Raw genomic sequence first — 116,556 nt, forward strand, 5'->3', positions numbered from 1 at the left:
GATGCTGTAACAAATTTTCCCTAATGGTGAGCTAACCTTAATTAATTTATGAGTGATTTTATTTTTTTAATTAAAACTAGTCTAGATAAGGTTAAGACAGAGTGTTATACAATACGGTGTGATCAAATCAAAGCTTGAATTCCGTGCAAGTTTGTTAATTTTTCTAGTCAGCGAACACCAAGTTGCATTCCTCCGAGGCCACAACTCTGCGGAGAGCTTCATGTGTGCTTGGGAAGCTATCAACTGGCGTCACACAAGAGAGGAGGAAGCCGCAGGTGATAAAATTGGATTGTGAAAAGACATTCAACAATGTCAATTAGGCGATTCTTGAACACATGCAGTATTGGCAGCAATTTCAGGTGAAGTAGGGGGCTGCATTAAGCTAATCCCTTATCACACTATCTATTTATTCTTCTCATAATGCCTTTCAAAGTACTTACATAAAAAGGGTAGTAATTGGGTTTTATATCTGGCCATACTTGAGGATATATTAGCACTGGTTTTTAATTTTACAAGTTGCTAATTGTGCAATCCTAGTCTCAAAACCACATCACGGGAGATTGGTAACTTAGATATTCTCAGTGCCACTTTGCACGTAGTGCCCCTCATATCAATTTGCACAAATCCACCTATTTTTATATTGGTACTCAGTAGGACATCGCCAAAGATCTAGCAAGAGTATTTTAGTTGTTCCTTTCAGATCCTCCTATTGTGTATAAAGGATTCTGGTTAGGCTTATGTCGATCTAACATGGATTTTTGAGATGCACTTATTGCGAAGATTCCTTGAACCTTGGCTAAAGGTCTACTTATCTCAGGAGGATGTCTACTTATTGACAGTGTGCTCTTAACGATGGTTTTTTATGTTACCTAGGCCTTTCTTGCTTCTTTTTGTCTATTGCATGAATCAGGTGGCTCTTCTTTTGGCAACAACACTCACCTCAGCCTTGTCCCTCTTGTTGCTTGGTGGCATGGTACATCATCTCCTCACCCATCGAGTTTGGAGGCAAATGGTTCTCTCCATTGAGATCCAGATGCCAAATATGAGTCTTATTCACCGGGGTGTTCTTTTGCAAGACTCTCATTGTGTTCTCAGCTACAATTAAGCTGCAGCTTTTCAGGAAGACTCTGCTCAGTTGTTCTTTCATATTCCACCTTAGTTGTCTACATAGTTTTGTCTCCAATCTTTGGAAACTGTTAGTTTTGGAGCTTGGATTGTTTGGTTGAAAACTCTGTCAAAACGGGTCCATTGTTCATGTTATCTTAAACAGCATCATACTAGACTTACTCATACTCTATCTGGATTTCCTGATATGAGCTCATTTTGATGAAAAATTCTGCTCAGTCTCAGCTTTGTTCAGTAGATGGCTGGACTCTATCGACAGTTGTAGTTTGCAATTGCATAAAGTGGACATTTTTTTGTTTCACAAACACCTATATGTACCTCAGCAGCTTTTTTTTTCTTGGATCAGTACAGTGTCAGTCCTTGTCTTCTCTTCAGTTAGCTAGCTTTTGGTGAAATCCCTCCTTTCGTCGCTCATGTTAATGTTCTTTTTGATGGTGTTGCACACACCTGGAATGGGGCTTTGAGGTTGTTTCAATTGTATAATTTCTATCCTGCTTTGTGGGCTTCTGTAGCAGTGTATGCTACATATATATTCATATATATTCAGCGAGGACAATCAATTTATGTGTTGGTGTGACAAATGCACAAGTTAAACAACATGTGAGGTTGTATATTTCCAGCACAAGATAATACTATAACCAACAAGCACAAGGCATATAAAGTCTTTGAATGGAATTGGATCTTTTTGCAAGAATATGAAGTATGAAGTTTCAATTGAACCAGCAGTAGTCACAGTGTCTCAGTCCCATACTTCATGCACATTCTGTGGTTTCATTGTTGAAGTCCATGAGCATTGAGATTCACATTGTTGCTATATGCCATCTGCATAACCCCCTGGAGTCCTTCCTCCCATGAATTACTCACCTGTTTATAAACAGAAAGTTAAGTGCAGCAAAGAAAATGAACTTATATGACTTGTAGAAAAGAGCAGATTGTAAACACATACCTGCATTTTAGATTCTTTATATTCATGCACTGCAGCCAGTTGGGTATTCATCGATCTTCCAAGCGAATCGGGAGGGTTTGCCATGGCTTGCAACCCAGGTTGCACCAAACCCTGCTGAGATGTATGCATTGGAGGATGAACACTGCTTGATGGGAAAGCCATGGCACCTGATGTGCCATGAAAGGACTGAAGTAGCTGCAATTGAAAATAATCAACATATCATGAGCCATTCTATGAAACAGTTTAAGTTGATAAAAGCAGAAGATTTAACCTGCCACTTACGTATTTAGAAAGAACTGAATCTATGTCAATGCCCAACCTTGGATTAATAGCTGCAAGCTTCATGGAAAGAAACTGGCAACATATAGTATGAATTGCATTACTAAATGTTCCTCTGACTATTTATTCAGGAAACTAAATTTGTTTATGACATGAAGCACACATACCTCGACCTGTTGTTGCAGTGATTGAACATAGTTTATGATCTCATCGAGCATTACTGCCTTTCCTGTGACCTGCAGTATCATGCTGAAGTCGATAAGAACCACAAAATGTTTTTCATATGTGGAGATTAAGGAGAACAAAAGAAATCTGCCTTGCTGCAACCAGGAACAAGGTCTTGTAGAAGCTTCATCCTTTCGTTGATCTTTTCTCTTCTTACCTGTGACACATGAATGAATATCTACCATATAAATTTACTTTTGCACAGGTTCGTCGAGGAGCTGCATTTAAGGTGGCAACAGCTTACTCTTTCTGCAAGACTATGGCTGTTTGTCGCTTGGCCGCGCCGCGCTCTGATGTGAATGAATTCATCCTTCAAAGATTCGTTGCTGTCTTTTATTTGCTTTCCTTTAGGCTTATCAGTTGCCACAGATGGACTATTTGGTTCAGCGTTTTGTTCAAACTCCAAATTCTCTTCCATTTCCCGAGATACATGTGAAGCTGCCTGTGCTTGATCCAATGGCATATCCTACAACACAGTCGTGCACATTGAGAAGCCCACTTGTGATCAGTAAAAGGAGGAAACATAACAGAAGAAATCAAGAACATTAAAGGGAGAAATTAGAGGAGAACTACCTCATTGCTTCTCTTTCTTTTCACAGCGCCAAGAGCTATGCAGGAAGATGGATAATCACTCGAGACAGCAACACCATCAAAATTATTCTTATGTTCCTTATTCTTTTCAACCTGAGCTCTGGATTCATCCCCTAATGCAGCATTAGCACAAAGACTTGTCGATTGAGCCAAACTAAAAGGGCTCATCATGCCATCTACACTATTATTACTGAAGCATGACAACCTTGCAGCTCTCCCAGCAAAAGCTTTGTCAGCTGGGAAATGTGATAGATTTGCAGCTTGAAGTAGAGTTCCTCCAACTGAAAATGAATCTGAAGAATTCCATTCCGCATTCAAACTCGAATTTCTGTTAACTGGATTGCTGCACTCCGGTGAGTTGTTTTTGCACAAATCCAAGTCTGTTGGTTTTGTGGACTGGTTCCAAAAGCCAATGCTGAATGGATCATCCATAGGAATTGACGAGCTTGAGAAAGAATCACTCTGGTTTGCTTGACCGATTGCGATCAAAGAATTGCCGGAAACCGACCTAATGGAGGGATTGTTTGGTAGCAGAAACGAGGAATTTCCAGGATTGCTATACTCCAAATTATCTTCACTCTTGAGTGAGTGACAATGATCCTTTTTATGCATATCCATTGAAGACCCCCCTTTTGCCGACTATAAACTAAATCAAACAGTTGAGCAAATGTGAAGAGCTGCCCACTTTGATCTCAATGCTATGAAAGAAAACAAGGTACATGGATCAGTGAACATGAAGCTACTTAGAAACGAGATTTTAAAGAGAAGGAAAAAGGTGAAAGATTCAAGATCTCACCAACAATGAAACAAGAACACTGAAAGTCTAGCAAGATCAAAGCAAGCCTTTTATTCAAGAAAATGGGTAGGACTGACCAAATACTCCAAAGACCAAGGAGTTGAAGAAAGACACAACTCGCAAGCATCTAGCTGTAACCAGAGGTGAAAAGTAATCAATCATACAAGGAAATGAATTAATTTGTTCCCTAGTTAAGATGTTACTGTACCAGAAACAAACCTTTCATGGCCAGCACATAGCCACAATAAATTTTCTTGACTGGACAAAGATAAATACCCAAGCACCAGATTCCTTTTACTTTATTTTCACGCTGCCTACACAACTGTAAGTCCTACTTCCATTTAATATTTCAGATTCTATGTAGTGTTTTTTTTTTTAATTACATCTAGCATTTGATCCTACTAAACTACTTGATAAGATGAGTAGATAAACAGTTTTCATGGTCAAATTACAAGTCATAAATTCGATTTCTCTAAGAACATTGGAGGGGTCCTAACTCCATAGGTCTGTTTCTTTATTCCAAAGCACCATTATAATATTAGAGGGTGGGTTTCTTTAACTTTATCTTGGCATTATTTTATTCGATGCTTATTTTTATTTGCTCACTCGACATGCATATTGCAAGCTGACATTGCCAACCATTCCAGTGATATCATGTTTAAGATCTCGAAAGGTTCTCTCACAATGATTTGGCTCATTTGAACTGTTGTAAATTTTAAGCAAATTTTATTTAATCTCACGTACGTCGACAGATAAAAAACATATCTGATTTGTGATCCATATTCAACATTTATAGGAAAAATATAACATGCATCTGACTTAATTAGCTTAAGAATTCATGGCAATTCTACTTGTTATACATATAATATTCGCACGCTTGTCTAAGATTTATATGATTTTGGTGGTCCATGAAGATAATGATGGAATATAATGACCTTGGGAGGGTGTCTGAGGCAACGTAACGGACTTTCCTTTTATTAACCTCGGGAGTAGTCTTTAATTAGCATAGACTAAGAAAATAAATTAATTAAGAATTTAGTATATCTAAGTAGGTTCCTTGTGACTAGAGTTAAAATGGACTGACCATACACATAATGGGTCTGGTCTACCTTCTTAGGTGATAAGTTGTCATTATAAGTTGATATATTATTGTATTTATAAAAAATTAATGTAATTAAATTCTTTCCCTTCTTTGTTTGTTTAAATAAATATAGGAATTGATCATTTCATTACATATCACTTATACTTCTGTCTAAATAAACAATTAGACAGAAGCCGACTTACCTTTGACTTACATTGGGCAACATTTATATTCACATGAGTTGCTATTTAATTAGGCAGATTTCCTTCATATTTGTGGTTGACTTTACCAGTAGCATTGATAATCTAAACCAATCTTGCATTTAAATTTACATTTGAAAACCAGCTTGCATTGGAGTTTTGAAGAGAACATGAAAACTCAGGATAATCTACCCTTATTTAACACATCCAATAACTGAATTACAAGAACCATAGCAGTTGAGACATGCTTTCGTTTGAGAGATGAGCCCTAGTTGCGTTTGCAATCATTGCAAGGAAAAGAGAATGACTAGGTAGATGAAAAAACCCAGGCTTCCTTTACAAAGAGGGTTAGGAGTTATCTTGGGAGTCTTTTGTGCATTTAATTTTGCAAATGGCAGGTACCAGCAGGACCATCTCAAGATGTTATTTTACTGTTTTTTTCAAAGACTATTCTGGCCCTGTAACAGATGAATTCACCCAAGAATCAATACTCTGTCCAATGTCATTATTAGGTGTCCTTGGGACTCGAGCATGCTTAGACTATGCTTTATATTAATCTCCTTTGCACTTTGCTTTGTTAATTACCAAGGTTAGATGCTAAACTTTAAAGCGATGGCAAAGCGTTTCAGGAACATGGAGCTGTACTTATGGGTTTAGGTTAGTCACCTTGCTTTGTCTAATGTTCTCTTGTGACTTGTCTTGGAAATTACCCTCTGTTTTCTCTCTTAACTTTTCTCTGTAAACATTAAAAAAAGAAAGTTGATAGATTGTGGCATTTAATTATTCCTGTCCTCTTCTTTTAATTGTCAAGAAGAATGAGTAGGTTTCTTTAGCAAGTAAGCTCTTTTCCTTGCAAGAGGAAGATGGTGCATTGATTGCCCATAAGCTCTTGCTTGTCCAAGAGAGCTCAGGCAATGGACAATTTTAAGGAGGCATGGCACTCCTTTTGCGAAAGTAACATCCTTTCGAGAGATCTCTTAGGCATGGTTGAACTTTTACCTTTCCATAATCCAGTTTCAGAGTATCATCGCTTCCACAGAGTGCATGCCACACACATCTCTTCCTTTCCTTCGAATGAAGGAAACCATCATTTTTGTAGTTGTGCTGCAGCTTATGGTCGAACTCGAGCCCACATATAGCCAATCCAACATGGATGGCTGTTGGTTTTCAGGATTTATGATGGATATTGCATTAGTACTCTATATGATTAGTCCTCTCATGGAGGACTTGTTTGAACAAATAGTAAGTGGCAGATATAACAAACTGTGGTTCATTTGTTTCAATCATGTCATACAGTGCAGATCGATTGATATCTGATCAGTACGTTCTTGGTGGTACCAGCAGGCAGTGTTTTTGATGGTCAGGTTTGTGCATCTCCTAGTTCAGTAACCATGACATTCACTTTGAGGTAACAAGGAGTCACAATTACTTGAGGTAATATATTCTTAAGTTGAACTAAAATCAAGAAACTAGTATCTGTATTCGGTAGAAGTCCAGTATTACTCGAACCATTGAAGTCTGTAAGAGGAAATTTCAGACTTAGACACATAAACATTCAATGGATAGCAATTATCTCATGTCTTACAACTCAAATTTAAGTAGTTTGTGTCATAAAATTGATCAAAGGTGAGCATCTGTTAATGAAACTATAGCGGAAGCTAACAAGTTTCCACACATCTCCATTTTCATGACCTGGCTGCAAAAGATGAGGCAAAAAAAAGATAATATCAAAGGCAGTCGAAAAACAATACACTTGAGACTACCTTTTAGAACACCACTAACTGCTCTTCTTAGGAGTCTGTTTCTGTTTGGGAGTGCCTGTGGTTTCTGTTTCGTAAGATGATTGGTTCCTCTCTTCCAGGTATTTAATTGGGTCAGCAAATGATCTTGTACAAGGCCATCTACACAAAGGGGCAAGAAGACATGGATAAAAACTGAATCAGTTTGAAATAAAAAGTAATACGAAAACTACCTGCTTGATTTTATGACCTCATTATCAATCGTAGTTTCGTGGTCGTATATATCCCCTGTGGAGGAATTACAGACAAGAGATGAACAGAATTGTGAGTGTGCTACATCTGAAAGTTAGATTACATATTCGCATCTAATAAAATATGAAACCAGTTAATATTCTGATTGATAATGGCTATTTCAGATAATCTAATTACTTCAGAATTAATAACTTAACACAGACTAATAAACACCATAACTGATACGGTGAACAGCTGTGTTAGTAATCTAATTGTTAGTTTATTTCCTTGTGATATATGTTCTAAAATATATATTTATATCTTTTTCGTACATATATAAACATATACATGGAGATCTAATATCTAAAGAGATATTTAGATCCTCATAATACACTCAATTTGCATTTGCATATAATCAGAGCCTTGTAACATAGTGATCATTCGCATTCAGTTGATCAATGATGGACTATGTTTATAACATCTTAATTTAGTTCCATGTAGCGAGTTGTGGGCTAATAGGAGTCTTTAGTGAGTTGTGGACTAATAAAGGGGTGGGTCTATAAGCTTAGATGAGTAAACTATAATTGATTTAGGCTTAAGCATTTTAAGTTTGGCAAGTTAGTGAGTTGGTACTCATTGTGCAAATTGTGAGCAAACCTAATTCTAAGCATGACGAAACGTTGTTAAAGGTTGCCTATGTGATAGCGTAGACACTATTCGGTTTCACATACCACTAGTTAGGATGATTTATGATGCAACATGGGAGAGAACCAAAATTCACACAGCTAGGATGACAATAGAGTGGGGCAGATTATGGGATAAACTTATCTTCACCATCCCTTGCCCGCTTCTTCTGCGGGTTGGGTTCAGGATGAGGTAATAAAATATAATATAATGCATGATCATCTATCAAATATAGGTCACAAACTAAACTTCATGCAGGTTAAGCAAGTCAGGGTGAAAAAATCCATCCTGTCAGGCCTAAAATCATCCCTAGTTAGCACTAATTAGTAGCATATGAAGTTCAACAATGGCTACAGTATCATGCAGGAAGCCTACTTATTCTCCTGAATAAAAGCATCTACCAAAATAAGCTCTACAAAGTCAACTTTAAAATATTAATTACTTTGCACTAATAAGTTAGACTATGGTTCTTGATGGAGGGCATTCAATCTTAATTGGGGGAGATCTAACATCCTAATTTAGTCTCACATGGTTATTTTGGGGCTAGGGGTTGAAGATTGATTAGAGCTATGCAGATATCGACAATGTCAGGGTGCCAAAGACAAGACTATACCTCAAACATCCAATACATTAGGACTCATATAACTGAAGTTATCAAGAATAAAAGTATGTTTCTAAGCTGAACTTAAACAAGTTTAATCTATACCTCCATCTACAGCCTTCTTGGAGAAGTACTTGGCCCTTAAACGTCGGGCATAAAGAGCCTCATACCTCCTGTGCTTCTCTTCATGCTCTGCAGCATCAATGTCCCTGTAACATTGTGACATGCTTGTTCATTTCATTGCTGTCTCAGGAAACAATTCAGTGCCTAGATTAAAGACTGGAGAATTTCTATCAATCAAAAAGTTCTTGCAGCTGATTAGTTGAAGACAGTCCAAGAGATGACATTATTATGTCAAGCAATGCAAATGCAACATCCTACGAGGTCCATATTTAGCATATCAAACCAGGCGACAATGCTTTTCCGAACTGGGCTCATGATACTGCGGAGATGAAGCGGGGTAAGAAACCTTCTGAGGAGATACTGAAAGTCGAGCCGAGCAAAGAACAGAGATTCTAGGTATTCGTCCGATCCGACCCAATCCACCGCCGAGTTCGTGATCGATCGACGGAGAAAAGAAAGACGATGGGAATGGAAGGAAGAGGAGGAGAATATACGACTTACGGCAGCTTGCCTTCCTCGTCGGACCTCGTCTCCATGGCGGAGTCGCTTCGTCGTCGTCGCCCACGCCCGATCGCCGTGACTGACGCCGCCTCCTCTTCCCACAGTGGGAATATAAGGCTTTCCTCGAGGCCGGGATCCGCTCCAATTGCTACCTCGTGAAAAGCTATTCGTAGCCGTCTATTTAGTGGGGTCCACGCCCAAATCGCTACGTGGACGGACAGATCGTTACTTGTAAGTAATAGTCGAAGACCATGAGGATTCCGCGATGTTGTGCTCCTGCGTTCGCAGGTGGAAGGAGAGGGATCGATTCATCGCGCCACAAAAAAAAGGCACGGCGGAGAGGAGGATATCCATCTCCACGATCGAGATACACCACCCAATTGCCTCCTCGTCCCGCGAGAGCATCGCATCTGCCGAAGCGAGGAAGAGCCGGAGATGGCGATGGTGGTGCTCCGGGCTGCTGCTTCGACGACGACGATCGCGACTGTCAGTCCTCGAGCTCCCATCCCCAAACCAGAGCAGCAGCCGATGAAGATTGCTCGTCGACGGCAATCTCATCCTCGACAGAGTACTCCTGTTGTGCTCTCCTTTGTCGCCGCCCTCTCCGCCGCCGCCGCCGGCGAAGCCAAGGCTTTCTCCTTCCCCAAGGAAGACATAATCTCTTCTCTAACCAAGGTTCCGCTTAAAAATCTTGTTTCTTTTTATTTCTTGATTTTGTTCGACGACCAAATTTATCTAATTGGAATCCACATTCGACAAATTTACTGAATCCGATCTTAGGGATGATAAATCTCAGGATCTGAAAAAGGGAATAGAAATTTTAGGGTTAGAATTAGACATTTTCATGACGCAGTTAAATTCAAACATGCTCTATACACTTCACTGCTAAATTGCTCTAGACTTATTCTCAGGTGGAGGATGCGGTTGATGCTGCTTCCAAAGTTTGGGGCTTCTCGCTCGACGTGTTCAAGACGTTGATAGATACTCTAAAGCCGGGGGTGGATGCCGCCCTGCCAATCTTGCAAAGCGCGAGCAATGAGGCACTGAGGGCAGCCTCTCCGGTGGTTTCTGACGCTTCCAAGCAAGCCGAAGAGGCTCTTCTGAGCGCCGGAGTTGATCCCAGCCCTGTTTTCTCTGCCGCACAGGTTGTTTCCTTGTCTCACCCTTTCACTAATTTTTCTAGACAAGTTTTTGCTTGAGACCTGAGATGAGTCTGATGGTCGTCGATCATCAACTATATTCAAGTATGAGAATTTCAAGAATCAACCCTGCGAAATCACACTCTGAAGACCAAGTTGATTCATTCATCTTCTAGTTTGTGTTTTCCTTGTGTTAATCTTATGTGATCTTCCATTCAGTTTCTATCAAGAAACAATTGATCATGTTCATTAGATTATTTGTTTTTCACTTTTCTTTTCGACAGATAATTGCAGGTGCAGCACAACAAACAACAAAAATCATCGAAGCAGCAAAACCCATAGCCTCAGCAACTGCAGAGAAGATCACATCCTCTGATCCCTCGACCCTCGTTGTTACTGCCGGAGCATTATTTGTTGGATACCTTCTTTTCCCACCCATTTGGTCGGCACTCCGTGGCTACCAAGGTACCCGATCAACACATTCACAAAAGAGTTCACTCTATTTTGACACTTCTTTGTGTGTTTCATAACCAGGCAGTCTCAGTGCTCCTCAGACACTAGACCTGATCTCTGCACAAAATTATGTATTGATCGATATAAGATCAGAGAAAGACAAGAACAGAGCAGGTGTTCCTTGCCTACCTTCGAGTGCCAAGAACAAGATCATCTCAGTGCCGTAAGCATCACTGTCTGAATTCTTCTTCACACCAAAAAACATCAACAGGCGCATGCAACTGGCTCACCTTTCATTCTTGCAGCTTGGAGGAGCTCCCGAGCAAGATCAAAGGGCAGGTGAGGAGCCCCAAGAAAGTCCAAGCTGATTTGGTGGCGCTGAAGATTTCCTACCTCAAGAAACTCAACAAAGGATCCAACATTGTCATCCTCGACTCGTGAGTTCCATCCTAATTTCTACAAACTTATGTAATGGCATGCATCTGTTTGGAATTTCAAACGTGCAGTTACTGTGATGCGGCCAAAACTGTGGCGAGGACGCTCACCGAGCTCGGCTTCAAGAACAGCTGGGTGGTGGAGGATGGGTTCTCCGGAGGCAAAGGTTGGGTGCAGAGCAGATTGGCGTCGGAGTCGTACAATGTGTCACTCGTGGAGGTTCTTTCTCCGTCGAGGGTGATCCCTGCCTCAGCAACTCGATTCGGCACCGCCATTGCTGCCCCGGCAGCTCCTCGGTCGACTCGGAAACTTCTTCCAGGAAGTGTCGATAACTGAACCTTCTTGCAGTCTGTCGATTCTTTCGTAAGAACATCCATCCTATCCAAACTAATGGCGTGTTACTGATTTTGTTTTTCTTCTAATGAAAGATCAAAACGGCTCCACTGAGAAGCCTTTTATAAAGTTATCAACCTTCCCTTTCCGCCCACCCACCCACTTCTCTCCCTAAAGCAATATGCCCTCGTCCATCATCTTCATCTTCCCTTCACAGCTAAGAAAATGGAGGAGAAAAAGAGTGGCCTGTGTGTTTCAGTGTCTCGACTGAGCACTCTCTGCTTCTCTCGCGTCGATATCAAATAGCGAATTAAAGAAAGGGTGGTTCAGGAATTGCTTTAATGTCTCCATCTCTTTAGCATGCAATAAGAGCACATGCAGCTTGAAGTGGCTTCTACTGTTGACAATGGAGAAACTAAAGAAGAAGCATTATGATTTGGTGGAACAGTTGACTTGGACGATCCGATCCATGTTTAGTACTTGCAATCCAACACGAACGAACGAACGAAGGAAGCCAAGCAAAAGTAGTGCCCAAGTCAACTGTGCAGGCCAGCCAGCCAGCCAGCTTCTTTCAGCTGCTAACGTGGTATGTCGCCATTGTTTTATGAAGATTCTCGATATGAAACAGATACATCCACTCAACTCGTCTACTGGTTGTGACAGGACTAACAGCAAAGGAAAGAAGACTTTGGACTCTCTCGTCTCCATCATTTGCAAGTGAGGTCTGCAGTGTTTAGCTTAGCTTTCGACTGAAAACAAAAACCTTAATTCTGCACTTTGATCTTGTTTCAGGGGATTGCAAGTGAATGCATCATGTGTTCTAGTTTGTTGGTAGGTTCGAAGACTCAAAACTCCAGAGATATTCTACATTGCTGCTACTGGTTGTGTAGAGTAATTTATCGATATCAGACAATTTTTTTAACAACTGATTAATCATTCTTGTTGTGGTCCATGGTTCTAATACTCAGTTAGAGTATGACGCTCTATAGCAATGGATCGATCGATCGATTTCAATTGAGCAAGCGATTTGACCCGACTCAAATGGATTAGATCTCTCTGATTTAGCAAGACATGTGATGAGAAAGAGGAGGACAAAAATTGAAGGAGCATTTGTTTGATAAGATGCCTGAATTCCAACTCAGAGCATGGTCCATGTGCCACTGATCAATGAACTGGCTCTGGCACACCCTGAAAGACTAACATGGTGCCACTGAGTTGACAATATTGTCCCCCATTTTCGACTCGCATAGTTCTAGTTTCGGTATTTTTAAAATCAGATTGAACGAGTGAACCGATGACTATTGGTATTGTGATTGAACTTAGACCAATCGAATGGAAAGATTTAGTTTCTAGTTTGATTTTAACAATATTCATCTTTTTGGTTTAATCCAACACTTAGAAAAATAACTAAAAGGATTAGAATTTGAATTTTATTAGGATGAATATTTTGGAAGCTAATTTCTTAATGTGCATATTTAATATCGAGATAATAATAATAATAGAGTTAATTTTCTTGGTTTTAATATCTCATTGTTTTATACAATGTTTTTTTATAACATTTTAGAGAAATTATAAAATGTAAACTTTATAAGCAAATATATATATGAGCAAATATTCTAAAAGCAATAATTTAATAAAATAGAAAAATAATGTTATTAATGTGGATTAGAAATAATAAAAGCATTATAAGAGGGGGAAAAATTAAAGACATTTTAATTTTAATAGCAGAACAAAAAAAGGAGAATGGTTCTATTTTTAATAATAAGTAATTTAGACGGAAGTTTAAAGATAAAATAGATATTTTAAATTTAAATTATATTTATTTTAACATAAAATTTATTTAAAAAATAGCATTTAATAAAATTTATATTTTATAAGAATTATTGAAGGCTGGCCCCCTAAAAATGGCGATATATTTTTATTTCTAACTCAGGGGTAATTTCGTCCTTCCGTCAAATATTCCAGGCTATAAAACGCGCCCCTTCCACTCCTCAAATTTGGCCGACTAAATTAACGGAAACCCCCCTGAAAAAATATCTGTCGCCAAACAAGGCCTGATCTCGCCGGAGCCTCCAACTCCGGCGTGGGAAGTCTACGAAAATCCCTCCTTTGAGCTTCTTCCCACCAGTCACCCGACTTTACGCCGCCCTGTACGGGCTTATAGCATAATTCGGCGGCCCTTGCCGGAAGGTGGTGTGGAGGGGTTTCTTCTTACCCGCTTGGGCTGAAGTCTCCGCCGAAACCTCGAGTGGCATGATGGGGTTTTCCATCTTCGCCATGGAGACATCAACGCTCCTTCTGTGGAGCACCAGCTTCTTCCGCCACAAGTTCTTCTAACTCCTCGTTTTCTTCTGCTAAGCCGATCGACAGATCCCCTTCGATCTATCCAACTAGGTTGGGATCCAAGGGACGGAGGAATTAGACGCATAGTTTTTTTTCCTAGTCGTATTTGTTCTTGATCGTTTAGGATCTGAGAAGAGAGGATGGATTCTAGCCCCCATCTGATATTTGATTCTTCTTTGTCGTCCACTCGCGCACGGTTGTTCGTGTTGGGCGATGGGAACCCCATCTTTCGAGGTACTGTTACTACTCCTGCTACTATTTCATTGACTTCGACTTGGATTTGGTTTTAGTTCTAATAGGCTGTTCGATTTGGGGCGGAATTAAAGGGTTGAGGTCGGTGGAGGAGCGCGGCGCCGCCAAGAGGCCGTTCTTCACATCACCGGATGAGATTTACGAGGAGGAATACTACGAGGAGCAGCTGCCGGAGAAGAAGCGCCGCCTAACGCCAGATCAGGTTGCTCTTTTACTCAAATTGCATAATCAATTTACCAGATTTTACTGTTTAAAGAAAAGATAACCTCCGTACTCCTTTTTTGGCTCCCCTTATCGTTTACCAGCAACTTTGTAGAGAGCTATATGCTCTTCTTTTAAGAAATAATGAGTTCGATTCTCATGTGATCATGCCACCAACTTTGGGAGGAAAGAGCCTGTTGGTTTGTCTTGTTTTTGTTGAGTAAAAAGTTTGTTTTTATCGTATCCAAATCTGGGCTTTAGATCATTGAATGCATAATTGGTGACAGATCAACGTAGTTGTAGTAATTTTTTGTTGGGTTTACTAGTGGTATGATGTAATAAGAAGGAAATTATCCACCAACTTCTCATTGTTTTACTCCATTTGCTCTGTTGCTGAATATTTGATTTGGATGCGAGAATGACTGGCTTTCTTTCTCCAAAAAAGGTAAATTTATTGGAACGTAGCTTCGAGGAGGAGAACAAGTTGGAGCCTGAGCGAAAGAGCGAACTGGCTCGAAAGCTAGGCATGCAACCGAGGCAAGTTGCAGTGTGGTTCCAGAACCGGCGTGCAAGGTGGAAGAACAAGCAACTCGAGCAGGATTTTGATCGGCTCAAGTCCTCATATGATTCACTCCTTGCTGATCATGCTGCCCTCTTCAAGGACAACGAGGGATTGCGGTTGGAGGTAACTCCCCTCTTTCTCCTCAGATCCATAGAATCTCTCTCAATTTTTGAAGTTGGACTGTGAGTACCTTATTTGTTAATTTGCTACAGCTTTATTTATGAGTTATTTTTTATAGCGTTTGCCATTTTCCATCAACACTAACTAGGTGAAATATTCTGGGGTAATGAAAACTCTTGGAATCTTTATTTCCTTCTGAAACTCATAGTTCTAGGCATCTTACATTTCATTTCCATTAACTTCCAGAAATGATTGTTTAAGGAGATTGGATGACATGCTCCTGAGTACTGTTTAAGGAGATTGGATGACATGGTACATAAGGTAATCAATGAACTTTTTCATAACCAAACAAGAGTGGTTGTGCAATGTGGAATGTCTCAAATGAGACAACTAAATTAACCTCTTCTTATAGCATTTAGATAAATGAGCCATTATTTTCAACAAAGTAAAATGCAGTTCACCATGTTCAAGATGTAAATTTATGTAGTCAACTATGTTGCAGGTGAAATCACTGCTCGAAAAGCTAGAAGTAAAGCAGGGGGCTTCTCTGATCGCTAGTCTGAAGTTGGATGGCCAGGTAACATCAACTGCTGATCTAATGTCTCAGAAAATCCCTCAGAAGTTGGAGGATATGCGGAGCCCTGGAAGCGGCGGGAGCACAGTGGTTGAGATGGAGAGTGCAAACCATCTGGTGGAGAGCAGTCGAGAATCTTATCTTGTGGAGGGCTACCACTGTGAAGGACTGGTTCATGGCGAGATGCATTCTGAGGAGGATGACTTGAGTGATGAGGGCTGTAGCTACTATCCTGATGGCATATTCATTGAGCACCACAATCAGGAGTGGTTCTGGAACTAAAGTCCTTATGGAAATCAGTTACAGCTTGGATACTGCATTCTGATGCTGCTGCATCTTCCTTCCTAGCTTGTCTAAATGCTTGTAGAATATGTACTTATTGTTCGAGTTTGCGAAAGACTGCTTGCTTGACTCAATTATCCTAGTAAACAAAACAAACCCTGTGTGCTGTTAGATAGCTGATTCAAATTATAATTCAGGCACTGGTTAAATAATCAAACGATGCAATATCATCACTGCATAAGAATTTGTTCTCCTTTTCATTACTTGATGGTTTCCTAGTATAATAATTGTATAATTTCTTTCTTTGTACATTTAGGTGTCCCAGTATTTGGATCACTCCAGCAGTATCAACTACAGGTAAAAGGTTATACATGTTATAAGATAGTCTTCACCTACAAACAACAGATCTTTACATGTGTGAAAAGGTAAAGAAAGATTGGTGGTAGAGACTTCACTTTTTTACTTAATTTTTTCTTTGTGTGGAGAATTGTCTCATTTCAAGCATGAGCATTAAAATTCCTTTTTACATCCACTTGCTGCAGTCTGACTCGGGAAGCCATTACCACTCAGCTCCCATCTTGCAGCTCTGCTCAAGGAGCAGCACATGGGTTGGTCCCTTACAGCTCAGGTATGGTCCACTTTTCCACTGCATTGCTTTCCTCTTTGATTCTTCCCTTTATTGATGTAGACACTCACCGTCACTACTCACCATGGTTACTTGATCCTCTTCACTTTTAGTTGTGCCATTCCAGTGGTTCCTGGTCAGGAGCCCCAATCTCTGTGTTCAGTGAAACGATGCATGATTTGTTCCCCACATGGCTCTTTGCTGATACGTTGCTATTAGCTTGTTTATGAATTTTAACAGGAAGGAAGGAGACCACAAGTGGTGCCAGTGGAGGTGGGGCTACGGTGGCTGAGACAGTGACTCAGCTTCTAAAGCAAACAAGATGCTTCTGTCCACTCTTCTTGCTGCAATCGACCCATCACTTCTTGTTTTACCCCCAGGAAGATGCTCCTTGAGACAGTTGGATCACTGTTCTTACTGGAAAGAAAAACAGTTATTTTTTTCTTCTTCTGAAACTGAACTGCACCGGTCAGGTTAACCGGTTCATTCGAAGCTGAAGATCGATCCGATCTAGTTCGAATGGAAGGAGGGATCTCATCTAAACTATTGGCTCTTTAGATTGGTTGTACAAAATTGTAAACTGCCTTTAAAGAGGGTCACAGTCACATAAAAGTGGTTCTTATAACTTCTGTGGTTCTATACACTGGTATTGTTCTCTAATGCTTGGGTTTTAGATAATTTAACTTGTTCTTATCTTTAATTGTGATTTCTTTTTCTACTAACAAGGTTAGATTATTGTTATTGGTGGTGTTATTATTATTTTTAAGAAGAGGTTAAGTGTGTTTTATGGGTCAGATCCTTTGTGGCTCAGTTTGGCACGACTCGACCGGTAAGACATGGATGGATAGACTTCGACTCACTTTGACTAGAACTTAAATATTATTATTAATATTAAATATAGCTGATGAATAATATAATTTTATTTTAAAAATTATTTATTTACTTTAAGAACAATGACTTTGACTTTTTACCACTTGCACTCTGTTTAGATGGGATGAAAAAAGATTCATTAATAGAAGGGGAAGGGAAGAGAAAAAAAAGAAAATGAAGGGAAAGTAAAATATTTATATTCTTTTTATTTGGAAGAAATGAAAATTTTATTAACGTAATATATGTGTTAGAAGAAAAAGAAGAAAATAAAAATTAAATATATAAAGTTATAAAAATAAGTTTACTTTTTAAAAAAGACAATGTAAATAGAGGACGAATGTGAAACTGTAAAATTCTATCGATATTGTATGTAAAAATTGGGATATAGAATGTCAACGCATACTCTTTGAATAAATTCATATCATTGGAAGAGGAGAAGAAGAAGAAGATTAGGATTATCTGTCTTTATCCTTTTGAGTCTTATCCTCGAAAAGATTTACGTAAGGGTCGACGTCGACGTCGACATTGTAGAGTGTAAGCGGTTGGACACTAAATGATGACGTCACGCGTTATGTAAGGAGTGATGGCGCAAGACGAGATATCTAAATAGATGAATTAATTTAAAATTTAATATTTTAAAATAAAGATAAAATTGAAATAAAATATTTTTAAATTCTCTTTTCCTTTCTTACCTCCTAAATTAAAATATAAAAAATTCTAACAAATTCATGAGATTCATGAATAAAATTTATACTTCTCTCTCATTCTCTTTTTTAATTCACTTCATTCTAAATAAAAATAAAAATTCTTTTGTTCTTTTATTTATCCTCCTCTCCCGTCCCTCACCTCCTCTCAAACATAGCCTTAAACGTATTATATCTGCATTGGGCCAAATGGGCTTTACCAGATATATTACAAATTATCAAATTAGATAATAAAGAATAATCATAAAATTCAAGTAGATGAGCTTCAAAATTCATTAATTCTTTTAGATGTGTTTATTATTATGGTAACATAAAATATGAAAAAAAAAGAACTAGCTCTCTCTGCCCTTGATGTTCTATCCCACATGATAATCTATTTGGTTGTTTAAATTTTTTTAGTAATTAATCATGTCGTCCATCGAGCAACAGTTGTGTCAATTTTTATTGAAAAAGATCGATCTTGCAATAATTTAATGCTGCATAATTAATTTAGGGGTGAATCGAGAAGAAGCAACCGCAAAATCTGCACCCTTTTCCGCCGGGCAATCCGGCGGACGCCCGAATCTTTCATTAGATTTGACGGCGACAAGAAATGTAAAAAGTCAACGCAATCGCCACGATGCCTTCACGTGAGAATCTACGTGATGTCGGCAATGGTTTCAATCGCACTCATCTTTCCAGCTACCCAACAATGCGATCTCCGGCAAACAAGAACACAGATCCATATACTCGATGAAAAATTCTTGAATTAGATTACAAAATTATCCGATTTACGATCTGTATTTTTTTCTTTTAAGAATGTTGTTTCATGAGTTCTCAATGGCTCGCTTTCTTCCATCTTCTGATCACCTGCAACAGTATCTCATTCCATGAATCGATCGGCCCCGGTAAGCACCAGTGCACGCAGTCGTTCTGTACTCTGTCTCCGACCTCGCCGCCGGCGAAGGGATGAGGATGCATGTAAGGGCCTGGGTGGCCGTCCGGCCGCAGCAATGCCATCTCCGTGACGTCTAAGGTCTCCATCTTTACCTTCCCTCCTCCTCTGCTATCCGCCGCCGCCACCGCCGCCGCCACCTCCTCCACCGCAATCCTCCTCATCAGCGCGTCCGTGTACCCCATCTCCTTCTCCCCTTCCTTGTACGGTTCCTTCTTCGGGCATGCCCCCGCCTTGTCCCATTCCCCCTCGAAGTGCGCCGGAGAGAAGGTCGTCACCAGAACCAGCTTCTCGCCGGAGCTGTGCTGCCTCCGGCTGACCTCTCCCAGAGCCGTCCGCACCGCCTTGCGGAACACGTCGAAGAAGCCGATCTCGGTGAGGTTGAAGTCGGGGCAGGCGTGGCAGCCGAGCACGACGCCGTGCTCGTGGTAGATCGCCGGGAGGAGGTACCAGTGCCCCGCCGAGAACAGCACGACGTCGATCCCGTCCAGATCCGCCGCCCACCGGTCGTCGGCGGTCTCCAGGAACAGAGTGTTGTGCTTCAGCCCCGCCGGCTCGTCCTTCTCCACGCCCTTCACGAGGAAGGGCGACCAGAAGACGGAGACGGTGGCGTTCCGCCTCCGGAACACCCACCGCCGGAACTTGTTCTCCTCGCCGTCGCGGTAGACGAGATCGGGCTCTTCCGCGACGGCGAGGAGGCAGAGGAGCGACTCGAGCTGGTTGCGGGCCATGGAGTCACCGACGAAGGCTAGGTGCTTGTCGGCGAGGAGATCGAGGAATGCGGCCGGGTCGAAGGGCGGCAGCGAGCAGCGCCGAGGCCGCCACCGCCAGTGGAGGTAGCCGGTGTCCGGGCGACCGTGCTCCATGCAATTTTGGCCCTTTTTGATGGTCTTGCAGGCGGTCCCGCTGTAGAGCGGGCCGCCGGAGTGAGGGACCCACTGACCGTCGGAGAAGTTGCAGAACGTCCAGCTCGGAGGCTGCTCGGGGAGCTCAGCCACTGTCTGTGAAGAAGAAGAAGAAGAAGAGACAGGGACGGAGGTGGAGGCAGTGCCATTTGGTGAAGAAGTAGCGGGGGAAGAGAGGGAGGAGAGATACAAATGCAGGATCGCCAAAGGGAGGAGGATGTAGAGAAGCCAGGGAATGAGCTTCTTGAGGTGGAAATGGTTGGGTTTGATGGTGGGGTGGTGGTGTTGGTGGGTTGTGGCCATGGCGGCGGTGGTGAGATGGGTAATGGAGAATGGCATCAAGGAAGGAGGAGGAAGAAGAAACAGGAAAGAGAAGGGGAGACCATGGAGAAGATGCCAACTGCCACGAACCCAGAGGAAGAGAGCAGTGTGAAGAAGACTGAATCACTGACAAATAATTAAATATTGTAAAGCAGAGTCGGCACCGCACCACACCGGACTCTTCACGCAGGCAGCGTGGTCCTGTAGAATTCTCCTTCTTCTCCTTCTTCTTCCCAATTCGATGGCTTTCTTTATCAATTCATTGTCCTATTGTTGCTGTAGTCTCGTACTGTTGCTTGCTGCTGCAATGGAGTAGTTTGTTGTTGTAATCTATAGCTTTTTCCCAATACAATTGCTGAATTTTGTTCTCTATCTCGTTTTCCATCCTTTCTCTTCTTTCCGACCACTTTTCTTCTATTATAAAATCAGTTAATTGACCAATACATCATCTTCCCTTTCAAAAAGAAAAAAAATTGTGATAAAGCACCACATATGATTAAATCATAATGATTTGATTTGTGTCACCTCTTAAAAGATTTCGATGGAGAAAATAAAGAGAATATGAAATACACTTCAATAAAAAATTAGATAGGTCACTTGGACACTTATGTTAAAGTTCATTTTAAAGAAAAAAAAATTATAGAAGGGCAAAATGAAGAAGAGAAGAATTTTCTTGAGTCGAATTTAGAATAGGACTTCGTATTAGGATTTTTATACTCATCTGAGGGCATCTCCATGTCAAGTAGGATGACACCATTAGGGAAATCTATGAGGGGACAAGATTCGTAGTCATTTTCTTTTTGATCATATATGTAGAAAAGAAGAGATATCCAAAAAGACTAGGTCTGATAATCTCGTAACCGCTGTTTATTCTTATGCTATCACGTATCCTTAGAAATATTTGTGTTCTCTATTAGTGAGTCCAAAAAGGACGAGACCAGATTTGTAGACTACGTAAAAGTAGGGCCCAAGACTAAGGTGAAAATCAGAAGTCGAGATGAGATTCAGGACTGAAATGAGATTTAAGACCGAGATGGTCGAGATCACGTGACCAAGATGGGGCCCAAGACTAAGATGGTCTAGACGGCGTGGAGGCCGAGATGAGATTAGGGATCGAGATGTCGAGATGGCGTGTAGGTTGAGATGGGACTCGGATCGAGATGGCTAGGATGACGTGGTAGAGACGGGATCCGAAACTGAGATAGCTGAGATGGTGTGGCCGAAACAGACCCCCAAGACTGAGATGGCGATTGATGAGATAGCATGCGGTAAGGACAGCATCACCCCAAAATTGGAGAGGAACATGAGAATGGAGAAGAAGAGTCCGGGTGGTCTCAAGAAGATGACGATTCTTGCGTTCGGCAACTCCATTCTGTTGAATGAGGAGACGTCCGATGCAATACACCATGAGACGCCGAGATGGCATTATCACTCGAGGGAAATACCAAATTGAGTTTTAATTTCATAGAAAAAAGATTGAAAAAGAGTCCGAACGATCCTTCATCAAATATAACCAGGTGCCAAGTCTATAAAGGTAACAAAATATCGGACCCCAATGGAGAAGAGACACGACTCGGGCCCAAACATCGGAATGAATCAAAGCAAAAGGTGATGGTCTAGATGTTTTCCTAATTGACATGACTCACATGTGGAGGCCAGGATGTAATTGTTTCAACTTATCAAGACTAGGAAGATGGCGTGGAGGTTGAGATGAGACTTGAGATTGAGATGGCTGAGACGACATAGAGGCAGAAATCAGATGAATGGCTGAGATAGAGTTCGGGACTGAGATGACCGAAATGACATTAAACCCGAGGTAAAGTCCAAGATTGAGACGATATCTATCTCACTCTAATTCTACTCTAGTGGGATTATTTCTTTCGGAGTCATGTTGACTTATATTGTTAGATCAACATGAATCTTGACCTGCTTGACGCTATGATATTTAACCGCGTCACCGATTGCACTTGCACACACCTAACAAAGGATTTCTGAGATGCAAATGAACAGGATCACATGTACCACTGGAATACAATCTGTGAAGGCTACTAGACATCCTGCCCTGCATACAGACTAACAAATCTAAACAAGTCGCCGACGCCGACAAGTACAACCAGTTGCCTTCTCATTTATGTTTGCAGAATCTTTCATTGTCGCTTCTTAAAGAAGGAGGGGAACTCATTTGATTAGCTCTAAAACAATGGCCACTCAAACAAATGAGGTCTCACCAAGCTAATCGTCATGACGATCGAGGTGTGCTTTCAGTTAGGTTTCTTTCATTTTTTGTCCCCTTCACTGATGAAACTAGACTGATTTGATCTGCCAAGAGAACAACCTCTGCCATTAATTACACCATTTGAACAAACTGCAATCACAGTAAGTCTTCCTTCCTCTTCGGTTCATTTCCCTGGTTTCGCTGGCATCCACAGATCCAGCTCTGCGTGCACTTGAATGCAATAATGGAGCTTCGAGTGCACAAAAGGAACCACTAGTGATGCATCATGAATCATGCCTTCCTCAGTCAGACAAAACTACAAAGGAGGCGAGGAAAGGAAAAGACAGATAGCCATTAATGCTCTTGCAGAATATGAAGGCCTCATGGGACCCTCACGACACAGCCATCAAGCCTTAAACTTGTGATCCATTTGAACAGAGGAAGAAGATCAAGTTGGTTCGATAATGACATGACACCTTCATGGAATGCGATCAGAAGTTCTCGCTCTATTTTTCTTCCCCTACTGCTATCTGTCCTCTTATGAGACAAGATTGCAATTGTATATGAAATGACCAAGTCCTGAGCATGAGAATAGAAGAGCAGATTGAGATCTGAAATGCAAACAAATTCTGAACTACTACAAGTTTGGAAGATTGCGAGGACAATATGACACTAACACCTGCCTGTAATCGACCAACAAGACAATTAAACACCTCATTTGCCTGCAGTTTGGGTATCTTAATCACCTTTAATGGACTCGCAGGAAGAGTGGTTTGAATTCAAAGAAACATACAACAAGATTTCTATTCAATTAGCTTGTAATTGAGGGCATTACACCTCTCTGACTTTCTTTGATATCACTTCTCTGAATCCCCATTTGTCCTGATGGATGTTGTTCCTCTTGAGCTGCCTCAATAAACAATGCTCAAGTTGAAGGACCACTTCCATTGTACCAACACACACCACCACCACCACTGAATCTGATATCATAAAAATTAGGAGGAGGTGGTGGTGGTGGTGGTTGATGACAGCATAATCTCATGTTTTCTACTTCATAATATCTTTTTGTTTCCTTTTTAATGAGTTTAGTTGGTGGTTTTATAAAAAAAAGGATCAGCTCCCCAAAGCAACCAGTGTATTTCAGATATGAGTGATCTGAACTTTATGTTTGAGTATGTTTAGCAGAATAATGGAGATTAAACAAGTGAAGATTCTCTTGATGCAATAATCAAACCCATTGGAATTGTTGGACTAACTAATGAATGAAAGCTACTTTAGGTCATGGATTGCAATCACTCATTCCGAGCCAGGATAAGTGCAACCAGGGGCCTCAAAAAGGTGGTCTTTTGGCTCATCATCCACTATATATATGTCCTAGTTTAGTTGAGGAGACAGTACAGGAACCATAATACAGTTATCCCACAGTTGTTTTGAATCTTACCACTCTTTCAATCCATTATAGAAGGTCAACCGCAGCAGCTCCAGTGGATCATCGCCAAATTAGCAAGTAGCTGAGAAGGAAAGAGGGATGGGGAATTGCCAGGCATCTGAGGCAGCTACAGTGGTGATTCAGCACCCGGAAGGGAAGGTGGAGAGGCTCTACTGGCCGACGACGGCAGCCGACGTGATGAAGAGCAACCCGGGCTACTACGTGGCGCTTGTCACGCTCTATGTGTCGGGGGAGAAGGAGGACGGCGGCGGCGGCGCCGTCCGGTTCACCCGAGCGCGGCTTCTGAAGGCCAAGGACATGCTCCTGCTCGGCCAAGTGTATCGGTTGGTCACCTCCGAAGGTTGTGGAATTCTCTGCTCGTATAATTTATCTGAAAAGTTGTGATCTTGGGTTGTTCATGAGCTGATGGTGAGATTTTTTATGCTTGGACAGAGGTGACGAACGCTATGAAGCAAAGGAAGTATGAGAAGATCAAGAAAAGCCAGGCTGAGTCAATCAGAAAGCAGCAACGAGAGGAGAAACACAGGACAAATGGCAAGTTTATTGAGGCAGCTCAAGAGGAACAACAGCAACAGGATTCAGAGAATGCACTTCGGGTAATTTTTTCTGTTTTTAATGTTAAAAATTGGGTTCTTTGATTCTTGGCCGAAAGTAGACATGAAAGAATCAGCAACGGAGAGTTGATATGATTTGACTGTTCAGGTGGCAAGGCAGGACAGGGATAGGCAAAGGAGCAGCACGCAAACGGCGGCGGCGGCGGCGGCGAGAGGCCGGCAGTGGCGACCATCACTGCAGAGCATCTCAGAGACAGTAAGCTAATTTTGCAACCAACTTGTGGTGTTCTACAGTAGAAAGGGAGCTCTTGACAGGATCCAAGAAGATAGATCTGAAGATGGAATGTCTATGAAAGGCATTGAGAGATCAACTTGTAAAAGAACTCTTGAATTCACAGTTCATGTTGTAATAATTGCCAAAGTTCAGAAATGAAAAGGGAAAAAAAACTACATATATCATCAAAATTGGGTTATATAACAGATAAGGATGATTTTGTTGGTATCTTGTTTGCACAGATGATACGATTTGATGCTCCAGCAGGTTTAATATCTTCAATGTGCTAAACTCCTCGTGGCTCCATCACAACCTTTCTTAGATGTGAAGAACCAGAAAAAGATTGTAGATCATGTGATTATTTTAATGGAAGCAAATCTGAAGACATCGAATGGACTTGAGGATCAAATCATGAACAACTTGACAATTGGAAGCCAATTGGTTTTCCTGGTGTAAGCTTCACAAAAGTGCTGAGATCAATGCAAGTTTTTATGATACGATCATCACAAATTTTGTATCAAAGAAAGCAAAAACTCCATCTAATTTCAGTAATTAGAACATTCAACAACAGTTTTACTGAAGAAATTGAAATTTTGGCAAGAAACTCCTGGATTGCATCTGCCCACTTTAGTTTTTCAATCGAATAACTTGTTTGTTTCCTCTATTTGGTTTCGAGTTGGTTTGAACTATAACCAATTAAGTCAATCCAATCTAAACATAAGATAACACTGAAAGATCTTAGTTTGTATATGGAAAATTGTTGAGCACAGTGTTCACTCATCACACACTTCGACTAGAAACTCTCAAGAATACTGAACAGAGTTTCAGTAGAACTTCAGAAACCAAAAGGACGCAAACATTCTCTTCGTTAACATCAACTAGACACATGATATCTCTGGTTCATCCTGAAAACCAGAGATTATGAAAATTGAACAGCTTCAGCCCTTACTTTATCAGCAGGCACCTTTATCTCTTCAGGCTTTTCTTCAACCTTGCTGAAACTGCTGAAGTTGCCTTTGGTCATGAACAGCTGGGCATGGTGGTGCTTGCAGTAAAGCCGGCCCTCATGTGCCACGAAGTTGGCTGGGCTGATGGTGCAACCTCCATGGCTACACCTGAAGCAGGGCCTGTGGTATGAGTTCCCATTAACAGCCACCTGAAAAAGCAATGAATTTTGAAACATCCAGAGGTAATTGAGAAAAGAATTAGAAGCACCACTTTTACCTTCTCAATGGGGTACACTGTCTTCTTGCACTCTGCACATTTGTCTTGAGTTCCTAGAAATATACTTGCGTATCTGCTATTAGCACCAACCTATACAGCACATGAAGAAACACATTGCTAACGAAGAAGACACGTTATGAATTCAAGTGATCGATAAGCTTCTTCTATGTCAACGCACCATTTGGCCATTAGATCTGTCTGTCTTTGTAGTTTTTGGAGAACCTGCAACAATGGAGATCAACATCAGGATATAAACATGATGCTCTATGGAATGGAACAAAATAAACCTAGACAATATACCTTCGAAACTTTTATCCAATCTTCCAGTCATCTTGAAGAGTTGATCATAATGAGGCTTGCAGTAGAGAGCTCCATCGATGGAGCTATAATTGCTGAACTGGATTAAGAACAACACAAGTTTCTTTTAGTCGGTATTTAGATGATATACGAAAACACAAATTGAGTCAGTCAGATGAAGTGGAAAAAGGTAATCAAACTTGTGTCTACAAGAAGACTGAAGTAGAGCTCGATCGAAGTAGATGAGGAAATCAGAAACCTTGAGGGTCCCGTTGCAGTGGTGGCAGCGGAAGCAGGCCCGGTGGTAGATTCTGCCGTCGGCGGCGAGCTGATCCACCAAGTAGACCGTCTTCTGGCACGCCTGGCACTTCTGCGTCGTCCCCCCGAACGCCCTCGACGCCATGAGAACTCTGCGGGCAGAGGCGATTATCAGCAATTTGGCCTTTTTCTCGAATGGAAATGGAAATCCAGCTCAGAGGCGACTGGTAAACAAAGAAGAACGAGCGTAGTTGGTGGCAGAATTTATTGATTTGTTAAGTAAAATAACAATTATTTGATGATCGCTGGAAAAGGTGACAAGGCTGGGAGGATTAAAAGGCTGGATTCGATAATTTTATTGGCCTTATTCTACGCGTCTCGATCGCATGCCACGCTGCCTGAGCTTGCCGATCTGTTCGCTGAGATCTACACTTGCAAAATTTTGTTTGGTTTTGTTCTTTCGGCTCGACTTTATTCGGACGGCGCCGCCGTGGGGCATGCGGTGTCTCGTCGTTCTCGCACCTTGTTTCTTGCTTTGTTCCATAATACATCATAATTGTTGCATAGCAAACCAATTTAATGGAAATGATTATCAGTCGTTTTTTACGTCATAATTGTATTTGACAAAAATAAAAGAGCGTGTTTATTATTATTTTTTTTTGCAATCATGGCGTTCCTTTTTTATTTGTAATTAAAAACTGATAAAGTTATTATCAGAAATAATTTTTAATATTATTATCTCTGTGCTTGCCCAATAGTGTTGATATTATAATTTTATCATTGCTTCTATATAAATTTAACATATTTAATAATATTTATATTATAGTAATTATAAAATTATAATTATTATAATATATTATAACAATTATAATTTTAAAATTAACATAAAACATATTTATATTATTCAATAATATTTACATTGAAGCAGGGGAGGGGCGGAGCTACAGGGGGCGCCTGGGGGCGGTCGCCCCCCCCTGCCCCCCTGAGTTGGATGGTGAAGTGCGGCTGTGCACCAGACGTGGTCACGTACTCGACGCTCATTGCCGGGCTATGCTGGGCAGGGAGAGTCAAGGAGGCGTTGGGCATCCTCGACTAGATGCTGGAGGAAGAATGCCTCCCAAACGTCTATACTTTCACGCCCATCGTGCAAGCTTATTGCTTCAGCGGGAGGATCGACAAGGCAAAGGAGCTAATGAACACCATGGAGATCATTGGCTGGCCGCCCAAAACCGTCACCTACAACGTTTTGGTGGAAGCCCTTTGCAGGATCGGAGCCTTCAACGAGATCGAAACACTTCTGAAAGATGCGACCTTGAAGGGTTGGCAACCAGACACGATCACATACAGCATCTATATGGATAATCGGGGTAAGCAGACAAGTCCTTCGATCTGTTTGAAGTAATGCTTGAAAGAGGATTGCGAGCAAATGCCGTGACTTTGAATATCCTTCTTGATTGCCTTTGCCGTGCTTCAAGGGCCAGGGAGGCTAAATGCTTGTTGGAGCGGAGCGCCGACGTAAAATGGATTGTTAGTGTTGTCAACTACAACACGGTGATGAGCAGGCTCTCCGATGGGGGGAGATGGCCAGCTGTTTTGAAGTTGTTTGTTGATATGCTCAAGAAAGGCATCACAGCCAACTCTTGGACATTCAGCATCGTAGTTCACAACCTTTCTAAAGCAGGAATGGTAAGTTTAGCAAAGTTGGTCTTTGACAGCAATGGCTTTGTTCCTAATGTGATGAGTTATACTACTCTTATCCATTATTCCTGTATAGCAGGCAAAACACATGATGCCCACCATTTGTTCCAGAAAATGGCCATGGAGAACATTGCTCCAAATTGGATCACTTATAGTGTAATGATTACATGTCTTTGCAGAGACAAGGGATATTTGGAGGTCGTCGGCTGCTTCTATAGGTCCCTCAAAGATGGATATTCCCCAAAACTACTTGCTCATTTGCTGTATCAGCTAGTCAGAGGTGGAAAGCTAAGGGAGGTGGCATGTCTCTTGGATTGGATATTGAGACAGGGTTTGACTATAGATGTGTGTGTATTCCATAGTTTGATCAAGGCATTTTGTAGGATTGGTTACTGTAGAAGTTTGCGAATATATGAAATTTGTGGCATGCTCGACAAAATGCTCCAAATTGGATGAAGCTATCTATGTATTTGTCCAGCTGATGTTATTTGCTAGTTGAAATTTGCATTTGGTGCTATTTGTGGATGAATCTCGAGATGAATCTATTAGGGAACAAATGTGCATTATTTTGAGATTTGTTGATAGAGAGGGTTTTGTTCGGGAAAGATTTTTTGACATTGTTCATGTAAAAGCCCCCCTCGGCAATGCGATGTTAAAAAATGGTCCCCCTTCGGTAAAAATCCTGGCTCCGCCCCTGCATTGTAGCACTTATAAAATGTGACTGTTATAATTATCATAGTAACTACCGTAATAATTATGAAATCGTACATATTATAATATTATAGTAACTATGATTTCATAACTAATATAATATAATATTCCGGGGAAATATAATGATTAATGTCATTGTTAAGTATAATAGAAGATAATAATATTGAATAGTATATTGAAGGACAACGATGTTGTGTTATTTTATAAGAGAGGCTGATTTATATTACTATAAGAATTATAATTTATAATTATTATAATATAACATTGATCTATATTTATTAAATATTATCTTAGTTATGATTTATATAAATAAAATATTATATTATAATAATTATAAATTATTGCATTAGTATAATTTATAGCGTAGAATAAAAGTTTTTGGAAATAAAAGTGAGTTAGGATGAGATTGAGATGATAAATGAGAAGTCTTTTTTTTTTTTTTATTTTGATAAAAGATGGAATTCATCATTCCAACGATTTTACATGGTCGATCTTACGATTATTTATAAGGAGGTAAATTAAAAAATTATAGTTGATTATTATAAGAAAGGATATTACTTCAATTTCATCGAGATACGATTTTTATCCATTTCATTAAATCTATCTTATAATAACCAATTTAATTGTGCCTCACGATGCCTTTTTACCATTCTAATAACAAAGGTGTCTTGTAATTTTTACTCATGTATTTTTAATGGCCTCAAAGTTTAGCTTTCTGCTTGTTGTAAGGGTGAATGTTCAAATAGTGGAGAAAGAAGTTGGAGTTTTTCATAAAGATTCAGGATTCTTTTGATTTCCAACGACCCAGCCGGGTCTGGTTCGGTATGGTGCGATCGGACCTCCTCATTAAAACCGCCACTTCCTCTGGTCTGGCTCTCCGCGTTTCTCCTCTCTCGGCTCCCGGCGAAATCGAAGGGCCGATCCATAGATCGAGCTACGGGCTGTGCGCGCCATAGGCGGAGGAGAAGAGATGGGAGAGGAGGTCAAGGTCTCCGACGCGCTCATCGGTGTGGGACAAGGAAGCGAAGCTCTCGTAACGATCCCTTGCTCCTCTATCCAGATCGACATTTCGCTACCTCTCGACCGGATGAAGCCTCGCATCGTGTGAGCACTCGACGTTATCTTTTTGTGGTTTCACTTTTAACATTTGAGTTTCAAGCTATTTTTAAATGTTGTTTACTTGATAATTCTCCTTACCATGTGTGCATAGAGTGTTGATCTTGTGAAAATAACAAGTAAGTTTTCTTCTAATGGTTAAGTAACATTTTGTGCTTTTTTTTATAGAAATCTATGCAAGGATTTGTTTACGACGTGGTCATCTGTTGATGAATCTTGTTTCACAGTTGAGACTGTTTCTGGTGGCATCACAAATCTTTGTAAGCTCTTCTGGTTTAACTACGTACATTTCTTCTTATGTTCCTTTCATGCATTGTTTCCCTCCAACTGTTTGTGTGTTGATAGTGAATTAGGAAGAGATTTGGGTGTTTGCAACCTTGTATAAGATCCTATGAGCTTTCACTGGTTTGAAAGTTCTTGAGTCCTTGCAATATTTGTCCATTTACAAATTTCAGCATTTAACTGTTTAAATCTTGCAATTCATGCAGTGTTGAAGGTCTCTATAAGAGAAAATAGTGGGAGCGTAAATCTTCTGACTGTTCGCTTGTATGGCCCAGATACAGATTTAGTGATTGATCGCAAACGAGAATTGCAGGTTCGGTTCAAAAACTTGGATTGAAAGCAAAGCCAAATATAATTGTAAACCAATAACCACTTAAAGAAGTAGATAAATAAGTTTTAATCAACTTTATATATAACAAAAAAAAATCTTACTATTCATTTAATGATTTAACTCATCATTGTGTTACATTTTGAACATAATTCAAGAACTCTTTTGCATGTTCTTGTCTTAAGTCATGCAAATAAATTTTTTGGAGCATTTACTTACCTTAGCTATTGGCAACTTTAGGCACTACCACATCTCTCAGCTGCAGGATTTGGTGCAAAATTGCTAGGAATATTTGGGAATGGCATGGTTCAATCATTTCTTGATGCCCGAACACTTTCACCGTCAGGTTAGTATATCCTTTAATTCCTCATGTAATGATTGACTAACAATAAAAAATTTAGGCCTTTTGATTTTAACTCAACTATTGGTGCTTAAATTCTACTGTCAAACTTTCTGACCATTAATTTTTAATTACCACATCTTATTGGTCATATTTGAGAACTTTTCAACTTACTTTCCATCTATAAAGTGTAGAGACGCCCTAAGATGCATGTCTTGTCTGTTAAGTACACGTCGAATGCTTAAGGGAGTTAGACTGCTTAAACTATTATGTAAATATGTCACACACTTATCACTATATAACACTCTTGAATCATCCCTATCAATGTAGATTAAAGAAATTGCTGAAGTTTACTAAACCGTCTCATCCCTCTTATTTTCCCCTTCCATAGTTCCCCCTCCCCCCCCCCCCCCCCCCCCCCCCCCCCCCCCCCCCCCCCCCCCCCCCCCCCCCCCAACCTTTTCCATGAAATGTAATGGTTTAGTAAATTTTAGGGGTTAAATCCAAGAAAAATACTTTCAAGGGCAAATTGACAAATTATTCATTTCCTTGTCTCTTTTAGTTTTCCAAACAATACTTTGGTATCAATGATTTGTTGTTGTTCATATAAGCAGTTCATGCTTTGCATCATCATGGGACTTGAATGTTTTACAGGAGTATGATTAATTTGATGCATTCATATTTTTGTTCTAAAGAAGTCTTCTAATATTTGTAATTTTCTAGCAACCTGTTTTTGAACTTTGTTAATTGCTTCCAGACATGCGCATCCCTGAAATAGCTTCTGAGATAGCTAGGCAACTCCACAAGTTTCATAAGGTGGCAGTACCAGGTTCTACAGAACCACAATTGTGGAATGATCTATTCAGGTTTCTAGATAAAGGTTACTGATTATTATGTCATGTTTCTATGTTTTTTTTGTGTTGATAAAAAGTGATTGTCATTTTTTTGGAACTTCTATTAACTTATTTCTGCTGAAGAATCTTGTCGATTTCCCTTTTCTCCATCCTGACAAACAGCATCTGTTGCAGCTGCAGCATTAAAATTTGATGACAGGTGAGAAGCAAGCTAGGTATGAATCAATCCCATTCCAAGAAATCCGAGATGAAATTAGTAAGCTCAAGGTACTATTTGACAAAATTGTTGTCTTGCTGATTATTTTAGGGTTAATTTTTTATCATGAATTTTTGAGATTTCAACAAACCTATCACTCATTTTTATTTTTAACAAGTACATCACATACTTTTAATTTTTTTAAACAAGTTAGCACAATTCCTACATAAAATATTGTTCTACTTAATTTTATACTTTTTTTTTGAAGAATATTACCTGATGCCATAAACTGATTCACATTTTCAGATATTATTTGTTTAAAAAAATAAAACTAAGTAGAATTTGATATAATTTCAGTTTTAGTTGATAAAGTTAATAATAAATGACATATTTGAAATTAGAGAATCTGGTGAGGTGTATAAATGGCATATGATACCATGTGAAAATGATACTCTAAAGAATCAATACAAAATTTAGTTGCCATTTTTCTTCCTGTAATAGATTTGTTACAAAATCTAAACTATGTAATGGATTTGTTAGAAGTGAGAGTCTCTAATAGAGCTTCCAAAGTTTGTGATAGATTTAGTAATTAATTTTGTTGTTATTGTGATATAATATGAGTTTGATTATGTTCCTGCAACCTCTCTGTAACATTTATGATATTGGTTCACATAACTAACAATCTTTCTTCTTGAAAACAGTACATTTATGATATTGACTTACATAACTCATAATATCTGCTCCTTCACGAGATATGCTAACAGGATCTCACTGCCCTTCTAAATGCACCTGTCGTGTTTGCTCACAACGATTTGCTTTCTGGGAATCTGATGATAAATGACAAAGAAGGTGAATAATGCGTGACTATTTTCTCATTTTCATTCACTGGCTTTGATGTTCTAAATTATGCATTGATATTTTCTATGGGAGCCTCATGCATGATACATGTACATTTTTGGTGTCAAATGTTCCACACTTTCAGGGAGACTCTACTTCATTGACTTTGAGTATGGATCATACAGCTATAGAGGCTATGATATTGCAAACCACTTCAATGAGTATGCAGGCTTTGACTGTGATTTCAGCTTGTAGGTTGCTTGCCTTTGTATTCAGTTGTATTTTCTTTTACTGCTTTGCTGAGATTATCTTGATAGAATATTATGTTAATTTATGCTACCTCTTTCTTATTGTAACAGGTACCCAGATAAGGAGGCACAGTACCATTTCTTCAGGAGTTATTTAGAACCACAAAAACCACATAAGGTATGCAAACTTGATGGTAGGATTGGATTTGCCAGAATCGGCAACATACTTGTTGAAAAGATTGAGTTTCATGATTAAGTTTGTTTCTATTAGTGGATATAGTTCGTGAAAAATAGTGTTAAGCATGCCTCATTTATTTGGAAACTGTGCAATGAATGGCTAGAAGCTTTGACATTTCATTCTTTTACCATATATTATCATGTATTTCTTCATGCTTTCCTTGTCTGGCATGGTGGTCATCTCTGCTTCTGAAATCTGAAATAGGTTTGTAGGCTTTGTGTTTCTTTACCTTTTTTTGTTGGTTGTAAAATTTGAAGACAGATTTAGCAATCATGTCCTTGTTCAGTTTTTTTTTTTCACATTAAATTGTACTGGTGAAAAAAATTGAAGAAAAAGAACTGAAAATCCAAGCCAGTAATGTGACTTGGAGCATGGGATAACATTTCATTCAAAGTCCTTGCAGAGTTTGCTTAATCACTATCATAGACAGTACTAATCTAGCATTTTTATAACCTGCCTGAAAATTCAAGAATAACAGTACTTACAGATAAGGAAGGATCCAGGCGTATCATGATTGCTTCTCAGTTTGGATGAGGACTAGACTATCTTTGCTTTGAGCAGCCCAGCTTAACTGAATTGCAGAACTTTTCTATATGACTTTATTTGCAGTTACAAATATATGTGTTGCTTGCAGGTGCCTGATCATGATCTCGAAGCCCTCTTTGTCGAAACAAATACATTCAGGCTTGCATCCCACATTTACTGGGCTCTGTGGGCTATCATACAGGTACAAACTTTCCAATGAAACAAAACCAAAAATTTTCCATAGGTCGTGATCTGTATGAGAGAGCCCTGACTGACTTTATTCCTCAATTTTCAATGTGACAGGCGAAGGTATCCTCAATTGATTTTGATTACCTCTCATACTTCTTTCTTCGCTATAATGAATATAAGAAACAGAGGGAAGCATGCTTCTCCATCGCACAGGATTACCTCTCTAGGTTGATCAGAAGTTGAATTGATCAAATTTTAAAACGCATTTTGCACAAGCTTGTGCCACCATTCTCTCTCCTTTCAGTCATGGTTAAGGATGGGTGAATCTGGGAGCATATATTATTTGCAGGTTACTTGTTCTTTTTCATTCTCGTGGAGAGGTATAGTTTAGTTCTCACGATCATATTCCTTTTATCGCTGAGTTGTAACGATATGTATTTGTAAAAAAAAAAAGATTAAAGCTTGAGAAACTCGAAAGCAATGTCAGAGTTTTAATTATCAAAGAACATTTTGTTTTGCCTCTTAGATTGTTGTTACTAAGAGCAGGTAAAGACGATGGAGACGGAAACGAACGCCACCATCTGCTTCCTTCACTGTGTCACGTCCCCTCCTGCTCTCAGATTTGATCTGATCTGATCCTCCACATAGGCAAACGGACCACAGCAGGATTCAGGTGATCAGCATCCAGTTGCAGCGAGCAAAAGTTGTGGCACTTTCCGTCGTATTCATTCATTCATTATACTCATTCATCCACGAATCAACAAGCTAGCTCTGCATTTCACATGCATGCTCTCTCTTCTCAGTCTCAGTTGCCTCCGTTCCAGGCAATCGCTTGCTTGTTGACACCGGTGCCCCAGCCGCTGATACTGCCCATCCTCTTCCATGGGCCAGCAGAATCTATCGCCACATCTTTCTTAATTAATTAGCTAGTTTCAGAAACCTGTGGCTGCAATATTTCTCTCACGTTGCTGCTGTTTCTTTTCTGTAAAGAAGATGGAATCAGTCATCCTAGTGATTTATACGGTCGGTTCTATAATCATCTGTGAAGAGGTAAATCAAGAAATTACAATTGATCACGATGAAAAAAATATTGCTCTATTTCACCGAGATTCGACAGAGGAGGGGTTGTTGTTGCCTTCATATCTATGCTGTTTGGAAACTTAGAGACAAGAAACGGGAAATACGGAAATGGAAACGGGAAACGGCAATAGTTGAAGTTTCCAACTTTTAGAAACGTCGAAGACTTCATTGAATATTTCCTAGACTATGACATAAGTAAGACTATGTTGCACATGAAAAAAAATCTGATTGTGGGTTGGAGAGCCCCGCGTTTTTAGAGGGGAAGAGGAGACTACATATATAGCAAAATCCACAAGAGGAATTGATCGGCTAATGTAATCAATAAAAATTTGAGATAAATCACCTTATCTCCGTCCAGTATTAAGATTATCCGCCTCCGCCCTCCACCCTCCACCCTCCACCATGGACTCTTTGGAAACGGGTAGTCACAAATTATGATTAGGTTATTAAAAAAAAAAAGTCCTAAAATTAGAATCATCAAATCTGGCCGTTTCTTGTAAGTTTCTACGGATGAAAATATTTCCCAACGTTTTAGAAAAATAGTGTAGCTTCGTATCATAGTCTCCGAGAGGTGTTCTGATTTTGCATGTTCTTTTTTAAAAGAATATATATTACAATATCTTAAGTCAACTATATGTTTATCACCAGCCAACAGGTGGCATTTTTCTTTTAAAAAAAAGAAAAATAAAGTTGACTTCAACGATTATTTCATCTAGAAGCCTTCATTAATTTTCCTTTTTTTTCTTCAAATTTATCCCTAATTAAAATGGGGAAAAAAATAATTTATCATTTTCCAAGAATTTTGGGTTTTATAATGTTTTGACCAAAATTTCTCAAAGAGGCGTGCTCCACGCGGAACATCCATCCGTGCCCATCTCTGTTTCCTCCAAATGAAGAAAAAGCCTCATAATTAAGAATTATTATTATTATTATTAATAATAAATAGACCGGTCAGTGGTGATTAACGTGTCGACCGAGCTATTAATTAATACCCGAGAAAAATGTCCACCCAATTCTGACTCGGCATCTTCTGATTCTTCAGTCGAATCAGAGGAAGGTGCTTTGATTGGTAACTTGACACCTAATATTTAGCTGTGATTAAATGATGGGATTATGCGCTTAATTAATTGCCCTTTTACACCTAAAACTAATAATAAACATTGCCGAGATGCGGTGGCATGCGTGACTAATGATTGAGGCGGACGGCTCACGTGGTCAACTCGGAATCTGGCGGCCGAGCCGACTCAGTGAGGGGTTCAGACTCACTCCATCAATTAATAATTTTCTAAAATATTGATTTTAAAAATATTATTATTATAATTTTATTCAATTTTCCAGGGCTGGGAAATTATTAGCCGGCCTACTTATGAACCGAACCCTGGTTTTCAGGGCTCTAGACAAACCCGTTTATTATTTTAATCATGATGTTCGACATGCCATAATCATGGACACCTATTTATATTTAAATTTACACCATAAAATATATAAAGCAAGAATTAAAATTATTTAATTTTGTTGTATGAGGTAATTTGACAGTAATTAATTTTTTTTTAAAAAAAAAAGAATTTTAAAAACTCTGATAAAAAGGGGAGAATGGATGATGTCATCGTGGACGAGTTGGGTGAGCCAACTGAGTCGGGGCGGAGGCGTGCTTGACTCGTTCTTCCCTCGACGTTATAAAACGACCACAGTAAGAAAAGAAAACCAGGACTTCCATTTTTGGTTAAAAATCTTCCGGGGAACGTATAAAAATAGGCGGAGAAGAAATAGGCGACCTTGTTTTGCGATTGCTGTTCTTCCTTTCGTTGTTTTTTTTGGTTTTCTGTTTGTTTTGTTTGGGTTTCTTGCAAATTATCGTTTGTTCCTTCGGTTGTTCTTCTCGTCTTTGCAATAATCAAAACCCGCATACCCGTGGATTTGGTTGGGCCTCGAAAATCGATCTCCTTCGGAAAGATTGCAGCTTGTCGTTGTTTAGTTGCTCGTTTCCCCTTCGTTTGCTGTTGCTCCGGCAGCCGGATGGAAGCTTGAGCTGGGGTGGACGAAGAGGCCGGAGAAGAAAGGGAGAAACGATGCTCTATTTGAAGCAGCCGCGGGGGAACCTGGAGATGCGTTGGCGGACTGCCTAGTATTGGAAGATTTTGATGCCCAACTGATGCGGCCCGAGCTAGGGGCTCGGGATCCGGACAGGATGGCAACGGAGGGTGGGGAGGAGGGGCGGATCCACGACGAGTCAGCTGACGCCGGTGGATACCTTCAAAGTTTTGAGCTCTACGAGACTCAATCAGTAAGGAAAACTCGCTGACTGGAAATTTATGTTTTTTTTCTTCTTCTTCTCCTTCTATATCTTGCTTGAATGTTAGCTCGAAGTTACTTCTTTGTTCTATTCCTTCTCATAAATTGGGTGCCTAAAGACGCAAGCTTTTGTGTTCTTATTTATTTTCCCTGCAACCTTTCTACTTGATTTTATGGCGTTCAATCACTTCTTTGTTTTGGGATCCTTTGATCTGCAAGTCAACCGTGAGGAATTTACCTGTCATCTCCGTCTAATAAAGGAATTTCCACTTCGTCATAAAAAGAAATCCCAATTTCATGGTCAACTTTTGGTTTCCGTTGTGCAAATAACAACTATTAACTTTGTACGCATATTCCTTCAAGCAATACAATCGTGATTGCTATTCATAATAATTAAATACTTTATTATTTATCATGTTTTCCAAGTTAGCAGGATTAAGATTGTACTGAATCTGTTGTATTATATTTTAGTAATCTTTTCCTTTTCTTTTCCAAGAACACTCGGGTGAAGTATTATGGTCTCCTTGATATATATGCATATTGTATACTGCTTTAGTATTTGCTTATTCATTCTCCTTAAGATCCTCTTAGCAAAACTTTTATGTGATTTGGTGTTGCTTGGTCCTGCAGAAATTTTACATGATTGGAAGGAGTAAAAGCAGGAATGTCTCGAGAGTGTTGAAAATTGATAGGTCAGAACCTTCAGAACTTAATATAGATGAGGACTCTACCACATACTCTGAAGATGAATGTAAAGAACTGCTGAATCGGATACATGAGGGAAACAAGTCCACTGGTGGACTAAAGTTTGTAACAAATTGTTATGGCATTGTTGGTTAGTGCATTCTCAGTTGCTTCTTGTCTTATGTCATAATTGATTATTTACACTAAGTATAAAAGAATTTTTTTTGTATCAGGATTTGTTAAATTTTTGGGCCCTTACTATATGCTGCTTATCACGGAGAGAAGGGAGATTGGAACTCTTTTTGGCCACACAATTTATGCCGTTGCAAAGAGTGAAATTATCACACTTCCAAATTCTACTGTCCAGTCTAATATGACAGTTTCCAGGGACGAGTACAGGTTTTTTTGACTTTCTACACTACATCTGTATCAAATGTTTAATGCATATATTGTTTAGGCTCGAGACATGTTCTTTATTGCCTGAAAAGCTCATTGGTTATGTATATGTGAATGGAAATTACATGTTAAGCTTCACTCTATAAGATTCTTTTGGTACTTCAAATTTCTAAATTTTAATGTTTTCTTTGATTGAAAGTATATATATGCCCTTTGGGGGAAGCACAACAGCAACTATCTCAATCTCAACAATGCTACCAAATGAGTTTCATTTTATCTGGAATCATCTTCTTAAAAGGATGTGTTTTTTTTTAAAAAAAAAAGAACAATAAAGGTCCCTTTCTGTGATTAGAGTAACTCATGCAATTACTTTCTGTTATCGTTGATTAATCTGGTTACAAATACTTATATATTTCAAGTCTTTGTTTGGATTTGAGATTAGATAGCCAACTTCATGTTCCAGAAATGTCCATGCACTCTTGATTTTCTATCTGATGACCGTGTACATGTTAATATATCTTTTAGTATGGCTTTTTAGTCTGTCACGTTGTATTTGACCTTGGCAAAGCTTTATTCGGACTGAAAACATATTTGGTCGGAATATTTTCACAGGTACAGGAAGCTCTTTCGTACAGTAGATCTTACGAAAGATTTCTTTTTTAGCTATTCGTACCATATCATGCAAAGCTTACAGAAGAATATATGCAAGAGTCATACAGGGCAGATGATATATGAAACTTTGTTTATTTGGAATGAGTACTTGACTCGCGACATTCATAATCGTGTCAAAAGTACTCTATGGACAGTTGATTTGGTGTATGGTTTTTTTAAGCAGGTATGAATATTTTAGAATATTTAATTGTTCAACCTTTTGATGATTTCTTTTCCACAATTATTTTTGAACATACCAATGGACAGGAATATGAATAACCTAATTTGGTCATTTGGATTGGCTGGGCTAATAAATCCTTTGTTTACTGTAGCTGATTGCTAAATTCCATAAATTGTGTGTGTAATTAAATTGTATCCTTGTCCTTGATCATTATATGTTAACATAATTGAAAATTAATGTTACACTGTCTTAGTAATGACTTATTACCAGTTAGGAAACTACAATAGGCATAAGTTTGGAAGAATCAAGGATGCAAAATACATGAAGGTTCTGGCTAGATTTCCAGGGAATTTGGTGACTGTTTGAGTTTGTCTGCATCTGACAACTCATTCAATACATTAGAATAATGATAATTCTCGTAGAGGTTATTTATCCAAAAAATAAGGCTAGATAATATAAAATCATGCCAAGTACAATCAGTTCACCAAATTTACTATTTCCTATGAATAATATAGAATTTGACATGCATGTCCTAGATGATCAATATTTCATTCAGTGGTGCTTGCTAAATTCCTGATTCATTTTGTACAGGATATATAATCAACAGGTTCCTTAGGTAACTCATATAAACTAACAAAGTGCTTCTACAAAAGCAGCATTACAACCTTGAAACCCAGTCTTTCAGTTTATTGCACGTGTCTTCATAACCTATATTTCATATTAAAAATTCTTAATTCAGTTCTGGTTTTTTATTGTAACTTGCATTTCAATAACCGATAAAATTTAGTTGTAAAATTTGCTTGAACTTTTAGATAGAGAACCTTGTAGTGACAAGAGGAAAATAAATTGAATAATAATAACAACAACTAAGTCTTTATCCCACTACATGGGGTCGGTTATATGGATCTTCTTATGCCATTGGACTTGATTCCCTATTATATCATCATTTATATGTAAAGGAATTTTATCATGTGTTATTGTTGCTAATCAAGTCTTTTTTAGCCTACTTCTTCCTCTATTAATGTGTGTATTTGTCATGGTCTTACATGGCCCAACTAGACCATTTATTGGACGCATAAGTACGTGCCTATATCATTTTAAACGTGTCTCTCAAAGTAGGAATAGAATAAAAGCAAATTAAATCAGGAACACTTAACCAAAGTGCAGATCTGTAAATATTGATCCTATCGTGTGAGTAAATGGTCAAGGCGATGTAACATGTAAATGATGAATTTGAAAAAGCTATGCACACATTGGAACAGGGGGCCAATATATAAACCCTTAGTTTCATTAACATGTTTTTATTGGATATAAAGCATAAGCCTCATAGGATTACGAAAATGCTCATGCACATTACTATCTTTGTTAGAGGTTTCATGTTACTCTTTTTCTGATGACAAATCTGTTGTTTTTCCATTCAAACATGCAGGAAATTTTGGTTATTAACATACCATGAGGAAGTTTAATGATCATAAATGCTGATTTACTGAGTGCAAGCATATTGTAATTCATCATTATGCTGTTCCATATCATATTATTCTACTTCCTTTGGATATCATCACTTGTTTCTTTTATGAAATACCTCAGTGAAAAAAAGATAAATAATAGCTTTATCCTTGTTAATTCAGGTGAAACTTGCAATTTATGGAGAAGATGTTTGGTTGACTCTCATTGCTAGGCGCTCACGACACTTTGCCGGGACTAGGTTGTTATGCTCTTGCTGCCTTTCTTTTGTCGTGTATATATTTCATTTCTGTCTACTGACTGTTTAATACTTTCCATCTCGTACTTTCTTCTTGCCTTCTTGTTAATTCTGAAAACACCTTTGTTCTTTGGATTAGATACCTTAAGAGAGGTTTGAATTTGGATGGGCATGTAGCAAATGATGTCGAGACAGAACAAATTGTCTTTAAAGACGTTCCTGGAGAAATTCCAAAGTGTGTTAGTTCTGTAGTTCAGAATAGGGGTTCAATACCTCTTTTTTGGTCTCAAGAAACCTCAAAACTTAATCTGAAGCCTGATATAATATGTAAGTTTTAAATGTTGCCAACACTCTCTCTCTCTAGGAAACTGGTGGGAAAGCCTGTCAGCTTGACAAATATTTGATATTTGCTTAAAAAGTAAATATCTACCTTTTTCCTTGAACAGTGAAAAAGGAAAAGGATTATCATGCTACTCGGCTTCATTTTGAGAATCTCAGCAAAAGATATGGAAATCCTATTATCATATTGAACTTAATAAAGGTATGCCTTCTAAGGCTTTTCCTTCTTTTTGTTTTTTTTTTTTGCATAAAGCATTTTGTAATCCATTTTATATCATTATTTACCCTTTATTCGATTGGATTAATAACCAATAAGATTTTGCCACCCTTATTCATAGTTTTTGTTATTTTAATAGTCAGCAGAGAAGAAACCTCGGGAATCTATTTTACGTTCAGAATTTGCTGATGCAATTGAATTTATCAACAAAAATATACCTGAAGAATCTATTTTAAAATACTTGCATTGGGATCTTCATAAGCAAACTCGAAGGTATTAGACTCTCTTTGAATTGAGGATATTTGTTTCTTCACTACTGCTAGAAAAGTTATAATTATTGCCTCCCATAATTTTAATTTAATTCGGTTCTGTTACAGCAAAGCTAAAAATGTGCTTACATTATTGGGAAAAGTAGCGGTACGGACCTTAAAGTTGACAGGATTCTTTTATTGTGAAATGATACCAAGTTTGAGGAATGAGGGTGATGTAAGGTGGCCCAACTTTGTGTAAGTATATTTTGGTGTGCATTCTTGTGTTTGTATTTTTCAAATTTAATTAAAACATAAATGAGGTATCAGTTTTTTTTTTGTGTGTGACTTACTGAAGTTTTTTCTTTCCAGATTGATGTTATGGTTCTGATTACAGTTTGTATATTTTTTTATGCAATAATAATGATTTTGTGAAATTATACTTATCCAATCTTCTCATCATTATACAAAGATAATGGTATGTCTATGCAGTGTTATTATTAATACAACTTCAAGATCAAAAGGTCATGCTAGTCCCGACTATTTGGTGTTGGCTCTGTGAATCTTTTTCCTCCATTGAATTCTATGCAAGAGCAATAGAATATATGACTACATTAACTAGAGTTTGGTCTCTCTATCCCTTAGAGAATCAACTCTTAATTATTCAACTTGTGATTTTATTGGGGATCTTCAATGTACCCATCTCATCATGACCATGGTATTAAATGATGTCTGTAGGTGTTATGCTAGGTTGACTATATGCCACATATGTTGTATGCTGAGCCATATGAGATCAATATTGAACTATATTAAAAATATATTTATATAGATAAAAATGACTGACATATATCCGACAAAATATTTTTAGCCAATCCATCCTAGTCATTATTTAACATAGAAAAAATACATGCCAATCATACAATGAAACACATAATATAACAATGTAGAGTATATTATGTTAGCATATAAATGTCCAAAGTGTTTCTCACTTGCAAGCCAACTATTGAAGTTAACATTTGCAACTTGCTTGCTAGCACATCGAAAATGTAGTTTAGTATTTTGCAATGACAAAAACTAGTAAGTCATCTAAATAAATCAAATTAGGGCTTTCCTTTCCAACCTAAACTGGTTCAATTTCAAAGGAACCAAACTAGTAGCTTCGAATTTGCTCCTTGTTTTTTTGTATGTTATACATCCATTTTATGTATGTATAAAACTTATGTGTTGTTTTGTCCCAGCATTCATACCTCATAATATAGTCTGTTATTGATATTGATGTTAGTTCTATTGAACTAAATTCACACAATGTGATTGGAATCAAGATTGAGGTAAGTGTTTTTATAGTTATAATGTAGCTTATGGAGACCACCGCCTGAAAACTTTCTAGCGTGGAGGTTTTGCCCAAATTTTGGGATTTTTTTGGATCATCATTTTGTTGCCTCTGGATTGCATGTAGGTTTTATATACAGATTATGATGTATAATATCCAAGGATTCATTTGAACTGACTCAAAGTACATAACTATGTGACTATGTGTATCTGTATACTTATTGGACCATTATATCTTACTTTCAGTAGCAAGTATCACTTCATTCACTGAACTACTTGATAACTTTCATTATTTACTGTTTCTATGTTTTAAATTTCAGGATGATGGATGGTAATAATCATTCTCCTAGTAGTAGCAGTAACACCACTGACACAGATGAAGTCGATATGATAGAAGATGGATCCCGAGAAGATAATTCTGATACATCAGGATATGAGATAGCAAAGATTGAGGATCACAGTGTCGGACATTGCTTGATAAAATCACTCAGGTGTCAAAAAGGTGTCCTGAGAACAAACTGCATTGATTGTTTAGATCGTACAAATGTTGCTCAATATGCCTATGGTTTAGCTGCACTAGGGCACCAGCTTCATGCATTAAATTTAGCCCATCTTCCAAGCATTCATCTTGATGCCACCTTGGCTGATGATTTGATGACCTACTATGAGACAATGGGGGACACACTTTCTCTGCAATATGGCGGTTCTGCTGCTCACAATAAGGTATCACTTCCTGGAATAGAATTTAGATTAAGTTTGTCAAGCATCACATGTTTGTATGCATGCTATGCCTGCTTCTTTTTATTGTTTCCTATCAACTTTAATTACAATCATTTATCATGAACAATTATATTATTTTGATTGCCACTTTTAAATACAATGGTTTGGACCTTGAAACAAATATAATGTTTCCATTCCTGCGATTGGGTAAAAGGATTGATGGGAGGCCATTGCTTATATTGCATATGTTCTATTTATATGGATGATTGAAATTAATAATTCTTGATGCTGTTTTAATCCTTCATTAGTTCTATTATATATTTAACAGAACATATGGACATATTTTCCTTCTTAACTACATGGATCTAAAGATTACTTGTTTCGGGATAAAATGTTTTCTTGTTTAACACTTGATAGATTTTCTCTGAAAGAAGAGGCCAATGGAAAGCAGCAACCCAGTCCCAAGAGTTCTTTAGAACACTCCAAAGATATTACAGTAATGCCTATATGGATGTTGAAAAGCAAGCTGCAATAGACCTGTATGTGTAAAGATTTCCATGTGTTTCCCGATGCTTTGCATATTTTATGAAAGAAGTTACAGTTTTATGCACATTGAAACTGTGCAAAGCTTCTTCTTCCAGACTGATACTTTTACATTCTACAGATTTCTGGGACACTTCCAACCTCAACTGGACAAACCAGCCATTTGGGAGTTTAATTCCTTTCAGCATTGTGTTGGGAAGATGGGTCATGCTTTTACTGATGAAAATTCAAGGTATTACCCTGTCTGTTTGCATTCACCTAAATAAGATTATCAAGCTTTTTTGTTTACTGATATCCTTCTTTTCTACAATTTGTTTGTTTAGGCATGCTTCTATGCATGATCTATTGACTGTATTTGGATAATCGTGACTATTTTTTATTATTTTTTGGTAAAGAAAAATTACTTGGCATATTCTTTTCTTTATTGTTAAAAGAAAATGTTTTTTTCCTGGGAAAACAAATGCTTTAATTCCTGTTTTTCATGGAGAATTTTGTTCTTTACGTTGCATATTTGTGGCAATCTATCTAAGAAAATCTTTGATTGTCTCTCCCAAGTCCCCACACTGTTCCTAACACGTAGATGACTTGCTAATTTGAGTTTTTTTATGAGGGAATTTAAGAATTGTATACTAGTCTGCTATATTCTTCAGTTATATTTTATCATGGTTAATTCTATATTTTTTGCAGGTCATTTATCAAAAGATCTATATCAGATGGGAATATACTCCATGAAAGTTATGACCCTCTATCACGATCTAGTTTTATCCACAGAGATCTTTCATACTCAGCACCATCTGGAACATTACATACACAGCATTCCAAGCGCATGTCCGATTCAAATTTAACAGCAGAAATTTCAAAATGTGAAACTAATGTAGCAGAGTTGAGGTTGGCCATTCAATTTTGACATGTCCAATTAATTAATTTTATCTTTATGATTTCAGTCATTAAATGGTTGGAATTTGTTATTTTTGAAAAGGTTGCAAATTTCTGTTGATGTAGTTTCTCCCTGTGACCTTGAATTTAATGGCAGTTCTGTTCAAACTTGATATATATAAGTATCCTAAAAGTACCCATTTATTGCACTAAACTCACTTTCTGTTGATCTCATGACTATAGATAATGGTTGTTAGACATTTGATTTGTCGCTAGCGATACTCTATGTTTCCTTGCTATAGTTCGCATGAGAAGAAAATGCAACTACTTTTTTCAATTGTTTCACAATGCTAATTTAATTTTGCTTCGCTTTGTAGGAAAACTCCCACGATGTCTGAAGACCAGCTTTTTGAAGATAGCGGATCTACTTACTTGTATAAAGATTGGCATTCAAATTTTCTGAACCTTGATTCTCTTTTATCAAGTAGTAATTCTGGGGAGGAAGAAATAAACGACAGGTAATCCATGACCTGTATCAATACAAATTAAGATGTTTTAAGTTCTGCAGCCAAATCTTGTGCATCTTTTTGGATAGACTGCTGCATGCCTTTCTCATTTCCTTCTCCTAGAGAAATCCATGAAAAATTTTGTTTGTAGTACTTCAAAAGCATGGGATAAATGTATAGACCTGCTAGCTAGTTTGTGTGGTCCATTCATCATAACTGAAAATCCTGAAAAAAGTAGATGTAACTTATTCATAGAATATTGTTCTTTTTATTAGTAAAATTGTAAAGAAAAATTATTATTCATTGACAGAAGTTGGAAGCAAATATAGCAACTCAGGAATGTTGATTTTAACCTGTGAGTAAATGTAACTAGAAGGCAAGTCTTTGTCAGTTTCAAAATATTGATTCAATGAAAAAGGACATGATGAAATAGTTCAATAATGTAAAAAGAAAATTAAAAAGAAAGCCACAACAAGGTGGTCTAGTATGGAAAGAAGCAGCAAAAGAACTTGGTGAAAGAGATGCAGTACTAAGATTAGGAGATAATTACAAGAGTAATGTGCCTGAAAACACATCAACTATTATTTTAATATAGGAAATAAATAATTGTAACTATGTATATAACTATGATCCTGGCTGCAAGTTGCAATTAGAATGTTTGCTAGTCAATTTTGGAAGTATTGGTTTTAGTTAAATTATACGAACAACAGTGAACCTAGAGTTGCTTTTGAGATCTCAAGTATTTGATCTAAGTTTCTTTTATGTTTTCAGGGCCTTGACAATGATTTCTCAATTTGAGGGTCATCCTACCAAGAATATTTCTAATGTGAAAGCTAATGAGCCAACCCCAGTTCCCATAAATGGTGGGTTTGTCATAAAGGTAAAAGTTCCTACAAACTGCAAGAGTTTTTCCAATTATGTAGCTTGGGAAGTCTTGTCACTAGAATGATTAAAAGTGGTGAATTTTTAAGAGATACTGAATTGACTTGTTAGTTTTGATTTAATCTCTATGGACACGAGACAATTCGCAGTTCTTTTCAATTGAATAAAATCCACGGATTCTTTTGCATACTTATCTAGCTCCTAACTACATTAAGAAATTAGATAGTATGATTAATCATTAGGCTTGAGACTTTGTTATGTTAACCTTGCGTTTTAACTTTTAATACCATTCATTGATCATTCGACGTGGGGATACATTTCTGATTTAACTTCGATGTCGCTGTCGCTGTATCTTACATTGTTTTGTTCGTTTTTAGGGAGGCAACCTAATCAAAATACCACAGCCTTATGACAACCTCCAAACAGCTAATACTCAGCGAACTTCTGACAAGTTTGAGGATTGGGTTAAGCATGGAGAGACTTTATGCCATTGATACCAATGCACTTATAATGTTCCATTTCAGTCGATACTGATCTACGGCAAAAACAGATTTCCCAATGGCCCAGATGACAGCAAGAAGACATTGCATTTGGAATAAGTTTGCAAATACCCTGAATGACAGTGTGAGATTGGGCGAATAAACAATTGATGTAGTGCTGCTATGCTGATGGTTTGAAGTATATACATATACTTTGTTTGAGAGGCCAAGTCTATCATATGATGGCCAGTCACTGTCAATGTACATATCAGTATAATACCCCTTGGTCTGATGAGCTTCACACTACAGCAACTATTCTTTTTTTTTTTTTTTCAGTTTCAGTTTTGGTTGTTTATGATTTGTATATACATGTAAAATGGCATAACATGAACAGTCGAGATCTTTCTTTTATTTAAAAAAATTGTTTTCCTGGCTTAGACTGAAGAGATGTGTATGAGCTGAAAGTAATTGGATGCTTGCTTTATTTATATGAAGAATGTTCACCTGCCACAGTTGTCATTTATTATGTCTTTTACATGTTCACAGCAACAGATGATGAATCACAAGATTTTGTTAAAAGTACTTGTATAGTTGATAAGTTGAGCTTACATGTATTAACATCATATTGCTAGCACACCATGCAATGGATTTACAGGTAAAAGAACAAATGGACACAACATAGATCACAAGGAACCTTCAGAAATTAATTCGAGATTGTAGTGCAACTGAACACTGATTTGAAAGAAATTGTTTGTTTATTGCTAAATCAAGAGGAGATTCTTACTCTTAAACTCAAATTTCTTGATTGATTTACTGTTTCTATCTATAAACGTTAATTACTTTTAAGGATGGCATTGCTCTACAAATGAAGGCAATCATATAGTAGAATATGACGCTCAAAGGTCAGTAAGTTAAACCGTTTAAAACATGATGAAAGAGAAGATGAGAGAAGAGAATTAGGGGTGAGTAAATGATTGGTTAAATCGAATTAATCGATCAAATTTAGAAGTTCAATTCATTTATTTAGAAATTTATTTTTTAAAAAAAATCTTGATTATTTCGATTTATTCAGTTTAGTCTTGATTTTTAAATTTAAAAATCAATTAAACGATTATGACTAACCAAGGCCTATGTGATTTTCTTTACCACCTTGATAAATTTAAAAATATTTTATTCTAATTTTATCTTTATTTTAAAATATTAAATTTCAAATTCAATTTAGATATCTCATTTTATCTTTGTACTGTCGCTCCTCACACAACGCGCATCATCGTCTCTCTGTGCTCAACTGCTTGCACTCTACAACGTCGACATTGAGCTCACTATAAATAATTCAAAGACAAGACTCAATTGGATCAAATTAACCTTAATTAATTTTTTCCTCTAAGGATAAAGACTTCTACAAAGAGTTTGATTGTCTATTTTAAATTTTATATACCAATTTCTACATGTAATACTGATAAAATTTTATAATTTTTTATCTTTATTAAAAAGTAAAAATATTTTTATAATTTTATATATTTAATCTTTATTTTTTCTTATTTTATTTTTTATCTTTATTAAAAAGTAAAACATATTTTTATAATTTTATATATTTAATCTTTATTTTTTCTTATTTTCCTCTTAAATAAATAAAATAATAATTAATAAATTTTATACTCCCTACTTTTTTTTTTCTCCCCTTTGGTTAACCAACATTCTCCTTTTACTAAATTCAGCAATAGAGAAGGGAAACCGCTCCACCCGCTCAAGTTCATTTTTTTTTGTTAAAGGTAAAATTCGCCACTAATAACGATTTCACACGATCGATAATCTATGATCATCTATAAAAAAAAATAAATTAAAAAATTATAATTAAACGCGACAAAAGAAAATATTGCTTCACAAACATGGACAAATGGGGAATGAGGCGGGAGTTCATATAAAGTTTGAGTCGAATGATGCGGTTTAATCAGACCCGACCCGCTACGATAATCGGGTCGGATCCTTGGTCGAATTGTAATATTATGCCTGCTTCCTATCCACAAAGGCACGACAGCGCGTTGATTCTTTTGGATCGTTGGCTTCCTACGCTGGAATTGCTTCCCTGAGGCTCTTGCAGGTCGGAGAAAAAAAATTCCTTTACCATCCATCTCCTCGTTTTGATCTCTGTGATTTGATGATTCCCCTGTGTTTTGATGCTCTCGGCCGAAAATTTTAGAGTTCTTTGTGAATTAGGTTTGTTGTCGATTTCACAAACTTCTGTTTCTATGAACTTTTTATAAGGTTCTTTGTGAATTAGGTTTGTTGTCGATCAACAATTTCTTCATGGTTTGTATATCCACGTCCATGTTGGGGCTTCTAATGAAATTAGGGTTGCGAAAATACTGTATTTCGTAGTTTTTCCCTCTTGTATTTTTTATTTCATCTGTCGGATTTTGGTTGGATTCAGTCGATAGGATAACTATTTACCCAAAGGGGCTTAATCAAGAATGGGAATTCGTAATTCTACTGCCTTAGTTGAAATATTGAACAATGGGTATGTTTTTCTTGATGAGGATTTTATTCCGTTGTGGGATTTTTTAAGCACAGTTTGGGTACAATTTCAATATGTTTATTGTGCTATTTGGACAAAAGATATAGATTTTTGATGGTTTAAAAATGAAATTCTTGTTTGGTTCGTTAAGGGGAATGAACTTTTAGTGCGCAACGCATTAACTGAGTAATTCTCAATTTCAAGATATTTACCAATTGAATTTGAGTCTTTTAGCTGAATAGTTTGGGGCTAACTTTGTTGACACCCAACTTTATAGTGCTGAATCAGACATCATTCCATGGGATAATTGTGGTTTGTTAGTCTTATTGCAGAATTAGTCTGCCATTTCAGAATTTGTTTGGTAAGTTTTTGTTTATTTGGAAAATTACTGTTTATGGTATCCAGATGCATATATGTAGTGTGAGCCCAAAATTACTTGATGCAGAAATTTTATTTATATAGGGATAGATTTCCTAGTGTGTAATCACAAATGTCATAATTGGTGGAGATATCAGCTAAGCTTCCTTTTGTTGTCTGGTTTATGTTTGCTATAAGTAATATTCATGGTCTTTGCAATCAAATCTTGATTATGCATTCCATTTCCTAATAGTAAAGTTAAGGAGCTGTAGTAGTATATTTCAGTTGAATGCTCTACCTTGTCTATGTTGCTTTAGATTCCATGATTTTAGTATGATGATGAATGTTAAATTCCTCTTAAGAACTCTACATATTCACATACTTTTCAAATTAATGGTGTGTAGGTGAATCATTCTAAACCTTGATCTGTAATCCAAGAGGTTTAAGTAAATGAATGGCGACTTCAAGAGGGATGCATCGATATGCTTCATTATCTGATCTTGATAAAGAAGATTATTTTGTAAATGATTTTGAATCTGAACCCTGGGCTGCCCCTGACAAAAAGAGTTTGTCTTCTACACCTAGATGTTTATGGAAGGGTTCAAATAACTTATCATCTGTCACATGCCCATCAGACGAATTTGATTCATTTAAAGATCATGGCAATTCAGAGCATTCTAGGAAGGAAATTGAGGTAAACTTGAAGAATGTTCTTGGTGGCATAGTGGCTATTCTTACTGGCAGAAACAAAAACCATGGTGACCTTGAACCACAGAAAAATTCTACCTCAACTACATTGTTCTTGGGTTCTGAAGATAGTGGTGGTAGTTTCCTTCATCCATCTGTGTACATACCAAGTGCACCACCACTTCTCGAGGCAGAGGCCGTCAACTACAGTGCTTACAGAGCAGTTCTGGAAGCTGATCCTCCAGAATGGCTACCAGATAGCCATACTTCTGTGTGTATGCAGTGTGCTTTACCTTTTACAGCCCTTACTCGTGGAAGACATCATTGTCGATTTTGTGGGCATATTTTTTGTAAAGCATGTTCAAAAGGAAGATGTTTGTTACCAGTCAAATTTCGTCAACGAGATCCTCAAAGAGTGTGTGATACGTGCTATGATAGGCTAGATCCATTGCAAGGCTTATTAATAAATTCAATTAGCAATGCTGTGCAATCAGCAAAGCATGATGTTTTGGACTGGACATCTGCAAGAGGGTGGTTGAATCTTCCTGTAGGTTTATCCATGGAACATGATATATACAAGGCAGCAAATACTTTAAAAAGCTATAGCCAGGTGCTTCCTTATCCACTTTTTTCCTTTTGTTTAGCCTATGAGCATAACCAATGTATTACTGCGATTTCAATTCTAACCATGTGTTACTGATATATCACTTTAAATAATTTTTTGTTTCTTTTGCAGATTGCCAGATTGAATCCTGAAAAATCTATCCCTCTAGCTGTCCTTCAAGGAGCAGAAGGGCTTGCTATCCTGACAGTTGCTAAAATTGGTGCTATTCTTACTTATAAACTAGGTACTGGCCTGGCTGTTGCTAGGAGGTCAGATGGGTCATGGTCTGCACCATCTTCCATTGCCTCTGTAGGTTTAGGTTGGGGTGCACAGGTATTTATTTGTTTATTACCTTACCATTATTCATGACCTATGACTTAAGTTTGGTAGGAAATTTACTTTGTTTACATCTACCAGGGAATAGGGTCAAAATGCTAGTGAAATATTCACCAACATAACATGTTCACACCTCCACACTGCAGTGTGCCTTTGATATAAAAATGTTAATATTTCATTAATTGTTCCATCTCACCACTTGGGAACCTCTGAACCATGCAAGGGGGTTGTCACACTTAAATAGTGTGAGGATACTACTTCTCATACGTGATTATATTCTTCACTTGAATAGCCTATAGAGATTATTTTTCACATTGTAATGAAAATTTTTACATACTTCCATTGTTATCTTGGCGTAAATATTCACAGTTGTTCATATACTAAAATTTTCTGTTTTTATGCTAGAGGCTCCTATTTAACAATAATAAAATGAGGTTGTGCAAGCTTGAGAAATTGGGAAAATGACTTTCCCTCTGTGAACAAACTTGCACAAGGAGTCACATAGGTCACTAAACACAATAATTTGGTCAGCTGACATCTTGCAAACCCTAGGATTGTTGTTTTGAGAGAGGATCGCTTGCTCATCCTTCTTGCATGTCGAGCTCAAACCTTGGACCTTCCTCTATGCTTGTTGAAATATCATCTGATGGCTGCCCACCCTCTAAATTCATTTTTTTTGTCAAATATCCACATTGCTATCTTGTGTCAACAAGATTTGACGCTGAAGCATGGAGAAGTTTGAGGTCCTAGCCCAATGGATAGGTACATAACTAGCAAAATTGAGTGCATACTTGTATAATCCATATAGATGTGCAATGCATACAAGGATGCAGCCTAACTTTTTAAATTGATAAAAATGTGATAGTTGTTTTGCTGATTGACACATTTTAACACACATCAAAACATGTCAATATAAGTTTGAATGAGTTTTAGTCTTTTAATACCATTTCACTTAGTTATTTTACTTCTAAAGATGACATTATTCCAATTTGATAGACAATCAAATTTAAATTTCATCATAATATACTGTACCAGTACTCAACATGCTTTGACATGTGTTTAATGTGCCAAGATGAATTGAGATAGGTTTTACTCATTTAATTCTCTCTCATTGATTTTCTTTTTTACTTTTAATAAACTATATCAATTTAGATAGTTAAAGTAGAAATGAATTTTTTTTTTCATTTTTACTTCAGTGCATGTTGAGAAAAATTCATATTAAGTTTTACTTATAATTTTCTTCTACTTAATTTGCATAGTTCTGAAATAAGATTATAATATTTAGACAATCAATTGAATTATAATTTTGGAAAACAAGCTACAAAACTTTAAAAAAATCATCTTGACGTGTGTTGAAGCATGCCAAAGCATGTCGAGGGGCAACCCAGCACACTCATTGGCATGATCTCACGGGTGGCATATGAGAGGTTATCTATGTTGATCAATATTGGATTCTAGAATTGATCGGAATGGTACATGTCTACCAGTCACACAACATGAGATATCATTGAACTTTGTGCATGACTATTTCTAATAATATTTAAATACCACCACAAATTCCTGGTTGTTTTAAATTACATTTGACATTTTCTGAAATATGAAATGAACTTCAGGCAAACATTTATATTGAAGTTCATCAGTTTTTTTAGCAATTTGAAAATTATAAATTACCTTTAGTTTTGAACTTTCCTGGAGTATGACTATCAAGCAAACTAACTTTAAGGTTAAGTGTTGGCCTCATCTGATCATTTCTGTTTTTTTAAATAACACTAGATTGGAGGGGAGTTGATGGACTACATCATCGTCCTTCATGGTTCCAAAGCAGTCAAGACATTTTGTAGCCGCATGCATTTTTCTCTTGGGGCTGGTCTTAGTGCTGCAGCAGGGCCTATTGGTAGAGTCTTGGAAGCAGATCTTCGAGCTGGAGATAAAGGGTCAGGCATGTGTTATACATACAGTTGCAGCAAAGGTAACTATGTTGCAAGAAAGATTTGATAGACTTATTCATCTGCTGCTCTTCCTGATATACTTCCCTAATTTCCATGCCATGATCTGGTTCATTTCATTCTCTTAAGAATGCTGTTATATGACATTGGCTTTGGATTTCTTGTCATGTGCCAATCATACTTGGACAAATATTAACCAGCATTGCTCCTCAGTCAGAGAGACTGATCTGGTTATTGTCTTATCTCATGCTGATAGAACTATGTCTTAGACTTTGATTCCAATACTACATTGCATAAAACTGTTTTTATGATCTATTGAACTGTTTTCGATATTTTTCAATTTCATTGCACTTTCTACCTTTCATATCTATGCTTGTACTACCAAAATTATTTCTTGCTCATTGTAATGGCTATTGCCTTTGTTCATACATACATAAAGGTGGCAAGTAAAGGAGTCTGAAATTAATTTTGTTCAAATGGCAAAACTGGGTCTTACATCTTGAATATAATCAATCATATATGATAATGTATTGTGCACATTTTCATATTCAATGGTTAATGTGTTCAATTTTGCGGTCAAGCAGGTGCTTTTCTTGGAGTTTCACTCGAAGGCAACGTGGTCGTGACCCGTCTGGATGCTAACACACGCTTTTATGGTGACCCCTATCTTGCTACTACTGACATACTTCTGGGGACAGTAGATCCACCCAAAGCTGCTTTACCTTTGTACGCTGCACTGGACGATCTATTTTCTGCGGTTGAATGCTAGCATTCATGTGTCTCATTGTCTAAATGAAACTCCCTTGTGCTATTAAATATGCAGTAAAAAAGTATTGGATGACAAAACCTTTCATTTAACCTCAAAGAGAATAATGGATAATGTAATGAATAGTAGCAGCAATGAAATCTGTACAGTTCTGGACATTGTACATATGGTCACCATCTATCGCAATTCGATTACATTCGTAAACTTTGATTACATTGTGTGTACTTCGATTACAGTTGGAACTTTGATCGACCATCCCATGTTGTTTTTGTCGTAGACAAGCTTTGAAGTTGATTTTATGATCATTTGTGAAGAGATAAATCGGAAAGTTACAGTTGATTATAACGGAGGAGGGTATTATTTCGGTTTTATTGAAATTCAATTTTTATCTCATTTCAACAACTATTCCGTCGTAATCAACTCTCTGGGATTATAATGTTGTTATACAATTCTAAATAGTTGCATGTCAACTAGTTTTTCAATTATAAATATTTGTTTTTTTTATAAAAAAGGTGAAATCTGTCATCTCAATGGTTTCATACAATCGATCTCATCATCATCTGTAAAAAGATAAATCAAGAAACTATAGTTAGTCACGACGGAGGAAGGTATTATTTCACTTCATCGAGATTTAAACTTTTATCTTCTTTTATAACTTTGTTCCATCATAACCAACTCAATTATATCATGAGACTATAAACACCTATTCTAATCCTAAAAATAGTGGTCGATTTTTGTACTGTACAATTCTAAATTGCTCTTCTCCAATGAAGTTGCCATCCTGCCGTCCATATCCAGCGCACTAATCAAACGGCCATAAAAGCTCCGGCGTGGAAAATTACACAGGAGCCCCTATATTATCATGTTCCCACGTAGACGCCGGCCTCACCGCCGGATCAAACCCAACGAGCGCGGCTAATCCTGAGCATCAAGTTACAAAAACGCCATTAAGAGTAGTGGTCATTCTGTAATTTTGTTAGAAAAGCCGCCTCTTTTTAGAAAGTCGATTGTCTTTTCGAAAGCCGCGTGGAAAACGGTCGCCATCAAAGCCCGGGAATAGAAACCCTTGCACCACTCTCCGACCAATCAAAATCCGCCACGTCGACGGCCCCTGCTTCCCCGGGAAGCCGGAGCAGTCATTAGAAAGCGCTGTTTGCTTTGGTTTTGTTTTATCATCGCTTCCAAGCTTTGGCTGCTTCTCCGACGACTCCTCTGCTCCTTGATCGATCGTCGCTCGCTTTCCGTCTTATACCCGACGAAGCGTTAGGATTATTCTAACAATCGAGGTGAGTCGCTCAATCATCTGCTTCGTCCGATTGCTATTATACAACTGTTGTTTCATTTTTCATTTGGAATTTGCTGTGGATTTGAGTCTTGTTTGTTTCCTTATCTCCCTTGGGGTTGTATTTTTGGTCAGAAACGATTTCGATTGATGTCCTATGGGTTTTCTAGTCCTATTATTTCGATGCAAACTCCTCTTTTTATGAGTCTTTAGGTTATGATTTTAGATTTTCGTACCCAGTAAGATTTTCCTTGGTATGACTCGATGGAAATGGTTAAGATTTTCATTTCTGGAGATAAAGAAATGTACTTGTTGAGGACTTGACAGAAATCGAGGCAATAGAAACTCGTAAAGAATGATGGACAGATAGTTTTTTTTTACATGAAAACAGAGTTTTACACCTGATTGTGGCAGCTAATGATTGATTGTGGCACTGAGAAAAAGAAATGAGGCAGCAACTGATCAGTTGTGCTCCAGTGCCTTTGAAGTATGTTTTCATTTATTGAAGTCCAAATCAATGAGGAAGTTAGCAGTATTTTATGGATGTTGAACTTCATTGAGTGCAAACTTGTGTTGATTTTCACTCAGGACCTCCTACCTACGATGCTTTATTGTGTTTATTAGGTACAATTGTTAGTTGCAATTCTTTACAATAAGAACAACAAATTCAAAAATTGTTAGTTTGACACCAGAATATAAAGTTTGTTTCTTTACTCACATATATTCATTATAATATATTTATAGACATGGGTACGTTGATGTTTAGATCAGAGAACTTTCTCATTGTCTTTTGAATGCTGGCTTTGAAATGTAATTTTGGAAAATTCACTTAGAATAGTTTGAAAAACATGCCACTCAAAAGACAAAGATATGAAGGGACTATCAGACTGATGAAAAACGTTCTAATGAACATTTTAATTCTTTTTATCTACATATTTTAGGTATCAAACTTTTTGTTTGTTGCTTTTCCATCATAGTGTGCATTTCTGTTTTCAGTAGAACAAACACTTTCTGTTACTTCAGGAGTTTCATAAATATATAGAGGATATTCATTTGTCCTTGAATCAAATTCTTTGTGTTTCTCACTAACCTGTGCCCCTGTACTGATCTGTGTAAAGTTTTCTTGATGCAAATGATATTATGATCTGATTAACAATATTCTATATTGCTAGAGAGAAACTGGAAATTATCTGTTGCTCTTTGTTAATTGAGACTCCATCCAACGTTTCAGATGGAAACACTCTTCCATTAATCAAACATTAACAGCAATCTTGTTCGAAAACTAAAGGTTGAAGTGTTCGAGTCAGTGTCACTTCTTTCAAGCCGGATTCTTACAGGTAAATTGCATTCTACTTTTGCTTTGAAATCAAGAGGAAAAAAGTTGATCAAAAAAGTTTGGTTATAATTCCAGATCACCAGTCTCTTCTTGAATACATTCCAATGGATGACTTAATTGGTTCCTACATACAATCTTCAAAATGGTCAGATAGAAATTCCTCTTCAAGGGTACTACGGAATGGTTCAGGCATATCTATGACAGATGGCTTGCTTGCTAATTCAGTGGAAGCATACAAAGAAGTAAATTACCCATCTATTGGCATGACATCGTCCAGCCATATAATAAAAAATATGATTGACGAAGACTTGAGCGTCCAAGGGCATGATGGGACACCTAATATCTTTGCAGATGGAAATATGAAGTATGAGATTCTTGAAGATCTATATCCAAGTGAAAGGTTACCAAACCAGAATTTAGGCCATCAATTCGCAAACTCAGTCTCAGTGAATAATGGCACACAAGTTAGAAGTTTATCACAACAGAAGTTTGCTGCTGATACTGCAGCAACTGCAGCATTTCAATCAACATTGCCTCATAGTGCACTGGCCATATCTAGCTCGATTGAGAGCAACAGTAGTGAATTATCTCTATTTCCAGATACTCTTGGAGATGCCCATTCAATTACTTCAGTACCAACAATTTGGCCGTCGATGTACTCAAGTGTTTCTGCATTCATGGAACAGGAAAACTTGCCTTTTAGCTATCAAGGAAACGAAAATGATGATGAGATGTTCAGAAAAATGAGCTTTGATAATGGGAGTTTTCTTCTTGGCAGATTGTCTGATACATCCTTACCAATTAAAGTTTGTAGTCATTTCCCAATACTGTTCTTCTATGTTGAACTAGCATTGCGAAATTAATGTGTGTACTACAAATAACAACATTTTCCAGGATCAAAATGGCCTACATGACCTTTCTTCTTTCTCCCTTGGACAGCAGATGAATTTGACTGCTGGGGCCTTGCAACTACAAAAGGTGCTTTGAACTTGGGACTTACCATCTACTGTTTGTCTTAGCATTCTATATTAACCAAACTAAGCTAATGTAACTGCAGGAACAAGATGGGCTGCATTCTCCTTTTCCTCCTGAGCCATGTATGATGGCTTTAAATAAAACAGCTGGAATATCAATCACAGAGCAGGTTTTTGCTCTTTTGTCGACATGTTCAATAGTTCGTTCTTTTTGGTTAATTTCGATGCTGTCTTTCAACATTTAACAGACACTGCCATCTGAAGGACGCACTACCAGCCACCAGATAAACTGTTCTTCTACTCAATCTCAAGCTATTCTAGCTAATGGAAGTGGCTGCAATGGGGCTGCAAAGCCACGTGTGAGAGCTCGACGTGGGCAGGCAACTGATCCTCACAGTATTGCAGAACGAGTGAGTGCTAGTGTCTTGTTTAATAGAGTATTTGGCCAACTTATGAAAGTTTCTATAAAATAGTTTTCCTCCTCTATCAATTTCCCTATACTCCTATGTCAAGATCTTTTTGTTAATGATCTAACTTTTGGGGGTATGAATTATTATTATTATTATTTTAAAAAAAGCATGTGTGTATGCACACCTTGTGCTAGCACTAAATTACAAATTTCGTTTTTTTAATGACACCAGCCAAAATTACATCTTAAAAAATGGTAACAATTCAAGATAAAGGAAGAATTATCATGAAAATTATAGAAATTATTCTCCACCATACATGGCTTCTATAATCACTCCTTATTTGTGCCCATGTTCTCATTCATTTGTTAAAGGAATTCCCTTGTTACACTCTCTTATGTAAATGTAAATATAGATAATGAAGACAATCATTTAAGTTTTCCTCACAAGTTATATTGCCTTACATGGTATTTAAGCCATATTAACCCAACAAGCCTTTCAAAACCTGGTAATTTTTTTCCATGCCGAACACCTCTCCACAGCTTCTCAAACTTCATCGCCGTCCTTCATCCAAGTAACCAACCATACACCCTTCCCAAGCACCTTGATAACCTTCACTATTAGCTCACAAATTCCTCTCAAACTCACTAGAAAGAGCACGTATGCAACCTGGAGAGCTCAACTTCCAACTCTACTTCATGCATACAATCCGATGGAGTACATTGATCATCCTATCCATTTTGATAAAAACAATCATGCAAGATGGTGACACAATCTACAATAGGGAATACAAACTTAGAATGAGGAAAGATAGTACTTCAAAATGTGATAATACATTGGTTGATGCCACTATTTTCTCCCATGGTTGTTGCAAGCACCACCTCTAACAAAGCTTGGGACAGTCTATCCATTGTATATGCCAACAAATCTCAAAACAAAATATATGGTCTGAGATGGACAGCAAATCGATGTGGAGTAGCTATGTGTGTTCATTCTTTTGTTAGACTCTTTTATTAATATATATGGGTTTATTCTTTTGTTGCACATCCTTATATAAATGTAAATTGAATACAATAACAAATTACATTATTTTTACATAGATGCATATGCTCAAATAGAAAATGATCCAACTCCAAAATATTGTTTTTTGTACGAATGGAGAGAAAAAGAAAATTAGATATCAGTAGAAACTATCTTAGTTCTGATGCTCATTAATTTGAAACTTCAGAATAACTAAAAATCCTACATGGCTTGTTTAGAATAAATGAATGATCTGATTTCAGCTGCATGGATCTTAATCCGTCTTTGCTGTAGATTTCATTTACTGTCTAGTATTAGTCAACTCCAAAGATTTTGTACTCATGAATTGACGTTGTTGTATAATTTAGTATTGCTAATATCTACTGATCAATTGGTGCAGCTTCGCAGAGAAAAAATTGCAGAGAGAATGAAAAATCTACAAGAACTTGTTCCCAATTCAAATAAGGTACTAGAGATCTTCTCTTCTGTTTGTCTTATTCTGCTTCCACAATGTGTTAATCTCTTGTCTAGAAAATATAAAAGCACCCTTGTTTAACTGTGGTCTTTTATTCAATTTCACTGAAATTAAATTTGGCATAATTTTTGTTACAACTTTTTAATGACGTTCACTGCAGCAGAAGAGATAATGAGGCATTTTGATCTAGGACAAAATTGCTTGGTTCTTCATCTTAGCCAACTTATTTAAAATCATAGTTAAATCATCTCAACTGGTTCAGACAAGAGTAAGTAGGTGCCAAATGTGTGTTTTCTAGGTTTCAGTCCATTTTTTTCTTAAAAAAGAGGTAAATGGCAAGAGTGGCTCTTATACTTAGTACAAATATCGAGGTTAAATACATATACTAGGAATTGACATGCCATAATTGGAAACAAAACTAGCTAAGCAACTTGAGCAGTAGCTTAAAATGACAATTAAGACTGGAGTAAACTTAAGTGCAGTAAATAAAATATAATGACTAGGAAAGCAATAACTATGAGGGGCTCCAGTCACTGAACTTTAGAGCTATTGTTTCAAGTATATCAACATATCTCCAATTTCAACTTGTTCAGGATTTGCTGATACTTTGCCTTCTATTTCCTATCTGGTGATCCTGTAACTGGCATAACTACAGTCAGTTAAAATGTAAAGGTGATTCCATATTCCACTCCTAAAGATTAGATTATTCCGTTGTGCCATATCCAGGCTTGAGTGGCTTTGTTTTCTTGAAATCCTTCCTTCGTTGCCTAGAATGAAAGTAACTACTACAATCTGCTAATTCAATCCCACTGTAGCTGGAAATGCAGTATCAACCCATCTTAGTCTAACTGCAAGTATGAAAGAGGTGTTCAGCCATCTCTACTAAGCTCCTGCAGAAAAACAAAAGATGCTGTTAACTGAGATTCCAGCTTCCACAAAACAAGCTTTTTATTCAGCTTATCTTATAGCATTAACCAAGTCAAAAACTGGATTTGTTTTGGAGCAAAAGTCACCCAAATGGCAGGTAACTCAGAATAGACATTGTCAATTGAAACATAACCTTGATATGCTGATCTAACTGTGAATAACTCATCTGGGTTCCATTTTCAGAATCGTTGTTTTGCTTTATTATCATCCTTATTAATGCTAGCTACCATGAAGTCCCAATTCTCCCAAGATCTAGGTTTCAGTCCAGTTGAGCATACTACACTGCAACTTGTTTATCTGATCCTTGTTGCTTCTGGTTGATGATAGTTTAAATCTTATAAAAGAAATCATAAAATTTCTTATTATTTGTTAATGATATTATTTGAAATGTACTTGATTTCAAACTCCATTCTCCAAAATACATGTAAAAATTTCAAGTTAACTAAAGTAGGATGATATCTGCATATATGTACTATTATCGTAAATTTTTCTGCTTTGTGGACTTAACCTGTTATTTCTGTAATTACTAGCCAAAGTTCTATATACTACCTCGACCTAATTCTTATAGCTGAAGATGCAATTACTCATTGCAGTCTGACAAGGCATCAATGTTGGACGATATTATTGACTACGTCAAATTCTTGCAACTCCAAGTCAAGGTTTTAACATTTTTATAACATAACAAGTGTGTGGTTACCAACAATTTATTTTCTCATTACTTTTTGATAATATGTTAATTTGAAGGTTCTAAGCATGAGCCGGTTGGGTGCAACAGGAGCAGTTGTTCCCCTTTTGACAGATACCCAAACTGAGGTGCTCTTTCATTTAATTTCAATATTCGAATATATAGTCCACCATAGTCTTTGTGGAAGAACTTTTACTTAATTGCAGAGCTCGGAACTTAGTTTTTCTCTTTTTTTTCATATTGCTTTCTTGTTCTAATGAGCAGCTTCTTTGTCATTTACAGTAGTGCAATTATAACTGCATAATTTATGGAAGATATGGCGAATGTTGTTTTCACCATTATTATTTTCTACAGAAAAAACTGGGTATTTATTTTTCAGGAATAGCTATTTCTATGTTTGTGTTTGTTCAATGAATACAACTGGAATAACCATTCTATCCTATGGAAGACTTTCTTTCTATTCTTTCCCTTAAAATAATTGTTTGATGAAATTTGAGAAAACTAATTAGATACCATAGTATAGCACGCAGAATTAAAATGGTGACAAAGTTAACGTCAGGATGGCCTCATGCCCAAACAAGGACATATTCACATGAAGTGTCCTATAATGTCAGGAATGTTGTTTGAATTTTGTCGCTAACAGATGAACAGGAAAGCACTATTATATGCTGGTCCCTTGCTTTTATTGTCATTACATAGTACCTACAGGAGTTTAGCTGTTAAAGTCTTCCAAATGAGATGAAATTTGCTATAGATATCTTAGAGAAGTCGCAATCATTTGACATAAGCAAATGAATGAGGCTATTTAACAGGAAATGGGGGAGTCGGTGTATGTTTTAAGAAGATAAACAGTTGCATTTGTTCAACATAAACACATGAAAGGCATTTGATTTGTATTGTTCTTTTGTAAGTAGGGAAGTAGTTAACTACTAACCAGCTACATTTGGTTGTTCCATTTCTTTGATCTCCTCTTCATCATGGAATTTTTGTTTATGTTTTCCCAAAAATCAATAGGAATTCTTTTTAAGTTTCGTTCAACATGTTTGTTTTTATGAATTCCACAGGGCTCCGGCAATCTTCTATTATCATCCTCAGGGCAGGGTGGTTCAGACATCTCAGAATCAGATGACAGCTTAGCCTTCGAGCAGGAAGTTGTGAAGCTCATGGAAACTAATGTCACCAATGCTATGCAGTTCCTTCAGAGCAAAGGACTCTGCCTCATGCCAATAGGTCTCGCCACTGCCATCTCGACCAACAAAGGCTCCTCCACTGCGGTATCACCCGACGCTGGAAAACCGACGATGAGACACAGTTCCACAGTCGGTGGATGCATGGAACCTCAGTTAAAGAAGCTCATCAACTGGATGACAAAGCAACATTATCAGATTGCAAGCCACAATAGCTGACTGATTTCCCTCTTCATCTAAACAGATTTCTCGTAGCCGTTTCAGGTTAGTAATGTATTGTAAAGTTCAGCATTGCATGTATTTTTCGAGTGGAGTGTGCAATTAAGATTTTGGATTTGAAAAAGATCTCAGTAAAAAAAACAATAGTGAAAACTCAACTATTAAACTTCTGCTCTCTTATAGGAATAGGGAGTAAATTAAATTCAAATAAAATTTAAAGATATCCAATCCACCTGAAAGAGAGAGGCAACCACTTTAGTTGACCTTCAGTGCCTGAGATGACATGATCATCAGCAATGCTACTGCTACTTGTTGCACTTAGCTTCTCAGCAGCAATCAATCTATCTCTATGTGCTAACAAACCTAGTAGGCCATTGAAAATCAATCTCTTTGAATGATTGAAGGAATCTAAGGTTGTAGGGTGGGCCAGTCGAATTGGACGATGATGAACATCGGTCGAACAAAAAAAAACACTAATCTATTTTGAAAACACTGATAGGCATAAGCCCTGCATCAGCATTGGATTCTTGTGATCAACTTAAAACTCCTCTGAGCACGACATTTCTCATTTGCAAAAGAACAGTAGCAAAGAAGGATCACTTAGCTACAAATCAACAGAAGAAGAACAACAATTACTTTTACTTTTATTTTTTTTTAAACATAGAATGAATGCTTCCTGTTAGCAATATGATATCATAAAAGTTTCCTTTGGAACATGGAGTGTTGTGTGTGTGCTCATTAAAGATGGAACCTGGCATAGAACTCCCTTTACCCTTAAATATTTTACCCTCAACACAAGCATGAACTTGAATGATGATGTACTTGAATCCATTTATTTAAGGGCGTCGGTGAGCTTTGTCTCGAAAATAAATGCTAAGGTTTACTACTGTGCTTTTAATGACTGGCATGATGAATCTATTGTTGAGAAGAAGGGAAAAAAAAGTGTCAAAAAATGATAATAAATTCCTTTTGAAAAACTGTATTTCACTCTCAATTGATGAAGATAATAAAAAAAAATAGTATATGTATATATTATTGTGATACTTGGTACTCTTGAGCTTTGATAGTGAATATTTAAATGTTGAATTGAGGACTACATTTTGTTATCATGCATGAACAACAAAATATTGATTCAAGAGTTATACATGTGCAATGGCAAAGTGCTTAACAGATTGATCGAATATTCACGGTTCGAATTTCAAACTATGACGTACGGTAGGGTATTCTCGATAAGATATGTTTAGGTCATTTTCTTCAATTTTAACTCCATGCACACGTCTCAATCCACCATCTTTCTTCTCCTCATCCTTCGCTAACTTGAGTACTCCTGAATCAATCACTCGCTTGTTTCTTTCCTTTCAAACATCCGATCCCTTTCATAATTCCCTTTCACACTATGTTTGAATGGGATGAGAGAAGGTTCATTAATGAAAGAGGAAGGAAAGAGAAAGGAAGGAAGGGAAAGGGAGGGAAAGTAAAATATTTATATTCTTGTGTTACTTTAGGAGGAAAGAAAGGGAATGAAAATTAAATATATAAAATTATAAAAATACTCTCACTTCTTAAAAAAGACAACGTATGCGTATGCAGAAGGCAGATGAGAAATTATAAAATTCTATTAATATTACATATAAAAGTTGAGATATATAACATATGCTCTTTGGATAAGTCAATGTCTTTAAAGGAGAAGAAGATTAAAATTATTTGTCTATGAGTCTTGTCCTCGAAAAGATTTATAGTGAGAGCGAGACGATGACATCGACATCCTGAAGTGAGAGTGGTTAAAAATTAATATTTTAAAATACGATGATAACGCGTATTGTGTGAGGAGCGACGACGCAAAGATAATATATCTAAATAGATAAGTTAATTCAAAAATTAATATTTTAAAATATTCCATCCCAAATAAAAATAAAAATTCTTTTTCTCTTTATTTATCCTCTTCTCCACTTTCCTCGCCTCCTCCCAAACAAAACGTCAGTTTTCGCTAGCTAACGAAAGGGAAGAAGAGATCAGATCAATAGACAACACTCCTCTGATCTTTGATGCTGATCTCAACTGTGAATTAAGTAGCTAGATTAACGTGCATGGAGTCTGGAGGCGCCTGCGGCGGAGAGGGCCCTTCTTCTTCTTCTTCCCCAACCGCCTCCGGCTCTGCCCCCGGCACCGCCGCCGACCAGAGTGCTCGACCGCTGAGCCAGTACGAGTCGCAGAAGCGGCGCGACTGGAATACCTTCCTGCAATACCTGACGAGCCACCGGCCACCGCTGACGCTGCCGCGATGCAGCGGCGACCACGTCATCGAGTTCCTCAAGTACCTCGACCAGTTTGGGAAGACGAAGGTGCACGACGCCGGGTGCGCCTTCTTCGGTCAGCCTGATCCTCCGGCCTCCTGCCTCTGCCCGCTCCGCCAGGCCTGGGGCTCGCTAGACGCCCTCGTCGGCCGCCTTCGCGCCGCCTACGAGGAGAACGGCGGCCTCAAGGAGTCCAACCCCTTCGCCGCCGGCGCCGTCCGCATCTACCTCCGGGAAGTCCGCGTCAGCCAGGCCGACGCCCGCGGCATCCCCTACGTCAAGAAGAACAAGAAAAAGAAGAAGCGGAAGCGTGGATCCGCAGCCAGTACTCCGGCCACCGCAGGCGAATCCTCTTCCACCGCGGTGCAACCCGCCGATCCTCCCGGCGGCGGTTCGTCGTCCATCTCATGACCACAATCTTTTTCCACTCTAAATTCACTTTTTCCCAATATATATTCGATACAATAATCAATCCATTATTAGATAAATGCATGAGACAGAAGAATTGAAGAACTTGAATCTCTCTCGCGATCTCCCATTAAAGGACAAATTTTGATGCTGCAAAATTTGCCGGTCCCCTTCGCCGGATGGATTCAGTGGACGATAAGTCCCGCGCGAGCGGCCACCGTAACTGTAGGCCATGTCTGTTTCCTCTTCCGCTCTGTGCCCTTCTGATCTCTCTCCCGCTCTTTATCTTGATTCATTTATCAGATAAATTCGAAAATAGAAACGTCTTCTCGCCGTTCAAGATCTTAAAATTTTCATTTATGTTGTATATATCCGTGAGATTTGAATGATAAATACTTGATTAATCAATTGAAGATCATCATGTTGAAGGACTGTGCCCCGGGTATAGTTGAGTTGGTTACGACGCAACAGAGTTGAGAGGGCAAGGGGTCGAATCCTGGCAGGCAATACCCTCCTACGTCGTGACCAACTGTAATTTCTCGATTTACCTCTTCACAAATGGTCATGAGGCCGATCGTGTGGGGCCACTAAGGTGGCGGATTTACCTTTTGCAGAAGAACAGATGGAGATTACGATGGGCAAGGGTTCTAATACCCTCCTACGTCGTGACCAATTGCAGTTTCTCGATTTACCTCTTCACAAATGGTCGTGGAGCCGATCGTGCAGAAAAACAGATGGAGATTACGATCAATTATAGCTTTTCAATTCACCTTCTTATATATAATCCTAGAACCGACCATGTGAAACTACTAGATAATTATTTCCACGTTTTACTAAAATGGATGGAAATTATGATCAATTCTTTTCTTTCTAGATTGTACATGGATTTTGAAGTGTTTAAATGATAATATTTGAAATTTATTAATTTACTAGTGAAAATCAATTTGTTTTTCATGGTGATCCATTTATGGGTTGAAAGTGTTATTAATTTGTATTTAAAATGGTATCAATTTGTATTACAAGAAGTACTACTAAATAATAGTAAAGCAATTTATTGATTCATTTATAATTTATATATAGGTAGTTTTTTTATTAAAAAGGACAGATACACAATGTGAAATGATACTAAATAGAAGGATTAAAGCAAAAGAGACAGCTAAAAAAAGACATATTAGGACATTTTAGTAGGTCAGCATCTCTTTTTAATTATATTTATGCAATAATTATTCGTCATAAGTAATATAATTGTTCTATTTTCTAAATTTGTTGATATATGTCACTGTAGGACGTATGTTGATTATCTAGCAAGTTTAATATATTTTCTGCTGAATATTTTTATATCAGAAATATTATATTAATTAATTAAGATATATGTTTTTGATGTACATCTTGTTGCCCGAGATTATAAGGAAAATTGCTGAATTGAAATCGAAATTCAATTTCAACTTATCTGTTAGAAGACCTGCACCAATAATCATAAGCTGTCAATGGGGTAATTTGACCGAGCTATTCTGTATATTTTCCGAATCAGAACAGTAATCCTTGAGTTACTCTTGAGTGCTTTCCGAGTATGAGTGGGAAGCAAAGTGTCGAGTAGTCAAGTGTTGAGCTCGCCCAAGTTAGCCAAGTTCTCCCATGTCATGATGCAAGTCGTTCGACTGTTTTGAAGTAAGAGTAGTATTGACTTGTCGAGTCGGTCAAGTAGCAAAGTCACCGAGTCGACAGAGTATTCCGAGTGCTGAGTTGACCGAGATTAAAATCACCAAGCTGCAAAGTCTAGGTGCTTGGGAGGAGATGTTGAGTGCTCGAAAAGAGATGTCTGAGTGGTCACTTCGTACGTCCGAGTGATGAGTCAGGAGAGAAATTGTCCAACTACTTAGTATTGCCTTGATGCCAAATGCTTTGAGGTTGTCGTAGGTTGTCTGTTTCACATGATACAATGACAAATCGTGATTCATACCAAGCACGGGTGGTCACGACGAACTAAGGTACCCGAATGCTATCACGAGTATTCTGCCAAATAAAAGATACATGATAGGGGGAACACAGGTGTATCACTATAGATCATCAATAGTAAGTTATTTCAACCAGATTGAATTAATTTGGAAAAAATTTATTTTGCATTCGATGCCCGCTAAGTCAATTGATTCAGCTCAAGATTTACACGCACTAGCTTGAGAGCATCTCCCCACACATATGTTCATATTATTAATGCATATAAAACATTATAAATCGACCATATTTCCAACTTTCCAATGCAAAACTACAGTCTCATTCATAAGGTGTCTGCTCCTTCGTCCCCCTCTCCTTTTCCATTCATTTTTCCAACAGTTTTCAATTTTATAAATTTTTTAATTGCTATTTAAAATTGATGTTGCCAAATTTGAAAAATATAGTTTGAAAGTGATATTTTAAAGAAATCATTTTCAAATGTTATTAATGTAATATTTAAAAATACAATTATTGGTGTGATAATTTGAAAACAATCATTTTTTATGATTTTTAAAAAATGCCATTGATATTAAGTTTATTAAACTACAATATTACTAATTATTATTCTAATTAGAACACTATGACTAATAAACGCTACATTGTTAAAATACTACAAATACGATTTTTAAACAACAATTTAATAATTATGCTGTAATAAATCTTATTAGTTGTGATTAATAAATATCTTAAAAACAATAAAAAATAAGAAATTAAACGTTTCATTTATAGTAAGAATAGTCAATTTTATATATATATATATATATATATATATATATATATATATATATATATATATATATATATATATATATATATATATATATATATATATATATATATATATATATATATATATATATATATATATATATATATATATATATATATATATATATATATATATATATATATATATATATATATATATATATATATATATATATATATATATATATATATATATATATATATATATATATATATATATATATATATATATATATATATATATATATATATATATATATATATATATATATATATATATATATATATATATATATATATATATATATATATATATATATATATATATATATATATATATATATATATATATATATATATATATATATATATATATATATATATATATATATATATATATATATATATATATATATATATATATATATATATATATATATATATATATATATATATATATATATATATATATATATATATATATATATATATATATATATATATATATATATATATATATATATATATATATATATATATATATATATATATATATATATATATATATATATATATATATATATATATATATATATATATATATATATATATATATATATATATATATATATATATATATATATATATATATATATATATATATATATATATATATATATATATATATATATATATATATATATATATATATATATATATATATATATATATATATATATATATATATATATATATATATATATATATATATATATATATATATAATTTTATATATATATATATATATATATATATATATATATATATATATATATATATATTTAATTACAAAGATTTTAATTGTTTAGTAATTATGAAAATAAAAGAATAACGATTTACTAATTATGCTACCGTAAATCAATATCTAATGATAATTAATGATTAATAAATACTACAAAATAAGAAAAAAATTAAACATTTCTTTTTTTAAAGGAGACAACTTTATATATTGGTTAATATATAAAAACGAAAAATTAAATGTAAATAATTTCATTATTTCGGATGGAGCAAGTTTTATTGTCTATCTATAAGCAATAATTGTGCATTAAATCTCCTATAAGCATTAATTATACAGAAAAACCTATTTTTTAATGTAGAATTGGTAATTAATTGTTGCCTCCTTTAATTTTTTTTATTGTATTTCCATAGAGGTAATTAGAAGAATAGAATACTAAGAATTTTAAGATAGAAAGCTATCATTTGAAATTAATCTTCACTTATTTCCACAAGCGAAAAATTAGGAGTACTGTTATTATTTTTTATATTAAATTCTTCTATATAATTTCAAATTTATTTATTTTTCTAAATAAAAAAGTGTCGCCCATTTAAAATCTAAAAATTATTTTTTTTTCAAACTATTATTAACCCGTCCTAATTTTTAGGATTCGTGTAATCGTGCAAGGCACCGTCTTCCCTAATCACATAAAACAATCACTTACAAATTACAATGAACTATTTATCAGTTAGTGAGTTGCAGTCAAACAAACCAACTGCTATGATATTCATGATAAGTATGGCGTTTAATTACTTTGTTTCATCAGTCAGTATGAAATAAAAAAAAAGAATGTTCTATATATTTTTATGGTCATTTCTTTATGTTTTTCTGCATCAGTTTGATTTCTATTCTTGCATGTGTATAGTCTGCATTGTTTCATGCAAAATATTGTATGATGAGAGAAATGACTCATTAATTATGAGGTCCAATCACTATACTAATTTGTTGTTTAGTGAATAGAATCTCACAGTTTGTAGCTTGATTCAGTTAAGCAGGAAGACAGGATAGGAGAGTTGTCAATGTACAACACTTTCTTAGAGGCTGTGTTACATGCTAAAGACATTAGGGGTTTGATTTAATAAGAATTTATTTATGTTCGTTAAATACATATGAGATTAATTAAATAAATAAATTTAAATAATTTATTAAATTAAATAAATAAGAATATATTTATATCTAATTTGTTAATGTTCATGAATAAAGATTGTAATCTTCTTTGTCGTGATCAACTGCAGTTTCTCGATTTACCTCTTCATAGATGATTATGAGACCGACCGTGTGGTGCTAAGGTGGCAGATCCCACCTTTTACAGAAAATGAATAGAGATTGTAGCCTTTGGGGTATAATTGAGTTGATTATGACGGAGCAGAGTTGTTGAAGTGGGTAAAGGTCGAATCTCAGTGAAGTCGATGCAATGCTTTTCTCCGTCGTGGTCAACTATAACTTTTCGATTTATCTCCTCAGAGATGATCGTAGGATCAACCGTGTGGAGCCGTTGGGTGATAGATTTTACTTTTTATTAAAATGAATAGAGATTGTAATGCCCTCAAGGTATAGTTGAGTTACTACTACGGAATGAATAAGAATTGAATTTTAATGAACTTCGAGAAAATACTTTTTCCCACAGTGGTCAACTATAATTTCTTAATTTACCTCTTCACAAATGATTATGAAATCGATTATGTAGGACCATTAGGATAACAGATTTTATCTTTTATTATAATGAATAGAGATTGTAATCTATTCATAAATAAAATTTATGAACCATATTTATAATAAAATTCTTATTAATATAATAAATAAATAAATACATTTATACTATCAAATATAATAATCAATTAAATAAATTTAAATAGAGAATCCAATTTACAAAATATGTAAATGAGTCAAGTTTGAATCAGTTTAAGTTTAAACAACTATTTCAATAACTTGGATTCATTTTAGATAAGCTCCATAAAACTTAACTTGGTTGATGCATTTCAAACAAGACTATAGACTCTTTGATGACTTGGAACATCATCTCATTGCACTCTAAAATAATTATTTTACAGGCTTTTGTATCTTTATTCATCAAAATGATACACACTTTAGCTTTTAAAATTATCGTTGGATTTAGAAAAAAATAAACAAAAGAAGAAGAAATGATGAATTATTGGATTTATAAATTCCCTCGAATTGTTCCACTTCAATTTTGCTGTATCAGTGCAGTATCAGTTATTTATCCGTTGATCAAAGTACTTTTTAAATTTTATTTATGAATACTTCACTTTAAATTTATTTATTTATTTAATTTCGTGTCATTTAAATGAATATAAATAAATTTTTCTTTTGTCAGACGTGGTTTGGGGCCTCTCTCTGTCTGTGCGAAGCGAAAGAAAGCAGCACCTACCTCGAGAGAATGGAAAATAACCGTTGGAGCGGTCCTCACGCTACTCGATGAATGCTCTCGCGTCGCAGTCTCCACTCTCCACTCTCCTCGGGCAAAATAAAGAAGAAGAACAACGCAGAGACGCAGAACTAGCCGTTGCTTCAGGCACCAGGAGAAAAAGCAATTGCTTATTGCTTCTCTGACACTCGCCATTACTCTCTCTCCTCTCCTCTCCTCTCCTCCATGGCAACCTTCAGTATTTACTTCCTCCCCCCGAGACAAAAGGAGCCGAACCAAGCCAAGATTCTTCTCCCTTCGTCTCAATATCCTCTCCGTCTAGAGTCGTCGCCGGGAGCCATGGGTCAGTGCCAGCTGTTGGGATGGAGCAAGCAATGCAACGACTTGATGCTGCTGCAAATGGTGGTGGTCTTCTTAGCATGCTTTAGTGCTGCTGCTGCTGGTGCTGGTGCTGCTTCTTCTTCGTGGGATGGGGTGGTGATTTCCGAGGTGGACTTGCAGGGATTGCAGGCCGTCAAGCGGGCGTTCTCCGACCCGCGCGGCGTCCTCCGGAGCTGGAATGGCACCGGGCTCGGCGCCTGCTCCGGCGCTTGGATCGGCGTGAAGTGCGTCCGGGGTAAGGTGGTGGCGCTCCAGCTCCCCTGGCGCGGCCTCGCCGGACAGCTGTCCGAGAAGGTCGGCCAGCTGTCTGCCCTGCGGAAGCTCAGCCTCCACGACAACGCCATCGACGGGCAGGTTCCACCTGCCCTCGGCTTCCTCCGCGAACTCCGCGGGCTGTACCTCTTCAACAACCGCTTCTCCGGCGGCGTCCCGGCCTCCCTCGCCGCCTGCCGCTTGCTCCAAGCACTCGACCTCAGCAACAACCTTCTCACCGGAGCCATCCCTTCGTTAGCCAACTCTTCCAACCTCATCAGGCTCAATCTTAGCTTTAACAACCTCTCCGGTCCGATCCCCGCTTCTCTCGCCCGACTGCCTTCTCTTTCCTTCCTCCATCTCCACCAGAACAACCTCTCCGGTCCGATCCCTGACACCTGGGGAAGCTCTGTCCCCAATGGCTCGTACCAGCTTCAAAGTTTAAATCTTGCGCAAAACTCCCTCTCCGGCAGCATTCCGACCTCCCTCTCCAGATTGCCGATGCTAAAGGAGCTTGCTTTCAGTAACAATCAGCTTAATGGAAGCCTCCCTGCTTCACTCTGCAACTTGCCTTCGCTGGTGGAGCTGAATCTTGAAGGTAATCAGCTCGAGAGTCCGATCCCAGAAGCAATCGATGGCCTTAGGAACCTCTCATTCCTTTCCATCAAAAGAAATCATTTTTACGGCGAAATCCCTGCAACAATGGGGAACGTCTCCGGCCTATCTTGGCTGGACTTGTCGGACAACAATCTCACCGGAGCAATACCGAGCTCAATCGAGAAGCTTACCAACCTCACTTTCTTTAATGTTTCGAATAATCATCTCTCCGGGCCAGTGCCGCTTCTCCTTTCCCGCAAGTTCAATTCGAGCTCCTTCGCCGGAAACATCCAACTATGTGGTTACGCCAACTCTGTTCCATGTCCTTCTCCTCCTCCTCCGTCTTATCCGCCTCCTCCGTTATCCCCTTCGAAGCATCGACGAAGACTTAGCTCTACAGCAATAATACTCTTAGCGGTGGGGGTCCTCCTTGCTCTGTCGCTTCTGCTCTTCTGCATTCTTCTCTTCTGCTTGACGAGAAAAAAAACTGCGACGACGAGCAAGCAGAGCACTACGGCTACTGGAGAGGAGGCGGCTGGCTCCGGCGAGAAGTCCAGGCCTGCAGCTAGCGCGGAGGCCGAAACTGGCGGTGACGTCGGAGGAAAGCTGGTCCATTTCGACGGCCCGCTGGCCTTCGCGGCCGACGACCTCCTCTGTGCCACGGCCGAGATAATGGGGAAGAGCACCTACGGGACAGTCTACAAGGCGACACTGGAGGACGGAAGCCAAGTTGCAGTGAAGAGGCTGAGGGAGAAGATTGCCAAGAGCCAGAAAGAATTCGAGACTGAGGTGAATGTGATCGGAAAGATTCGCCACCCGAATCTTTTGCCTCTGAGAGCTTACTACTTGGGGCCTAAAGGAGAGAAGCTCCTGGTCTTCGATTTCATGTCCAAGGGCAGCCTTGCATCCTTTCTTCATGGTGAGTTCTTGTTCACCGCCCTTTCAGTAGTTCTTATCGAGCTCTTCTTGTTCATGGTTGAAGTGATCGAAGTTCGGTTTCTTCTCCGTCTTCTTCTCTTTTTTCTGTTCTCCCAATGAACAGCTCGCAGCCCTGACACGCCGGTGGATTGGCGTACGAGGATGCAGATAGCCATGGGGATCACCCGCGGCCTGCGGCATCTCCACGTCGACCTCAGCATGGTCCACGGCAATCTCACGAGCAGCAACGTGTTGTTGGACGAGCAGGCGAACGCCAAGATAGGCGACTTCGGGCTCTCCCGTCTCATGACCGGCGCCGCCAACTCCACCGTGATCGCCACTGCCAGCGCTCTCGGGTACCGAGCGCCGGAGCTATCAAAGCTGAAGAAGGCCAACACGAAGACCGACGTGTACAGCCTCGGAGTCATCCTGCTCGAGCTCTTGACCGGGAAGTCCCCCGCCGACACGACCAACGGCATGGACCTGCCGCAGTGGGTGGCTTCGATAGTGAAGGAGGAATGGACGAACGAGGTGTTTGATCTGGAGCTGATGAAAGACGCGGCGACTTCCGGGACGAACACCGGAGACGAGCTGCTCAACACGCTCAAGCTCGCGTTGCATTGCGTAGACCCGTCGCCGGTTGCCCGGCCGGAGACGGACCAAGTGCTGCAGCAGTTGGAGGAGATCAAACCGGAAGCTGCTGCCGCCGCCGCTTCTTTGGCTTCTTCTCCCAAGCATCTAGGCGCTGCCGGCGCCACAGCTAGTGAAGCAGCAACCAAGCGCTGATGATCAGCCATGGAGGAGATCACACAACACCAGTCGAATGTTTGTACATAAATTAATGCTTCTTGTTAGATCAGACTTGCAGCTTTTTCCGAAATTTATTCTTCTTATTCTTTTCCCTTGCTTAATTTATTATCATAAGATAATTGTAGGATTGGTTTTGCTATCATCTTTGAATTTTGATCAAGTAAATTTTGCCATAAAAGCAATGCATTCCCTTCAGCAATCTGCAATTCCCCATTTCTCATTTACAAATCTATCTGTTTAGCATTGGCAGTGTTATGGTTGTGAGGAACCGGCCCCAAAGAGGCGAGTCCGAGTCGGTTTAGCCCACAGTAGATGATGCGGTATCAGGCTCGACTACCGAGTAGGTCTGTTGTAGTCAGGGACCGGTCCTAGTCAGTTCTCGAGTCGGGATCTCTCCCCTGGTAGCTGAATCCTCCTTCGAGCCGAATCTCACGCTCGATCCGAATCGAGTCAGAGATCGAGTCCGAGTTCTCCGAGATGTGGCCCTCTAAGCCCGAGCCGAATCCTTACTCGGACCCTCTTATGTAGCCGAATCCTCTTACTTGGATGATTCCCCATGAAGTCGACTCCTCGATACCCCAGGCACAGCTCAGAGCCGAATCCTCCAGTCGGCTCGGCTGCCTCACCCTCAGTCGGATTCGGTTAAGGTCCATGCCAACTGATCATCACGATGCCCGACTACGCTGATTCCCATCATTTCTTCTGACAAGTCCCATACTCTATAATTATAGTCGCTGCCTTGACATCCACGAGCGACGTGACTCTACAAACGTACGTCAGCGATGAAACTTGTAATCTGATCATTCTATATCTTTTTTGACAAGGTAATTATAACTAACGATGCGACACGTTCCTTAAATAAGATGTGACATCACATCCCTCTTCTGTATATATGCGAACACTCCCCTCTGCCCTCAAGTACGAGTGCACGCGATCACACATTCACTCTCTCATTCTCTTCTATTCTTCCTTCTCCTTCCTTCTCTTCGCCTGCTGACTTAAACGTCGGAGTAGTCGCGCTAGGACACCCCTGACCTTCCCTCTCATGTTTCTTTTTGATTGCAGGACTCAGCGATCCCATACCCTTCAATCCGGTTCCTTTTTGGTGAGGCGATCTGGTTGATGACACGTCCCTGGGTGGTTCACAACCGGAACAGGCAGAATTGAGATCGCGTTTACCAGGGAGAGGAAAAGCGAAGGAGAATGAATCGAAGCACACACCTTCAAGTAATAATCACACATCCGAACTGGTGTTTTGATCGCTTTTAATACTTTGCTTCCTTCAATTTCTAAAGATGATCTGCATGATCACTCAAATCACTAAACGAGTAGCTTTCGTGCTCCCTGCAAAATCCAATTTATTACGTCAACAAACAAATAAAAGCTAATTAGTTCAGGTGATGGATACATATCACTATTATTATTTCCATTTCCTTCTCTTCTCTAGCTCCGATCCACCATTCTTCTCGATCTCTAGCTAGGAGCCCATTTTGTTCCAAAATTGCAGGAGATGGATGTCTTCCTCCACTGTCCAACCTCTACTGCATGACACCCATTAGGGCCAAGTACAATTAATACAAACAAGATAACATGCATGCCTCCGATGGCAGTAGGTCAGATTAGTTGAATCCTTTTGCAAACCGCATCTATAAAGAAATTTATATCATAAATGACTAGCTCTGAGCTATTCTTTTCACAGAACAGTTCGTAAGAATCTTCCTGGTGACTTTAGAGGAAGAAACTGATGAATTTTGAGAAAGGCTCTGAAATTTACTCCGACGAAAACGATGTCTCCTCCACTGATCTCGAATATAATGCAAACTAAGGTTCCATGCTTTGACTGGTGGATCGAGAGCTAAATGAACCCTATAGCTCCATCTGGAAAGTGCTCGTGTATATATACGTGATCAGTGATCTCTTATAACATCGCATTCGCACCAGCTGAGTGATTATGGAGATGGACCTCAAGAATTACTGGAGCTCGGTCTTCTTCCTGTTCCTGGTGGTGGTGCTGTGGCTCAGCTGCGCCACTGCAGAAATCCACTTCCATGAGTTTGTCGTATATATGCCATCGTCTTCGTCAACGCAAATGCTCATTTAATTTTACTACTGATCATTTCTTTGCAGCAGTTTAAGATTGTGCGCATGCATGCGTGAAACAGGTGCGAGCGACGCCGGTGAAGAGGCTCTGCGAGACCCGCAGCATCATCACCGTGAACGGCCAGTACCCCGGTCCGACCATCGAGGCTCGGAACGGCGACGCCCTCGTCGTCGACGTCGTCAACCGGGCAAACTACAACGTCACCATCCACTGGTGCTGTTCGTTTCTTTCCATAGTTTGAATTGTGCCTCTAGAGGAGCTTGACATGGAAGGTGCTTTGAACTCAGGCATGGGATTCGCCAGTTGAGGACGGCGTGGGCTGACGGGCCGGAGTTCGTGACGCAGTGCCCGATCAGGCCCGGCGGAAGGTACACGTACCGGTTCAGGATCGAGGAGCAGGAGGGCACGCTGTGGTGGCACGCGCACAGCTCGTGGCTCAGGGCCACTGTGCATGGAGCCATCGTCGTCTACCCCAAGCTTGGCTCTTCCTATCCCTTCCCTAATCCCGACAGGGAGCACCGAGTCATCCTCGGTAACTGCGTTAATGGATTCGTAACTCGAATTTGTCTTCGTCATCGCGTAATTTAATTACGTGGTGCTTGACAGGGGATTGGTGGAACGAGGACCCTGTTCGTGTGATCGAGCGGGCGTTGAGAACAGGCGCCGACCCCAATGTCTCCGATGCCTTGACGATCAACGGCCAACCCGGCGATCTTTATAGATGCTCCAGAAAAGGTTGATACTATTGTGTCAATTTCTGTCGGCGGATTTAAGAAAGCAGCTTGATTCTGAGAATTTATTTTGTTTTGAATAGAAACGACGGTGTTTCCGGTGACGTCCGGCGAGACCAACCTGTTTCGGTTCATCAACGCCGGCCTCAATTCCGAGCTTTTCGTCGGCATTGCCGGACACTCGATGACGGTGGTGGCGGCTGACGGGGTTTACGTGAAACACTTCGACACCACCATCCTCATGCTCGCCCCCGGCCAGACCACTGACGTCCTCCTCACCGCCGATAGTCCCGCCGGCTGCTACTACATGGCAGCCCACGCCTATGAAAGCGCGCAGGGCACGGCCTTTGACAACACCACCACCACCGCCATTCTCGACTACCTCGATCCGCCGCCGCTGCACAAGGCCGTCGCCAACCGTACCCGGCAGCCGGCCTTCCCTGTGCTTCCGGACTTCAACGACACCAGCGCGGCCTACGCCTTCGCCTCCAGTTTCCGCAGCGCAGTCCCCGTGACGCTCCCCGGCCCCGTCGACCACCACCTCTTCTTCACCGTCGGCCTCGGGCTCTTCGACTGCCCCCCAGGGCAGGTCTGCGGGGGCCCCAACGGCACGATCCTCACTGCCAGCATGAACAACGTCTCCTTCCAGACCCCGACCGGCGCGTCCATCCTGGAGGCCTACCTCCGCGGCGTGCCTGCGGTCTTCACCGCCGACTTCCCGGCGGTGCCTCCGGTGAGGTTCAACTACACGGCGGAGAGTGTGAGTCGGGATCTGTGGCAGCCGACGGCGGCCACGAAGGTGTACCAGGTGAAGTACGGCTCTGTCCTGGAGGTGGTGATGCAGGGGACCAGCATCCTCACCAGCGAGGAGCACCCGATGCACATCCACGGCTACCACTTCTACGTGCTGGCGACGGGGTTCGGGAACTTCGACCGGCGGCGAGACGCAGCGCGGTTCAACCTGGTGGATCCGCCGCTGAGGAACACGGTGGGGGTTCCGGCGAACGGATGGGCGGTGGTCCGATTCGTAGCGGACAACCCCGGCGCTTGGCTAGTGCATTGTCACTTGGAGAATCACATGTCGTGGGGGCTCGCCATGGTCTTCCTCGTCGAGAACGGCGTCGGCGAGTCGCAGTCGCTGGAGCCGCCGCCAGCCGATCTCCCGCTATGCGTGTAGTAGATTAATTAATTAATTGCATGTCTTCAATTATTTAGTTTGTGATATATCTATGCACGTACTTATCATACTTATCGTACTATCAGTCAACAGATTATTGTCTTCAAAAGCTACTGCAATATCAATGAAAAATTTCATATCATGTATAGAACATCTCCAAAATTAATTGAAAGAACTAGATAACAAGATTATCAAAATAACTCTTTCAGCAAGAGCTGATATACTCCTTTTTTATTTCATCATATTACATTATCCAACAAGAGAGAGACATCCAAAACATGTACATATTAATGGACGCCAAAGGGGTACCTGAGATGCCCATTTCTGCTCACGTTAGATGAACAATTTGGTCACTGGTGATTCCTTCTCACTCTGATTTTCATTTCGCAGCAAACTGAATCGTTCCCATTTTAGCAAAGCTACACTTGGACATGAACAAAATGAGAAGAAAAAAAAGGTTTAAATAGCAAGGCTCTCTACGTATTTCTTGAGGTCAGTTCTTGTAAAAACACGATCAATTGATTCTGAAGCCTGAAGGGATGGTGGATCGCTGGTCTGAACTCTGAACTCATCAACACACAAAATGGATGGCTGCAGTTTATAAGTTTCAGATTTACTCGTACGAACATTTGCACATTCCACAAGGTAGAAAACAACTGATCAGAAGGGGGATTGGCACAATGGGCAAGTTGATTTATGAGAAGTTGAGAACCACTTGTAAAGGCAAGCAGAGTGAAACTTGTGCTTGCAAGTTTTGCAAGCGAGCCTAGGAAGACTGTGATTTGTTGTGTGGTTGATGCTGTAACAGATAGGGCATTCTTCAACACCAAGAAACTCTTTGTCAAAATTGCTTTTCCATATCCGAATTGCCTCAGCTATTGCACCATTCTGCTAAAAAAAAACAAAGGTTCAACGTAATCCAGCCGATATGAAAAAAAAAATGAATAGATGCAGAGGAATATTTGCTACTCCATCGACAGGACATGGAATGAATTCAAACTACTATAATAAGATTTAACAAAGGCTTTAAATTGGAGAAATATATGCGACAGCTGTGCATGGTTTTAAAAGCACATGAACACTGCATGCAGCTGAAGCATAGCATATTTGCATTGTATGTGTGATCTTCTATTTGCAAATTTTAGAATTAATAATGTCAATCAACTATATTTGCTAATAATTAATAGATATGAGAAATCACGAGTTTGTTTACATCTACTATCAAACAAAATGCAAATGGGATCAAAATCTCCAATTTTAACCAATAAGGAAAGTGAAAGGAACATATATATATGCCAAGATATCATAATTGTCATACTCATTCTTGAACTTTTACCATAACCATTGAAATCGACCTCTGCCCTCTTATTTACATCAAATTGTAGTGTATGTTATTATAGAGGTACAAGTGAATTTGGAGGAACACAGAGGTCGAGAGAGTTCTTTAGTTTCTGATGTTTCTACAATTAAATCTCAAACCAATGGTGATGCTAATGTGAATGTTTATGTTTATAATCTTCAACTAATCATTCAGATTGTTCATACTTGAGTAGCTAGATTGAAATCAAATGACAATAATAACTCAAAAATTATACAGATGTATAAACACCAGATAAACATGCAGAACAGACTTAAACAAAATTGAACTAATTAATGGTAGAAGAAATTATATTTCATGTCCATAAGCAACATTTTCTCACCAAACCTCCCATATGAAACTAAATTGGCAGGTTGCCTCTCCATAACTGCTTCCCCTCCTATTCATGTCAACTCACTAGATTCTTGCATGAGTACTTGTGCTCAATTGTTCCCACAGTTTTCAAAAAATTTTACTAACACTACAAATTTTAATTGGAGTTGAATGAACTATTTACATACCAATTAGCACATTAACCTAAATAAGTAAAATTCCTAATTATGATATGCAATAGGCAAAGTTCTCAAAATTTGACACATTTGAAGAAGCTAAAGCATCAAGCTTAATATTAGTACAAGACCTGATTGCGAACAAATGCTGTCAAAGACAGCAACCATTTGCGTTGTTTTACTTCACTAATTCCCAAACTTCTCGTGCATTCAACATCCACAGGGCGCAAGGGATAGGAACTTGGAAGGTGAATCACAAGATCCATCCCTGTCTCTTCCTTTTTGTAAGTAGCAATTATCTCAGAAGCTGACCTATTTACACTCACTAAGAAGTTGTCATCAGCAAAGACAGTCTCTTTGACCTGTATTAAGAAAAAAAACTTAAGGTGTTTCAGAGTGTAACCAGATATCACGATCAACATACAAATTACAAGTCTAAAGGTATAGCACACAAAAGGGTTCTCAAGTTGATAAGTTCATAAATGCATGCATACTGTGGTTCTTAAATTGGTGAGGCAGGTAATTTTGTCCAAGAAACCATTTCTGACTTTGAACATATAAAAATGTTTTCAATAGAAGCTTAAAATATAACTTCCACTTAGATAAAACAATTTCATAATTGATAAAAATACAAAAACATAATTACTGAATGTAAAAAAAAATGTTAAATTATAAAAATTCATAATTACAAATGAAAAAAAATTACAAAATGCAAAGAATTTTATCAATTCCATCCATCTAGAGTCAGGATATGACCAAAACTGTAATTAAAAAATAGGAAAAATTAAAATGCTGAAAACTTGAATTTCTAAAATACAATACTATATAGTAGTACACGATATAGCATTTGTATAAATTATCAAAATATATAAGAAATATAATAAAAAAATAAAAGTGCACGAAAAAATGGAATATGCATATATATGCAATTTAGTTGACTAATCTTAAGCCGTGCTTTTGCCAAAACGTAAGGAGAATGGATGTAAAATTACAAATAAATGAAACTCTGAAATGATTCATTGAACATAAAGCAATTCAATAACATTATAAAGAAATTACTCAAAAAAAAGGAATAGGCTCATTGTTAGCTCAGACATCAGGTCATGCTTTAATCCTTGGCCCATTTGTACTTTATATCAACCACCAAATATCAGAACATAATTTAACTCATTTTACATGCACAGTTTCAAAGGAAAGCAAGTTGCCTTCCTACAAAGTGCTTGCAATGAACCAGTATCTCTGTTGTAATAAAGCAAATCAACACGACAACAATCTTTATAACTATCAACAAATATCTAAATGATCTTGGTATCAGTCAATGTGAAGTTAGAGATACATATCAGGATAGAATCCAAATTGCAAACACCAACTAGTTGGAATATATAATTTATTAGTGTTTTCATCAAATATGTACCAATAGTTGTACTTCATCATCCTTACAACTGCAATCCTTTACCCAAAAACATATACTTAAGTTTATGTAGCTCTTTATTTATCAGTTCTCGAACTGTAGTAGTAATAACTGCATGGATTTTTCACACTGCATCCACACAATGAGAAGAACCAGCTATCTAATCGAGAATTACATTCTTCTCTCTATCATCAAACTCCTGATAATTCACAAGGGTCATTTGAATTTTAGAAGTTACCACAGCTCTAAATAATGTGAGAAAATCACCACAACCTTCATATTCTATCCAAAGAGCTTATACAATGCTTACACAACATGTTTACATAGAATCTGGGATGATGAAGTTAATAAGAAATTTCAGAACGTTAATATACTTTTTGGTCAATGCAGTTACCTGGGAAAGTTCATCCAAAATAAGAGGAGGACTGCACCAAGCTTTCGTAAAAGATTCGACAGCAGATGACAGAGAACGATCACGCAGACTAGAAAACCAATTACGAACATAAGAGGGAAGAAGATGAATCATCATTCCATATATTGAACCAGCCAGTGAGGCCATTGTATCGATCCTAACAGGCCAGAGTGATTGTACATATAATTCTAGAGAGCATGTAGTAATTGAATGTCTAGCAGCATTAGCAGCATTAGAAGCTTCAACTGCAAGTTCAATTTCTTTTTTCTTTACATTATTTGCTCCACTCTTCAAAGGAATATGCTGGAAAATGCAATCTAATATCGTTGAACTAACTGAGTCCTGTATGTATTGAACAATTTTTTCCCTAGCTTTGGATGAAGGAGGAAATGAATTTAGACAAGAAAGCAAAAGCGCCCAGGCGATAAATACATTCACCTGCAAATTGGGGAAAAATTATAGTGCTATATCAGACCAGATTGCCGGAAGTCTGACAGATACACAAACAAACAACAACAAAAATCAATTACCCTCTCTTGTGATATCAAGTCCATCTCTAGGAGGTCAGCACTTTGTCTCTGTATAAGAAAGGATATCTCATCTCTCAACCAGAAAGTTTCTTCGCTTGATGATTCCACATCCAATGAGAGTTCTGACTCCATAAATGAGCTACCCTCTCTCTCCAGACTACCTTCTGATGCAAGTGACAAACGGCATAGAGGCTCAGAAGAGAGTAGACAATAAGCTGCAAACTGTAACGATGAGATTGGTCTTGAGGAGAAAAGAATAGCATACAATGAACTTATGGAATCCTTGCTAAGACCCCAAAGTTCCATTGACTCCATTGCTGCACTTCTCACTAGCTTAGGAGAATTCCAAACAAATGATGCTATCATACCCCAAAAATGTGATTGTATCAGCCTACTTGAAGCAACAACATTCGAGAAATTCCCACTACATGAGTTTGCAATAGCCTCACTAGCTCCAGTTGCAAAAAACAAACGCAATATACTTGCCATGGTTTGATCTTTCATGTCAGCCCACTTTCCAAGTTTTATGTGATGCAAAGCCTCTGTACTATCCGTTTTTTCATGTTCTTCCAGTTGTGAGAGAAGACATAATGTAACTAATGCAGTAGTTGATAAACTAAATATCCATGGATCATAATTCTGAACAGATAATTCAAGCTTCTTTTGAGTACATTCTAAGCCATTTATAGCTGTGTGGTTAACTATTGCATCATCAATGCTTTCAGTTATCTCTTCCAGCAACAAAACAGATGACTCCAGCCACCTATGTGAATTATCTAACACATAACTCCAGTCATCTTTATCAAATTTTTGCCAGCAATACCCAACTGAAACTGCTATTAGTTTCCCCAAAATAATCTGCTTCTGATTAGTGGCTGCAGAAGCATCATTTAAGTATACTTGCTTTCTGAATAACCTCAGAAGCAAAGTTGCCTCCTCATTGCTCACATTCCTCAATAAACTTACTTCAAATTTCCCAGTTTCCACTGTTGTTCTCAATGGATAACATGATATAACGGCCTGAATCCATTCTTCAACATCTGTCACGTGAACAAACAATGAGAACATGATGTAAATATAGCACAATTATCTTTATATATACAGGTAAACTACTACAAGAAAATGCAATTACCTTGTTCTGTTTTGGCTGAGATTATTGAAGGAAAGGAAAGGGAGTTTTCAAGCCAACTCATGACATATTTTCTTGTTGGGTTTTCGTGTAGAGAATCTTTTGAAATTTCTTCAGTTGTGCCATCAGATTCTGAGTTTTCAAGTGCTGCTGGCATAATAATACTTAAAATGAAAGGAAGAATTCTGAGGCAATACTCCACTGCAGAAGTGCCAATGTAAAGTTTATCCATAAGCTGTTTAAATAATTGAATGGCCTCACGCTTTCCCCAGACTTTTTCCTTGACAAACAAAGTAGAGAGCAAGCAAACTAGGCCACGGAGAAATGGATCATTAATTTTATCAAATTCATCATGCAGAACCTTCCATGAATCAAAAGATGCCCAGTGATCATGAGTTTCATGTGTAATAGCTCCATCAATTAATGTGTTAATAATAGAGAATAAAATACTAGCTTCAGGAATAGAGGTTTCAGTTCTTGCATATTTGCTAAGCAAATGTAAGAAAGACTCTGTTGCATTACTCACTTGCCACTCCCATGAAGAAATGATTTCAGCAGCAAGCCACTCACGTTTGTAAGGAGATGAAAATCCTGAAACAACCTCAATGCGCGGTGAGCCAATAGAAATCTCTGTAAGACCTGCAATTACCACATCGACTCCAAGTCTTGAAATAAGCTTGTCAGCAAAAGCAACAAAACTGTGATTATGGTGTTCCTGCATTATTCCCATTGAGACATCATGTTAATGTCATACTACAGATACTATAACCAGTTCGTCAAGAGGATGCAGCAAATGAAATAGAAGCAAAAGCTTGATCTTTAAAAAATATGCTAGAGTATAACCCTAGGTAAGCATACGAGAAATGCCACAGAAACATGATATAACTAGCAATAAAATTCAGTATTTGTTAATCAAGAGGTATCCATTAAGCACATCAATTATTACATAATTTCAAACAATCGTTTATTACGGATTGAAATCTCAAGCCGTTTTGAACAAAACAAGCGAAAAATTCTGTTCCGCCATGGACCAACACAGGCGAAATACCGTCGCCTGGGCCTGGCGACGAGTCTAGACACATTGCAAGGCCAGGATACGTCACCCAAGCCTGGAGGTGTCGTCCAAGCCCGACGACGGGTCGGATGCATCGGCATGGCTCAGCGGGGCTCGACGGCCTGTCCAAACCCGTCGTGCGGTCTAGGCGACGCATCCGAACTCGTTGCGCAAGTCGCGCAGACAGAATATTGAAACCAAGGTCACGCGGGCGGAACAGCGGAGCGTAGATTGAGGATTTAATTAAAAACTTTAGATTAATAACTTTAATTAACTCTTAGCTATGATTGAGATAATTTAAATAAGTTTAATTAAAACCTAATAAAATTACCCTATTAATTTAATAGATATTAAAATTTTATTTTTTATTTTTTTTAAATATTTAAATTAAATTTTTTTATTTTTTATTAATATATTTTATATTTAAAAAATACTGAAACTATATCGGTATAACACAATACTGAAACTATATCGTTCTAGTCCAGGACCAAAACTTCAACACAGTTCAAAATTTTAAATCATGCATAATTCTAAACAATTGTTTAGACAAAGTAAATTACGATAAAACATTTAGTAACACCAAAAAGATAACATAAAAGCAAAGAACTTCTCTATTAATCAGAAGCCAAAAACACTAAAGTAATTACATCAACAAAACAGGATAACCTTACTCTATGAGAGTCAGTGTGCCCAATTTATTATAACAAATTATATGTGAAACTCATGGTACAATAAACAATCAAACAGAGAAAAAATAAACAAGATCTACACAACTATCTTTTATAATAGGACAAGAATTTACCATTACCATTATTTTCCATAGAAAGGCATTTTTCAAGTTGAAAAGCAATTAAATGAAATCTTTTAGTGCTTTTCATTATCTATCTTTACATTAGTATCCCACCTTTCATATTACACATCTCCCGCAAATCTACACAAAAGCATGTATTTATGGAAAATCTTATCCATCTTAAATGACTTCCACCTTATCCATATCCACTTATCTCCTCAAAACAAAGAGAAAGCATGTCATTATGTGAATTGTACCAAGCTTTCCTGTCTTTCTATATGATAGACAACTAAGAAAGAGAAGGGAAGGGATTCAAAAATCCTACTTAAAGGTATTAAAGTGAAAATAAAAATGAAAACGCATGACATTGGATAACCTGGTCAAAAGCAAATCAGTCTGACCAGTTATCCAAATTGATATGGGAAAATACCAATGGATGACCTTGACAATGCATAGCCTCTTCAGGTGGGAAATCGCTCGACCTCTTGATATTGTATAACTTGATCAGAAGGATATTGGTCGGGCCAATTATTTAAATTGGTAACGGACAATAACTTTAATCTTTACTATGACGAACTACTTCTTAGAGAAGTTCTAGTTCCCAAGGGAGCCAAGGAATTTGTCTTACATTTAGAACAGTATACTTTATAAGCCAAGGACTGGCTAGTTTATAACTAAGGTATGCTAAATCGCAGAATGGTTAAACAATTTACAGCTTATCATAACCAAGTTTCTTGCCATATCACCTTCAGTTACATCTTAACATTATGACAAACTTCCACATTTTTTGAATTCCTACCAAATTGTATGTTTCCAGACAAATGATTAGTCAGATCCAGTAGTCAATCATTTTGAATGTATTTTCTCTCAGAATAAAGCAAGTGCCATCAAATTTTGCAACATCTCTTTCCATCACCAACCATGAAAGCCCACAGAGTCATAATGCAAGGCAATAATTATGGTTGCTTGCAAACAACTATGTCCATTCAATAATGGCCACTTAGCCTCTTAATGCAAGAATTATGGTTGCTTGCAAACAACTATGCCCAACAATAAAAGAAATAGATGCCAAGCAAAGGCATCAACTCTTGTGAAAAAAGTCAAATACAAGTTGAGAAAAACAAATAGAAGGGTAATGCTATTGCAAGTTCAACACAAGTTTATAAAAACACTGTGAAATTACATATATGCAGCATGATCTTAGCGTACAACATTAGCAGACATATATTCAAACATCAAAGCATCAAATTCTAGCATAATTATTCCAAGATATATTTCATACACTCCCCTAACAGTAAGAACTATAAAGAATTTTGCTTATTCAGTAGTATATATCATCATCATCAAATGTGTTTGTTCCAATATTCACAGCTATGTATCACAAAGGCAAGTGTAGTTTTTCAGAGCAATGCAAATAATACAAAATAAGTGGCATACAGAATCCTTACATCAACACTCGATGAAGCTGTCTCAAGCTGGAAGGTAGCAACTCTGCTCCCACTGTCAATGAGTGATTTAACCCAGAAAGGCCAAGATTTTCCCTCTTGGAATAATTGGTCCAACAAAATCTGCATCTCTTTTCTAGTGTGGCATATTATTTCTGCCATATCTAACACCCATTCACAGAATGAAATAGATTCTTTTGGAGAAACTAAATCATCTGAGTCTAGTAATGCAAACCTTACTGTTTTCACTAAAATGTTTTGAAACCTTGATTGTGTCTCACAACTTGTGTTTTTCAAGAAATTAGGAGTTATCTTACGGCGATAGGCACAAAATTTTCTTCCCAAAGCCAACTTGGCATCAACCTGCTCCTTTAAATCATTGTCAAGAACTTTTGATTCCAACAGAGAAATATCAATATCGCCAGCATATTTTGAATAATCAAATTTATCATCATTACAAGTCAGAGCCATCATACAATTTTCCCAATCAAGAACAAATAGGGCTGCTAAGAGTGAAGAAACTAAGGTGCAACTATCATCAATTATCTTCAAGCAAAATATGCTACCATTGAGAACTTCAAAAGAAAATCGAGCCATTGCAAACTTCACTGAGAAAGAAGCTTCTTGTAGCTTAAGAAAATCATTGTGGTCAGAACCTAGAATCAAAGAGCATGCAAATTGAACCCAATGCAATGATGACGAAGTAAGAAGTGAGGTCATTTTTCTCAAAATTCCCTCCCAGACAATGATTAATGTTTCTTTAGGCAAAAAGCAAAGCTGATCATCTTCGGCTGACCCTCCAAGTACAGCACTACATGAAAAATTATCCAAATGAAATGTAAAATAAATACACAACAAAAAAAGAAATTAAAAAAAAACATAAAAAAAATTGTTAACATTATACTATATTCAGTAATTTGGACCACCTATATGCCCACAGATTGTTACTTAACAAGAACTTCTAAAAGTTGTTACTCTTGGATGCTAGCTAAGGAACTGAGATTTTTGCCTTTAATGTTTCTTAGAAGTTTGAAAGTGCAGTTAAAAGATAAACAAGGTTCAGTCTGCATAGAGATGACTACCCAAATCAAGTGCATTTCTCTTCATTCCCATTAGCAATAGAAGTACCCAAATCAGGTTCAGATTCATAAGCATTGAGCTGTCATCCAACTTAAAAAATTTACTTCAAAGTAGTAAAAATTATACAGAAATAACAAAAATAGCATCAGCATTAGCATGGTCATCATACACAAAGAAAAAAGAAAGACATCAAAAAACATAGAGAATGTGTCTTAGAAATTACATGTCATCAAGATGTAGTTGTTACTGATGTAAAAAAAAAAAAAGGATTCCAGATCATGATTTAAGGAAACTTTGGATGATCATATCAATAACTGTGCTTCATTTTGGGAAAAAATTGTGATTACATATATGGTACTTGCAACAAGAATAGCAAAGAAGTTATGATTAGATATGAGTAGAATGAAAGAATAAAAAGGAAAAGAAGTTTAGAAATGTGTTATTAGTATGATTATGTCTGTCAAGCTATGGCATACTCTTGCCCACCCTTTCCTCTCATTTAAAATAGATTGAATTTTTTTGTATTACTCTATTAGATGTCAAACAAGCATTAACCTTAAGTACAGCCTAGCCATTTGCTCACCCATATGGATGTATTGTAACACTATCATAATAATATAAACTTTTTGTGTGTTTTTCCATTGATCTTTTTGAGATATAAAAACCCAAAATTACCATAGAAATTGAGCGTGACAGTTTATCATGGAAATCTGGTGAGCAAAACTTATTGCAGATGAATTTAGCAAGTCGTGGTGCCAATGTTCTGGGGACAAACCAAACTTTTGCAGCCTTCCCAGCTTCTTGCTCCTAATTCTTTTCCTGACCTTCCCAATGAGGATAGCAAGCACCTGAATATTACTAATGTTGTCTGAGGTTTCAGTGAATTTTGTATCATCTACGCAATAAGTGATGATGGCAGACCATTGCTGAAAAAAATAGTCATCTTGAAACAAATCAAGCAGAAAATCTAGTTTTAGATTTCCGAAACTAGCAACTCCTTGTAAACACCATGGAATAAAGTCATTATTGAATGTATGAAGAAAATGCTTCATCTCGGTTTCAATATCCATTGCATTTGGGCTATCAAACTCTGAGAATATTTGAACAGGTCCAAATATTTCAACTAAGATGGACAGAAGCTTGACTGCATCTGGAGAATCCTGCAAAACAACAGATGCCAATAAACATCATCGACGCATGCACAAGGAAACACCTACAGAGGTTGCAAAAGATTTGATAGTTGTGATCATTCAAAAATGAAAGCAAATATCATAAAATTTAAGTTATAACAACATGAGTGCAGAACTCAAAAGATGAAAATTTTCATCAAGCTTAGTTATCTTAATTCTTAAATACGTACAGATTCAAATAACTGTGGGCTAGTATTCACTGCACCTAATCTATGTTCCAGATTTGGTAGAAACTTCAGGGGGCATTTTATCATGTAGCAAGCAGTAATTTTCCACTGACACGAAATTCCAATCCTGAAGCCCAACAAAGCACTTCTGGTAAAGTTAACTGTATCCTTTGCCGAGCTTCAACTAGATGAAATTTTTCATTGGAATGGCGTGTAACTTGTTTCAGTATCAATGCCAAGTGTATTATCTTGACTATAGCCAGAAGAACAAGTTAAAAATATGGCAAGCTTACTTATATTATGAAAAGAAGATCATCATGCAATGCAAACTTGAGCATCATACAAACCTTACTTTTCTGGTACAACAGTTGTATATTGTCCTTACAGAAAATAGTATCCTGCTCTAAGCAATGGGACACAACAGTAAACAGCATTTCTAATAGGATCTTCATGGAAAACAGAAAATTCATTTCGATGAACAAAAAATCAGCCAAAAAAGGAAATAAAAAATAGACAGTATTTATCTACTTTGTCCTGAACTCACCATAGACTTAATCACAGGGAAGGTGCTAAAAAATAATGGTCGGCCTAAAAAGTGCAAGGGCCAATCATGACCTTTCGGCAAAACAACTTTATCAATTAATAGAAAAAATCTGACAATTCTTTCTATATACTCATGAAAATTTTGCAAGTAATCCCCTTCTCGAATAATTTCAAGACAGTCCTTTTGAAACGATGTACAGAAAACACTTATCAAATTTTTATCCTCTTGGGAGATCTCTAATAGAATTCCAATAATACACCTCAATAACTCTTCAGTAAACACTTGATGGCCACTATTAACTCTCTGTTGTGACCTTTCGTGAGACAGCGAACTGCCACCATCAGTTGAGATATCGGACCTTGCTTGTGAACTTTCATCTTGCTTTTTCATGCTAGCTGACAGCAGATAGTCATTCAATAATAGTTCTACAAGAATATCCTTTATCAACTTGATAGGAAGTTCACTTTGGTCATCTTTAGTTTTACAATATCTGAAAAAAAAAATCATGGAAGAATATGTCAGTCAACAAAAGTGAAAGATCAAAGAGACACAAGATTGTAGTAATTTGAGCGATCAGTTATGCAAGGCATATACCTTGATACATTATGTAACACCCAGAGAAAACATTCTTTAAATGCACCAAATAAAGCCTTGCTATCAGCAAGCAAGTGGCATGAAGAATATCTTCCAGCCCAAAGATTTTGAAAAAAATAATCAACAAATTGCTCTCCAAGGTTTACATCAGTAGGTATGGAATCCAAGAATAGCACAAGTACTGGATATGAAACTTGTTGTGATCCATGACATCCATTTCTTAAGAAATGCCAAAATCTGTTGAGGACAACTTTCTGGGTGTTACAATATGACCAACCATTTGGGATTTTTTTTGAAAAGAGCAATAACATATCCCACATGGAAGAATGGCAAGATGCATCCTTCTCTTGCAAAACACCAAGAATGGCAGTTGAAAGCACCTTCACATTTTCTTCATTCAAGACATGTGGGATATTTTTTATAATGCTAGCTAGGATGGAATATGTAGCTGTACGAATACTGGGATACTTGGATTTCATATGTTGAAGAAAACACTTATGCATAGCGAGCATATTTTCAACAAAAGATACTGCAGCAGTCCTTGCTCTGGATATAAGCTTTTGATCGGACGAACAATTTCCATTATCAGAGTTTGGCATTTTTACAACCAGTAAAATGTCAATAAGGGTTGCTATTGCCAATAATGAAGATGAAATTGCCTACAAAAAGAAAGTACCCTGAAATGTAAGTAAAAGATCATGGAAATAGAACCAAACAAACAAAAGCTAAACAATAACAATGTGCTCTAGAGGAATGATTAATAACAAGAATTGAAACTATAGGTAGTAGATAGAAACCTTGTAAACTATGATAATATCTAAGATTCCTTTTTCGTGAGTTACCTTCTTCATATTTGTGCTAAATATCTATAGCACCGGATTATAGTAATTGATGGCTACATACTTATATAAATAGTAGAGCACATCTCAGTAACAGGGATTGTAACACAAACATACTAACATCAGAGTAAATGAACAATTGTTAACAAAATGAAATATATCCTCTCTCCAACTCCAGAGATCCAGAACTTCCAAAATAAATGTTACCTTGAAGAGTCCTGTGGAGAACATGTTGCCTAGTTGAATCAAATAGTTTGTTCACATATGTACTTCCAAGATGAATAGCTGAACTTAGTGAAGCAAAGAGATGCAAGATCATATCAGAATAGCTTGCATCAAGTGTGCAAAATGCTACAAATGTCATGTGTAATACTTGCAAATGATAAAAAGCAAAAAACACAAAGTGTTCTATCCAAGAACTAAAAATTTTTGTCATCTGTTCCGACAAAAAGAAACCACACTAGACAATAAAACTAATCTAAAAGTCAAATATCAATTAATTAGTTGAACACCTGTAATATGCTAAAACAATGTAGAACAAGTTCAATGGAAGTTTAATATTAAAACAAAAGGGAGATCCAAACACCTACTCTTTGGTGCATATCTTCCAACTCATCAGCAGGTATGACTTTATCAAACATCGCTTGTGGTGTTAATTTCAAATTTTCATCTAAATAGAGAAAAATCTCATTTACACAAAACATCAAAGCATCCAGCCTTCGTTCTTGCACTGGAAAGGCTGCCTACAATAACATTAGCAAAGTTACTACAGAATTAGGGAAATTTAACTAGAGCAATGGCTAAAAATATGTAGGGAAATATAATATCGCTAATGATAACTTTGCATACAAGGGAGGAAAAAATTCATAGTTAATCGACAAATAGCTAAAAGTATAAAGAGAGCCTCTGTGAGCCTGATTTTTCCTTCATCACTGTTAGACATGTTTAGAGCAATCAGTATAAGGTAACTTGCTTGATTGAGGTTTAGTTGGGGCCTATTTGTAATTAATTGGACTTGGTTCCAGTTAAACTGGTGGCTTGCTGAGGTTTAGTTTGCCTAGGATTCATGTTGAGCGCGAGTTAAACAGAAACCTGTTCAGTATGGACGTTTTAAGGGTGAACCCGAACTTAACCAACTCAAACCAAACCCACATTGATCAATGAGTCAAAGACAAAATGTTAATGGGAGGAGGACAGTTCATCCACACTCCCCAGTCCTAAGGCTCTGTTTACCTCTAGAGGAGAGAGAGAGAGAGAGGAGAGAGAGAGAGAGAGAGAGGGGGGTGGTCAACCATGCCCTGCTCTATCTTTCTGCAATTGTTGCCATTCAGATGTTCAACGGCTTGGGTGAGGAAGTCAGATGGGAAGCGGTGGTAGGCTTGAAGGCACATTGGGATTAATGGCTCATGGTAGTTGAGATTGGAAGAAGAGGGTTTGTGAGGCGGTTCTAGGAAACAGAGGCGTCAGCAGTTAAGGCTCAACAGTATGTGGTTGTGAGCTAGACAACATTGTCATCAACGTGTGGGGAGTCAGTATGCAGCATCTATATGCTTGCTGTCTTCTTTAGCCCTCGTTTTTTTTTTTTTTTTTTTTTGCTCCCTTCACTTCTGCCCAGTTTCGGGCAAAAGAATTTCAGGGAAGTCACCCCTTCCCTGACAAGTTCCTCCAAAGCATTAAAAGGGAAATACAAGATTGTGTCTCAGAAGCTGTTCAGCAACTCCCTCCACCAAAATCACCAATAATGCTCAATTCAACCCCACAAACAAAGCAACTCCTCTAAGTACGCTCAGCAACTCCCACTTTTATTGCTTGCAAGCGTCACAGCACATAGCTCTCTATCTCTTGCCTGAGCATTGTAATTTCTCCTTTCCTTTGTGCCCACGGCCAACCACAACACCACAAACAACCCCACAATCAACCCACAAGCACAGCTAAATGCAGCACAGGTTCCTCCTCTTGCTCATAGGTTGCCATGTAGCAGGCCCTCATAATCCCTTCCCCACTCCAAGGTGACAATGCGCATCTCCCTCTTCTCTTGCAAGAGTTAATACCCAATAGTCATATTTGTCACATCCCAACTACCACTTTAACCTCACAAAAACACTCTCCTTATATGCACACCATTGCGGCTTCGCCAACAACGTCATCCCATGTCGCAGCCAATAGTGGTACATGCAGACTCTTCTTTCCCATAGCATATGTAATGATTATATGTATGTACAGTATAGCTGGCATAGAATTATAAAGCAAAAGCCCCAACAAAAATCCGAATAACCTAAAATACCCACATAATGCTCCATTTAGTAAAAACTCCTAATTAAGGCCCCATAAAAAGATAATTCTGAATTATTCTCAAAACCATATTTCAGTCCAAAATTGTTCAGATCAATGCATGAACAATGTTTTCACCAAAACATTGTTATACATGAATTATTCTGAGGGTAAGATTGGAATTGCGTTTTGTATGGAGTCACAATAAGAAATTTGAAGAAAAGGAGTTCATGTGGATGCTTCTAAGCATTAGTGGCCCTTTTCGAGGTTCTTCCCTAATTAAAAAGAATGATGAGTATGCGGCATGAATTTCAAACCTCTAATGACTGCCTAGCAGCCAGAGAAACTTCTGGAACTGGATCAAATTGAGAATACCACCAAGGACCCATCAAAGACTTCAAATGTGGAGCCAATCCTTTCCTGCATGAATAGTTCAATATCATCAGTACTTTACACACCAGAAGCTTTTGCAACATGAACAATATATTTAAATACAAATAATTCAAAACAGGAAAATAAGCATACATTGTTAAGGTGCTTAAAAAAGAAAAAAATCTCAAACTTTCCGGAAATAGGAATAATTTGCATAGTAGTAAGATGTACAATGTGGACTAATGTGCCAAGATCCTGTATTATCCAAGAGATTAGGCATAAACCTAATGTTGTGTTTACTTGGAACAGAAACAAAAAAAGAAAAGAAAGGAAACAAACTGAAATAATCAAATCTCTTATTTGAATGAAGGAAAAAAATAGATGAAGGAATCTTTTTGGCATCCAATTCCTCTATTTTGTTTTTGCATGAACCAGGCAGAAATCAGAAGTGAAATTTAAGTATCCAATAGAAACAAAGAGGGATAATTCAATATAAATTCAAAATTTTAATTTTTAGTTTCAGTTTCATCAGATCAGATTTCATATTTGTCTCAACTCTCAACACTATTTTCTAGAAACTAAGAATAGATTCTGAAAAAGCTGAAAGTTTTAGTGAACTAAGCACAGCATTAGCAATTCACAAACTAAATAGGACACCAGAAAAGGGAAGAGAAAAAAATCAAGATTTCTTTTGTATTATTAATTAATCTTCTTTTAGACAATAACATTAATTTTACATTTATGGTATCAAAGACCCCCCCCCCCCCCCCCCCCCCAAAATAAATATCTGTGTATTTCTCTCTTTGTTCCTACAAAATAAATATCTGTGTATTGCATAATGCCATGAAAGGGCTACTACAAGGTGATGAGTTAGGGTTTTATTGTTTGACGATTTAGTTTTTACATGAAAATATATTTGTCCCATATTGCATAAATAGTAATACAAGGTCAAAGAAAGGGCTACTACAAGGTCAAATGTAATGGCTGAAACAAATTGATAAATAGTAATACCAAAATTAATAAATTTACCAATATATCTCATGAAGAAAAATATGGGGACACACAGAGAGAAGTGAACTCTTTATTAATTCAAGCTGTGTTACATGAAGCAAAATGAACTAAAAGAAAGATTCATTCATATTTGTCCCATATTGCATAATGCCATGAAGAGGGCTACTACAAGGTCAAATGTATAGATGGCTGAAACAAATTGATAAATAGTAATACCAAAACTAATAATAAATAATAATACCAATATATCTCATGAAGAAAAATATGGGGACACACAGAGAGAAGTGAATGCACTATGTGAGCAGATCCAACACATGCCAATCTATACAATGTGCTGGCATAGGTCAGCATTGATACCAAAATTTCTATCATAAGACAAACCAGTATGGAAAACCAGAATGGCTACTGTAATGGACCTAAGATCCATGTGACTCAACCCATGAAACAGGGAGACTTAAAGGTTTTCTCAGAAGGATGATGGATTGCACAATCTAAAACATTAGTTTCACTTTTTGTGTTGGGCAGTTGGCTCCTAGCATTTCATCCCAAGGATTTTAGTTAGTCACGATATGTGTAAAGGCTAACTATACCTTGGCCAGTATTTGTGGTCTGGATGCAACCCATGTGTAAGAAGTAAGACCCAAAAGAACTAATCTGAATAACTATAACTTGGTCAGGATTTGTGGTCCGGATGCAACCCATGTGTAAGAATTAAGACCCAAAAGAACTAATCTGAATAACTATACCTTGGCCAGGATTTGTGGTCTGGATACAACCCATGTGTAAGAATTAAGACCCAAAAGAACTAATCTGAACATTTAAGGTAGTTGGTGACCAACATAATATCTACGCTGTTGGTCTGCAATTTATGTCAATCTATCAAACAGTATCACAAACCCAACTCTTATTAATTTTAATACAAATGTACATATTAAAAAACAGTTACCAAAATATGGAATGGTACTTTGCTTTAGCTTTCTCTCCCTAAACTGATTCATAAATAATAAAATACAAGAATTACAATTAATAAGCATTATGAGTTACTCATAAACCACCAAACCAATGCAAACCTAATGGCCGTAACAAGAGCAGTCATTGTGTCATGCGTAGCTCGGCGGACCTCTCTATCAAAATCATGCAATAACTTCCTGTATTCAAATGCCTATAAAAGAATATCAGTAAAGCATTTGCTGTCAAATAAGCTGAGTAGAAAAAAATATAAAAACAATTACTTTTAGTGGGACAACAGTAAAGTTGTGCATATCATCCCTATGCAGTATATATTAAAATAGAATCAGAAGTAATTAAAAAATGTACTCGCGGTTGGAAGTGAAAAAAAAATGTTGCTATCTAGGTAAACAGTAGATAATATAGGAAGCAACATTCCAAGGCAAAAAGGTAAGGACTCATTAAACAAAGTGCTTAAGAAAAAATGGACTTGAATCATTATTAATGAATACCAAAGTAGTAACTAGACAACATAACATGAATCACATAGAAGCATACTCCAACAATTAGGCATGGTACGCCATGTAATTATAAATCAATTTCTATAAAACATTAAGTACATATAGATATCTAGTATCACGGCATAATGATCTGTTTATTTGTGTATTCCAAGAACAATATTATCACAGGATAATGATTTGATACTGGCATGTTTCTATCACTTAATTTACAATGGTCAAAAGTGATTGGGACCTACAATAAGCAATCACCAGAAGACGGTTATAATCTGCTAAGGATGAAACAGAACTATCACAATGTCTTGTCAAATTACTAGACAAAAACGACCATCTAGTTGCTAGTGACCATCAGCCAATCAGGTCAACCACTGAAAGGTTTCACTAAAGGCTATCAAATTATAAAACAGTGAAGTTGATATAACTGTGATGTGTTCATACCAATTAGGAAGAAATTCATTTTGGATATGTGTTAGCTGGCACCATACAGAGAAAAAGCAAGATTGAAGAGAGGACTAAAGATATCCCTTTGATGCTCAAACGCTAATTAAAACCAGAACAAATTGAATTTATGTCAAACACTAAAGCATCCATGTCAAACACTAAAGCATCCAAGAAAATGCTAAAAGTTACTAATGTTGCTCAAGAATGGAGGAAGAACTATACCCACTGTGGAATAATTTGCACTAATTCTTCAGGAGGTCTTTCCTTAAAAAGAACTGCCAATGTTGTCAGAGCTTTTAGCTGCACAAAAAAAAAATGTCAATAAGTAGGCTATAAGGTTTTTATAAATATCAAAACATCACATAAGCAATGCAAACCAATGACTTATCAAATATCAGTTCAAGATTTACATGGAGGATTGCCTAAAATGTGGAAGCTATCTCAGTTTTCTAATGTTTCTACTGTCCACGCTTTGGCCTCTGCAAACCATACTTCATTTCACCACCCTCATCCTTCAATCAACTCCCTCCCTTGACCCCTATTCTTTGCCCCTCAATTTTGTGACATAATAACCATCCACCCACACCAATCAGCATTAGCATAGTGAATTAGCATCCGCATAATCATTTAAAAAATTGAGTGATTCTTTGGCCGGTTATACTGAGAAAGATCTACGAATAGTATAGGCAATACATAATTTTGCAAGCATTTCAAAATAATAATGGATTGTCTTTTTGTTAAATAGTTATGAATATTATTATTATATAGCATCTATCTTCTATAATTTATCATTACAACGTCAAATTTATTCATGCCAAAAAATTTTAATCTTTTAAAGATTGGCCGGCTCACTTATTTATCTAGCCATGTCACTAGTATTAGCACACTTTAGAGGCCACTAACTAGCTCTAAGATCAACTCAAATGCTTCTCCTGTACAACCTAGGTCATCCTCTCATGGCACCATAAGAAGGTAGCATGTAGACGGTGTGCATTATGTTCAGGGCATCACAAGTGGTAGGTATGTGCATTACGTTCATGGCATCACAAGTGGTAGAACCTATAGTACTGAGAATTTGAGCATTGGATAGCTTCATCCCCTTAATTGCAGCACTCAGTAACATATTCCTCCAAGAACTTTGTCAACCAATAAGGATTCTCAACTACTTAGTTGATTTCGTATCAACAAAGCTCATGATCGCACTGATATCCAAGTACACCACATTCAAGACCATATTAGCGCACCTATGGCAAAAGATCATGATTAATAATCTAATGCTTCATAACTACTCAAAAGCAAAGGTAAAAACGCTAAAAAACAAGGACAGAATGATAAGACAACGCATGAGACCATGAGGCAATCAAGTGGTGAGCATGGAGTACATGCAATTGATGAAAATTTTCAAGGTGTACTGAATGTTGCCACTGTGTTGAACAGCAAAAATAAAACAATGTTATGCTTGTATAATTGCCTTTCATAAAACCAATGGACATCGAGGTCCATGAGAGCAAACTCTCCATTACATGATGGCAAACACCTTCCTCATGAATGCCATGTCATTGTCCTTTAGAGCATGTCAAGTAATGTAGTGGATGAGAAAGCATGGCAACAAAATCTTAGAAGGCAAAGATGAGGTTATAAAAGTTAAAGGAGCAACAAATGTCTGTCCAATATTGCAACAAGTGGCCTATGTAGGCTTGTCCATCATGCTTGCCTAATGAGGCATCTGTTTGTAACACTATAAGATTAAAACAGTAGGTTTCTAATTTTGGATACCAATTTGGTAGTTTGGCTAAAAATTGAGTACCATTGATCAATTTTCCCAAAAGATAAACACTGAAATCAATTTTCACTAAGTTTTCCTCAGGCTTCCACCTTGCAGCCCCTTCCTCTTAAATATCCAGTATTTTTCTTCCTATTTATATCTGTTACGTCCCTTTGCCAACAAAATATCTTATTTTGCATCTACCTAGGAAAGCATATTGGACTCATTTTCTTGAGTAGAATTAAAGTAACCATAGGGAGAGAGATCCTACAGTTAACTGCCAACCATTTTCAGCACTAAGATTCTATAGAAAATCAGAACTAGGACCAGGAACAAATAACAAGATCACAATTGTATTGATTAACCATTTTGTCCTAGTCCTTTGGCTTTGACTTCACGGATCCTAGTTCAAATAATGTTTATAGGGATCCTGGACATTGTCATTTGTTTATCATTTTCAAGCCTTTGCAGCATTAGGCATCTCCTACCCCCTACCAAAGGCACCAGCCAATTTTGGAATCAAAGTTTGCCCTTGTTTGATTCAAACACTGCAAGTCAATGAAACTATTTAAAAACTGTGATACTAAAATTTGAAGGCAGTGAAAAGCTTTTACCACACCACGAAATGTTAACCTTGCCCTGACAATTTGATCAGGGACTCAATGGCTGCTTCGCTTAAACAACTAAAGCAAGAAAATGACTAGAAACTAAGAATAATACTAATGTAGACAAAATCTGATCTCATAGCCATTTTCTTTGTCTTTTTACTGTCCTTTTCTATAAAATCATTTGTCATGTCAATTCATACCATGCTTATTTTGGGAGTCTCCGCGACTTCTAATCAAAAATTGGTGATGAGTGATCATGAGGTGCTTCTTCTGTACGTGTCAATATTTAAGTGAATTTATTTATACAAGCAGCCAAAGAGAAACCCAATGGTCATTTCCATAATCTAGCAAGATTATTGTGCACCAAATGTAATTTATGATTTAAGTTTTCTGAGTTTTCCTCGCCAAAAATGATTTTTTGCAAGAAAAGGACTATCCATAGAATCGCAAGACAGAATTGTCCAATTTAAATAGACACTTGCTTGTGTAGTAAAAGTCCAAATTTCCAATGGTATACCAACTATAAGAGTTTTCCAAGTTTCTATTTAAGTCATCTTAGACATGAAAAACTGAAACATATAATGAATGGATTTCCAACATGGGTTATGAACAAGGCAAAACAATGGCATTATACTCTAGGCAAAATTGCATTAGGACTTTTTGAGTTTTCCTAACCAAAATTGATTTTTGTAAGAAACGGTCTATCTATGAATTTGCAAGACAGAATTTTCCAATTTAAATAGACACTTGTTTGCGTAGTGAAAGTCCAAATTTCCAATGGAATACCAACTATAAGAGTTTTCCAAATTTATATTTAAGTCATCTTACACGTCAAAAAATGCAACATATAATGAATGGACTTCCAACATGGGTTATGAACAAGGAGAAATAATGGAATTATACTCTAGGAACAATTACATTAAAGAAAGTAAAAAAACAATAGTCAAACTTGATCAAAATTTTACACAGGAATGGTAGCAATTTATATCAAAATGCCTGGTAAATAAATTCTATGAGAACTTTGCGAATGAGGATAATGCATTCCATAACACAGGACTATGACTTCCATTGCAATTGACAATAAAGATGCCCATGAAAAAGATCGAGAAAAAATTAATCTAGATGTTCTTCAGGAACAAAGCCCCATTAAATTACCTTTGTTGTCGGATCTTTCCTTCCAAGCCGCTTCAAGTGTTGTGCCATTTCACTGTCAACATCCTGCCATAACAATTTATGGCTCCAATAAGCAAGCCTGGATCTTATAACTTATAATGAGCATATGACTTAAGAAATTCGAAAGAGAAAGCAATGTATCAATGTGTCATATAAGCTTGAGTATTGAAACAGAAACAACCAGAAGTCTGGATAAGATCATAGAATGACTCGAAAGGCTTCAAATTCCTCAATAGAAATCATCGTTAATGCACTTGTCTTCAGTTACAAAAACAATTATTTATTGAACATCAACCCCCCCCCCCCCCCCCCCCCCCCCCCCCCCCCCCCCCCCCCGATAAGATGGATTTCAATCTGTATAAGATATCTCAAATGAAATTTATGCACAATTTGTTGATTGTGCCCCACTAAGAACATGTGATTGTAGAATTTTATGTTTAATTACTGATAAACAATATATCTTTGTTGGACTACCTTTGTGTTCTTTATGAATCAATTATTAGCCTTGGAAACAGCACGATGCCATAAATGGTCACATGACTGGCACACTATTTCCATAAAAGCCATTGTCGCAGTAATGTAATTCCAGTAGTACTATAGACTTTTTCACCTTTACTCCAACCTTGGTTGTTGACATAAATGGGGGAAACGCTGCTAATATGTATCGCTTAGAATATATGACTCATCTATATGCATGCTAGTTCAATGGTTTAGAAGTTTTTAGCAATTCTACTGAAAGTAGATCGTTCAAAACACATTTTAGAATATATAATAGGACAGAATTCACAGAAAAAGGAAAGAAAAAGCAACACTACAATAATCTTTCAGGTATAAGACTGGTTGATCAGGGACGCCAGACATATTTTCACTCAATCCTTTGCGTACTTAAAAGAAACATTTGGCCAATCAGTCAGTACACGAATATAAAATCATATCAAATATGCATACAGTTAGATGGCTAATCACCTAAATGAGGTCAAACTGTAGCAATGAATAAAAAAAGGCTGACAAATTAACCAAGACTTCCCAAGGCTGATAGCAAAAATACCAAAAATGGCACCGAATCCTCAGCTGACGAAGAGGAATCAACTCGAGAACTCCCCAAGTAACCGCCGAATCCAACAGTCGAGACACCCGACGGCAGCAAAGAAGCAGCCAAGCTAAACATGACCACAAAGAAAAAAAAACAATAAGAACAATCAAATCCCCAAAACACATCGAAATCCGACACAAAAATAATAACAAAAACTCGTAGGACGTAGGAAGGGTGGGTTAAACCTGCTGCTAGAAGGACGCGACTTGCTCCTCGCACCATCACCCTTCGGCTTCCCCATCCTCTGCGGAGGCCACGCCCAGGCGGCGGAGCGAAGTTGCCGAAAACCCTAGAAGGCGCGCGGAGCCAACGGCAGAAGAGGGAGCGAAGACGGCGAAGATTTATTCTTACCGTCGGACGATCGAGGACGAAATCGGCTGTCTGTCCGTCCTTCGAGCGACGCATCAAAGCCCAACATGGAACGGACTACCCTGGCTAGTGGGCTGGGCCGTCGTTATTTAAAAGAATGGGCCTGAACAGCTGCAAGTCACGTGACAACCCAGCTGTTAGGTCGTGCGTGCCCTGACCTCCCAGTCATCCTTTTGTTTTTTGACAGAGCCTGTTCGGCACGTGACCGACCGAGCGGGCACTTGGCGAATCACGTTGCGGCGGGCGCCCATGCAAAACTACAAAACGGCAAAGGCATTGCCCCTTTCCTTTGCTAACCGACGTTTCAGTTTACCCGTCGTCCCAGGCGTCCATACCTCACCATGTCGACATTTGTGAGCCCCACCCGCCCCGTCAACGCCTCCCTCCACCATGCTACGGCGCTGCAGCTCGCAGCCATGAGCACATCATGTCCTCATCCACGGGCCCCGAACAAGTAACCGCAATTAATGAAATAATTAATCGCTCAGGGCGAAGATCAATTAATATATATCTCCAGAGAGAGAGAAGAAGAAGAAGAAGAAGGAAGGAAGGAAGGAAGGAGGAGGGATGGGGAACCTATGGGAGGAGGTAATGTACGCAGTGATGGGGGTGGCGATGAGGAAGAGCATCTGCAGGGTCCGCGAGATGACGCAGACGGCAGCGGACTTCATCTTCATGCTTCACACGGCAGTCCGCATCTCCGGCGTGGTTCTCCGGCGACGGCCGCTCCCGGCGAGGCACTAGCTAGCTCCTCCACTTGTCGTCCATGATGGATTGATGGACAGTGGCCAGGCACGCGCGCGCGTGCAACGACGACGACATGTGTACGTGTTCTGTAATTTTGAGGGTTTTGATCTCCATTGCTAGCTCATGCACGTTTATGGACTTTCGATCTGCTAAGGATGTTATTATTCTTTTTAATTGTGAAGCACTTTGTGAGATATGTGATATGATTCATTAACTCTGTATATATATAACCATTGTTATATATGTCGTCGAAAACGGAAATTTTTCATGATCAGTACTTCAAGTTTTGTGTAGAAATATTATGAAGTGTCATGTTTCATAAATATTGATCAACGTCCTCTTTTTCGCTGTGATTATATTCCAGACAACACTTGACAGCAGAATCACACATTTAATGAATTTATTTAATTTTGCTCATGAGTCCTATTTGAAGGGAGGACATGTGATTATACCTAAATTATTTCTCAAACGGTTAGTTTTACTTCTCTTGTCCTGGATCGTCAATATCTTTCCTCGTTTCATTCAATTTTGCTTGTCAATCAGATTTGAAGGGAGGATATGTGATGGTACCCGAATTATTTCCTTCTCGATTGGTATTGGATTGTCAATATCTTTATCTGAATACTTAACCTTCGTCTAATAACATTCCATCGTACTCGAAAATATTACTCGAGATCGACATCCCCGAGTACTAAACATTTCAAAACAAAATTTCCAAGCACCAAATATGGTCAACTAACCCTGAGTACTAAATATTCATCTCCAGAGTAACATACCTAAGTATTAAGTGTGGTCAACATCCTCGAACACTTAACTTGCATTCAGCCACATTCCACTCAGGCTTAGAAAAGTCACTTAGGATTTGTCTCCTGATACTTAGTGTTCATCCAATGACAACTCGAGAGAAGCATCTTGAAACTAGGTACTCAGCCAAATGATACTCAACTTCAATGTTACTCTTGATGATCTAGTGGATTAGTGGATATATATGCATCATCCACATGGAGAGTCTTCTCAATGATTATTATCTTTTGGTGCCCTAATCACCCCGCAAATGGACAGTTTTGTGGATGAGTATGTGGCATCCAAATAGCAAATCTCCTCAATGACTATCTCCTAATTACTTCGCTAGTGGATAGCTAATGGATACATAACATCTCATATGGAGATTATTTTCTTCAACGATTATCCCCTAACCGCTAGACCTGCCCACGGGTTGGGTCCTAATCAAACCTTACGCTGACCCATAATTGGGTCAATAAGTCGGTTACCCGTTGACCCTATTCGTCAGGCTTGAACTATAACTAGCCCAACCCTTACTGGGCCAATTACGATTCAGGGTTGATGAGGATTCAGCAAAGCAAACTTTTGGATATCATAATTGTTGATTCAGGTGTCAGAATTAGGCGCAATCGGTTGCTATAATCAAAGCTCTTTTAGAGATCTCTATTTGGTGTAGGGTGGAACTCATATTGGTCCACTTTCGGGCCTATTGGACATCGTTTAGTGTCTTTTCAGAAGCTCTGAATATATTTTTTACTATTTATAATAATTTTTATTTTCAAAGTTTGAGGATATTTTTGACTTTTACAAATTAGAGTTTTGTTTTGAGTTTATTTAAACGTAGAATTTTAAGATAATTTTTTATTAATGCTATTGATGGCAGCGCCGTTTTCTTCCCCCAACATGAGTTTGATTGTTTATTTCTTGATATTCGATAGAATTAACAAGTGGTAGGAGATTGCTTTTAATATTTATGCGCAAATCAACAAATTTAATAATTTTCGTTACATTAAAGGTCCATTTAATCTGTGGGTCGCTACTCCTTTCTGGTTGCGACCTACAACAGCCGGCATGGTCGTGGTCAGTGATGGGCCTCTGGGAGGAGAGTGAACCTCCTAATGGCGGTGCAAAACAGGGAGGAAACTACAAATGGCTGATAAGGGCAATCGTGTGTTGCACGCGCAAGCACCGGCAACATCAACATCGACATCTAGCTTTCGGGACGGTGACATCGAGGGAGGAGAGGCAAGGGGAAGAGAAAACATGAGGCATCAGATGCTCGCAAGCAACAGCAGGCATCGGATCAGACACACGATGGAATAGAGCAAGAGAGAAACTAATAGCGTGGGTGAGGGGAGAGAAGGTCGCAACATTGGCGAGGGGGAGAAAAGGTTGCGATTTTAATTAAAACTTATTTTTAAATGATTAAAATCTAGATTTAAGTTCAATCAACTTTTGACTTAAAAAGATAAATTAGGCTATGTTAGGATTGGGTGAGAGAAGAAGGTTCATTAACGGAAAAGGGAAAAAAAGAGGGAGAGAAAGGGAGGGACTTTTGAAACCCTCATCAGATTATCCAATTAGAATTTAATCAAAATTTACCAATTCTATTAATTATTTTCTTTTATATATAGGTAAAAATAATAATCTTGAACCGTAGTAAACTATGAACTAAATCATGAACCAGCAGTTTTGAAATGTGAACTATAATCGTCTTGGATGGTTGAGGTTAAGGATCAACCTGTCAAGAACTATCTAACCAGTACTTTCGAACCTTTGAATTGTCAATTTCAAATCGTGGTCCGATATGCTAACTACCCCTCGGAAGAAGAGTTAGTAGACACGTGCTACCTACGTGAACATTCTCAAAGGCGTGGCTCAACGACTGTCGCTCTTTGATTCCCTAACTACCTCTCCAAGGATATCCATATGAAGATTCCTTTTCATCAAGTATGTAACAGTCAGAGAAGATAAGTTAAAGGGATAGTTTTCTTCTCACACGCAGAAAAAACTCTTATCCGTTATACACTCTCTCTCTCTTTGTCTCTCGCATCTCTAGGAGTCATTTTTTTATCCGGTTATAACTTGAATGTTAAAGTAACCACGTCGATAATACTAGCCAACCCTGATGTACTTTGCTTTGCAAGTCATTAGACTAACTAGGAGACTATCATAACTTCGACTCAAAAAACATTTGAGAGTGGAGGAGCCCAAGTAAACGAAAAGAACACCAATATATATATATATATAGTTTATCCCGTGCTGCACCGTGTGCGATTGTGCATCTATAATTTTTTTTTATTTGAGGTTAAATCATTTAGGGTTTTGACTTTAAAGTTTATGGGTTGGATTATAGTATTAAGTAAAAAAAATTAAAACGAACAAATATTTACAACTTCCTTCCAACCCACCTCATGAATCTTAATCACACCAATAATTATATTAAGTTTAAGGGAAACAACTTAAATTTTTGTTTGTAACTTTGACTACTGATTGAGCTATTACTCTCCCTTATTGTAAATCCTTTTCTCACTGATGGATAATTTCTCATCAATGACACAAATCTCTCTTTCTTCTCTATCTCGTAGAGGTTGTGGCAACGCTAATATACAATAGTACTTATTTGTTCATATGAAGCTTCATTCATCTTCTTAATCATAAGAAGAGGTAAGTGAAACTACTACTTTCCCTCTTGTTTGATATCCACCTCAAATCGTCTTGCTCATCAGAAGTGATATCATAAGTAATAATATAATCAATCTTATTTGTCACAATATGATCATACAATCAATGACCTGGTTTAACTTGCTCATCCAATTTGAGAGGAAGGCCCTCTTTAACCTAACTCGTACATTCGCCTAATTAGTCCATCGGCTCAGCCCGATCGACCTTCAACTTGTCCGATCTATTTGTTTTATCAAATCGATTTGAGTTGTGATAGTTACTTGATTATACCAACTAGCTCATTCAACTTAGTGACGAATTCTCAGTCATACTCAACTTAACTTGTTCGGCTTGATTGTTGAATAGCCCTACATGTATATATCACTAACAGGACTTGGTGAACTTCTCGTTAGGTAATCCGGTTTGGATCAACTCAATTGGTGAGACCAATATAATATGCCTAGTTAGATGGCTTATTTTGTCTGCCTTGACTAACCTATTAATGTGCCTTGCTTGATTTGATGAACGAGGCTTTAATGACCCAATCAGCTCGATACACACACGTGGCTACACACACTTGACTCAACCAACATAATTTGTACTTTTTGTAGCGATCACTTGGCCCATTCAATATAATTGATCCAACTAGCTCACCCAGACAATATGAATGAAATGCACTACTAATGTTTGAATGTTCATTGTTTTCTTCCTCAACGAGGTTGTTCTCGTTCATTGCGGTTAAGTAACTTGTTTAGCAGCAACTGCATTCTCACTTCGCTCGATTATATCATTATTTATATTTAAATAAATACAATTAAGAAAATTTTCAATTACCTTTCTAGCCAATCGAGAACAAAAGGAAATAATTGAGATTCTTGGGGCGTAGATAAGAACAAAGGATAAGTGTTCGAAATCACCTATTGGAATATTATTTTCTCTCTTTATTATTTCCATCCAGGAATCTACATTGTGTGTAAGGAGTACTGCTTAGACACAAGCAAGCATGTTGCGTCTGCGTCGTAAGTATGCATGTATACATATAACAAGGTCAAATCAATTAATGTTTAAGTATATTGTTTGATGTTGATTTGACTAATTCTAATTTGGATCCGTAGTTGATGCTGAAGGAACTTGAAAAAAAAGGAAAGAAAAGAAAAATCACTCAAATTCAATGTGTGTGTGTTTATCCTTTTTAGTCTGCTAGTAACTGAGCAAGAGGTGAGATATGATCTACTCATGTGCAATTTGGTTGGATGGTATCCTTTTCGTTTGTTCGGACTCATCCTCTCTCGAACGCCTTCTAAATTAAGGTTACTGTGAACTTCTAGCTAGCCAAATTCTGATGGCTGCGAAGAGATGTACGTTAGGATTGGCTGGCGTTAATGGTGCGGCATACTCAAGTTAGATTTGAATCAAAGAAAGGAACTCGCCAAGATGAGAGAGAGAGCGAGTGCGTAATAGAGAAGAGTTATCTCCACGTGCGAACAAAAAAATCATACTTTTAACTTACCATCCTCAGCTGTTATATACTTGGCAAAAAAGAATCTTCACATGGCTAATTTTGGAAAGGCGGTTAGGGAACAGAGGAGCGACAGTCATTGAGCCGCGTCTTCAAGAATGTCCACGTAGGTAGTGCATGCCCGCTAACTCTCCTTTCGAGAGGCAATTAGGGGACAATGTTGAGGAGAATCTTCACATAAAATACCACTTATTCCATCAGCTATCCATTTGTGGGGCAGTTAGGAGACCAAAAGGTGACAGTCATTAGTCATTAAGGAGAATCTCCACGTGGATGATGCATGTCTGCTAGATGATGACCACATTTAGTGTTCGGGGATGTTGAGCGTACTTAGTGCTCCAGGATATATATATATCGCTTTGGAGATGAATGTTTAGTGCTTGAAAATATCGATCCCGAGAAACCTTCTCGAGTCCGAATGGAATATTAATTATTAAACGAAAATTAAAAGCATTAGGGGAAAGGCATTGGTGACTTGGGAGCAGGGGCGGAGCCACGAGGGAGGCAAGTAAGAGCCACCGCCCCCTAACTTTTTGATTTTCATTAAGTTTATCTTTATAAAAAAAAATTTAATTGGAACTGGCCCCCCCCCCCCCCCCCCCTCTCGTGGAAACCTGCCTCCGCCCCTACGCGGGAGTACTAAGAAAATGAGTTGGTGGGTCGGTTGAGAAGTGAAACCAGCGGCTTGAAAAATAACTCGAGTACCATCATGGTCTATGATTTTACTACTAATTCCTTTCACAGTTAGGAGGCTCTTGATGGGTAGTACTGCACAACTGGGAAGAAGAGTGACATCCCCAATCCTTCGATCAGCATAATCAACGAAAAGGAAAAGAATACATCTGAAAGATAATGCATGTATAATCAATGACTTTTCCATTTGCTGAGAAACTCACTGCACGCGAGCACTGGGACCTGCAAACTGCAAATGGCTACTCACTTTGAATAATCTTCCAGACATGTAGCAATCAAATCAAATGCCTAGCAAATCAATGAAAATCTCCAGCAAACAAAACGAATGTGATGTGATTCATTTCCCATCATGCAGTGCCATCAGTTTTCATTTGGCCGGCTAAGCAAGGAGAACCACATCACATGCAACCCCCATCAGTGGCTTTTAATTTGGATAGATACGTAGATAGATAGAGCAATGGACCTATCTCTCTTATGAATGTCTTTACTGATTGATTGACTTAATTATGAATATATACCACAAATCTAGATGGCGTGTGAATGGAAGCGATCTGTTCAAGCAGTGGAGAGAAAGATTCATTAGTGATATGGCAGATCTTTATTGGTCTGTCTCCGTAAAACGGATCAATAATCGATTCGATTTGACAAGATAATAGATCAATGGTCAAATCATATTTGACTGACCCAATCACAGCTCAGCCCTACGACTACAATGTCACATCGGCCTAGTCCAGTTTCACTCGGCCCAATCCCAAAAAGACCCTAAGTCGGCTCAGCCCTATGACTATATGCTCATCATCTCGCCCACTCGGCCGTATGCCTCGATCACTCTGACACCTACTCTCGAATCGTCTCGACCACTCGGATACGATCTTGATCATTCTGCCATACTCTCAAACACCTCGAGCTACTTGAACTCGTCCTCGACTACTCGGCCTCACTCGGCCAATCCAATCTCCTCAGTTACTCGGCCGCACTCGGCCTCGGCCACTCCATCTCGTACTCAGCCTCACTCGGCCCCTCCTGAGCTCTTCAAGCACTCGGCCTTGCTTGGCCTCAACCAACTTGACTTCGATCGCTCTCAACCGACCGACCTCCTCGGTCCCTTGGTCTTTGTAAGCTCGACTGCTTTGCCTGACTCCTACTCGGCCCCTCTCGGCCATCTTAAGTACTAGAAGACAATCAAGCGTGCGAGCTCTACCAAAAGATTAGGGCGGTTACTAGATTTTCAAACCTGGTCCCCTAGATATCCTCGCGTTCATACCTACAGCCGAAAGATGAGAATAATCAGCTCTGCCAAACCGCAAGGTGGTTAGAGATCGTCAGAGATTGTTCCCCTTAATGATGTATTATCAACTCACTTGTCAGCAATTTATAGAATTTGCCTCCCTAAGGCATTGCAGCAGTTTGCGCTCGTGACAGAAGGAATGTTCCCTTCGGCGATTATATAAGCTCCTCGTAGGTATGAAGGACTCTCTCTCGAATTTCATTCTAACTTCACATACTGCTTATTCTTCTTCTTCATTCTCCGCTTCTCTTTGCTGACTTGAACGTCGAAGTAGCTTGTAGCTGGGAATCCCCAGCGCCTTACTAACCTCTTTGCTCAGTTCTTTCTCCTCAGGTTCTTTCATCGGCGGGATCAAAGAAGATTGAGATGACATATCTTTGACTGATGATTTAACCGTCTGCGGCATCTAATCGGAATAATTAGCAAGTTAATTATGTGGCAAATAGATGATGAGGTAACATTAATTTGTCCACTAATTGGTGTTTAAGTAAAATCTTTAAAACGAACAAACAAATACTCCACTCACCTCACCTAACACTATGCAAACATATAAAATAACTCACTCACTAAATACATGAAAGTTGGCACTCACCTAAATTAATTTTAAAAAAAAGGTTTGGGATAAATACACACGAAACAAAATCTCTGCCCACTATCACACATAAAGTGGGTTCTCGACTGAGATCTCTCACCAAATGAAGCTCCCCTTTCTGTATTCCGTGTTAGGTTATGGCCATCCCTATCAGTGTCCCAAAGTGATCTAGACTTGCTCGTAACAAAAGATCGTTATTGCCTTTTGGTCAAACACAAAAGATTTGCACGCCTGTGCATGTTCCACTCCAATTAGGCAACAGGCCCAGAGAGAAATAAGCCAAATCAGAAAAGAAAAAGATGTTTCATCTTTCTTCAAAATTAATCTATGGGTTGTTTAAGGGCTCTTGTGCTCGTTCTTTGTTAGTGTTCGAGTATGATTATTATTGTATAACTGGCATTCATGAAAGAAACAAATATACTTTGTGTAGATTCCATGTTCGTTCGTTCCAGATGTTTAACAAATCCATAGCTTTCATTTGCTCAACGTTTCTTGAAAACATCGAGACAAGGAAACCTCAGTGGGAGAATCTTTGTCATAGGCGTACAGGAGCCTTCCTCATTTCAGTAATGGATTCTGAAAAGCAGGGCAAATGCAAAGAGGGTTCCTAAAAGATAGATGAGGATATGAGTTGACAGGGAGCAGAGAGCTCAACAGAGAGCTCCAATAGATAAAAGTTATACAGAAAGGAAGTCCAAGTCAACTTCCATGAATCGACATGGAGACCAGCCTCCTCCATATGCTCGATCATGGCCAAAGACATTTTCTGGAAACATTAATTCCTGCGAGCCAATCAATCGATCAGTTTACACAAATTTTATGAACTAATGCAATGCCAGTGAGGCCTTACACATTGGCAGAATGCAGCATGCATGGCTTGATGAAGTGACGATACTGTTGCTGAGTGCTTGGCACAGTCTTTGCAAGGGTTCAGTGACGTGCGAACAGAACGGAATGCGAAGTGAGTAAGCAAGTGGTGAGAGTCAAAAGAGTGCAGTAGGGTTAGGGTGTCATGGTCCTCCATCCAATTGTTCCAAGAAAATGGTGGCCTCCATCTTTTTGGAGAACATAATCTCCAAAAGGAAGGAAAGAAATACGCCATGGACCTGCCAGAGAGCTACTGAAGAAGCAAGGCGACTGCTGTGGGAGTGCATGCTTTGCCATGTAAGCCTTGTGCGAGGAGCAATAATACTGATCTGATCCAACACAGCACGTGTGTTCGCAACGAGGGTGGGAATAAGAAATGGAGTTCAAGAGGAGAATATCGCATATGTTCTGTTCTGTTCTGTTGATGTAGAACAGTAGAACTGGCAGTGGCTCTGAGGTAGATGACAAAAAACGTCCATCAATGTCGCCGAGTTTTCTTTTCGAACTTCCTTAACGAGCTCATTAAGCAACTCCAAATCCACAAATTGTTTGATTGATTTGAATCTCTGTAGTAATCCCCACAGATAAGCCACTCGATCGAGAGATAAAAACCACAGCAAAAGTTACTGCGTGGATACATTTCAAAGTTCAAACTGCCAGCCGACACTTTGATCGATAGCTTATTTAAAGCGCCGATCTCCGGGCATCTAGTGCTCCATCGACATTCGCACTCTCTCCGTAGATGGATGGCAAGGGCTACACGAAGGATGGGTCCGTGGACCTCCATGGCCGCCCTGCGCTCGCATCTCGGACTGGAAGATGGCGAGCCTGCGCCTTCCTCGTAGGTAATTAATTTGTTGTATACGCATCCGGTTGTCTGAATTCCGGCCTTCCTTCTACGTTGACTCGATTGCTGTGCCGGAAAATCGAGCAGGATACGAGGCGTTCGAGAGGATGGCCTTCTACGGCGTGGCCTCCAACCTGGTGGTGTACCTTACCACGCAGCTGGGCGAGGACACTGTGGCGTCCGTGAGGAACGTCAACAACTGGTCGGGGTCGGTTTGGGTCACGCCGATCCTCGGAGCTTACGTCGCCGACACCTACTTCGGCCGCTTCTGGACCTTCACCGTCTCCTCCTTCGTCTATGTCCTGGTAATTGTCGATCGACATCGCCGCCTCAATTATTGGTTTCACTGCTTCTAGATCTACTGTTTGTTTTCTTTATGTGGATGATTGCGTTTGTGATAGACCATTTTTCTGAGAGAAGAAACAGAGAAAGAATATTTTTAATATTTGTGTATCTTTATGGATGTTCGATTGGATACGTGAGAATAAAAAAAGGTGGAAAATTCATTCCTTTCGACAGTATGCATTCTCTAATTTGTTGATTTTATTTGATTTCGAGTAGTTTTGGATGAAAATGGCTCGAGGAAGAAGAGGATGATGATGGTGGATTTTTCTTTGTGATGCAGGGGATGGTTCTGCTGACCATGGCAGTCTCCATCAAGTCTCTCCGGCCAACCTGCAGCGACGAGGTGTGCGAGAAGGCGTCAGCGTCGCAGATCGCCTTCTTCTACGCCGCGCTCTACGTCATGGCCGTCGGCGCGGGCGGCACCAAGCCCAACATCTCGACGTTCGGCGCCGATCAGTTTGACGACTTTGATCCTCGCGAGAAGAAGCTCAAGGGGTCCTTCTTCAACTGGTGGATGTTCAGCTCCTTCCTCGGCGGCCTCATTGCCACGCTCGGCCTCGTCTACGTGCAGGAGAACGTCGGGTGGGGCGTCGGGTACGCCATTCCGACCACAGGCATCGTCTTCTCGCTTCTCATCTTCTACCTGGGCACGCCCAATTACCGGCACAAGGCCGTGAAGGACGCCAGCCCAGCTAGGGAAATGGGGAGGGTTTTGGCGACGGCCTTCGCCAACCGCCGGCTCAAGCTCCCCGGCGACGCGGCGGAGCTGCACGAGTTGGACCCGCAGCATTACTTGATCGCCGGGAAACGAAGGCTGTGTCATAGCCGTTCCTTCAGGTTTCTTGACCGAGCCGCCATTAAAGAAGGGCCAAATCCATGCACCGTGACGCAAGTCCAAGAGATGAAGCTCGTCCTTGGCATGGCGCTGGTGTGGCTTACCACCCTCGTCCCCTGCACCGTCTTCGCTCAGGTCAACACTCTGTTCGTGAAGCAGGGCACCACCATGGACCGCCTCCTCGGCGGAAGCGGATTCCGCCTCCCCGCCGCCTCCCTCAGCAGCTTCATCGTCGTCTCCATGCTCGTCGCCATCCCGCTCTACGACCGCTACTTCGTCCCCTTCATGCGCCGGCGCACCGGCAACCCCCGGGGCATCTCCCTGCTTCAGCGCATCGGCATCGGCTTCGCCTCCCACGTGCTCGTCACGCTCGTGGCCTACGCCGTCGAACTGCGCCGCCTGGAGGTCTTCCGCCGCCGCGGCGTGGTGTCCCCGGGGCAGGTGGTGCCGATGTCCATTCTCTGGCTTCTGCCGCAGTACATGCTCCTGGGGATCGGCGACGTGTTCAACGCCATCGGGATGCTAGAGTTCTTCTACGACCAGTCGCCGGAGGGGATGCAGAGCCTAGGCACCACCTTCTTCACCAGCGGCATCGGTGCCGGGAACTTCCTCAACAGCCTACTCGTGACCGTGGTCGACCGTCTGACGAGGCGCGGGGGAGGCCGCAGCTGGATCGGGAACGACCTCAACCGCTCGCACCTCGACTACTACTACGCCTTCCTGATGGCCCTGTCGGCGCTAAACCTGGCGGCCTTCGTGTCAGTGGCGGCGAAGTACGAGTACAAGCGGGAGGTAGTGTTGGAGGCGGCGCCGGCGCCGGAGGGCAAAGCTTCGGCGGCGGCCGGCTCAGGCGATCGGCGAGTATGACGAATCAATTTGGTAAACAATTAATACATACATAATTACCGAGTAAATCGATACGATACTCTACAACACGTCGTTGATGCATGTTAGTGATCGAGCTCGATCGAACTCCTCCGTTTTGGTAGATTTAAACAATGCGTTACGCCCACGCAAAACGTTAATGCTTCTGTTACTTGAGGACAAAAGCTAGCTATTATTTCTTGCAAGTCTCTTTCATGGTTTTTTAAAATCTAGATAGAGAAAATAAGATTGATCATTGATCAATCATTGCAAATAGAGTCGGAGACGAAAGTGGGTGACTAAAATTCAAACTGAGTAGAGTGATTTACCATCCAATCTATCTTTTATAATATTGCTCTTGTCCCATCCTCCTCTCCAGTTCGCAATGAAGCTGATCAGTTTCGACCTATAAATGGTACTGATTTGGGACGTCAAATATGAGCAATTATTGTATGGCTTTCTGAGAGTGCAAATACCACTGAAACTTGGACAATGTTGCAAGATTCTTTGACTAAGATCAGTGGCAAGAGAAAAGTTGGATTGTATGTTATTGCATCTACCTCCACTACCACACTTGTAGCTATTGCCTAACCGTTTCTTAAAGTAGGTCTTAAGTGAGCAAATAAAAAAAAATTGTATTGTTTTAAAAGTTGTCTGTAAAATAAGTCTAAAATGATTCAATTGTTTAGTCAATCACTTGACGAAAATGGAGGAGAGCTTGAAGATTTTGTGAAGGGCTTCTAAAGGTTTTTTGCTTAAAGATTTTGATTAAGGTTAGTTCCAAAACATGAAAGAGGGATCAAAGCAAGTAACAAATAAACTTGAGAAAAACTTCTTTTTTAAAATTGTTCATTACTTTGTGATACGGATGGTTAAGATAGCATGGCTCTCCTGTGGGTCAGGAGTAGGAGTCTTTTGATGGTCAAAGTCCAGGCTGAGGTGTCAACGCGAGTCAACATGACCTTCTATCTCGACCACACTCCATCTCGGCTACAGATCCGTCTCGGTCACCTCCTGTCTCAGCCAGATCCGTCTCGACCACCTCCCATCTCAACCAGATCCATCTCGACTACCTCCTGTCTCAGCCAGATTCGTCTCGACCACCTCCTGTCCCAACCAGATTCGTCTCGGCCACCTCCTGCCTTGGCTAGATTTGTCTCGGCCATCCTAATCTCGGCCCGCTCCGTCTCAGCTAGCCTTGTCTCGGTTGCCCTCATCTCAGCCACTCCACCTCACTCGGATTAGTCCCTAGCTTTAGCTGTGGGTCTCTGACACACTAGCGCTATGCGACGTCGCCCAAAGAAGGACTTGTCTGCTAGTAACATAGGTTTGAGTCCCTCTAACACCCCTCCTTTCTGTGCCACTGTACAGAGGGTGTATCAAGCCGTTAGACGTGGCTTCTCTCTAGCCTCTTAGCCCTGCACATACCGCCAAAAGGAACATATTGGTGTTAGATCCGATCTCCTCCAATACTTTTTCCCTGCATATGTGGCAAAAAGCGGAGGGGACAGAAGGGAGTTGCTTTCTATAGCGTGCGGCGGCATAAGGCGTATGCCATCTGACCCTGCAGACGAAACCCTTAATACAAGTTATAAAAAGAGTAACTCATTATCGTGCAAGAGGCCCGCTCTGTGAAACTCTTACTACACTTGCTACTATTTTGCTCTTCGTTCCCTATATCCTTATCGGAACCCTAACTTGAGCGTCGGAGTAGCTTGTCGGAATCCCCCGACGCAAGTCTAACCTCTCTTTTCAAGTGTGTTTCTTGTTGCTCCCCAGTTCCCCAGTTCAACTTCTCCTTTGTGTCTGGTCCAAGGATCGCCCTCGTCAGATAGTTTGTTGACTTGCATCGGAACATTTTGTATTTGTTATTATTGTAATTGATAAAAATTTTAAAAGGTCGAGAAGAAGAAAAATAATGGGATCCTGAGAATGCCTCTACCAAATTAAATGATCACAAGCTTTAGAGTAGAAATCAAGAGTTCCAAACTATATGAAATAGTTAATGTTTATGATGGTATTTTGAGTTTATTGTAATGATCTTTCGTTCAAATGGCTTCAAAGAATACAATTATGAATGATGATTTATCATATTTGCAATTAAAATTGCTCTAGAACGTAGTTAAAATTGCTAGCCACAACACTCATGGACCATCAAGAATGGGGTTGTAAATGAATCAAATATTATGAACAAGCTTGGTGTTTATTTTGGCATGAGAGTTTATTTATGTTCATTCAATATTACACATAGATCAAATAAATAAACAAATCTTGAATAAATCGTTAAACTAAATAAACAAACTTAAACACATATGTGTTCAACTCGTTAATATTTGTGAACAATATTCACGAATAATGTTCGTGAACGATGTTTACAAACCATGT

The 116,556-nt window shown here is 38.4% G+C and overlaps 14 protein-coding genes and 3 pseudogenes across 19 annotated transcripts; 12 read left to right on the forward strand and 5 right to left on the reverse strand.

Annotated features, from left to right (window-relative positions):
- Positions 1-1,708: 1,708 nt before the first annotated feature.
- On the reverse strand, positions 1,709-3,784 carry LOC141841978 (transcription factor bHLH76-like). Its single transcript, XM_074730185.1, has 7 exons — positions 3,149-3,784; positions 2,820-3,041; positions 2,667-2,732; positions 2,518-2,586; positions 2,354-2,425; positions 2,072-2,266; positions 1,709-1,989 (listed from the first exon to the last, which is right to left on the reverse strand). The coding sequence occupies exons 1-7, from the start codon at positions 3,782-3,784 to the stop codon at positions 1,897-1,899; spliced, it is 1,353 nt and encodes a 450-aa protein (XP_074586286.1). The 3' UTR covers positions 1,709-1,896.
- A 2,980-nt stretch (positions 3,785-6,764) lies between these two features.
- On the reverse strand, positions 6,765-9,203 carry LOC141842380 (uncharacterized). Of its 2 annotated transcripts, none has more exons than XM_074730592.1 (5): positions 9,123-9,203; positions 8,604-8,707; positions 7,216-7,270; positions 7,007-7,144; positions 6,765-6,935 (listed from the first exon to the last, which is right to left on the reverse strand). In XM_074730592.1, the coding sequence occupies exons 1-4, from the start codon at positions 9,155-9,157 to the stop codon at positions 7,021-7,023; spliced, it is 318 nt and encodes a 105-aa protein (XP_074586693.1). In that variant the 5' UTR covers positions 9,158-9,203; the 3' UTR covers positions 6,765-6,935; positions 7,007-7,020. The 2 variants fall into 2 exon arrangements, with proteins under 2 accessions (XP_074586693.1, XP_074586692.1); XM_074730591.1 differs by having other exon boundaries at positions 6,765-6,939.
- Positions 9,204-9,417: 214 nt separating this feature from the next.
- On the forward strand, positions 9,418-11,611 carry LOC141837718 (calcium sensing receptor, chloroplastic). The gene is made up of 6 exons (XM_074725094.1): positions 9,418-9,797; positions 10,034-10,267; positions 10,546-10,726; positions 10,796-10,937; positions 11,020-11,151; positions 11,221-11,611. Exons 1-6 carry the CDS (start codon positions 9,558-9,560, stop codon positions 11,483-11,485), a joined length of 1,194 nt encoding a protein of 397 aa, XP_074581195.1. The 5' UTR covers positions 9,418-9,557; the 3' UTR covers positions 11,486-11,611.
- Positions 11,612-13,493: 1,882 nt separating this feature from the next.
- On the forward strand, positions 13,494-17,141 carry LOC141840200 (homeobox-leucine zipper protein HOX16-like). 3 transcript variants are annotated; one of them, XR_012602730.1, is made up of 6 exons: positions 13,494-14,059; positions 14,152-14,279; positions 14,724-14,963; positions 15,463-16,241; positions 16,359-16,444; positions 16,682-17,141. XR_012602730.1 is itself a non-coding variant. In XM_074728118.1 (4 exons), the coding sequence occupies exons 1-4, from the start codon at positions 13,966-13,968 to the stop codon at positions 15,814-15,816; spliced, it is 816 nt and encodes a 271-aa protein (XP_074584219.1). In that variant the 5' UTR covers positions 13,494-13,965; the 3' UTR covers positions 15,817-17,141. The 3 variants fall into 3 exon arrangements, 1 of the variants encoding a protein (XP_074584219.1); XR_012602729.1 differs by having other exon boundaries at positions 16,359-17,141; XM_074728118.1 differs by having other exon boundaries at positions 15,463-17,141.
- Positions 17,142-18,721: 1,580 nt separating this feature from the next.
- LOC141841432 (xyloglucan O-acetyltransferase 2-like) lies at positions 18,722-20,288 on the reverse strand. Its single transcript, XM_074729607.1, has one exon. It carries the CDS (start codon positions 20,191-20,193, stop codon positions 18,832-18,834), a length of 1,362 nt encoding a protein of 453 aa, XP_074585708.1. The 5' UTR covers positions 20,194-20,288; the 3' UTR covers positions 18,722-18,831.
- A 3,338-nt stretch (positions 20,289-23,626) lies between these two features.
- LOC141840661 (uncharacterized) lies at positions 23,627-24,859 on the forward strand. Its single transcript, XM_074728711.1, has 4 exons — positions 23,627-23,728; positions 23,853-24,180; positions 24,273-24,436; positions 24,543-24,859. The coding sequence occupies exons 2-4, from the start codon at positions 23,919-23,921 to the stop codon at positions 24,657-24,659; spliced, it is 543 nt and encodes a 180-aa protein (XP_074584812.1). The 5' UTR covers positions 23,627-23,728; positions 23,853-23,918; the 3' UTR covers positions 24,660-24,859.
- Positions 24,860-25,391: 532 nt separating this feature from the next.
- LOC141839062 (LIM domain-containing protein WLIM1-like) lies at positions 25,392-26,728 on the reverse strand. The gene is made up of 5 exons (XM_074726711.1): positions 26,449-26,728; positions 26,193-26,289; positions 26,071-26,114; positions 25,893-25,982; positions 25,392-25,824 (listed from the first exon to the last, which is right to left on the reverse strand). The coding sequence occupies exons 1-5, from the start codon at positions 26,590-26,592 to the stop codon at positions 25,588-25,590; spliced, it is 612 nt and encodes a 203-aa protein (XP_074582812.1). The 5' UTR covers positions 26,593-26,728; the 3' UTR covers positions 25,392-25,587.
- Positions 26,729-27,417: 689 nt separating this feature from the next.
- On the forward strand, positions 27,418-28,601 carry LOC141842155 (small ribosomal subunit protein mL103 (rPPR7)-like; annotated as a pseudogene).
- A 1,162-nt stretch (positions 28,602-29,763) lies between these two features.
- Positions 29,764-34,492, forward strand: LOC141840163 (putative ethanolamine kinase). The gene is given in 12 exon segments (XM_074728067.1): positions 29,764-29,960; positions 30,141-30,232; positions 30,461-30,567; positions 30,823-30,928; positions 31,680-31,802; positions 31,951-31,973; positions 31,975-32,043; positions 32,737-32,821; positions 32,955-33,060; positions 33,169-33,235; positions 33,930-34,022; positions 34,124-34,492. Coding segments are annotated over 12 exon segments (1,134 nt in total). The 5' UTR covers positions 29,764-29,826; the 3' UTR covers positions 34,253-34,492.
- A 2,320-nt stretch (positions 34,493-36,812) lies between these two features.
- Positions 36,813-47,660, forward strand: LOC141837879 (phosphoinositide phosphatase SAC3-like). Its single transcript, XM_074725247.1, has 16 exons — positions 36,813-37,373; positions 38,012-38,216; positions 38,299-38,464; positions 39,074-39,296; positions 40,922-40,998; positions 41,135-41,322; positions 41,442-41,536; positions 41,691-41,824; positions 41,929-42,057; positions 43,449-43,851; positions 44,266-44,387; positions 44,513-44,623; positions 45,079-45,279; positions 45,645-45,785; positions 46,545-46,653; positions 47,033-47,660. Exons 1-16 carry the CDS (start codon positions 37,242-37,244, stop codon positions 47,147-47,149), a joined length of 2,553 nt encoding a protein of 850 aa, XP_074581348.1. The 5' UTR covers positions 36,813-37,241; the 3' UTR covers positions 47,150-47,660.
- A 1,512-nt stretch (positions 47,661-49,172) lies between these two features.
- LOC141840800 (uncharacterized) lies at positions 49,173-54,558 on the forward strand. Of its 2 annotated transcripts, none has more exons than XM_074728868.1 (5): positions 49,173-49,235; positions 50,411-51,303; positions 51,430-51,630; positions 53,407-53,602; positions 54,164-54,558. In XM_074728868.1, exons 2-5 carry the CDS (start codon positions 50,461-50,463, stop codon positions 54,346-54,348), a joined length of 1,425 nt encoding a protein of 474 aa, XP_074584969.1. In that variant the 5' UTR covers positions 49,173-49,235; positions 50,411-50,460; the 3' UTR covers positions 54,349-54,558. The 2 variants fall into 2 exon arrangements, with proteins under 2 accessions (XP_074584969.1, XP_074584970.1); XM_074728869.1 differs by lacking the exon at positions 49,173-49,235 and adding an exon at positions 49,250-49,351.
- Positions 54,559-55,538: 980 nt separating this feature from the next.
- On the forward strand, positions 55,539-63,015 carry LOC141839870 (uncharacterized; annotated as a pseudogene).
- A 1,818-nt stretch (positions 63,016-64,833) lies between these two features.
- On the forward strand, positions 64,834-65,920 carry LOC141838990 (protein LIGHT-DEPENDENT SHORT HYPOCOTYLS 5-like). Its single transcript, XM_074726629.1, has one exon. The coding sequence runs from the start codon at positions 64,945-64,947 to the stop codon at positions 65,560-65,562; it is 618 nt and encodes a 205-aa protein (XP_074582730.1). The 5' UTR covers positions 64,834-64,944; the 3' UTR covers positions 65,563-65,920.
- A 5,632-nt stretch (positions 65,921-71,552) lies between these two features.
- On the forward strand, positions 71,553-74,544 carry LOC141838989 (putative leucine-rich repeat receptor-like protein kinase IMK3; annotated as a pseudogene).
- Positions 74,545-76,449: 1,905 nt separating this feature from the next.
- On the forward strand, positions 76,450-78,507 carry LOC141840801 (laccase-3-like). The gene is made up of 5 exons (XM_074728870.1): positions 76,450-76,557; positions 76,661-76,812; positions 76,887-77,131; positions 77,206-77,334; positions 77,414-78,507. Exons 1-5 carry the CDS (start codon positions 76,450-76,452, stop codon positions 78,505-78,507), a joined length of 1,728 nt encoding a protein of 575 aa, XP_074584971.1.
- A 185-nt stretch (positions 78,508-78,692) lies between these two features.
- Positions 78,693-102,055, reverse strand: LOC141839461 (E3 ubiquitin-protein ligase listerin). Of its 2 annotated transcripts, XM_074727208.1 has the most exons (16): positions 101,944-102,055; positions 101,714-101,825; positions 100,648-100,710; positions 97,342-97,419; positions 96,283-96,374; positions 94,147-94,249; positions 92,149-92,301; positions 90,720-91,378; positions 90,126-90,615; positions 88,900-89,384; positions 87,148-87,955; positions 83,859-84,570; positions 82,727-83,766; positions 82,179-82,634; positions 80,505-80,735; positions 78,693-79,395 (listed from the first exon to the last, which is right to left on the reverse strand). In XM_074727208.1, the coding sequence occupies exons 1-16, from the start codon at positions 101,997-101,999 to the stop codon at positions 79,168-79,170; spliced, it is 5,766 nt and encodes a 1,921-aa protein (XP_074583309.1). In that variant the 5' UTR covers positions 102,000-102,055; the 3' UTR covers positions 78,693-79,167. The 2 variants fall into 2 exon arrangements, with proteins under 2 accessions (XP_074583309.1, XP_074583310.1); XM_074727209.1 differs by lacking the exons at positions 97,342-97,419; positions 100,648-100,710; positions 101,714-101,825; positions 101,944-102,055 and adding an exon at positions 96,159-96,201 and having other exon boundaries at positions 96,283-96,371.
- A 9,894-nt stretch (positions 102,056-111,949) lies between these two features.
- Positions 111,950-114,377, forward strand: LOC141840601 (protein NRT1/ PTR FAMILY 5.1). The gene is made up of 3 exons (XM_074728641.1): positions 111,950-112,125; positions 112,215-112,432; positions 112,753-114,377. Exons 1-3 carry the CDS (start codon positions 112,023-112,025, stop codon positions 114,172-114,174), a joined length of 1,743 nt encoding a protein of 580 aa, XP_074584742.1. The 5' UTR covers positions 111,950-112,022; the 3' UTR covers positions 114,175-114,377.
- Positions 114,378-116,556: the final 2,179 nt, after the last annotated feature.

Source organism: Curcuma longa, chromosome 11 (assembly GCF_044706935.1).
Source record: "Curcuma longa cultivar G26 ecotype Majalengka, Jawa Barat chromosome 11, ITB_CL_G26_1.1, whole genome shotgun sequence".
In the NCBI taxonomy this organism is placed as follows: domain Eukaryota; kingdom Viridiplantae; phylum Streptophyta; class Magnoliopsida; order Zingiberales; family Zingiberaceae; genus Curcuma; species Curcuma longa.

Bases quoted from the DNA above. Each gene is read 5' to 3' on its own strand.
- LOC141841978 (XM_074730185.1), bottom strand. From the start codon at position 3,784: ATGGATATGCATAAAAAGGATCATTGTCACTCACTCAAGAGTGAAGAT. The intron at 3,042-3,148 runs GTAGTTCTCCTC...ACTGTGTTGTAG, and splicing joins AAAGAAAGAGAAGCAATGAG to GATATGCCATTGGATCAAGC. The intron at 2,733-2,819 runs GTAAGCTGTTGC...CATGTGTCACAG, and splicing joins GCCATAGTCTTGCAGAAAGA to GTAAGAAGAGAAAAGATCAA.
- LOC141842380 (XM_074730592.1), bottom strand. From the start codon at position 9,157: ATGGAGACGAGGTCCGACGAGGAAGGCAAGCTGCC. The intron at 7,271-8,603 runs GTATAGATTAAA...ATTCCTCCACAG, and splicing joins CAAGAAGGCTGTAGATGGAG to GGGATATATACGACCACGAA. The intron at 7,145-7,215 runs GTAGTTTTCGTA...CCCTTTGTGTAG, and splicing joins GAGGTCATAAAATCAAGCAG to ATGGCCTTGTACAAGATCAT.
- LOC141837718 (XM_074725094.1), top strand. From the start codon at position 9,558: ATGGCGATGGTGGTGCTCCGGGCTGCTGCTTCGACGACGACGATCGCG. The intron at 9,798-10,033 runs GTTCCGCTTAAA...ACTTATTCTCAG, and splicing joins TAATCTCTTCTCTAACCAAG to GTGGAGGATGCGGTTGATGC. The intron at 10,268-10,545 runs GTTGTTTCCTTG...TCTTTTCGACAG, and splicing joins CTGTTTTCTCTGCCGCACAG to ATAATTGCAGGTGCAGCACA.
- LOC141840200 (XM_074728118.1), top strand. From the start codon at position 13,966: ATGGATTCTAGCCCCCATCTGATATTTGATTCTTCTTTGTCGTCCACT. The intron at 14,060-14,151 runs GTACTGTTACTA...GCGGAATTAAAG, and splicing joins TGGGAACCCCATCTTTCGAG to GGTTGAGGTCGGTGGAGGAG. The intron at 14,280-14,723 runs GTTGCTCTTTTA...TCTCCAAAAAAG, and splicing joins GCCGCCTAACGCCAGATCAG to GTAAATTTATTGGAACGTAG.
- LOC141841432 (XM_074729607.1), bottom strand. From the start codon at position 20,193: ATGCCATTCTCCATTACCCATCTCACCACCGCCGCCATGGCCACAACC.
- LOC141840661 (XM_074728711.1), top strand. From the start codon at position 23,919: ATGGGGAATTGCCAGGCATCTGAGGCAGCTACAGTGGTGATTCAGCAC. The intron at 24,181-24,272 runs GTTGTGGAATTC...ATGCTTGGACAG, and splicing joins TCGGTTGGTCACCTCCGAAG to AGGTGACGAACGCTATGAAG. The intron at 24,437-24,542 runs GTAATTTTTTCT...TTGACTGTTCAG, and splicing joins ATTCAGAGAATGCACTTCGG to GTGGCAAGGCAGGACAGGGA.
- LOC141839062 (XM_074726711.1), bottom strand. From the start codon at position 26,592: ATGGCGTCGAGGGCGTTCGGGGGGACGACGCAGAAGTGCCAGGCGTGC. The intron at 26,290-26,448 runs GTTTCTGATTTC...TTCTTAATCCAG, and splicing joins ACTGCAACGGGACCCTCAAG to TTCAGCAATTATAGCTCCAT. The intron at 25,825-25,892 runs GTAAAAGTGGTG...TTGCTTTTTCAG, and splicing joins CAGTGTACCCCATTGAGAAG to GTGGCTGTTAATGGGAACTC.
- LOC141837879 (XM_074725247.1), top strand. From the start codon at position 37,242: ATGCGGCCCGAGCTAGGGGCTCGGGATCCGGACAGGATGGCAACGGAG. The intron at 40,999-41,134 runs GTTGTTATGCTC...TCTTTGGATTAG, and splicing joins CGACACTTTGCCGGGACTAG to ATACCTTAAGAGAGGTTTGA. The intron at 41,537-41,690 runs GTATGCCTTCTA...TTATTTTAATAG, and splicing joins TCATATTGAACTTAATAAAG to TCAGCAGAGAAGAAACCTCG.
- LOC141840800 (XM_074728868.1), top strand. From the start codon at position 50,461: ATGGCGACTTCAAGAGGGATGCATCGATATGCTTCATTATCTGATCTT. The intron at 51,304-51,429 runs GTGCTTCCTTAT...TTTCTTTTGCAG, and splicing joins CTTTAAAAAGCTATAGCCAG to ATTGCCAGATTGAATCCTGA. The intron at 53,603-54,163 runs GTAACTATGTTG...GCGGTCAAGCAG, and splicing joins TACATACAGTTGCAGCAAAG to GTGCTTTTCTTGGAGTTTCA.
- LOC141838990 (XM_074726629.1), top strand. From the start codon at position 64,945: ATGGAGTCTGGAGGCGCCTGCGGCGGAGAGGGCCCTTCTTCTTCTTCT.
- LOC141840801 (XM_074728870.1), top strand. From the start codon at position 76,450: ATGGAGATGGACCTCAAGAATTACTGGAGCTCGGTCTTCTTCCTGTTC. The intron at 76,558-76,660 runs GTATATATGCCA...TGCGTGAAACAG, and splicing joins TCCACTTCCATGAGTTTGTC to GTGCGAGCGACGCCGGTGAA. The intron at 77,132-77,205 runs GTAACTGCGTTA...GGTGCTTGACAG, and splicing joins GGAGCACCGAGTCATCCTCG to GGGATTGGTGGAACGAGGAC.
- LOC141839461 (XM_074727208.1), bottom strand. From the start codon at position 101,999: ATGGGGAAGCCGAAGGGTGATGGTGCGAGGAGCAAGTCGCGTCCTTCT. The intron at 100,711-101,713 runs GTATTTTTGCTA...TTGTTATGGCAG, and splicing joins AGGATTCGGTGCCATTTTTG to GATGTTGACAGTGAAATGGC. The intron at 91,379-92,148 runs GTAGGTGTTTGG...TTCTTTTTGTAG, and splicing joins TGGAAGATATGCACCAAAGA to GCAATTTCATCTTCATTATT.
- LOC141840601 (XM_074728641.1), top strand. From the start codon at position 112,023: ATGGATGGCAAGGGCTACACGAAGGATGGGTCCGTGGACCTCCATGGC. The intron at 112,126-112,214 runs GTAATTAATTTG...AAAATCGAGCAG, and splicing joins AGCCTGCGCCTTCCTCGTAG to GATACGAGGCGTTCGAGAGG. The intron at 112,433-112,752 runs GTAATTGTCGAT...TTTGTGATGCAG, and splicing joins CCTCCTTCGTCTATGTCCTG to GGGATGGTTCTGCTGACCAT.